The sequence below is a fragment of the Oculina patagonica genome, chromosome 1 (genome assembly GCF_052425735.1).
Source record: "Oculina patagonica isolate OP01 chromosome 1, crgOcupat, whole genome shotgun sequence".
NCBI lineage: Eukaryota > Metazoa > Cnidaria > Anthozoa > Scleractinia > Oculinidae > Oculina > Oculina patagonica.
In genome coordinates, this window is record NC_135758.1 from 29,977,425 (window position 1) to 30,082,504 (window position 105,080).

The window sequence follows — 105,080 nt, forward strand, 5'->3', positions numbered from 1 at the left end:
CTTTGCAGCAGTAAATAAATTGGCAATCGGTCGCAGTTAACGAGTTTCACACGGGAAAGAGAACAGACTCGGGATTTTACAGTAGTTATTGTTCACCTTTAGGCTAACGAATGACAATTTTGCTGTGACGGTACATGTGATTTCATTTCCTACTTGTGTTATTGATAATTCTCTCCTAGGATACTGACGTGATGGAGACATGACCGGTAAAAATAAAGGACAGTTAATTAAAATTTTGGACAAGTGTCGGTATATCGAGGGTAGAAAACAACCTGACTGCAGTACAGTACTATGATTTATAAACTTTAAAGTGATCAGTTGCCAAACCATAATATAATAAACACTGGCTCCCGGCAGTTTTTTCATTTCAGTGTTGATAGCTACTGAGCTTGCCTATTCGGTCGCACGCCGCGGAAAATGAAGGAAATAAACCCTTGTATCCGCATGTTTCATTGAAGTTTTTTGTGCCTAAACTTTAACATCGGTCCCCAAAATAAAACACAAGGCACTACATCATAGTTACTCATTGAGTTTAGTTACTTATGTCAGTCCACCCTAAGTAAACTACTAGACGTCTAAACTAAAGAAAGAAAAAGACAAGTTACTTTCCAGGTGACAATTGCAACTGATTCGAAACTCAATGCACGGTTTTCGATTCTTCGAAACTCTCGATAACTAGCACCTAAAGTGCATGGCTTCCCTTCACTCAGTCAAACGGTGCAATTTTACCTCAAATTTCCAGAACTTCCCGATTACTCGAACCAATTTATGTTTGCCTTAGAGGTTCGAGAAATCTCAATTCACTGTAGATATCTTTTATTTTTATTTTTATTTTTTTTCATTTTTGTGCAATTACCGGTAATGGGATGGACTGCTCACGAATTTATTTCGCCAAACTGCTTCTCTTACAGAGGAATCGAAGACCCTTTTCAAGAATATGCGAAACAAGGCTGCGCGCGTTCAACTAACGTGAAGCATGCGAGCAAGAATGCCGAAGTCGGCGGGCAAAGCCAGCCGGCGAAGAGACTTCTGCGGCGGATAGGCGAAGTAAGTCACTTTTCTCGCGTCTCGACAGCTCGCGACTCGTTCTCGCGGCTTCACCATACACTTGCGCGTGTATTCCCAAACGTGAGCCTGCTCGTGGACTAAACTACGGTGAAAAAATCAGTTACGGAGCATACGCACCCCCCTCCTCTTCCTCCCCCCCCCCCTTTCCCCCGCCCGACCCTCCACCCCGGCGCTCACCCAAAATATGAATGGCCTTTGATATAAGCCCAGTACAAACGTTTTTTTCAGTAAAGAAAAATAAACCCAGTAGTAATCCTTGTGTTTTTTCGACATCTAATGACATCAGATTTCACAGGGCAGCGGACACTTTGACTAAAACTCACCTTAAAATCGGCGTGAAAGTGAGCAAGTCCAATCACTGTATGTTTGGGGTGATTCGACCCCGAGGTTTGACTGTAGGTCGACTTGGGTAAAGAATATATCTGCTTGGGTCGGAAACAAGCTCTATTTCCTCTCTAACGGAAACGTCTTTCATCGCAGATTCGGCAGAAGTCACTAAACAGAGGATGTGTACATTTCTACATTTGGCATTACGCAGCAAAAAAATGTGAAAGAATTGTGCAATGTTTGCTGGTCGGAAGATTTCTTTTAAAGTTTAAATCATGCAGGTGATTTAACTGCTACCTGCACGTATTACAGAAAATGTACTCTGGGCAAATCTCTATAATCTAACTGAATGTTTGCTTTAAAGAAATGCACCCGTCCCTGTTTCCTAAACGTCAGTCCAATATATTGATCGTGTCAAACAGAGTTACATTGAAAACGGGCAGAGCAGGAATAAGCGCAGTGATAACAGCGCTCGTCTCCCACCAAAATGGCCTGGGCTCGAATCTCCAACCCAGCATCATATGCGGGTCGAGTTTGTTGTTGGTTCTCTCTCTTGCTCCAAGGAGTTTTTTCCGGGTTCTCCAAAAACCAACATTTCTTAATTCTAATTCCATCGAGACTCCGAGGGCCGTAGGTGTGTCCGGTCGCAAGACTGTCATGTGCAACTCTCGTTAAACAACAATGTTAAAACGTCCCGTGCCACAAAAAAGGAAGTCTTACTGTCAACTTCTTTTCGTCATCTAGGCCTAATGATTTACAGAATTTACTTTTCATCAAAACCCTCTGCAGTAGTTTCAGAAATAAAAGTTCAATTAACACGTCAGCAAGACAAACTATACCTTTTATCTTCCATACACTGCATGTAACGTTAACACGACGTCAACCACCTTTCCCACCTTTCCAGTGAAAGGTGTAGGAGTCTGGGTGCCATTTGAGATGACTTTGAGATAGCTTCATACCTGCTGTGGGCAAAATACGCTGCAAGCTACGACAGCTACAGAAATTGAAAATTTCACAGTGAATTCGGATTTTACTGGCTTCGATATTTGTTTGCTGTCGTGAATTGACTTATTTTTCTAAGAGAGGAGGAGGTTAAGGATAACCAGAAACACATGTATCCGGGTGTTTACCCATCGATTAACGACGGGTCATTTCCATAACAAAATTCAGTTGCAAACCAGGAGTTATTAATATAACATAACAGTATAATACCCAACCTTGTTCCTAGGGTCCGAGGTTGTGTGATACTAATAATGAACTTCAGGAAGAAACAGTGACAAGGAGAAAAATGTATTTGTATAAATAAGTTTGCCATATCGTAAGATAAAATACTCTTGATCTTTATCAGTTCGCCGATCGTAAAGTGAGGGGAATGTTGTCTATTCTTTTTTTTAACAAGTTTTCAAAGGATAGACAAACCGTCCACTGACCCTGTAAGCAGAGCCTTAACCTTAAGTATTCGGTGGAGAATAACCTTACGTCAAACGTTATGTGCGAACAAATAGTTATCTTATGCCAAATCACCGTGGAGGAAAAACAATTAAGAATTCTCAACCTATCCTGTGGGATGCCCAAAAGCTAGCCAAAAGTAGTTGTACTTTGCTCTTGCGGCTCTTCTTCTTACGACTTAAAGGTGTTATCACTACCGCAGTTTAGCTACTTGCCGAGATTTCTTACAATGCACGTAACGGTTTGTACTCTTCTTAAACGTGGCCCCTCTATTGACCTCTGTTGAGCACAGGGCATCCACAGAAGTTGTACGTCACACAGTGTGGTCCTGAGAAAGTTGGGTGATCGTACGCCAGTTTGCGTCCAGGGGATATCACCCGCTGACCACTAAGTCGTACTTTGGTCCACCGTGTTTGCCCAGGAGCCCATCAACTGGTTTGCCTTACGAAATTTAATGTAAAAAAGGTAAAGCCTGCTGTCGAGCCAAGTGGCTCATCAGGCCGGAGCTTATCCCAGTTTCTGGAGCATTTAGCGGCTAGGAGTATTGCTACTCCCTCTTGGATGGGCTGCTAGTCCATCGCTGCTCGTCCATTGCCAGTACCCATTTTACACCGGGGGAGAAAGGCGGAGAAAGGTCTCGCCAAGAACACAACGCAATTCCTAGGCCAAGGCTCAAACTCGATTCAGAGTACGGCGCACTTACCATTAGGCCACCGCGTCTCCCATAGAAATTTAATGTGAGTCAGCTTTTAAGCGTTTATAAATCAACAGCTGACAGATGAGGAAAAAGAACAACTGTCGTAAAGCCACTAGTACATTATAAATAACCTTTATTTACACTTTGAATGATGTGCTGTGCATGTGTGCTACACACTAAAGCCAGAGCTTGTGCTAACATTAGTATATTACTGGCTTATGATGTTGGTGTTATTGTACATACATCACTGTTTCTTATCATTTTCTTACTGTACATTGGAGAAATAAACTCCAGTTTTCACAACGTTTTTTATTATTTTTAGAAATCTAGTTGGTACTGAGAATAGCAAGTTTTATTTTTAAGTCAAGTATAATTCACTTCATCTTTGCATTAGAAATCGTAAACAAGATACATAATAATTTGCTAATCTTTAAAAAATACAGAAATCGACAAAGGCGAATGGATTAATAAATTCTCTCTTCTCAGCGTGATTTGCTTCTGAGTGCCGTTCCCATAATCCTCATGGGGTGTACTTTATCGATGGTTGGTCGCTCCAGGGCTTCCTTTAACTTCCGCTGATATTCAGCTTCCGCTTCCTGTCAGAAAAAAACATAGAAATCGTTAGCCTTCTCTGTAACTTCCTCTGAACTCTGTGTATGCTCAAAACTGAGGTTCAAGACGAAAAACGTTCTTGAACCCTAACTTGTGTGTTAATACCACCGGTTGCATATAGTAAGCTAACACGTCATGAAAAGCATGATCTGAGTGGGTAATCAAACGTTGCATGATTCGTCAGGAAAGATTTGAAATTTATACAACACAGTTGGTATCAAAGTAGGGAACAAGGGTATCAGTGGTATCATTTTACCGAGTTGTCAAAATGTTTTCAATGACTATTTACGAAATTTCAAAGCAGAAGTTCCCTAGACAAAGAAACGTTCGTTCATACTTATTTATTGCAAACATTTGACAATTTGATAAAACAATACCAACTTTGTAGTGTTTGGGGGTGAAATTTCGCGTAATGGTCTGCAAAACTCCAAATGACAGTAACGTATCTTGTTCCTAAGACAATCTTTTAGGCTGTCCTCCTACTAAAGAATCTGCAGAATTTCCAAGAGTTTCCATTCTCCCAAAAATTCATTTTTGTCGCACCATTGTCCTTCCTATCCTGAATTTGACTGACCTGTCCCATTCTGAATTCCCTTATTTCTTCTTCCATCTCCTTAGCCTTGACTCTTCGTTGATAATCGATTTGCATGTCAAGGTCTCGCTGGAATGAAACATTTCTGTTCTTTATTCTTTCCTGATTCTCTGCCTCCAGTCGTTTGTGTTCTTCAATGGCAGACAGCAGTGCTTCCCTTTCTGCTCGTTCAGCTTCTTGTTCTTCTTCGGCCAGTCGCTCTAAAAGAAAGAAAAAGCATTGAGGATTTGAATACGTCTTTAAACCAGGGGCATAGCAAGCCCGGGCCTACAAATTTTTCAGCCTACTCGCACTTTTATAAATTACAATTGAAACAAATTCAAGCTGATGCACTTTCAAGATAATATAGAAATCAAATTTAACATATCTTAGCAACTTATTTCTCGCAAGTCCCCTTTCCTGATGAGATCAAAGCTCATCTAGCAAGTGCAACCTGTGGAACCTTCTGGGTTAGCCAGGTGACAGGCAAACGCACAACCGAATGAGCTGTTAACGAAAAGTATGTTTATTTACGAACGAGCGAAAATTGGCGCAATTTCTTGTGATGTAATGTTGGAATTTAGAACTGTCTTGATCTTAAAACCTTACTCAGTGTACCTTCTCCTCCTTCCAGCCCCTTAAAAAGCGGTCGGCCAGGACTACAACTCGATCTTTAAAAAGCTGGCTACGCTCCTGAAAACATCGAATTGCCACCCAACTTGCATAAGCTCTGATCTTCAAAAAACAACTTACTTCTCTCGTCAATTTGTTGTTCTCTTGTTTTCATGACATTTGCCAGGAGTTTCTTGCGGGCATCTCTCTCTAGTTTGTACTGTGCTATGGTTTGACCCCATTTCTTCTCAACTTCTTCATTCACAAGTCGTTCTAGTTCCTTCTCCCTTTCTTCCAGCTCTTTACGGTTCATGGCACAGTATTCCATAAAGCGCAAGTTTTCTTCCCGCATTTCACGCTGTTCATGAAAAATAAGGATATTAATAAATAAGAACTATGATAAGGGTTCGTATAGTGTGATAAACTGGGTGAGAGTAGTTCTGAAAACCAAGAACAGTTCTTTTCAGAACTGATCTCACCCAGACGATCACATTATACGAACTACAGATACTCCTGGGTTCAAATCATTTACTAAACTACAATATTCATATAGCACCCCCCCCCCACAGGCTCTATCAAACCAGTGGATTCAATAATAGCATCTTCCTCAAATTAAAGATTTGAATTTTGAAGAACATTCCCTTTCACCTTTTCCCCCATAAATCACTAAAAGTTTTCTATTAATTTGTCTGGTCAGGCTTGTCAAGATTTTGAACTGAGACCCCTCTCTTATCTGGAACACTGATGTAGACTACAAGTTTACACATACCTTTCTCTGTGTTTCTTCCTTCACTTCATTCCTTGTATCATCCAATAGTTTTTCTAATATTTTCATATCCAATGCTAGTTCTTCTTGTTTCTCTTTAGCCTGAAGATGAAAATATGCAAAATTTATGAAAAATGAATACAAAAGAAAATCAACAGTTTATCTGACATCCAATATTTAATAACAGCACTTGTCCAAATATTTTTCTCATTAATTTAACAAGGTTTTGAACTGTGAAAGGCATGGCTTTTTAAAAACCATCTTACAGTGAAACCGACAAAAAAAAAAACAAATTTATTGTACTTATTGGAGGCAAAAACTTCAAATATTTTCGTGTCAATAAATTGTTTGAGCAGTTGTTGGCTCTCTGTAGTCAGGCAAACAAGTTCCTGTTGAGGATTGATTAAAATTTGCAAAAAATAACAATGGGACTTTTTTCTGTCACTCTCTTGATTGGCTGACAAGAAATTACTGCCCAAGTGGTAATCTTAGCTGCCATGTACATCAGAGTGTTATACCTGGTTTGGTAGAATAATTTGTGAAGTTACACACCATGTACTTCATATTATGTGTTCAAGGAACAGCTCCAGTATGCACGTATCAGACTCTAGATACATGTTTATGAGGATATCAGTTAAATTTGCAACAAACCTCTTTCTCTTTCTTAAGCCTTATAGACACATCTCTTGATCTTCTTGCTGCTTTCTGTTTGCGAAGTTTTTCTTCCTGTAGCCATTTTTCCTCCTCTTGTCTCAGTCTTGCTTCTTCTTTCAACCACTCTGCTTCCATTTCTTTCAATTTCTTTTCATCCTCACGCTGCTTTTCACAGGATGCAATCTGTACTTGCAGAACCTGAAGAATCCAAAGTAATCCAAAGCGTTCATTAGGGCATTAGATATGATACATGTACCTCCACAGTTAAACAGAAAGTTTTTCTTATTATTGTTACTGTGCTAATTATCACTATTATTATTGTAATTTTTCTTACTATTTATATTATTTTTTTGGTTACCATTTTATAACCACACTGAGGATGGCAGATCGGTTTCTGCCAAAACATGTCTGTAAAACTCAAAAGTGTCATGTATAGTTTAAAATTTGTTCTATCGCTGCTTTTATTAAGACCATATCTAAAAGCAGGTAAGGCAGAAGAAATCTTTGAGTTTCAGGGAGAATACCAACTACATGTACATTGTACGAAACAACAAACCTTTAAAGTTTCTCTGTTCCTTTCAATCTGCTCCCTTGCAGTTTGTTCTTCTTTCATACTTTTAATTTTGATGTCTTGAGCCCATAAATCAGCATAATAGTTATCAATGTCTGCCTCCCACTTTTTCTGCTCCTCTTTCATTTGAAGTTGTTCATGACGCTCATTAAAAACTTCATCTTGATGGCGTTGACTTAGGGTTGAGCGGAGCTCCTCACAGTTGTCTCTTAAATTCAAGGAAATCCACAAAGTCAATTCATACAGATGTACACTGTACATGGAAAGTACTATTAAATCTCAAATCTCTCTTTTTTATAAACCATAATCAGCCAATCATCAGCGGATGTTTGGTAGGACACATATCACCTTTTATTTTAAGCAACCACTTGTGCAAGGAAACTGAGATTCAAACTTAGAATTAGAAGGTAACTTATATCTGCAGAAAAAAGGAGGCCCTGTGTTTGACAGGCTATAATATGTTAATTATTTTTATATAGCTACATACCTCCATCTCTGGTCAAGTTTTTCCTGTACAAGTTTTAACCGTTCTTGCTCCCTTTTTTCCTTTAAGAACTTGGCTCTTTCTCTCATCTTGGCCTGTCTTTCAAGAGTTGTTTCCTCTTTGGCTTCCATTTCCTCAATGTACTGTTGTTCCTCAGCCAAAAGCATTTCTTTTAGTCTGAATTGGAACAAAATATTATAGATAGTTACACCACAACTGCTTTCAATAACTTATCTAGGGGTCATAGGTTGTAAAGTTGACATAAATGTCTTCTGAAATCTCATGTGGCTTCTAGGTCTCTAGCAGTTAATTCACCTAACCTGATGAAAGAAACAAATTTCCTATGACCTACTTCATGTATATTTGTAAAAGACCCACTTCAAACTACTAACGTGTAGCATACAAGCAAGAATGCCGGAATCGGCGAGCGAAGCCAGCCGGCGAAGAGACTTCTTGGGCGGATCGATAAACGAAGAAAGGCACTTTTCTCACGTCTCGACAGCTCGCTACTCGTTCTCGCAGCTACACCACTCGCGCGTATATTCCCAAACGTGAGGCTGCTCGTGGACTAACAAAGGTGAAGAAATCAGCTAAGGAGCATACCGCACCCCCTTCCCCCCCCCCCCCCCTCCCTCCATCCCGGCGCCTTCTACAAGTAATTACTGTCCAGGAAATTGACCACCATTTCAAGATAAAGCAGTTGCCATTTTCACCATCTAGCCTTCCGTTTATAGGTAAACTAACTGGGCTGTGCTTCATTCCTTTTAATAGTGGTTAATTTAAAGTATCACTGAATTGAATTGTTGTTGGGTTATTTGATAAAAATTCCAACCTTTCTCTTCTGTCCTCCAGGCTAAAAGTTCCTCTTTGCATTAACTTCTCAACTCTTCTTGCTATTGTATTGCTTTTTATCCTCTTATCGGTTGCTTTCTCCCATTCCGACTACAAACAGAAGAAGGAAAATTAAATCACAGGCCAATACACGCTTCAAATGATGCTTCAAATGTCTAAACTTTGACATTCTGTATACAAAACATTGGTCCGCCATTGACGGGTAAGAAAAGTACATATCAGATAATTAGGACATTATAAATTTCTGGTGATAACCTTACCTTTAAGTCGCATTGTTTTTGGTACTTGGTCTCAGCTATGGCTTGCTCTCTGAGTTCATCTTTTCTCCTTGTTTCAAGGATAAGATGTTCCACTGGTCTTTTGCTCGTGGGCTTGGCTTTCTGTAATACAGCGCAAAGAATTAGCCTTTATAATAAAACTTAGTTCATATAGCTAACTTTACAGCTTTTATTTTACATCGTTTAACTCTTTAACATCATAACAACAGCAGTATAACTCAACGACAAGGCCCTTTCGGTGTTAGAAACCAAAACAACACAGCGACTACATCCAAAAGCTTCGTGCCAAGATTTCCAGCGCCGACAAAGTAGAGATTTCAAAATGGTGAAAATACTCAACACTTACAATAGCCACTGAATGAGGAGTAGGCCCAGTGAATTCCCTACATCTTCGTACTTGTTGGACCATCATATTGACGGCGAATTTTTCTTCACAAGCGCTGTATAGAATATCAATACTGCCTCTTACAAAATCACCGCACAAACTACAGCAGTCCAGTTGGCGCTATGGTTGCTATTCCTCTTCGTTGTCATGACTACCGATGAACCAACACCAAATCGTTGCCTCGATTTCGTGCTATATGTTGCGTAAGACTAAACTCTAGCGTCCAATCCCTTTACGACACGTTACAAATATTTCAAGATGGCGGAAGAAACTTCGACAAAATCGAGAACGGCAAGTGTGGAAAGAAAGACGAAAGAAACGGAAATTTCTTTGGTCTTGAATTTAGATGGAACTGGGGAAAGTAATGTCAGCACTGGAATTGGATTTCTGGATCATATGCTGGCCGCTTTGTCAAAACACGGGCGAATCGATCTCACTCTGAAGTGCAAGGGTGATCTACATGTGGACGATCACCATTCCGTTGAAGATTGCGGTATTGTTCTCGGGAAAGCGTTTAAAGCAGCACTCGGTGATCTACGAGGTATAGGGAGGTATGGCTATGCTTATGCTCCTCTCGATGAGTCACTTTCGCGAGCCGTTGTGGACATATCCGGACGACCTTTTGCCGACATCAATTTGAACTTGCAAAGGGAGATGATTGGTAACCTGTCGTGCGAAATGCTGCCGCATTTTTTGAGTTCTTTTGCTACTTCAGCGGACATTACGTTACACGTGGATGTACTGAAAGGAAAGAATGATCACCACAAAGCGGAATCAGCATTCAAAGCTTTGGCGCTGGCTTTGCGGGCTGCGATCAAGAGAGAAGGAACCGACATTCCAAGTACTAAAGGAGTATTATAGATTATAGACTAGTCGGATGGCTGTCCGTTAATACAAATATATTATATTTATATAAGGTAACACCTTTTAGAAAGAAAAGATGTATTTTTTGGGTGTGTGCATGTAAAAGAAATAATTTGTCAACACTTACAATGGGAAAATGTAAGATACCATACATGATATTAAGTTTTAATTTAATGTTAGTTGTAGGGGAGTCTATTTCTGAACCTGAAAGGTTTTGAAAACTCCCCACCAAATATATGATAAGAGCATGCTATTAAAAATATGGAATGTTATTCATTGAAGAAACATGGAATGTAGTTTTATGTAAATTGATTGATTGATCGATTGATTAATTCCTGCCCATGTGCACTAACCTCTTGCCCTCCTGCTCAAAATATAAACAGTAGACTGGAAGTGAAATTCTTGACAGAAAGATACATGTACCTCTCCCTAGTGGGGTATATCAATCACGCTCCTTCCTTTTCTCCCTACCCCTTAGAAAAGCCTGATACTCAGATTAGGGGGTGGAGAAGGCCAAAGCGAAGTCTTGGTAGGAAGATATCAGCAAGAACGCGCTCGTCTAATATACCAGATTTTCAGTGACTGTTCACAGACTTAAGATATTATTATCATCTCAGTTGATAAGTCTCTCCCCTTCCCTCCCCAGGGTGTTAATCCCATGAAAAAGGTTAAGCTTTTTTGGCTATGTGCTTTAGTGAAGGATATGATTTTCGTGCAGTTAAGTCAGAGATGGGGTATAGAAATTAGAGCGTTTTGGTCTAAAATAGGATATCATTTACCAGAAGAAAATAAATTAAAATAATAAGGAAGTGCTGTCACTCATCAACTCTTTTGTCTCCAAAACTTAACTGAAAGGATTTCCAGGTCACCCACCTCTCAACATTTTAATTTAAACAACTCCTGCTAGTCTGAAAGAGAAGGATTTTGGTATCAGCTTTAACTAACGTGACCACTTGACTATAGCAATTAACCTCAACTTAGTAGCTCACAAACAATGAAAAATAATTTGCTTTTAATAGTAATTATTAAATGTATTTTAAACTAACATTTGATAGCCTTTTTAAAAAAAAAAAAAAAAAAAACGGGGCACAAATAATGTGTGACCCATAGTAAAATTGATTATTATTATCTTACATTCTATTACATATACAAAAATCATTTTAAATCATCTCAACATGTTATTACTGTTACGCTGTTCACAAAGCGATAAGAATGCAGATATGCAGACATCCTAGACAAACACATACAAGTAACAACCTTTGAACTCCAATATTAATCAACATCAAACGTTTTTTAATAGCATACCCGTTAAAAAAATATATTTATTAGTAGGCAGGTAAAGAGAGTGCAGAACTGAGAATCTTAAGGAAGAAAATTAATACAACAAGATCGAGCAACATGTACCCCATAACAGTACAACAAGGCATATAACTGACTTCCATGAACGTCCTTCATCGACCAGTAAAAAGTGGAGGGGGATAGGGGGTGGAAGCCGGGGAGAAAAGGGGCGGAAAGCAGGAGAAGGGAGGGCAAGAAGCGGGATTACTAAAGTGGTGGAAACCCGGAGGAAACAAGCAAAATTTCACAACATTTCATTATATTTTGCAATGGATATGTGACAGAAAGTAGGGAACCACTACAGAAAGGGGCAAAAGTAAAAAATTTGGGAAGCGGGAGTAAAAGGCATGGAGGGCGGAGGTTCAGATCCCCCCTGTCCCCCTCCACAAAAAAGTCTTTACATAGACCATAAATAATTCGGATTTTAAACAGTTACAAAGAATATTTTCTATTGACCAGAAGATGGCTGTTATTCGCAACACTCATCATCACAACCTGCAGCAACTTTAAAATACAATTCCGACTTCACAAGAAATTCAGCACTTTCCTCACAGGAAAAAATGCCAAGTACTAAGTTCACTGTCTTTTCTCTGACCATCTCAGTCTCATTAATAATTCATCAAGCTAAAACAAAGAAAAACGTAACCATGAAGGAGGTTTCAATATCCGGTCTTAATTAGCATAGATTTTTACGATTTTATTTCTCCTTTCTCTCCTTAGTTTTTGTCTCGATTGAAAAGATATATCAAACACTCGAGACAATGTTTCAGCGGTTTTCCAAACGCCACAAATTTCGTCAAAAAATACTCAGCTGAGCGCTGCATTTTTAACTCTCTTCTTGGTGTTTGGATATCCTGATGAAACAGGGTCTCTTGTGTTTAACGTATTGCTTGAATTTTCCCGCATATTTTCTGACCTGTGGCAGTGGTGCAAAAAGAAATCTTATTTCAAAGTAAACACAACATACAAGGCGACAAAAAAAAATGCAAAGCCATGCTCCAAATGGAGAACTAACTTGAAACACAGAGGTCTTGTACTGCATAACCATTTCCCTGTGCGAAGCAGCATTTGTGAGATTTTAATCAGGAGCAACTTCCAAACGAAAAATGCACTGCTCCTGAAATTTGTCCTGAACTTAGCTGTGCCTCACTATATAATTATTCCCTCACAGAATACTTGGGTTCTTAGTCCTATTTCAAATACTTGTGTATATAATAAATTTTTTTTTTTTTTTTTTTTTTTTTTTTTTTTTTTTTTTTTTTTTTTTAACAGATGGAACAAACATATAAAACTTCAAGGTCATTCTGTGATTATTCAGTATGAGGCTAAGGGATCACTGTATTCAGTAAAATGAATTCCCTTCTAACTGATCTCCCCTGCAAGTTCTTCTTTTTCCAGTTCCAGTTGTTTTAGTTCCTTTTGAAGTTTCAAAATTTGGTTTTCAAGTCCTTTTATCCTGCAAACAAAAAACAAATTAAAAGAGTCAATGAAATGGCTAATACCGGTAGTTTCATTACCTCAACCCTTTGGCCTCTATTACAATTATTTTATTATATATTAATAAATTTTATTTATTCATGTTTCCTATTTTTTTTTATTCAAATTGTCAAACTTGTCAAATTATCCCTAAATTATCAGGAGGGGCAATAATATAACACAAAGAAAACTATAAAGAATTGAGCGCTTGTGTTTGTCTATTCATCATACCATAAATACGCCAAGGCCGTGCCAAGGCACTTAAGTTCGTTTTTAATACCCACAAAAATCCCCTATTTAAATCAAGTCACCCAAAAAAATACTTGCCAAATTTTCCAACCCAAAAAAATCCCGGAATCACAATTTCAAACCCAAAAAAATCCTTCGATCATCCCCGTCATTTATAAGCCGGAGTCCCCCCCCCCTGGGGATGGGCCACTAGGCTCAATTTCGTGCATTTTTGTGTTTTTGGAATAAATCATTTTGGACTTGCTACCTTTGTGCAATTATTACCTGATTTTTCTCTCCAGCTTATCCTTTTCCTGTCTTAAACTTATCATCTTCTTCATCTCAGAACGTGGCATGTCTAAGATCCTTTTCAGCTCTTCATCTTTCTGAATCAGTTCCTTTCTAGCCTGCTGCCAGTCCTGGGCACCTTCTTGTTCTGCTAGTTCTTTTTCTAAAGAGTTCTGTGCCAACCTTATGTCCTGTAAGGTTTTCTGTTCTCCATTTAGAGCAGTTCTATTATCAGTTTCAGTAACACTCATTTTCTGCATACCACTTGACAAGCCTTTTAAGCTCGTGTGTGAATTCACATTACTGCTCTCAGATCCTGATGAAGAAGGGCGGTGCATGTCATGGGGCAGACTACTCACTGACCCTCCTGAGGAAGGCTCTGATGATGATGGTGGTGCTGAAGAAAGGTGTCTGTCATGGGACACACTATTCACTGTCCCTCCAGAGGAAGGGAGCCATGTGCTAGCTGGTACACTACTTGTTGATGCTGATGCTGATGAAGGGGGGTGTAGGTCAAGGGGTGTGCGGCTTGCTACTCCTGAGAAAGAACTTGGGCGTATATCAGAGGGGACACTTCTCCCTGATACTGCTGCAGAAGCAGGATGTTGGCCAAGGGGCACAGTATTTGCTGATCCAGCTGATGAAGGGGAGTGCATTGCAGGTGGTGGCGGCATGTACAGAGGGTCCTGAGATTGTCTTTCACTTGCACCTTCCTGAGCCCCTGTTACAGGGGTAGCTTGCATCCAGTCTGTATCTACATCTATCAAGCATTCTTCCCAATCTGAGTGGTTTGACTGGACATCAATGGGATGGGAATCCAGTCTTTTCTCTTGTCGGTGCCATCTTGGATTTTGATTAGCTATGGAAATGTACAAAAATGTAATGTGCAACTGTTAGCATGAGGTTAATGAAAATATCAAAAAAAAAGTTTCTGTGATTCAACTATCAGCATAAGCTTTTTCACAAAATAGCTGAGATTCTTGGGAGTAGCTTTCTTATAGTCTAATAGAAAAAGCTATTTTTTATCAATTTAACAAAAAATAAAATTTGACTACAAGCCTGATAAGTCTTATTTAAAGGGGCTATGTCACACAGTTTTATGCAATTTAGGCACTGACCAACTGGTCATAGAAATAACTGAAATATCACAATAGCAGCTTAAAACTGTAGAAAAAAATTCAAAAGAAACACAAAAAGGCCAAAAAGGGCCATGACTGGGCAAAATTTGAAAAAATTAATTAAAAACGGATTGTGTTCATCAGGTAAACTTGAAAAATGTCAGCCCGACTTTTTTCAAGTTTATCTCAATTTGAATGAAAGTGACATTAACGATGCTCAAAAATCATCCTTGTTTGTTATGTGGTCATGATTTTGCCAATAAAAGACTTTTGCTTTAAAATACCATGACATAGCCCCTTAAATCCAAAAATTAATGAAATTAATTTTTAAATAATATCTGTAAACTGTTCAATTTGATCCGCTTGACAAAATAATTCAGAAGGTCTCCCAAACTTTTTTAAAAAGCCTTTGCTATAAAAAAAAGTCAAATTTGACCAAAATAATTTTTTATGCAGGCAGAAAGAAAATATAATTATCACCATTTTTGTGATCGGCTGGGGCAAATGATTGACAGTCAAATGATGTTTTGAAAAATCCAGGTCTACACACTGCACTAAATTCAGCTTTAATAAGTTAGAATAATGAATGTTTGTTTTGTTTACTTCATTTAAGTAACAACCGGTAAAAGGAAATATGCACAGCACACATATTAAAAGCCTTGATGATTACTTTTAACAGGGAGATTGCTGGATGTTTGGTTTTGTGACAAACCAGAGCTGTCCGCGCCAGTTGATGTAGGGAAACACAACAAAGGCCGCAGTGATTCATCAAACTCAACACCAGCATCCATTTTTAACAACTGAAGATTTAGACTTGGGCCTTCAGATTCAAAAAGTTCAACCAGGAGTACACCTTCTTGACGCTTTACAACTGACACTTGCACAGGCTGAAAAATAAACATAAAATGCATAATTTTTAATAAGAAAGTGCTTTTATTTCATGAATTTTGTTTTCATAACAGCATCATTCTGTTAATTATACTCTCTGACGGTGAGGTGACGGGCCAACATGATTTCATGACAGTTGCCGTTCTATGTTAAAATATTCGGTCTTTCGGCAACATTTGCTTCTGACTTCTTTCTAAGGGTACTGTTTTTATTTGGAGGCATTATGCATCGAATAGAGCCGTAAGACTGTGGCCAAGGAAGTGTCTAGAGGTCTGTTGAAGGCACAAGTGTCATAACTGGTCACAAATGTAATAAAGTCACAAGTGTAATAAGGTTTGGTCACAAATGTAATAAATATTTCACACTTAGACTCAAATGTGAACAGCACCTGTCATTGAAATTATGTTGTCAGTAACTATCACTTTGCATGTACACAACATTTATATTGGAGAGCTTGTCTAAATGGACATATTAACCATTGGTTCGGTTGAACCACGTCAGATAAAGCACTGCTCTCAACCAGTAACATATTCAAATGGAATTGCATTCAACCATAAAGTAATTAGGCAATAAAATCTCCTAGATGGCACCAAGCCTAGATATATTGGAGTATGGTCGATTGGCCAAAACTGGGATTTATTCAAGAAATGGCCAGACAACGTAGACCATGGCTAGAGTTTTGTTCGAGTTTATCATAAATACATCAACAGACGAAATGAACAACACTATATTGGCCAAGATTTGCTATCACGATATTCAAGTTAGTATAGTCGCATTGTAACTTCTGCTGTTGAAGTTGGGTTACATACTAAAATGACTATCACTAGGGAAATAGACTTCTTAAAATTCCTCGAGATCGTTAAGTGGTAATGAAGTATTTATTTTTTATTGACAACTGTTCTTCTTATGAAACCACAGGCAAACCACCCTAAGTGTTCGTAGGTTATAACAATTGTTGAATAAAGCACTTAAAATTGCATATCTAAATGCATATATGTGTGAATATCTCAATAAAGTAAAATGAAATGTTAATTTATTCATATGTGGTGTTTTTTGCCTTCCTGGAACATTTGAAGCATGTTATTGTAAAAACAAACTTTTAAATAACTAATTTGTCCACTTAGACAAGCTTTTCAATATTAATAAGTGTTGTGTAGATATAAAGCGACGGTGACTGACAACATAAGTTTTAATGATATTTGCTGTTCACATTTGTGCCTGTGTGTGAAATATTTTTATTACATTTGTGACCAGTTATTACACTTGTGCCTTCAACAAGGTCATTAGTCCGCGCTGTGTGGTTTCCTTTTTGTAGAGTTAAATGATACCTCAAAATCTGTACTCTGTTACATGTCGTGCTAGTTCAGTTTGTTTTGGCTTAATTATATTTGCAAGATATGCCTAAAGATCTGGCTCTTTTCCTATTTTTTGGCTGTACAGAGTTTTTTTTTAGTTTCTCCATGAAATTTCATGTGTACTATTTAATATTAATTTGTCTACCTAAGTTTTGAATTTGACTTCCAGCGAGCGCTAATTTGTTTAAATGTGACAGTTGACAAGCTAAGCAATCTGCGGGGTGCTTGTGGGCGGCATTCGCGATTCTCAGAGATGCATGCAGGCTTTCCCTTTCATTTTCCCCGCCGGTCAAGCACTCCAAAAACCCTGTTCACAGGCTATGTAATGCCTTCTCATATAATTACAAACAATTTTTACTCGTACCTCATAAAAATTAAAAATGACATTTATTTAATGATCATAGACGAATAATAACTTACCTTTCTCCTAGTTTTCACAGCAACTAACTTGGATTTAACCAGCTCTGGATAAAATGACAGCCCTGACTTTTTTTGTATTCCTGCCAACTTAGCCTGCATCACTTGTGGTGGCAGTTGTTTTAAATTCGGAGGAAGTTCATACAAGGAACTCAGTTGCACTGTCTCAGTCCACCCATAGTCAATATTCTGAACAACCACCTGATGAAAACAACATATTTACAGTATTCTGGGGCTGATGTGTATGGCTTGGAATGCAGTTTGCTTCTTTGGCACATTGCTAGTGGAAGTTACTGTCCAATGATATCCTTTTTAAGGGGCTGCAAGTCCTCAAATGCAAATTAGTCTAACTACAATTCAATATATCACACTCTTGGATGGGTGACAAGTTTGTTCATGCACCAGAAAAATAACTTCACAATGTCATCCTTTCAGTCTTATAAAGTGTGAGAAAAACCCACCTTTTAGTTGGATCAGTGTACTACAATGTATCTGCTTGTAAATTTACCTATTGTCCTATGCTAGGGAATCTGGAATCAAGAATCCAATGACTAACTCTGAGAGTTTGTTTTAAGAGAGGAATCAGCTCCTGCATGCAGAGAAGGTGTTGATTGTGAGAGAATTTTCTTACTGACTGTACAATGACTGAAGTATAGCCAACATCACTGAGCAAGGTGCCTGCTGTTTTGTGTATCATTGTCTGTTTCAGAGCTCTAGGAATACATTAAGTATCATGCATAAGAAGACAAATTATGCATGTAATGTAATTGGAACCTAACATACCTTCTCTACTCCTATAGCTGTACTTTTAGGGATAGACTTTATTCTAACCCGGTGCGTTTTTTGTTCACCAATTTGATTTTCATGAATTTTGGCCACAATATCACCAACTCTTGGGTAGATGATCTGATAATGAAAAGAAAAAAACTCTACTTTAACCAATCATTAATTTGACCTTGAAATAATTATGCTGAACACAAACAAAACAGTAAACAAACAAGACGTACATGGCAAATTCACACAACTTTTGATTGGTTTAGAAAACATGCAAAGTAAAGGATACGGATTGCAAGTAGCTTTTCTCATTAACTCACTCACTGCTTAACATTCTGCTACCTGTAGGTCATTCAATGTGAGGTTCTCTCTCCATAGTAGAGATATTGTCAGCAGAAAATGTGCAGAGCTCTTTTTTATTCTTTCAATCACTGCCAGATGATACAAATCTCATACTAAAATAGATAATGTGGATAATTTGCCTTGACAGGAGAAACTAACATAAAGAGATAAGAATCATTTAGGTGCGGAAAGTAAATTGCTTTTGCATTGGTTTTGCATAACTACATTTAGTGATTGGCTTAAAAATCTTGCACCACTTTCTCAGCCAATCAGAACTACATGTACATTGTAAAACCAAAACCAATCGTGTCTCACTCATGCACATTTTCCCGTGCTTCATGCCAGTTACATGTATTTGCTTTGAGTTTTGATTGGTTTACTTGATTATCTAATGTCTTTTGTGATTGGCCAGAGTAATTACTTTGGTTTTGGTTTTACGACACTCAATTAAAAGCAACTCTATCACCAGCTCACCTGTGTTGTAGGTTTGGCCTCATTCAGCAATGTCCACGCCATTACTTGTAGACTTTCTTGAGTCTTTTTGTCAGCCGAAAAGAAGTAAATTTCGTCAGGGGAAACTACCTGTAAACAATAGTTCAAACCAATCAGGTTACTTAAAGTCTCCCGACATTACCCAAAAAAATCCCTGGACCAAAAATAAAACGCCCAAAAAAATCCCTAGTCAAATTACCCCTAAATTGCCAAGGCCGCGCCAAGGCACTTTAGTTTGATAATTTTTAATACCCAAAAAAATCCCCTATTTAAATCAAGTCACCCAAAAAAATACCTGCCAAATTCTCCTACCCAAAAAAATCCCAGAATGGAAAATTTCGACCTCAAAAAAATCCTTCGCACATCCCCGTCACTTGGATCCCGGAGTACCCCCCCTGGGGAAGTCATTCAGATGCATACAGCAAGCTTAAGCTTTGAGGTTCATGCAGTTTGAAGCAGAACAAAAAAAGCAGCTGGAAAGGGAATCAAAATGTATTTTATTATGAACTGGAAAAAAAGGCAGCCAAGATTTGGATCCAAACAAGCATGAGCTCAAAGTTAAAGCGTAAGTCTAATACTAGAGTCACTTTTTGGTGTCTAATGACAAATGAAACACTCCAGTTGAGCTGAATGAGCCAAATACTGTGCAAACTTTATGCTAAAGCTCAAATGGAAAATTTAATTTCATAAAGTATCGTGATTTTCCATGATTCTCTCTTGAAACCAACCCATTATTGAAAATTTTCAGAGATGTCATGGCTATTTTCAACTACACCAGTCCTGTGCTGTCAATACATATGCCTTAGTGAAGTTGTAGATTAATGTAAGTGAGAGACTAAACAAGTGAATCTGAGACTTACATACGAGAGTAAAACTTCAATAACTTCTTTTTTGTCAAATAACTGGTACATGTAGCTAGGCAGTTCTTGCAATATCGCCGTTAGTGATTTTTCCACTGGTTCCATTTTTTGGTTTGGCAAGGACTGCTGGCTAGCTTGCACATTCTGTGGTGACTGAACAGCCTGAGTTTTCCGAGAATTTGCCTGGCTACTTTCTGAAGGTTGCCGGGATTGCTCCGCTTGTTTACTTGGCAGGATGGCCTGATCTACTGACCATCGCACATGCTGTCCAGCTGCCTGGGGTCCCTGTGCATTCTGAGTGTTGCCAGAGGGCTGAGGTGAAATCTGTTTTGCTGGCTGTTGTGGTTGAACCACAGTTGCTTGTTGCTGAGAGCCCGGTGTTTGATGCAATTCTTGAACGGAGTGATTCTGGCCTGGTCCCTGTGTTGCATGGGATACCTTCCTTGTCTCTTGCACATATCGTGTAAGGGCCATCTGTTTATTCACATCTATTATGTCTCCATTGTCAAGTTCGAAAGTCAGTTCCACCTCAAAAACATGAGGCTATCCACCACATATAACAAAACAAAACAAAAGTTAATGCCAAACAGTCCCACTAAATCCTCACAAACATGAATTGCCTTGCCATTATAAAAATTATGAATTTTATAAATTTTAAACTGTAAGCCTTCATTTGCAGTCAGCTTTGCTCTGATAAAAGGTTAATGCTCTGAATGCATATGTCAGCTTTTCAAAATAATGAATAATGTTTTTATTACAGAGGAACCTCTTCTTACAGACACCTTTATAATAATGTACATGTAATATGGATACAATACAACAATACAATGTTTAATGTGGTCATTACACTTAGCTATGGTTTCGATGCGTCCCGCAGATATGGTTAGCAAAATCTGTGGGAACACACCAGCTAGTTTACAAGCAAGCCACAATAAAAAAATAATAATAATAAAATAAAGTGAATAAAATTATTCAAAGCTTTAAAGCTTTAAATATTATGTGCGATGCATTTCCTGATTAAAAGTTTCTAGCTAAAAATTAAAAAATCTCTAATACGGACACTCAGTTGTCCCTTTGGCGTTCATATTAAAGTGGTTCCACTGTACCTTTATCAACTTCTAGTTGATATTTAACTAACTGTTTAACTCTTCAATGATGGCATCCTACCTCACTGGGGTCTGATGACTGGGAAATCCTTGCCCTGCACACTTTGTTAATAATCAAAGCATTTAAGTATTTTCTTCCTTCACTCAATATCTCAGGTGATACACTTGCATTTTCAAGACCTACAAGTTAGAACACATATTAAACTTGACTTCAACACTTACTCAAGGCAGGTGACTCTCAGCCTTGGCCACCATACATCAACTACCCATTGTACAGATGTGGCCAGCCATTGCAAAAAAAAATTAGTTATAAACTCATATTAAATACCTAGCCAGTAAAAAGCAGTTGATCTCAGTACACTACAACCTTAATGGGAAGGCCCAGGACCATAGGGAGGGGGGTGGGACAGGTGCATCTGTACCCCCCCCCCACCTAATGCCAGTGTACTGAAGCTATAAACAAGTGATATGAAGGTGATGCTATCAAGAACTTTAGATCTCAACTTGAAAAAAAAAAAAGGCTGAATTGTCCTTGTCAGAATTTAAGTTTTTCAAAAGGGTTGCCATTTGTCACAATTTTATTTTATGTACTGTCGCTACTTTCTGGGCGCGTCACTTGTCAGAATTTACCCTGACAGGGCCTCACTGTACACTGTAGAACAGGTTAAGGTATGAGTAGAGTTACCTGCTAGCTTGAACAGCGCTGCTTGTGGAGCAAGATTCCAAAATCTCTTATGTATGTCAGTAAACCGGTCCCATGAAATCCATTCACAGTTACCATAATCAATGTAAAACATTTTAGCTTCCTTCTTTTTTATATTAGACACTTCCAAACACCAGCATCTAAATGATAAAAAGAACTTGTTTTATAATATGCTAAACACACTATCAATGAAAGGTGTGGCAAATGGTAATTTTGAGACAGTGTAAATTTAATAAAGCATAGAAAGGGAGATGCAGCTATCTGGCTATCTGGGAGAGCGGGGGGGGGGGGGGGGAACTGACCACAGTGGAGCTCCCCCAGATATCCCAGGCACCCATCCTCCATATGCACAAGGCAGGTGGTTAATAAGTAATTTTATTTATGCAAAGGAGTGAGGTTACAGTATTTTTATTTGCGTGCAAAAAATTTGGAGGCACTGCTAACAGTTACTTTACCACAGTTCTGATAAAAAATAGCTTAAATATTATTACTATAAAAATATTAAATAACTGGAAATTGGCAGTGGCACGTTGACGTTGTGGATGTTCATCCACAGTTGTTTAAAGTGTCAGTTTTTGCAAAAGGAGAAAAATAACGGAACCACAATAGAGTCATTAAAGATCTTCCTCCAGTTCGTAGGTAATGGCTTTCTCATAAATTATAAATCAGACTACATCAGACATCTCTAAGATAGGCAGCTAGACAGCTGACACAAGGTATCTTCCTTTGGTGACACAGACGCATACTGGTACCACTCTCTTACCTGTACCACAGCGAATCCTCTGAAAACAATGCAGCACCCAGTTGATACTTAAGTGGCATACACCGCTCATGATGTTCTACAATCTGAAGGTCAGCTCGGATTTGCTGCAGTTCCTTGTAACTTCCTCTCTAAATAAATTTAAACCACAACATATACATGTACATCAAGACAAAAAAAAAAACAAAGATGGTGTCCATCAACCCATGCAGTCATAATGATATCAGAGTACTGACAAGGACTCTCACTTTACTGTATTATCTTATAACAAAATGGGAGGGAGTTTCCGTAAAACTTCCCCCTCCCCCCTCCCCCAATACATGTATCCAATCTTACCAGATCGTCGATGTTAGCCCAGAAATGACACGAGTCAACAACATCAGTCACGAGAATCTCAAACTCCTGAGCTCCAATGTTATCTGAAGTCCTCAAGGGTTTGTTGCACCTCTTGAAAAGTTCACACATTTCTGCGTAGGTTAAAAGCAGGTGTACTGGAGGAGCTTTTTGTTTCATACTAAGAGAAAGATGTGGCTTGTCATCCAAACTGGCACTGCTGTTTTCTGTAACAGCTTTAGGAGAACAACTTGCAGTTTTACTGTCTTTCAGTTTTCCTTCTTCTTTACATGCATGCATGCTACTAGAAGTGTCTGTTACATTGCTAAAACTCCCTTTCTTTTGTCCAGTATTACTCTCAAATGATCCTCTGTATTCGCTAGCAGTTAAGTCACTATTATTGTTCTTTGTATGCCTTTGTCCATTAATGTTGTCCCCTGAACTACAAGCAGCATCAGAAATGTTGGGACTTGTAGGTGACTGCGGTGTCGTGGAGTCATTGCTAGAGACGGAACTCTGACTAGAACGACGATGTAGTGAAGAAGACCTCACTGAGGATAAAAAAATAAAGTCAAAAGATTACACAGATTGAAATGAATTTAATTTATATAACATTTCTTCAGGATTTATGAATTCAAGTGATGCTTTGCAGGGTTTCTACAATGCGATGATAATCAGTGAATCCAGTTGGTACAGTACACCAACAGAGCTGTGCTCTTGCCTAGCAGAGCCTGGGTGCCTGGTGGGCGACTAACTTTTGGCTCTTTATGACTCATAAAACTTTGCTATCATGAAAGCTTCTGAGAGCTGGGCACCCAAGATTTCTTATCTAAGAGCCGTTTGGGCACCCTGTAACTATTCTAAGAGCACAGCATTTGCACCAAATCTGGCAAATAAAATTGCCATTAGGTCAAGATTAAATCACAGTGAAACAGTGTGTGCATTTTTGTTTCAGGCCACATTGCTGATCCCAGAAATCCGTTGATTGAGAATAACTTCAGGCCTCTTCAGGCACCATTAGTTTCAGTCACAGGTTCAAAAATAAAGTGATCACATGATAATGATTTTGCACATTTGGAAGTTCTTTGCTGTCCACAACAAAAAAAATCAAATTGTATGGTAGACATAACTGAGAAAAATTTAATAAAAATAATATTAATCTAATCCTGCCCTTTTTCTGCTCCTATACTCACCTGGTACATTATCTTGTTTCTTAGAGTGACGATGTAGTGAAGAGGACCTCACTGGAACAAAAAATAAAAGTCAAAATATTACACAGAAATAAAAAATTATACATTTCTTCGAGATTTATGAGCTGTGCTCTTGCCTAGCACAGCCTTGGAGCCTCGGTGGGCGACTTACTTTTGTCTCTGTATGACTCATAAAACTTTGCTATCATGAAAGCGTTCTGAGAGCTGGGCACCCAAGATTTCTTTTTTAAGAGCCTTTGGGCACCCTGTAACTATTTTGAGAGCACAGCTTTGCACCAAATCTGGCAAATAAAATTGCCATTAGGTCAAGATTAAATCACAATGAAACAGTGTGTGCATTTTTCAGGCCACATTAATTGCTGATCCCAGAAATCTGTTGATTGAGAATAACTTTAACTTCAGGCCTCTTCAGGCACCATTAGTTTCAGTCACAGGTTCAAAAATAAAGTGATCACATGATAATGATTTTGCACATTTGGAATTCTTTGCTGTCCAAAAAATTCCAATTGTATGGTAGACATAACTGAGAAAAATGAATAAAAATAATATTAATCTAATAATAATAATAATAATAATAATAATCATTTCTATAGCGCTATTTAGCTAGTCTTTCATAGCGCTTTACAATCACTATGCTAAAATATAAAAATAAAATATAAAAATACCTAACTAAATTAATCTATTGAGCTAAAATATCTATACATGCAGTATAGATATTTAGTATATAATCCTGCCCTTTTTCTGCCCTATACTCACATGGTACATTATCTTGTTTCTTAGACTTACCTTTAGGTGTTTTGGGGGTCACTGTGAGAATTTTATCACCTAACTTAATTGTTTGTGGCATCTTTTGCAAGGCAGTTACAGCTCCTTCTTGTTTGGTAAAATAAATGAAAGCAAACCTGTGATTCCAAAAAAATAAAACAATTATTTAAGAGGAGATTTGTAGAAGAATCCGACAACGTCCGGTAATGCTATGAAAAATTGTTCGCTTATCCTTTGCATGAAGGTAGTCCTTATTAAAACTAAAAACGTTATGTTGTTTTTTTCTTCAAATATTTTTATTTTTCTGAGAAAAACGATTTTTTTTAATTTGACATCTAGACTCGTCTAGACTCGATTGAGAGGGTACAAATTGGGTTGAAAATTGACCATTTTCAATCGATTCGTATGTCAAAACCATCACGCGCAGAAAAAAATAAATACAACCGGTCTATTGCATGACTCTTCCTTGTCCAAATAAGCATAGTTTCAAGAGTTTTGGTTTAATCTAATTATTTTACGGTAAACAAAACCAGACTATTCTCACGCGAAATGAAAGTCGGTCGGTCAAAAGAATCGTCATTTTCACTATGTGCCTTATCTCAGAATTCCTTGAGATAAATATATTTCAACTGTAGAAGGATGATACTTTCAAAATATTTAAAGTTTTGTCTGGGTAAATGATTAAGCACTTGTCAAAAAATTATTCAAAATCGTACAAAAACGACACAAAATCACGCAAGCTTTCGAATGCGTGACCAAAAGTATTACCACCGTATTTGTTCTTTAAATCAATTTAGTCGCAACACTAGCAATACCAAGGCATAAATCATAATAAATATGTTCACCTTTGCTTGATTATGATATCCTGTCCCATGCAATACGTTTTCCTGTCATTTCTTCAATGGCTTCCCGTTCAGTTCGCATGCCGCTTGTCGAATCCGTCTGCGACTGGTGAATTTGAAGCAACCACCGATACGAGTTTAACCAAATATGTATCGTCATGATTAACAAGCCCTTTTTGTGTTACTTGATTAAGCCATATTTCAGGTTATAGCCGGCAAAGCGTTTTCGATAAGCCACTTTGCAGTGCCTGTTGGCACCGTTATTATTCGAAGTGAAGTATAAATTTGCATACTTTCGAGACAAGCGTGACAGTTTTTTATACTTAGGGGGTGGGGTGAGGAAGGGTCGTAAATTTTTAGATGAATCAATGGTTTGAAAACGTTTGGGGATGAATTGTCACAAACTCGTATTTGCTACGTGATTTACTTTACTTATAAGTTCTGCTTACGCCATCGTCAAAATCAAAGAGAGAAAAACCGTAAAAGTATTGACAAAAAGCCACTGTCAGGAAAGAGTGTTGTAATCTATTAAAGTTAGACTTTCTAAAAGTCGTTTGCTTCTCGTTCCCGGTTTGGTAGTAGTCTATAATCTACTAATTGCTGGTTGCTCCTTCTATAAAAACCATATAATTCAGTTATGTACTTCATTATTCTCCAAAACAACAAAGTAAAATAATTGACCTTGTGTGTGCGAGAATTCACGTTGTTTACTTTTAGGAGACGAGACTAATGTAATTTATTAAACTCGATTATAGATGTTTGAATGATTTCTTTTTTCTCACGAACCATTTGTGGAGCAACCGGCACAACACAGTCCCCGTAAAGTGCTTTTTCCTTCAGTTGTCTGGTGAACTGTTGGAAACTCCACATGTTCTCGCTGCACTTGGTGTCTCATGGAAGTTTCTTGTTCTTTTAAAACGATAGTTGGCAGTCCTTGCTCGTATGATCGACGCGATAAAAGTAAATTAATAACCGAGGTCCCTTTGCTCATGTTACAAGGATATAGAAAATCATAAGTCCCTATGGTCTTTTGCTGGTGTTAATGGCGAACAGGAACTTATTCTCCTTAGAGCATGCTCTAAGGAGAATAACTTCCTGTTCGCCATTAACACCAGGTATCTTTAACAAGCAACAGGATGTTAGCGCTTTTACTATCTGTCCCTTTCATCGATCCGAGCTTGGAATTGGATGGCGAAAAAGTTCCAGTACATGCAAAGTTCCTCACGAGATTGCTTATCACAGTAAAGGGAAGACTTCTAAAGGAGATAGAGATGTAGGAAAGAAATATCAAATGTCATATTCCAGAAAACTGGTATCCTTGTTCCCGTGGGGTCAGGTTTGACGTTGTGAAATTCTTTTACATCCCCATGTAAAATACGGTATTAGTTTGTGACAATTCATCCCCAAACGTTTTCAAACATTTGATTCATCTAAAAATTTAAGACCCTTCCTCACCCCACCCCCTAAGTATAAAAAACTGTCACGCTTGTCTCGAAAGTATGCAAATTTATACTTCACTTCGAATAATAATGGTGCCAACGGGCACTGCAAAGTGGCTTATCGAAAACGCTTTGCCGGCTATAACCTGAAATATGGCTTAACCAAGTAACACAAAAAGGGCTTGTTAATCATGACGATACATATTTGGTTTAACTCGTATCGGTGGTTGCTTCAAATTCACCAGTCGCAGACGGATTCGACAAGCGGCATGCGAACTGAACGGGAAGCCATTAAAGAAATGACAGGAAAAAACGTATTGCATGGGACAGGATATCATAATCAAGCAAAGGTGAACATATTTATTATGATTTATGCCTTGGTATTGCTAGTGTTGCGACTAAATTGATTTAAAGAACAAATACGGTGGTAATACGTTTGGTCACGCATTCGAAAGCTTGCGTGATTTTGTGTCGTTTTTGTACGATTTTGAATAATTTTTTGACAAGTGCTTAATCATTTACCCAGACAAAACTTTAAATATTTTGAAAGTATCATCCTTCTACAGTTGAAATATATTTATCTCAAGGAATTCTGAGATAAGGCACATAGTGAAAATGACGATTCTTTTGACCGACCGACTTTCATTTCGTGTGAGAATAGTCTGGTTTTGTTTACCGTAAAATAATTAGATTAAACCAAAACTCTTGAAACTATGCTTATTTAGATAAGGAAGAGTCATGCAATAGACCGGTTGTATTTATTTTTTTCTGCGCGTGATGGTTTTGACATACGAATCGATTGAAAATGGTCAATTTTCAACCCAATTTGTACCCTCTCAATCGAGTCTAGACGAGTCTGGATGTCAAATCGAAAATTTCGTTTTTCTCGGAAAAATAAAACTATTTGAAGAAAAAAACAACATAACGTTTTTAGTTTTAATAAGGACTACCTTCATGCAGAAGATGAGCGAAATCCCTGTATTTTAAGAATTGCCGCAAAAAACAATTTTTGTTTGATTCTTCTACAAACTTGCTCTTAACAGTTTGACTGTAAGAAACTGTAATCAATTATAATACACAGCTTAACCCTTTCATATGCAAATTAAATGCGCATTTTGGCGCTATTTGGAGGCGCGGTCATTGAACCACTTGTGGCGTCATCAATAAGCACGTCAGCAGATTTTTGAGATAAGCAGCTGATAGGACGAGGAATGACATTTCTACAGGACTGTTCATTTTGAATATCGGTTGCATTCTGACAGAGCTAATCAAGTCCAAATTTTGGCTTATGCGCATGCACCAAAGTGAAATATTGTACATTTTTACATGGAATCTTTTCTAGCAAATTCAAGGTAAATTTAACATCGTAGCACCAAAAATTCACTCTAACGGTTAAAAAAACGCGTTTTTGGGGGAAAATTTGCAAATGAAAGGGTTAAATGAAAACAGCTTAAGTGCCATGAACCACCAGGTGACTGTGGAGTGTGAACAAATTTCTTAAATTCACTAAATATGTCAGCTTGCTGCTGTGCAATGGCACAGTGAGTTTTGAATGCTTTCTTTTAGGACTCAAAATTATAACAGATGAGATAATTATACCACATTGAAGTTATACATTGTATTGCTGTACATAGCAATAACATGCATTAGATTCATTCCTGATCAACTGGGCACGTACTTTTATATATTTATTTATTTACCTAACCTATTCTTTCAGAACATCCTAGTCAAGTTTCCATGTTTTTGTTTTCCTTTCTTGGGTGGACCAAAACATTTGTGTGCAATTACAGATACAATCGATCTTATGCATCAGAGCTGTGCTCTAGCAGACCCTGGGTGCCACAGGGCACTTAGTTTTGCCTTTGGGTAACTTGCATAACTTTGCAATCATGAAGGCTTTTAAGAGCAGGGCATCCAAGATTTCTTACACACCGTAAGAGCCTTCAGGCACCCTGCCATTATTCTTAAGAGCACAGCTTTGATGCATGCTGTATAATAATATTGTGTAGGAACATAAATTAGCCTAAAGTTCTAAAAATAATTGAATTGATTATCATCACTGTTAAGTACATAGTTTTTTTACATAAACACTTTACCTTTTGGTAACCGCACAAATAAATGAATTTAGCTGACATGGAATTACAAAGTTAACATAGATCTAAATCACTTACTTTTCTTTCAACGTAATCTGAGCAATGTTTCCACATGAACTAAACAGCTTTCTAAGTGTTTCCTGCAAACAGAAGAGCCATGCGCTTAAAACAATTCAGCCAGAACAAGTTACTCATTCTGTGGCAACTTGTTAATATAACAAATCTTTTTTTAATACTTAAGTGACACCCCCCACCCCCTGAAGGTAGGTACCCTATGACTTGTTCTAAGAAACAATGGAAATAATAACAGATACAACAAGCTGACATTTTCAATTTACCTGTAGATATAGTGCATTCTTTTGAGTCTATTCTGGCTATTCTCATTCTGGTTTAGGAATAATAGAATACAGGGAACGCGGAAAAGAATGCATGTTCTGAGCGCATATGCTGAGATAATTTCTGCTTAAATTCTTACTTTTATTATATATTAATTATTATATTTATCCTAATAAATCATCATTAAGAGGATGTTGCCTGTATTGTGAAAATCAGTAAGAAATGATGTTCAAAATTGAGCACAAAACTCAATTTTTTTCTTTACCTGTGTTGTTCCCACAGGAAAATTGCTAACATGGATAGGATAGCTGCCACCTTCTGCTTTTATACAATCACCATAATTGTCTTGATTAAAACTTTGGTTTTCAAGTCTGCGTCTTTGGTGACAACCCACCGTCTGTTTCCCAGCTTTCTGCCTGAGCAACTGTTTTGCTTTCTTTTGGTGACGTTAAAGCTTTGTCCTTATTACTTCCAGGTTTGGCTTCTTTGACAGCAGCCTTACTATCCGCAAAGCCATTAACCGTTACTGTAGTTTTGTTCTTTTTGGCTCCATCCCCTTTTGGATCGTCCTTTTTGTCCTTACTAACTATTGCATTTTGCTGAGCAGTGCGCTCCACACCCGGATTAACTGTCAATATGACACCCCGTAAACTGTAACCATCCATGTCACTAAGGGCTCGTACAGCATCTGCATGATTGGAAAACCTCACAAATGCAGCTCTACAGGATTTGAAAACACACCACAATTTAGCAACAAGCAAACTACATTATGTGGCAGTCCTGGAGAGAGGTGCGCACAGCAGCGCAAGACAGAAATCGTTGGAGAGCACATGTGGAGGCCCTATGTGCCAACTTGGCGCCAGGGGACAGGTGAAGGTGAAGGAAACTACATTATACACAAAAAAATAATGCAAATTAACAAATATTACAAAAACAAACCTAAGAGAAGTTTCAATCTTCACTTCTTTTAAACTTGGAAACTGCTTGAAGACACGACTCATTTCAATCTGGAACAAGAATACAGAAAATAACTGAATTTTTAAATCAGATTTTGGACTACATGTATACTTAACAAAAAGACAACAATGTCTTTCAGTAAAAAAGAGAAGAAATTGTTTCAAGTCGATAAGTTCTTTAATGTTCATTCCACCAATCTAGAGCTTTCCAAATATCCATCTCCCTCTTCTTACCCGGATTCACAATTAGCCTTACCGGGTATCTACTGTCTTGATTTCGTACAACACCAAGTCACTGACCTGATATCACCAGATTTAAGTTTGAAGCTTTGCATTTTATATCGTTGCGCCATAAATTCAATAGTGTACTCTCACATGCACTTTGTACCATCGTGGATGTGCTAAAAGTAATGTGGTGTGATACACAGATAACCTATTTTGCTGTGTTATTTGACAACCCACCATCTGAGCCAGGATGGATTGGCTCTCCATAACAAATTCAGGTTTCAGAGTACTGCAACTTGTTGTTACTACTTTGCAGGATCAAATTCCACTTAGATATCAAAAGAGGACATTGATAATCTCTAGAATCAGGGTACAACTTGGGATTAGATCTTGGTCCTTAAAATAGAATTTTACATCTCTCTAGCATGTTGTGTACTGTTGATCACAGGCATCTGTTGAAATGGCCTTTTTTTTTTCAGGCCCTTTAATGCACCACTGGTTTCAGTTTGCAAATACAAAAATACTGATCACTTGATACTATTTTTGACACTCAAGTGGCAACAAAAGTTGAAGAAAATATTTCACATACAGTCGTGACTCATAGCAATGTTGGCAACCAGCACAGGCCAAACTTTCCTCCCAGAAAGGTTTTCCTGGAAAAGACAGGGCTTTCCCTGGAAAGGAAATCTGGATGTGCTGTCAAGACAACAGCTGCTACGAATCATGGCTGGAAATGAAAATTGTTTGCAACACCAGTTCAACAAATCAGGTTCAATTTTACTGGCTGCACTACCAAAAAAACTGAAACCACTGGTGTGGAAACAGCCTAAAAAGGCCACACAAAACAGATATCTGAGTTCAATAGTACACTCTGTGACCACTCCAGAGCACAGCCAGTTAAAGCCACGATATGAAATCTCGTAAGAAATTTAAAGCTCTTGTTTAAGCAGCATGGGTATTTTGCTGAACGCAGAATGCAGAGTGCAGAACACAGAATGCAGAACACAAAATGATGCCGTAGCCAACAAATAAAAGCTAACCTTCAAGCAAACTGGAATGAAAGCCAACCACTAACCGCGGTTTGCTTGCAGTGAGTTTTCACTCCGGTTTGCTTGTGGTTAGCGCTCACTCTGGTTTGCTTGCAGTTAGCTTTCACTTGGTTTGCTTGCAGTTAGCTTTTATTTGTTGGTTAGGGCATCATTCTGTGTTCTGCATCGCTACCCCGCGTCTTGTAAGCGACTGGGAATTACCATCTGGTCTTATCCTTTGTGTTTAAGTTAGTGTTCAAGCTCTCGTACCAAATCCCTAAGTCTATGTAGAAAGCTAACGCAAAAGCTCTGGTAAGCGACCAGTCTCTACGTCAGTGGGTACCTGCTTACCAGAGCTCATTATAATGTAAAGCGTCCAGCTCTAGTTAAGCTACGTCCACGTTTTCGAATTCCCGCTCGAGGTGGTCGCTTGACAGTACCAGGCAACAGCTTAGCGCTTCGATTGAAATTTTCTTACACTAAACTTACTTCTTGGCAGTTTGGAGGTAAATTCTTAACATAAAGTGTGTACAGTCCTCTGGCGTTAGGCATAATCTTCCTTTTATCGTCTGACTCTACTGTAACTTTCAAAGAAGTCTTATCCACCGCAACTGTTCGCTCTTTTCTCGCCTTGTTTCTCGGCCACTGCGAAGGCGGTAAAGGTCTGAGTCCATTTGGAATTCCCTCAGCTTTCTTTGCATGATCGGACATATAAACACCCTTTTCACCAACGCCGAATACTTTATTCTCTCCATCCTTAACAGAATATTCCAGTCTTGCAACGTCAGGGATCGCTAGCAAAAATTCATACAAGTCTTGGAAGCCATATTTTTTGACGTCAAGTCTCGAGTACGTCAACTTCTGATAGTCTTTCTCGATGCTTGTTTGCTTGATTCCCTTAAGGCTCGATAGCAAGACGGACCTCAACGATGACTTTACTAATTGAGGCACCTCTTTAGCCATTGCAATCCATAAAATCCTCAAAACATGCAGCTAGCTCTCGGTCAAAACAATTCAGGATTGTTGACTTCGGCCGAAACTCGCGACCACGTGCAAAATTCAGCGGTAACCAACAGATCGCAGGCGCGTTCCGTGCGTTTTCGAGACGAGAAAAACTGGGTACTAAGTCGCTCGTCCCATTCCCTCCCTCCCTCAGGTCCAGTGCACAAGGAAGACCAAAGAAAGGGATTTAAACAAAAAGAGTTTGAAATTCTATTGAAGCATCAAATCACTTGTGAAATATTGAAAGGTATTGTTTAAAAAAAACTTTTTGTTTTATTTGAAACATGCAATAGTTTCCATTTGGGTTATTCAGTGAACAGCAGATTTGATGATGGCAGCTCCATCAGAAAATGTCTCAGATGTCTTTGAAATAAGAATACTGTATGTCACTTCATTTTGGAAAATGAAATCTTTTGTTCTTCCAACTGCTGGTCCATTTTTTTTTTTTATCCTCAAGCACCACTGCCCGCTCCATGACCCCCTAACATCTAACTATTGAAGTTGCCATCAAGTTAGGACGTAGTGAGAGCCAGTGAGCCATGCGAGCCAGAAATCTCAAATCCCAATTAATATCACATTTCAAATTTTTTACATTTCACAGGAAATATAAAGGCCCAATCACAGGTCACAATAGTCCAGTTCTCTCGCCATTCTCAAAGCGCGCTCATCGATCGAAAAAAAAAAAAAAAAAAAAACGAAAAAATAGAGGGCTGTGAACAGTCTAAGGTCACGAAAATACCCCTTACCAACATCAGTGCTATTTTAGGCTAACCAGAAGGGCTCGCATGACTCACAAGCCAGAAATCCCCAAATTATCCCAATTGGCTAACCCCAAGCAACAGAAGCTAACTGAAGGCTAACCAGAGTGCTATTTAGGCTAACCAATGCAAACACTTAGGCTACCCCCTAAAGGCTTGAATATTGTCTGGACTGCCGGTTCCCATCCAAATTGTCGTTGAAATTCAGATTACAATAAGCCATATTCTTATCAAGCCCAAACAAGGCTAAACTGGGAATTGAAAGAAACATGTCCAAAGCCCAGGGGGGGTACTCCGGGATCCAAGTGACGGGGATGTGCGAAGGATTTTTTTGGGGTCGAAAATTTCGATTCCGGGATTTTTTTTGGGTAGGAGAATTTGGCAGGTATTTTTTTGGGTGACTTGATTTAAATAGGGGATTTTTTTGGGTATTAAAATCAAACTTAAGTGCATTGGCGCGGCCTTGGCAATTTAGGGGTAATTTGACTAGGGATTTTTTTGGGCGTTTTTTTTGGTCCAGGGATTTTTTTGGGTAATGTCGGGAGACTTAGGGATTTTTTGGGGTCCTGAGTTTTGCCTCCATTCGATCATCCCCGTCACTTTGATCCCGGAGTACCCCCCTGGGGTCCAAAGTGCAGATAGCAAACACTAACTAAGTAAGTACATAACCAGGAGTTAGATTGCTGATTTTATTTCACTTTTCTTTACTAATTATTATAACCCACTACATAATAACATTTTACAAGGTTCAGAACTTCTTGGCTAAGTTGTAAGTACTACTAGGGACGGACCATTATTTTTTTGGAGGGGGGGATGAAAAATATTGAAAAAAATTGTTTGCAGGGCCTGGAAAGACAAAATAAATTGTTTGCAAAAACAATATGTATAACAAAAAATGGTAAGAATTTCGAAAAAAAATGTTTGCAGAGGTGCATAAACTAAAAAAAGTTTGCAGAGGAAAATTTTTCATCCCCCCCCCCTCCAAGAAAATAATGGTCCGTCCCTTAGTAACACAAGTTTGCTCTCTACTCTTCCCTCCATGACAAAATTACAGTATGAAGTAAAGATATCTCAAACAAAATTAGACTTCAATGAGCCTATGAAATCAATAAGCCTACAAAATTGTACAGTATGAAGTTACCCCTTGTTATATTTGCAGTTGTTACTGATCTTAGTGGCAGATCTACTAATACTAATTCACTTTATCTGTATAATACTAAAGCAAAAACATTAACTTGTGTTATCAGCTCTCATAAATCAGTACAATTTCATTAAAGAACTGCATCACTAGGCTCAATAGACTGGACATAAAAGAGCAGCAGAATTTGAGCCTACAAACTGCATGATCTACAATGAGAAATGACTGTAATTTCACCAGCTTAAGTTTAAAGGACCCTAGTCAGCCTCTGCCATTTTCAATGGCATCGAAATTATGAATGTTGAAGCAAAATCTTATTGCATTGCAGTACAGCTGTATGTTGTGTCATTGGAAGTCAGTTTAATTACCTTGAGCAGTTTCACAGTGAACTCTAGATTGTTTAGACATGCTCAGGAAAAATATAATACAGAAATTCTCGCACGTAAACAAAAATAAAGGTGTGGCTGACTAGGGCCCTTTAATGAATTAATACCATGATTACAATATTAATAATATCATGCCAATTTCAGTGCTATTACATTGCAGCAGTGTACATAACTAAGTGATAAAGCTAATTCCAAACACACACAAAAACTGAACGCTTCAATTGCTGCTGCAAGTCAACATGTTCACTGCCTTCACATTTTACATTGTAAATGGCACTGTGAACATGGCAGCCACATGCAAACAGAAAGCCAAAGCACACAAGTTAAACAGCAGCAGAGAAGCACTGCTTGGTTCGTCAGGCTGGGTGGTGGGCATTGGAGTGGTCGTTTCTCCACCTCCAGTCTCCCCACCTCCACTTACATCCCCACCTCCTTCACTCCCACCCACACTAGAAGTGGGGTCGATCTCAATAGTGTTGTTAAACCTGGGAATGCGGAAGGTAAACAGTTTCTTGGGTCCTTGGGTTTCAAATGTTGGAAATGGATCAGGCATCATCTCATCTTCTCCATCAATCCGGATCTGAAAGAATAGCAAAATAATTATTGTTAATAGGCTCAAAAGGCTATTTTGGTGGGCTTGTGTATCAGAAAGAACTCTTTAAGTGCTACCATGATCAAATTTTCACCCCTTGCAATTTTAGGCATATTAGAGAGAATTCCAAGAAAGATTTAAAATAGCATTTTCCATTTTCAAATATCTGTTTTAGATCCGGAGATATTTAAAAAAACATGCCATTAGTATCTCTGTCGCTATTTGCCATAGCAACGAGATTAAGGTACTGAAAGAGTTTTCCTCAAAGAGATTATAATCAGGAAGTGTTATACGAAAAATATACCGTAAAATTCCTGTTATAAGCCCTGGGCTTATACAACTTCATAAGGGTTTTTGGGTGGGCTTATAAGTGGAGGGGCTTATATCCGGGAGGGCTTATAAGCGGAATAAAAAAACGTTCCGAAACGGGCCACGGGAGTGTTGATCAAAATACGTTTTTAAGTTAAAAACGCATAATAAAGCAACATTTAGCCCCGTTTAGTACTGTCATCCGGCAGAGGGTGGCTTATATCCGGGGGGGCTTATAATCGGATGTATTTTTTTGTTTCCAGGTAGATGGGCCTATAACCGGGGGGGGGCTTATAAGCGGGGGGACTTATAACCGGAATTCTACGGTATATGAAAGACAGAAGTAAGCTCATGCAATTGCAACAACTTGCAAATTACTATAAAGTCAGCCACCTAAAACAATTTTTAAAATGATAATGAAGCACAGAACAAGTTCTACAGCCATTAAATGAATTACATTTATAACAAGTCCTTGAGCATACTCTAACAACATTTTATTAGGAAGTTATATCTTTCTTTTAGGGCTAAATCTAAAATAATACAGGCTGATGGGCTTATATTCGTGGTGTGGGACAAACTTGCGGCTTATCATTTTTAAGGGGGTTTTTAGACAAAAAAGCATTATCAAAATTGCACAGTCTGCAAAGGATGCGCACGGCTTCCGCAAGTTTTTGTTGGGATGACAAAGATATCAGATTTGCTTTTTGCAGCCCTTGGAGGTCAGCATGCACAGTGTTAGCCTGGACAAGAAGAATAATCATACCCCTTTGTTGAGCACCACAAGTGAACCTCCACCCATATCATAAACTTCAGGGCATGAAGAATCTTTGTGACAAATTGGCTTCTTGGATTTTCCACGATCTTCTTTGCTCTGTTTCTTGGGCGTTCCTTTGCTCTTAATTTGCAGCGTTAGGTCAATGAATGCTCCTGTTTGTTTGGTCTGGCCTTTCTTGCAGTTCTCCAGTCTGCGGCGTCACAGAATTCCCAGTCTTTGATCTAAGGAGGAAGTGGAACAAGACAACCTTAAATAACATAAATGCTTTACACAAAAATTAAATGATTCTTATGAATAGGTTAAAGGAGCTAAGTCGCAATATTTGAAGTCCTTTCTGTGTTGTACAAAACTACTTTCAAATTGAATGAAGCCTGAAATATGAAAGTTTACTAAAAAGCAAGAAGTAATAATAAACAAGAATAAACAACAATTAGGGTATGAATAAGGAAAGTTTAAGTCCAGGCCAAACTAAGACGAGCCAGAAAAAGGAGAAGCCACGAGCCAAGCGGCCCACACTGCCGGAGCTTATCCCGGGTTCCGTAGTATTAAGCGGCTAGGAATATTTCTACTCCACCCTGAATGGGATGCTAGTCCATTGCAGGGTTCCCCCCCAGCATTATGTCGCCGGTACCCATTTATACACCTGGGTGGAGAGAGGCACTATGAGAGTTAAGTGTCTTGCCCAAGGACACAACACAAGTGACCCCGGCCGGGGCTCGAACTCGGACCGCTCCATCTGGAGTCCAGCGCACTAACCATTAGGCCACCGCGCCTCCCACAAGACAAGCCAGAGTTGATGGTAAATACTATTTGTACGGGAATACCTCAACCCAAGACATTAATTTTCTGCAGAATTTCCAATGATCACTCTTCTAAACTTCCAATTTTTTTGCCTGGGATTTTTTAACTCTAACAGAGCACAAAATGTTTTCTGTTTCATTTGATTTATATCTATAAGACCAACACAAATAATATCAGAAACCCACAAGGGTTGAAACGTGTAACGCGCGCGCACAGCGTTTGAATATTCATTTTGCTAAGTACCATATTTGGAAACACAAGGAATTTGTACGCGAATGCTTTATACACGTAATGACACACGCAACATAATTTTTGTTTTTGCGGTAAGTTGCTTGAATTTCAACCTAAACGCCGAAAATTTCTTACAGAAACTGAAGAAATTCATTAAGTGTATCGAAGCGAGGTTCTCCAGAATACTTCATGAACCAACCAAGCTTGTTCAAAAACAAGATTACGCCATCGAGCGCGAGCTAGCGCGCGCTGTAAATTTAATCCAAATATAGTAAATTTTATTGGTTAAATGTATCTCGTGATTTTCCAAATATGGTACTTAGTGTAAACCAATGTGCAAACGCTTTGTACAAAGCGAATCATACGGAGTTACATGTTTCAACCCTTATGGGTTTCTGATAATATAGAATAGAATGCAACCAGAACTGAACAAACCTTGATGTTGAACTTCAGAGTTCCTTTGTACACAGCAAATGACTCATTACCAAACGTGACATTGCCACTCTCCAGAAACAGGAAGACCAGGATATCAAGGGTGGCCTGTGGTCCATCCAAGTATGCCGACAGATTGACATTGATGACTTTAATTCCTTGATAATATGACACATTGTCAACCTTTGTAAAATTAAACGATTGACTCGCCAGGCTGTTCACACTATGCTTGGCTGCACCAGTTGTGCCAACTGCTTCCCCTTGTAAATCGACTTCTTTAACTGCATCCACCTCAAACGTCAAGCGGTCTTCATTGGCTTTGCTGAAGTTTCCTTCCGTGTTATTGCCAATTAATTCTATCATTATCTTTCCTGACTGACCAAGAATTTTGCACCGTACACCACCTCCAGTTAGTTCTGCATCGTCACCAGCACAGCATGCTATCAGGAACGATGCTGTTGTAGAATAAAAAAGAAAACATAAATTTTAGTATGGAAATTTTATTGGCCACTTACAATGGAAACCCAATTTCTCAAACCCTCGGTTTCGCAAAAATCGTGATTTCTCCAACAATTTTTCGTTTTCCTTGGATAATATTTCTCTATAATTTTACCCCTGATTTCTTGAAGCAATTTTCCTTATTCCTGGAGGTTCGAGAAACTGAGATTCTGTTGTATATCACAAAATAGAACATTTGCTCTTAATTTGTAAATTATGCACCTTTTATTTACATGTGCACTCTAAGGTTCAAAACTCGACTAACGATTGCATAATTTTTCACTGCCGTCAATCACATTATTAGAATAATCGACGAACCTTGACAAAAAATAATCAAAATCTACCAATCCCAATCCATAGACTGACATGATCATGACCTTTTTAAACTCTTTAGTGGACTTCAGTTTACTGAAAGATCTGCTAAGCCGTTTGACAAAAGCAAAACATGCAACTGTTGATGCAGCCATTCACAGCAACCCCAAATGAGAAGGGGAGGAAGGCACAAACAGGTACGGAACCAGGATTTGTCTTAGGAGGCCTGACGTGCACCACTAAGACAGGGCTCAAAATAATTTTTGGATAGTTGCCGGTCATGTTGACCGGTCAGACCCAGTTTAGCTCGGTCACGTGTCGTTTTTGACCGGTCAAAATATTGAAAATAGTAGTCACTTTTGCATTTCGTCAAATCGTCTTTGTTCGCGTGATAGAAAAGGACCCGCCATCTCCATCGTTTTGCCTGCCATTTTTTTTCTACTTAGTTTCTCAGTACCCTTGTAAGATATGATAGCGACAGGTCAATTAACTGAGACAAATTGCAAACATCTGTTACGTTGTTTTCCCTCTTTCGCACTCGAATGAAATACCTTGTTACCAAGCTTTGGACGTTTTTCCGTGCACGTTCTTTTCGCTGAAGTTTCGCATTATACTAAATTTTAATACTGACCTGAACAAAACTGCACAGATCAAAAAAAAGATGTATCATATTTTCAGAATTGGAATGACATTTATACTCCATGTATTCAGATTGGGAATTAAAGGTAAGACTTTGGAGTTACCTGTGGTTTTAACGTAGAGGTTGCTCTGATACTGTGTATTAATCGCTCCACGAGTTAAGGTTAAATAAGTTGTTAGAATTAACATTATACATTAATGGCATAACAATTATTTTGGGTCTGGTGCATGGCCGGTCAAAATGACCGGCAAATCGAACGTTTGTCCGGACAAATTGTCATCTTGGCCGGACATTGTCCGTTGACCGGTCGTTATTTTGAGCCCTGCTAAGAAATGGCATAACTGACATTTTTTTTGCAGAATACCAGGATTAGAAAAGCAGCAGGTCTTCTTGGGGGGTGGGGTGGGTGCACACACCCCTGCACCCCCTTGGAGAGAAAGTGGGATTTCTGAGAAATCAGCTCACCTTAAGGTGGCCCGCGGGTATTTATGAGGCTGACAGTTTCCTTTTTCAAGCGCGTTTTAAAACGGGAAAACATGAACCGATTGCTTAGATTTTTGAGAATCTAAAATAATAATCCTTAAACTATATAAAATCATTAATTTTGTGGCGATCAAACGCGATTTGTTTAAGCTGTGAGCGATTTTCGGAAGCCTGCGTTTTTAATAAAATGCGATTATTTTTAAAATGCCACGGTGAATTTTTTTGTAATTACCTCAAAACGCTGCCAAACAGTTAAAGTTTACGCACAACAACTTACAGGAAAATCCACTCCGTAGATTTCCTGAACGAGCGACTTCTTTTTTTTTGCCTTTAAAAACTGTTGTGTTATGCGTCTGTCTTGACCGTCGCATAAATATGATACTTATAATAACCAAGTACCAGCCAGTTTTGAGGTTGATGTCACCTTAATCTTGTGTGTAAAAGTTGAAAAGATCGTATATGTACATCAAATGTTAGCAGTCAATAAAGATAGATGCTTTTCTGCCGAATATTTGAAAATATCAAACAAATGACGTAATTTCAAATTGCGAAAAATTTGTCGATTTGTTTTTCATTTTTTTAATGTTGCAGCTAGAACAGGATATTGCAAAGGTTTTGGTTTGTTTTTTTATAGTGAAAGCATTTTGAGTGAAATTATTCTGTTGTTGTTCAAAGGGAGGTGATACTTCCAAATACCGCACGATCTTCTGCCGTCAGGGAATACATTTTCGGGAACGGTATTTTAGTTCTACTATTTAGAGCCGTGTTGTTTCCAAACAGCAGAAGATCGTGCGGAATTTGAAAGTAACACCTCTCTTCAAAAACAACAGTATAACTTTATTCGAAATGCGGGGTTTACGAAGCGACTAGAATTTGGAAAGCAAATGTACCTGACTTTCCGACCGAAATTCTTCAAACTGTATGAAAGGAACACGCTGAAACTCGGCACAAACCTTTGCAATATCCTGTTCTAGCTGCAGCATTAAAAAAATGAAAAACAAATCGACAAATTTTTCGCAATTTGAAATTACGTCATTTGTTTGATATTTTCAAATATTCGGCAGAAAAATATCTATCTTTATTGACTGCTAACATTTGATGTATATACACGATCTTTTTAACTTTTACACACAAGATTAAGGTGACATCAGCCTCAAAACTGGCTGGTACATGGTTATTATAAGTATCATATTTATGCGACGGTCAAGACAGACACATAACACAACAGTTTTTAAAGGCAAAATAATGAAGTCGCTCGTTCATGAAATCTACGGAGTGGATTTTCCTGTAAGTTGTTGTGCGTAAACTTTAACTGTTTGGCAGCGTTTTGAGGTAATTACAAAAAAATTCACCGTGGCATTTTAAAAATAATCGCATTTTATTAAAAACGCAGGCTTCCGAAAATCGCTCACAGCTTAAACAAATCGCGTTTGATCGCCACAAAATTAATGATTTTATATAGTTTAAGGATTATTATTTTAGATTCTCAAAAATCTAAGCAATCGGTTCACGTTTTCCCGTTTTAAAACGCGCTTGAAAAAGGAAACTGTCAGCCTCATAAATACCCGCGGGCCACCTTAAAGGGAAGGAGCCAATGCCTAAGGACACCCAGTTAGCATAGCCTTTCTTAACTTTTGTTTTTCTTCCCCCTTCTGGGATGCTACAGTTGCTTGCAGGATGGCCTAGGGACTTGACAGAGGGTAGCAAAGAGTTCATGCGTGACATGTGAAAAGGGCAAAAATTAGACCGTGACGTGTGAAAATAGGGCAAAAATTACACCGTGACGCGTGAAAATAGGGCAAAAATTACACCGTGATGCGTGAAAATAGGGCAAAAATTACACCGTGATGCGTGAAAATAGGGCAAAAATTACACCGTGATGCGTGAAAATAGGGCAAAAATTATGCCATGACGCATGAAAATAGCAAGAAAAGACGCATGATTCGTGAATTCTGCTGTTTCAAGTATAAGTGACGCATGAATTTGGTTAAAAATTGTACGTGAAATGGGATCACAACACCCTCATTGCTACCCGCTTGACAGGCTCAATTTGCACCTGTATGCAAATTATCAGTTTCCCCAAAATTTTCAGTTTCATCCTTCTGGTCAAAGAAACTCATTTTCAGCCAACAAGAATTCAACCACAGAGCACAAAATTTGTACCGATTTATTAATCAAAATAAGTTGGCACAGCAAATATAAGCTTACATGTTATACAACACCTGATACAGATAGAGGATATTGGGATGCTCATTTGCATGCATACAAATCATAGCCTTTCTTTTCTCCTCGTTGAAAATTTCATCGAGAATCAAAATAATTTTGAAACATGATTATGTTTAAGATTATTAAAAACCAATACCAACAGGATTTGGAGCGATCTTTTCTTTATAACTCGAGCTATATAAGCTTAAAATTTTTCTCTGAAGCGCCTAGAATTTCTAGCTGTCCGCAGAACTGGCCGGCCAGGCCAGTTTATTCGAGAACAGAATACAGTTGTTTATAGTCAGATGTCCCGTCAAATCAGTCATTCCATAAATATCATACACTGTTGTGGTGGGTTTGCGGAAAAATCTCGCGAAAAAGGCCCATTTCACATTCAAACCCACTGGGCTGGCTGTCAGTTCTGATAAATAACATCCCCCATAAATAAGCTTAAATTTATGGAAAGCGCTGCGCCTTGCAAAACTGAAACAGGCGGTGTAAAAAATCTCGGCCTGAAACAACTGGCAAAAACAGACGGAGGTAACATGATCAATCTTAAAACTTGGGCGTAAATTTAAAAAAAAAAAACGAAAAGAAAATACGTTTTCAAATAAAAAACGGATTCGTGTGGATGGGGCGTAAGCGTTTTCCGTTAGCGAAACGACTCGTAGGCGAAACGACCGCACTAATATTCCTCGAATATTCTCGGTATGGAAATATAATATCAGTCGATTACTTCACTTACCAGCACATAAAAGCAATATAAAGCCAGCCAAGCGCTTCATCTCGTTCCTCAAGTGTTCAAGACACCGCGTGTATCGACCGTCTGCTAAATTTTTTACCAGGGCGGGAAAACCGATCAAGGGGGACGCGGGCTCTGGGAACGAGAATGATCCAGAATCGTCCCCGTCCCAGTTGGGTCGTGAATGAAAACCTCCCCAAAATCCCCCCCAGATCACGCAATTTGAAACAGAAAGTTTTAGCAGCTTCGAATAGGCAAAAATAGTAAAGGTATGCAATTGCCAATCGCTTCGTCTCTACAAAGGCTCGGAATTCGCCTGGACTGAGCCCATGTATAGGTTCCGTGACTGACCATCCATGCTCACTTGCCGTGTCGCGTGATTGACATTTTTTTATTGCAAAAGATTTCGAGAAAGCGCGACCAAACTTTATCAAACAAGCGTTTTCGAAATGCAAGTAATGCTTATGTATCTTCAGTCTGCTGTGTTGTTAATAATGCATTGCTTACACTGGCGCAAAACAAACAACTTCTTTTCTGGTGAAATCGGTGGCCGGTAATTTAATACGTAGTGACCCTCATCCACAGTTGATGTCCTTCATCCTTTACACTTTAGCCTTGATTCTTGCGATTTGAAATGTGTATTTATTCAACCAAACCAAACTCCTAGCTAAATATCACTATTCTTTGTGACTCCTTTCGTACTAAATCAGATTTGACTTCATTCTAAACAGCGGCTGGTAAATCGAGCCTATTCCGACAGCTCAGTTTATATTTATAAAAGGCCGTACATATCAAGTAGCGAAACCTTTGAAAATGTTTGCCAAGATCCACGTTTCTTTTTCAAATCTGAAGCCATCTTCACGTTTCTTAGTGCGGCAAAAGGTTTTCAACACAGTATTTTTCATTCGACGGCAATAAGTGTGAACTAAATATTCAGCTTTTAGCTATATGCATAAAATATATCCAGCGGGGCTATTTAAACAAGCACTGTGTGTGTGTTAAAAATTGTTATTAAATCGCCTCAAAATTCGAAATTATATCGTGAAATTTTTAAAGAAATCAAAACGCATGGTTTTATTTTCGAAAATATTTCGGCGATGAAAATTAAACCTAAAAATACATTCGGACTGTACTATTTCAAAATATGGCTTTTGCTCATATAAAGACTTCGCGAACCCCTGTAAAAAGAGTCTAAAAAAAACTTACCGCAAAAAGTGAACAGCAAGCCTCTGCCAAATCCCATGACTTTTGTGGACGATGTCGAACTGAGAAGTCTTTAGTTCGCTCCGAATCCAGTGGCAAGAACTCGACAAGACAGAAAACTGCGATTGATCTACCGCTTATGTTATATGCAGCGACAAAAACAAAGAAGCTTATGTCACGGGGCTTGCAGCTGACCTATTTCAGCAATGAAATCAGGGATAGTTTTGGTTTCCGGCGGTTTCTGTCAATGCTTGTTATTTGCATTAGACTTAAAATTGACAGAAGGGTACCTTGAACAGATAAGAAAGATGAAGCGGAATGAACTCAATAAATATATTTCGAAATGTTAGTTTTAAAGTAAAAATTCGGTTATTCCGTCTTCTTTGGATCCCTTTCTTGCTTTCTACAACAAAATTCAGCCCAACTTAGTGATTCAAATATGCTGAATTTCTGCCGCTCCTTTCTACTTCTGCTGATGACTTAATCAATATTTTGAAAAATTGCAAGCGTTGTCTAGGCAATATCATTGTTTTCTTAACACTAATTGTTTTTTTCTAGAAAATAATAAAAACAATAGCTGAATTGACCTTGGCACGTATCTTTTACATTCGGAAAAAAATTCGTAGAGAAATAACACTCAATAACATAGCGACTTGAACACTAGTTTATCGGATTGTACAAATTTGGTGCTTCAATCCATCACTCTACATGTACACCCTGTAAGCTTAACGCTAACATGCACTTTCTCAAGTAGTATTTGTTTATTTCCCGGGAGGGCAATATCAAATAAGCCTCTGACTAAATCCAATGATGGCTGTGAGCAGCCGGTTTTAGCAAGTTATTAATCACGTGACCAAATTTTTCAAAAGATGAGTCCATTTGGCATAACAGAGTCGTAACCAGGTACATGGGATCGACCTCGACCGGATCAGGGTCTGATTCAGGGATCACAGCCTTGGGATCGAGATCATGGTCCCGGGATCCTGGGTCATAAGTCATGCCATGTCATGCGGATCAGCCAATCAGATGTGATCAGAATGGAATCGGGGATCAAACGTTGGCACATTTTGGGGATCAAGAAGCAAAATTTAGAGCTAAAATTTGGGATCAGCGATGAAAAAATATACCTGGTTACGACCCTGGCATAATTTGGGCAATCTACCCAAAGCAAGCTCAGAAACGTTAAACATGTTGTAAAAGATAGATTTAAGGTTTTTATGAAGGCAGTCAGGCCGCATTCCCCACACGGGGAGAAAGAACTGACTGTTGATCGAATGATGAAGTTTAGCAGTTTCAGGAGCCAATTCTGGCAATAGAAATTAAGCATTCTAGCATGAAGAAGTGGTATCAACCTGCAAGTCATAAACATAATCTTTACAATGAAATACTTAAAACCCCAATCCTAGCCAAAACAACTCACACAACTGACCAACACGGATTGTCGGCTCAATGTAGTAAATAAAAGCAGCGGTAGTCCTAGAAATGACAGGATCAATAGTAGAGTTCACAAGTGCGTCATCAATCTCGTTCCCAGAGCCTGCGTCCCCCTTCAAGAGTTATCGGTACCTAATTTTGCCCCTTACAATATCAATATACTGACCATCAAGAACTTCAAGAGGTCTTGGTCCGGGCATTAAGGATGTAACCACAAAATACAGCAGGATTGCCTTTATATTCTGAAGTAACATTACACTATTCACACTAATAAGCAATTATTGGATGAGGTTGAGCATGATATCGTGAATTATCAAAACCGAGGTCTGTGTTATCTTTCGGCAGATAACACAGACACGAGGTTTTGATAATTCACTATATCATGCGAAAACCGAATTCAATAATTGTTTTATTATACGTTTTTAAACAATTTGCCATCACTTTTTCTAGCGCCGGCGTAAAACTTCTTCAGAACATTGGCCAAAGCAGTTTTATCTTGTGGTTCCTCCAGGTTCTTCTCTCTCAAATAATCATTCAGAATTTTTACACTTGTTTTTGTTGTTCTCTTGGTGTTTTTAGAATCTTTTTTCTCGATCAAAACTTTCAATTCCTCTTCAGAAATGGAGGCGAATCGCTCAGCCATATTTTCAAAAGTTTGACAGCACTACACGGACGAGGGGCTTGGAAACTAGGCGGACTTTGAACTCGACATGATAACCCAATATCTGCTGCAGATATAGGGTTATCATGTCGAGTTCACATGCTACTGTATATTAACTGAATGCTCTCGACCAATCACATATTTCAAAGTAATTCTAATGTATAATAATCACAGTTATCAGTCTTATCACACCAATCACACTTATGATACCTATCACACAAGTCACCCTAATCGCAGTAATCGCACATATCCTATTAATCACACTAATCACACCTATCGCATTTATCACACTTATCACGCCAATCACACTAATCGAATTAATCACACTTATCACTAATCACACTAATCAGCATTGTGAAGTACCGTCACACCAGTCTACTTCACTAAGTGCACATGGAAAATAACAAACTGTATGACGTATGTTTGGCAAGGGTAATTCTGGGTTTCGTTTTAGTTTGTAGCAGATATTGAAGCGGAAACATCAACTTTTGTGCTACGACAGCAGTACAATTTAATTTCACAGCTCCATCTACAGTGAGAGGTTATCCTCTCTTGCCAAAGATAAATTATCTTCCGGTGAAAATTATTTTATAAAAACATTCTCTCGTATAATAATAAATAACATGCCAGTTACAGTTCTATTTCATTACAGTCTTTTAAGCTTATTACAAACAATTACTCCTTGCTGCAGTTCAATATGACCATGATATGCTCACATATCAAATGGAGCTGTGAACATCGTGGCCAAATGCAACAAGAAAACCAAAGCACAAAAGTTAAATGACGGTAGTGAGGCAGTGCTTTTTTTTATTTTCATACCCAGGAGTGTTGTTGGAAATAAGAGGTGTGGTGTCCTCACCTCCAATATCCTCTCCTTCACTCCCATCCCCGCCACCCCCATTATCCTCTCCTTCACTCCCATCCCCGCCACCCCCATTATCCCCTCCTTCACTCCCATCCCCGCCGTCCCCATTATCCCCTTCTTCACTCCCATCTCCGCCACCCCCATTATCCCCTCCTTCACTCCCATTTCCGCCGTCCCCATTATCCCCTCCTTCACTCCCATCCCCGCCGTCCCCATTATCCCCTCCTTGACTCCCATCCCCGCCACCCCCATTATCCCCTCCTTCACTCCGATCTCCGCCACCCCCATTATCCCCTCCTTCACTCCCATCTCCGCCACCCCCATTATCCCCTCCTTCACTCCCATCTCCGCCACCCCCATTATCCCCTCCTTCACTCCCATCTCCGCCACCCCCATTATCCCCTCCTTCACTCCCATCCCCGCCACCCCCATTATCCCCTCCTTCACTCCCATCCCCGCCACCCCCATTATCCCCTCCTTCACTCCCATCTCCGCCACCCCCATTATCCCCTCCTTCACTCTCATCCCCGCCACCCCCATTATCCCCTCCTTCACTCCCATCCCCGCCACCCCCATTATCCCCTCCTTCACTCCCATCCCCGCCGTCCCCATTATCCCCTCCTTCACTCCCATCCCCGCCACCCCCATTATCCCCTCCTTCACTCCCATCCCCGCCACCCCCATTATCCCCTCCTTCACTCCCATCCCCGCCACCCCCATTATCCCCTCCTTCACTCCCATCCCCGCCACCCCCATTATCCCCTCCTTCACTCCCATCCCCGCCACCCCCATTATCCCCTCCTTCACTCCCATCCCCGCCACCCCCATTATCCCCTCCTTCACTCCCATCCCCGCCACCCCCATTATCCCCTCCTTCACTCCCATCTCCGCCACCCCCATTATCCCCTCCTTCACTCCCATCCCCGCCACCCCCATTATCCCCTCCTTCACTCCCATCTCCGCCACCCCCATTATCCCCTCCTTCACTCCCATCTCCGCCACCCCCATTATCCCCTCCTTCACTCTCATCCCCGCCACCCCCATTATCCCCTCCTTCACTCCCATCTCCGCCACCCCCATTATCCCCTCCTTCACTCCCATCTCCGCCATCCCCATTATCCCCTCCTTCACTCCCATCCCCGCCGCCCCCATTATCCCCTCCTTCACTCCCATCTCCGCCATCCCCATTATCCCCTCCTTCACTCCCATCCCCGCCACCCCCATTATCCCCTCCTTCACTCCCATCCCCGCCACCCCCATTATCCCCTCCTTCACTCCCATCTCCGCCACCCCCATTATCCCCTCCTTCACTCCCATCTCCGCCACCCCCATTATCCCCTCCTTCACTCCCATCTCCGCCACCCCCATTATCCCCTCCTTCACTCCCATCTCCGCCATCCCCATTATCCCCTCCTTCACTCCCATCCCCGCCGCCCCCATTATCCCCTCCTTCACTCCCATCCCCGCCACCCCCATTATCCCCTCCTTCACTCCCATCTCCGCCACCCCCATTATCCCCTCCTTCACTCCCATCCCCGCCACCCCCATTATCCCCTCCTTCACTCCCATCCCCGCCATCCCCATTATCCCCTCCTTCACTCCCATCCCCGCCACCCCCATTATCCCCTCCTTCACTCCCATCCCCGCCGTCCCCATTATCCCCTCCTTCACTCCCATCCCCGCCACCCCCATTATCCCCTCCTTCACTCCCATCTCCGCCGTCCCCATTATCCCCTCCTTCACTCCCATCCCCGCCATCCCCATTATCCCCTCCTTCACTCCCATCCCCGCCACCCCCATTATCCCCTCCTTCACTCCCATCCCCGCCGTCCCCATTATCCCCTCCTTCACTCCCATCCCCGCCGTCCCCATTATCCCCTCCTTCACTCCCATCTCCGCCACCCCCATTATCCCCTCCTTCACTCTCATCCCCGCCATCCCCATTATCCCCTCCTTCACTCCCATCTCCGCCACCCCCATTATCCCCTCCTTCACTCCCATCCCCGCCACCCCCATTATCCCCTCCTTCACTCCCATCCCCGCCACCCCCATTATCCCCTCCTTCACTCCCATCTCCGCCACCCCCATTATCCCCTCCTTCACTCCCATCCCCGCCACCCCCATTATCCCCTCCTTCACTCCCATCTCCGCCATCCCCATTATCCCCTCCTTCACTCCCATCTCCGCCACCCCCATTATCCCCTCCTTCACTCCCATCTCCGCCACCCCCATTATCCCCTCCTTCACTCCCATCCCCGCCACCCCCATTATCCCCTCCTTCACTCCCATCCCCGCCACCCCCATTATCCCCTCCTTCACTCCCATCCCCGCCATCCCCATTATCCCCTCCTTCACTCCCATCCCCGCCACCCCCATTATCCCCTCCTTCACTCCCATCCCCGCCACCCCCATTATCCCCTCCTTCACTCCCATCTCCGCCACCCCCATTATCCCCTCCTTCACTCTCATCCCCGCCATCCCCATTATCCCCTCCTTCACTCCCATCTCCGCCACCCCCATTATCCCCTCCTTCACTCCCATCCCCGCCACCCCCATTATCCCCTCCTTCACTCCCATCTCCGCCACCCCCATTATCCCCTCCTTCACTCCCATCTCCGCCACCCCCATTATCCCCTCCTTCACTCCCATCCCCGCCACCCCCATTATCCCCTCCTTCACTCCCATCTCCGCCACCCCCATTATCCCCTCCTTCACTCCCATCCCCGCCACCCCCATTATCCCCTCCTTCACTCCCATCCCCGCCACCCCCATTATCCCCTCCTTCACTCCCATCTCCGCCACCCCCATTATCCCCTCCTTCACTCTCATCCCCGCCACCCCCATTATCCCCTCCTTCACTCTCATCCCCGCCACCCCCATTATCCCCTCCTTCACTCCCATCCCCGCCACCCCCATTATCCCCTCCTTCACTCCCATCCCCGCCACCCCCATTATCCCCTCCTTCACTCCCATCTCCGCCACCCCCATTATCCCCTCCTTCACTCCCATCCCCGCCACCCCCATTATCCCCTCCTTCACTCCCATCCCCGCCACCCCCATTATCCCCTCCTTCACTCTCATCCCCGCCACCCCCATTATCCCCTCCTTCACTCTCATCCCCGCCACCCCCATTATCCCCTCCTTCACTCCCATCTCCGCCACCCCCATTATCCCCTCCTTCACTCCCATCTCCGCCACCCCCATTATCCCCTCCTTCACTCCCATCCCCGCCACCCCCATTATCCCCTCCTTGACTCCCATCCCCGCCACCCCCATTATCCCCTCCTTCACTCCCATCCCCGCCACCCCCATTATCCCCTCCTTGACTCCCATCTCCGCCACCCCCATTATCCCCTCCTTCACTCTCATCCCCGCCACCCCCATTATCCCCTCCTTCACTCTCATCCCCGCCACCCCCATTATCCCCTCCTTCACTCCCATCCCCGCCATCCCCATTATCCCCTCCTTCACTCCCATCCCCGCCACCCCCATTATCCCCTCCTTCACTCCCATCCCCGCCACCCCCATTATCCCCTCCTTCACTCCCATCCCCGCCACCCCCATTATCCCCTCCTTCACTCCCATCCCCGCCACCCCCATTATCCCCTCCTTCACTCCCATCTCCGCCATCCCCATTATCCCCTCCTTCACTCCCATCCCCGCCACCCCCATTATCCCCTCCTTCACTCCCATCCCCGCCACCCCCATTATCCCCTCCTTCACTCCCATCCCCGCCATCCCCATTATCCCCTCCTTCACTCCCATCCCCGCCACCCCCATTATCCCCTCCTTCACTCCCATCCCCGCCACCCCCATTATCCCCTCCTTCACTCCCATCTCCGCCACCCCCATTATCCCCTCCTTGACTCCCATCCCCGCCATCCCCATTATCCCCTCCTTCACTCCCATCCCCGCCACCCCCATTATCCCCTCCTTCACTCCCATCCCCGCCACCCCCATTATCCCCTCCTTCACTCCCATCCCCGCCACCCCCATTATCCCCTCCTTCACTCCCATCCCCGCCACCCCCATTATCCCCTCCTTCACTCCCATCCCCGCCATCCCCATTATCCCCTCCTTCACTCCCATCTCCGCCACCCCCATTATCCCCTCCTTCACTCCCATCCCCGCCACCCCTATTATCCCCTCCTTCACTCCCATTTCCGCCATCCCCATTATCCTCTCCTTCACTCCCATCCCCGCCACCCCCATTATCCCCTCCTTCACTCCCATCCCCGCCACCCCCATTATCCCCTCCTTCACTCCCATCCCCGCCACCCCCATTATCCTCTCCTTCACTCCCATCTCCGCCATCCCCATTATCCCCTCCTTCACTCTCATCCCCGCCACCCCCATTATCCCCTCCTTCACTCTCATCCCCGCCACCCCCATTATCCCCTCCTTCACTCCCATCCCCGCCATCCCCATTATCCCCTCCTTCACTCCCATCCCCGCCACCCCCATTATCCCCTCCTTCACTCCCATCCCCGCCACCCCCATTATCCCCTCCTTCACTCCCATCTCCGCCACCCCCATTATCCCCTCCTTCACTCCCATCCCCGCCACCCCCATTATCCCCTCCTTCACTCCCATCCCCGCCACCCCCATTATCCCCTCCTTCACTCCCATCCCCGCCACCCCCATTATCCCCTCCTTGACTCCCATCCCCGCCATCCCCATTATCCCCTCCTTCACTCCCATCCCCGCCACCCCCATTATCCCCTCCTTCACTCCCATCTCCGCCACCCCCATTATCCCCTCCTTCACTCCCATCTCCGCCACCCCCATTATCCCCTCCTTCACTCCCATCCCCGCCACCCCCATTATCCCCTCCTTCACTCCCATCCCCGCCACCCCCATTATCCCCTCCTTCACTCCCATCTCCGCCACCCCCATTATCCCCTCCTTCACTCTCATCCCCGCCACCCCCATTATCCCCTCCTTCACTCCCATCCCCGCCACCCCCATTATCCCCTCCTTCACTCTCATCTCCGCCACCCCCGTTATCCCCTCCTTCATTCCCATCTCCGCCACCCCCATTATCCCCTCCTTCACTCCCATCTCCGCCACCCCCATTATCCCCTCCTTCACTCCCATCCCCGCCACCCCCATTATCCCCTCCTTCACTCCCATCCCCGCCACCCCCATTATCCCCTCCTTCACTCCCATCTCCGCCACCCCCATTATCCCCTCCTTCACTCCCATCCCCGCCTCCCCCATTTCCTGGACTGGTTGTGTAGGGGTCTTCACCTCCAATATTCTCTCCTTCACTTAAATCCCCACCCCCCTCACTCCCACCCAAATTGACAGCCGGATCAATAACAACAGTGTTGTTAAACTTGGGAATGCGGAAGGTAAACAGTTTTTTATAGCCTTCAGTAACAAATTTTAGAAATCCATCAGGCATCCGAATGCTTTCTCCATCAATTAGGATCTAAAAGAAATAAAACAGAACGTTTGTTTGTGTGTTCTTGTCAGGGGCCCCTGTTTCTTGTCTATTACAGTATATAGCTTACACAAAAAGAAAACTATACCTCATTGTTAAGCACCACATCTGACCCGCCGCCCATATCGTAAACGTCAGGACATGAAGAGTTATTGTGACAAATGGGCTTCTTCTTTGACTTCTTGCGATCCTCCATACTTTCTTTCTTTGGAGTTCCCTTGCTCTCAACGTGCAGTGTAAGATCAATGAATGCTTCCGTTTCGTTTCTTAAGCTGCCTTTCCCGCAGTTCTGAAGTGCTGCATCACAAAACTCCCAGTCCGTAATCTAAGGAGAAAGTTGCACAAGACAAATGTGTATAAAGTTAACGCCTCGATTAAATAATTCTTTAATGCTTTCAAGATTCGTACGAGCAGACAGGCCTTTCTTCCATTACCTTCAGCTTTTCATTTTGTTTGTGTGAGTATGTGTGCGTGGCAAATTCTATAAAATAAATAAAAATAAAAGTGTCTATATTGAGATCTTGTTGCCCACTTGCATAACTCGCGCAAACTCCATGTTATTCACTGCAAGTGGTCTAATTTTCCTTTATTCTACGGTATATATATCACGAAAAAAATTATTTTCATTCACCTATAGTATATCAAGTATATCAAAGCTTGATTTAACTCTACAAGACTAACGTCAAAATCAAATAAGATAGAGCTTCAACTGAACAAACCTTGATGTTGAATTTCAAAGTTCCGTTGTACACAAAAAATGACTCATTACCAAACGTGACATTGCCACTCTCCAGAAACAGGAAGACCAGGATATGAAGGGCGGCCTGTGGTCCAAACAGGAATGCCAACAGATTGACATTGATCACTTTAATTCCTTGATGCAGATTGTCACCCTTTGAAAATAAGAACATTTGACTCGCCAGGGTGTTCACGAAATGCTTTTTTGGGCCAATCTTGCCGACCACGTTCCCTTGTAAATCGATTTCTTTAATTTCATCCACCTCAAACGTCAAGCGGTCTTCATTGGGTTCGCTGAAGTCTCCCTTCGTGTCATTGCCAATTAATTCTATCATTATCTTTCCTGATTGACCAAGAATTTTACATTGTACACCACCTCCACTTAATTCTACATCTTTGCCAGTACAGCATGCTATCAGGAACGATGCTTTTGTGGATTAAATTAAAAGGTAACATTACATTTAGAACATTTTTGCAAAGATTTGCCACAGTTAATAAGGTACATTTTCTATTAATTTATCGCAGGTTTGCAAGGCAAAATTAATTTAATTTTGAAATCGTTTTTTATCGAAGAGATAAAAGAAAGAGTAAGTTGCCTATTTGTACTCTTAATGATGTTTGCACACCACGAACACTTTGCCTGCATTTCGTGTCAGTTCGCTTCATAAGACGAAGTCTTATGAAGGCTACGACAAAAACCGCAAAAAACCCCAAAAACGATGAAATAGCCCAAAAGGACAACAGAAATCAAGAAAGGTGAGCACATTTATTTATTTTATTGAAAAGAAGGTAAAATTTTATTTCGTCGAGCGCTTTTATTTCACGTTATTTTAGACTCCATACAAAGTCTTATAGAGGGCTCAAATCTCCAACGGCCTAAATTGTAACACAACACCGCGCGCACTTCAAGTAGTCACGTCCCACTCGATATGCTTTAATAAATAACCTAAACGCTTACATAAATCATTCATACGCTCACATAAATCATTCATACGCTTACATAAATCATTCATACGCTTACATAAATCATTCATTCGATCGTTTCTCGAATCGTGAGATTGGGACGCCTGTGGTTTGATAACCTTGAATTTGGGATCAGCTCGATCAGATATTAGACAGAGGGTCTGAATGGGGTTTAGTGTTTAGTGTTATTTGCCCATAATTTTTAGTGTTTGTCGTTAAATTGGTCAATTTTTTAATGTTTACTGTTTCCAAAGAAAATAATGATAATGGAGGGTTTTTCGTGAAAAAGCCATAGTCTTTTAGCATTGTAAATTCTTATCTGCTCTTCGAAAATCGGTAATAAAATCACTCCTGAACATTGAGCCTGTGCTGTGTGTTTTCCTCGGAAATCTTCGGTAGTCTTCGGACATCTTCGGTAGTATCCGGAAATCTTCGACAGTCGTCGGAAATCTTCGGTAGTCTTCAGAAATCTTCCGAAATGATCGGAAATTGTCGGAAAATGGCCGAAAACTTCTTGATATTCTAAATAAATAATATTGGCCTTTTTGGAGCTGTTTTTTTCTTTGTGGATTAAATTTAATGTTACAGTGAATTTTTTACTGTTAGTGTTAAAATGCCTAAAATTTAACTGTTTCATATCATGTTACAGAGCCAAAAAAATAAGTGTTTAGTGTTATCGAGCTACCCCCATTCAGACCCTTTGGACACGGTGACTGACTGACCATCCATTCCGCATACTTTCTCGCCGAGTGCGTTTGGCAGTATGATCACTGCAAAAATTTTCGAGCAAGTGAGACCTGTTCAAAATTGACGTTAGATCTCAAGAATACCAAAATTTTGTCTAATAATGATTTTGGGGAAAAAATGAGATGCTAATTTATCTCCAAACTGCTGTAACATTAATCATGCATTGGTAACACTGCCGCAAAACCAAACGCATCAACCTTTATTTTTCCTAGTAGAATAACAATACCCAAGTGACCTCAGTATCCGATAACTTTTATCCTTCGTCCTTCTCTTTACCATTGCCGGATGGCATAACAATATATTTAATCAGCAAAATTTCTAGCTAAAAATCACCTGACTCCTTCCGTGCTATTTCCGTACCCAAATTCGCAAGTAGCCAATCAGAAGCGCGATCTACTGTCCTGATATCCTACGATATCAAGTCACTAACCTGATATGCCACGATATCATGGTCACTTTGAAGTAAAATAGTGTTAGTGTACGATGAATTGAAAAGAGCTTTTACCAATAAAACAGAACCTCGTAATTTAAATTAAGCTGGTGTTTACCAGTCGTAAAAGGAGAAAAACTTTCCCGCAAAAAGTAAACTTGAGCGCGCTTGCCAATTGCGCTATGTTTGCCAACGAGTACTAAACATTCGGACTGAAACAATGGAGTCGGAGTTTTTCGAGCTAAATTTGATTTTGAAAATTTAGAGAATGAAACTCCAAATAAAAGAATAAAAAATGTAAGAAGAGTTACTTGATAAAGTGTTGAAGACCAAAAAAGTGTCAACACAAGCAGGTCAACACAATTTGCACTACGAACGTGGCAAGCATAACTTCAACAGAACGAATAATATCACCTGATTTCTTGCTGAATTTGTTCTTGCCATGGATATTTTGGCGAGACGCAGTCGAACCAAAATACGAGCCATGGCTCAATCAAACTCGCCTGATATGCCACCGAAGCGTACCAAAAAGGTACGATTAGGTATAAAAACATACCTAAGTGCGTTTTGAGTAATTTGGCTTGACAAGTACGTACTCTGTTCAGGCAGTGCTAATAGCGACTTTTGCCTTGCAGATTTATTATAAAAACGTTTACAAATGTTCGCCAAGTTCCGCGCTCTTTTTCAAGTCTTACAAATTTAAAGATTGACGTTTTACAACACTGCAAAATGTTTTTAGCACAGTCTTTTTCCTTCTCCTTGGTTTTCACTAGACATAAAATATAATGTCATCTATAAAAACAAGTGTGGTGCAGGGACTTATGTAACAATTTGCCGTTGTAAATGTTCGTAATAAAGTCGTTCGAGATTCGGAATTGGCATCGTGAAATGTGAAGACGAATACAGGACATATGGGAACAAATTCGGCGATAAATATGTAATTATACTATACTTTTTCACATCAGCTTTTATAGTTACTGCTTCTGACCAACGTCGTTAAGCCTGGTTTTCACTAGCGACGCAAGCACAAGCGCAACGATAAGAGGCTTGGCACAGCTCTGCTACTAAGCATGCTGACAATAATTCTAAGCCCATTCCTAGCCAATATTGTATTCTTTTCAAAAAATAGCCACTTAATTAGCACATTTTTACTTCGCTTTTTTATTATTTTTTTTTTTTTCATCTCGCCTTTTTGTATATATTTTATTCATTTGGTATTCCATTTTTTATCCGTTCAAGGCTGTAGAGCGACAGCCGAAAGCTCATTCTTTTTAATATTTTACCCAGTGAACGTTTTTTATTGTTTTTATTATAGCTCTTATTTCACCGTGAAAACGACTTCAACGGCAAGCATAAGCACAAGCATCAAAACATTTACGTTTCTCGTGCTTGCGCTTTTGCTTTCGCTTGTGATTGCGTCGCCAGTGAAAACCAAGCTTTAACAAATTAAGCGTAAAGTACTATTGTTCGCGCCACGCCCTGTTACTGAAAACTTCTTACCATAAAAAGTCAACAAAAAGCCTCTGCCAAAGCTCATGATTGTTGTGGATGTTGCAAAAGTACTGAGAAATCTCTGGAGAAATCTTTTAGCTTGCTACAGTAGCATGAACTCGGCAAGAGATTGAGCTGCGACTGGTTCACTTCCTTGTAATTTGAAAAACAACAAGAACCAGGTGAAGGCAGTCACGCGATCATGGCAATTAATGACTCAGCAATTTTATAGCTTGGGTGACTATTGTTTCCAGTTCTTGTTTTTTGCTTGTCATTAGTATTGGACAAAGAAGGGATCCGGCAAAGTAAACGGGCATGCTTTAAAAAAACATTTTTTTCGTCGCCTGTACTATCTTTTCTTGATATCTGGAACTTAATATTCGCTGCAGTGATAACTACAATTTTCTTTTGTGATTTAAACAGGTAATGTCTTGACTTTTTTTAAAAATAGCAATATTGGTCGCCATCCGCCAGGCATACGCTTACAGTTATGAATATCTACCAAAAGGTCAATATCAAGCAAGTATCTTACTTAGTGGTAGATCCGGCGGTTATTTGACTCCTACAGTTCATTCGAGCCCGGTGTTCATTAAGCAAGGGGTTTTATTAATTTATTCATTATTATTTTTTGACAAACATATATGGGAGGCGCGGTGGCCTAATGGTTAGCGCGCCGGACTCCAGAGCGAGCGGTCCGGGTTCGAGCCCTGGCCGGGGTCACTGTGTTGTGTTCTTGGGCAAGACACTTTACTCTCATTGTGCCTCTCTCCACCCAGGTGTATAAATGGGTACCGGCAAAATAATGCTGGGGGGTTCCCTGCGATGGACTAGCATCCCATCCAGGGGGAGTAGAAATACTCCTAGCTGCTTAATGCTAAGGAAACCGGGATAAGCTCCGGCAGTATGCGCCACTTTGGCTCGAAGCTGACCTTTGTTTATATCTCAGTAATAAACTTCGAACATTCAAATGTCAGCCAAAACTGAACCTCCTGAAGCTTGAACGTCCGAAATAAAACATCCAAACATTGAAGGCGGATTTTGATTGAGTTTTTTTTTAATATTAACATAATATAAAAGCGTGGGAAAAACTACTAAAAGTACAAAATGTTACATATCGAGATATTCAACACTACCATATTAGTCGAAGAAACTACTGGTATATGACTGCTCAAGACCCCTAGACTAAATGATAATAAAATGCTAAGTCAAGTGCGCGGTTGTACATAATACCGGTACAGCATAGTTAGTTATACTGCAACGAAATGACTATAAACTGCCCATATACTATCATATTTGTACAGCGACTGCCTTAATCTCTCAGTTTAAGTAGTTTCAGTGATTACATTTGAAATGAAACGTACTTAAAAATTTGATTAACAGTTAGATTTTTACCCGACATGAAAAGACTGAAACCTTTCTTCCACGCAGTACAACCTGCATGCACTAAAGGAGGGTCATATTTTATCAATAAAAAATTTGTCAAACTCAAATCCTACATCTCAGTTTAGATTTGTATACAGAAATGTGGGGCCTCAAGAGTTCAGTCGGGGGAATAAGTGCCAGTTTTGTCAAATCTTCGTTGAAGAACCCGACGTATTTCCGAATTATTTCATCCAATCAAAACCTAGTGAAAGCAAATACGTCATGTTGCTTAGCAACTCTTGGGGCGAAAACTGCGGGCTCGGAGAAGTGTTATCAGCACCTATATAACTTTGCCCTTTACAATGTCAATAGTTTGACCATGAAGAACTTGAAGAGGTCATGATCAGAAGTCGATAAAGGTTATAGTTACAAAAGATGACAGGGTTGTTTTAGTTAACAAGATAAAAATACTATCGCACTCTCTACAAACAAACTGTATGAATTACGTTTGGTAAGAGGAATTTCTGACTGATGTTGTTTCAGTTTGTATCCGTTACTGAGACAGAAACATCAACTTTTGTGTTTGTAAATTATTAGAGATTCACCAAAGATAAATTAGCTTCAGGTAAAAACTACCTTTAAAATTCTGTCTCAACTTAAGTATAAATGTGTTAGCATAAGTAAACAACTTTGCATTGTTAAGCTAATTGCAAATATTTAAAAATTACTGCTTCTTGCTAGCTGCAGTTCAACATGACCATTACGCTCACATGTTAAATGGAACTGTGAACATGGCAGCCACATGCAACAAGAAAACCAAAGCACATAAATTAAATGGCAGTGGTGAGGCAGTACTTTTTTCTCCATCAAAATCATCAGGACTGGTGGTGGGAATGAGGGGCGTGGTCTCCTCCCCTCCTTCACTCCCATCCCTCCACCTCCATTGCCTCCAGTATCGCCTCCACTATTCACATCCCCACCCCCCTCACTTCCACCCAAATTGACAACAGGATCAATCACAACAGTGTTGTCGAACCTTGGAATGCGGAAGGTAAACAGTTTCTTGCTGCCTTTGATAACAAATTTGGGAAATCCATCAGGCATCTCAGCGCTTTCTCCATCAATCAGGATCTGAAAGAAATGAGAGAGAATGAAACTTTTTTGTGTGTTCCAGCCCATAATACAATCTGCAAACCGCCATATTATGTTTTTCCTAGACCGCAAATTGCTTTTGTTTTAGGCTAAAGACCGAAACCGCCGTAATTTCTCGTCTGTAAACCGCCAGATAAATAGGAATGTACCCGCAAACCGACACTCAAAATTGCCTTAAAACCGCCAAACCCCCAGAGTATAATAGAACTCTATAATATAATGATCTGTAAAATGCTGCTTCCACTAGATCCGTTTGGGTTTATGTTATTTTATCAGATGTTTATACAAGATTAATTTTTTTTAGCCCTCTCCCTCACATTACGCATGTCATGAATGGTCCATAAAAATTTTGCAGTGCTCGCAAAATTAGGCTTCTGCTCGGGATGCTCACAAAATTTTAGTGGGTGCTCGTTCGTCTCTTGCTTCCATATTTTTACAACTGCCCGCATGCTCGGTTTTTAGTGGAGGTAGCTTTTTGAAAAGTGCTCTTTCCTCTCAAGGCTTACTATTGTCAATGCTCGTGCTCGCAAAGAAAAACGCTGTTCTCGCAAGTGCACAAAGACTATTCGAGAAAAACTATACCTCGTCGTTCAGCACCACATCTGAGCCGCCACCCATATCGTAAACTTCAGGACATGTAGAGTTCTTGCGACAAATGGGCTTCTTCTTTGACTTCTTTCGATCCTCCTTGCTTTCTTTCTTGGGAGTTCCCTTGCTCTTAACTTGCAGTGTAAGATCAATGAATGCTCCTGTTTCTTTTTTGTTTCCTTTCTTGCAGTTCTGAAGTGCTGCATCACAAAACTCCCAGTCCTTGATCTAATGAGAAAATGGGATAAGACAAATGTGTATAGCGTTCAGTTTATGCCTCACATGAATAATTAAATGAATCCCATAAAGGTAAAGTCAGCTGCCTCCACGATTCCTACAAGCAGACAAACCCCTGTCCTTTCTTCCATTACCTTGCAGCTCCTCATTTTGTGTGTGTGTGCAAGACAAATACAATAAAAATAAAATAAAGTAAATAATAATAAAAACCAAAAAGTGTCGATATTGAGATGTTGTTCTCCATTTGCGTGACTCGCGCATATATAATATATAGATTTAGCGTGGTTTTTTTTTTTTTTTTTTTGCCCCCGGGGGGGGGGGGGGCGAATGAACTTCATGGTATTCCTGCAAGTAGTCTAGTTACAATGCCATTTCAAACCACTGCTACGTTAACCACTGCTACTAAGACTTCTATGTAAAGCAAATAAAATAGAATGCAGCCTGAACGTAACATACCTTGATGTTGAACTTCAAAGTTCCGTTGTACACAAAAAATGTCTCATTACCAAACGTGACATTGCCATTCTCCAGAAACAGGAACACCATGACATCAAGGGTGGCCTGTGGTCCATCCAGGTACGCCGACAGATTGACATTGATGACTTTAATTCCTTGATAATATGACACATTGTCAACCTTTGAAAAAGTAAACGATTGACTCGCCAGGCTGTTGACGGCATGCTTTTTTGGACCAGTTTTGCCAACCACGTTTCCTTGTGAATCGATTTCTTGAACTGCATCCACCTCAAACGTCAAGCGATCTTTATTAATGTCGCTGAAGTTTCCCTCTGTGTTATTGCTAATTAATTCTATCATTATCTTTCCTGATTGACCAAGAATTTTACACCGTACACCACTTGCACTCAGTTCTGTATCTTTGCCAGCACAGAAGCTTATCAGGAAAGATGCTGTTATGGAATAAGAAGAAACAAACCGACTTTACTTAAGTGTCTCAGTCTATGGATGCTATCTGCGACAGTAATAAATGGATCATTTTCTATCACTTTATCACAATTTTGATAGAAAAATTAATTTGATGCTCGGTAAATTAATGCTATTAAAGAGATATAAAAGAACAGGCCGCGGAAAAGGCTGTTCCAGTCGAAAAAGGCTCGGCAACTTTGGGAAACTTTTTTATATTTTGAGCAACTTTTTTGGGAACTTTTTGTATTCTAAGCAAATTCTAGACCGAAGTTTTCCAAAGATTGTCCGAGTGTTGTTGGAAGGCCATACGAACGTTTCCGAGCACGTTAGTTTCAAACTTTTCCAATAGTTAACGAAGTTTGCCGAAGATTTCCGAGGAAGTTCCGCAGATCGTTTCACTTTCGGCTCATTCAGCATTAAAAAATCGACGTCAGCAAACATGACGTCATCGGTATCTTCACGATTGTTCTGAGTGAAAGAAATCCTTGTAAATTAATAAATTTTGCCTTAAAATGTTATTTGGACACTTCTATTGCAGTGAAATTGCATGAAAATACTTAGAAATCTTACTTTCAAAGGGAAATAAGTGCAAGTCTGGAGAAATTTTCTTAATAGAAAGCAACGTTTTGGATTTTTTGGAGCAACTTTTAAGCAGCTTCTTGGATTTAGGAGCAACTTTTTAAGAAATTCCCAGTAACATTTTGGGAAGTTTCGAGCATCTTTGGGACAGCCTTAACCGCAAACATATTGCCAGCATTTCGCGTCAGTTCGCTGCCAGTTCGCATCCCGGTTCGCATGCGCATGCAAAAGCTTACTGTTAGTCCCATTGCAAAGGCGATTTGAAAGGCCAGATAGAAAGGATCAGTACGTGATTTTCCAATAATCACACCATAGTAAAATTACACGGGCTTGATATTCGCTTGAATTTGGGATCAGATATTGAACGCAGTAGGTGACCGCGTGATCGACCATCCATGTCACATGATTACTCGCCGCAGGCCGAGTGCGCTTGACAGTGATATGATAATCACGAAATTCTTTCACTCAAAAAACATTGAGAAAGCGAGAGTACCACACTCTGTCTAACAAGATTTTTCGAGAAGAACTAAGATTAGGCCAGTTTACTTGCAAACTGCTGTGTCGTGTTATAAATCATGCTAACACTGACGCAAAATCAAACGCACCGACGTTTATTTGTTTTGTTTTTTTCTTCTAGTAAAGTCAGCTGCTAGTAATAACAATAGCCAAGTGACCTTCATCTCATGTCTTTTATCCTTTGTCCTTTAGTCTCTATTCAACCAGTGACGACAATATAATTTATTTATTCGGCGAAATTTCTAGCTAAAAATCATTACGTTATCGTGGCTCCTTTCGTGCCAAAACAAAATTGTGTGATTTGGATCATTTGACTTGACAAGTACGTATTGCGATCAGGCAGCCCAAATTTAAAGTCTTATAAATTTGACAAGGCAATAGGTTTATAACACTCGTTTTTCATTCTTTATGAAAAAATCGTTCTTTTCCACCATGTATAAAACATAATCCGGACTTGTCATCTCGTAAAACAAGACGTGGTGCAGTGTCGGAAATTTTGGTAATCGCTCAAGATTGGTAATTGTATCGTAAAATTTTTAGAAGAATTTAGGACACACGGTTTCATTTTCGGGAATTCGGCGATAAATCTTAACACTTTTTCATGCGAAATAATAACCAGAACCTGCAATAAAACATCTTACCGTAAAAAGCGAACAACAAATGTCTTCCCAATCCCATGACTGCTGCGGATGGCAAAACTGAGAACCCTTTAGCTTGCTCTAGTGGCAAGACCTCGGCAAGTGATGAAAATGCGACTTATCAACTGCCTTTTATATTTAATGTGTATAGCAACTAGAACAATGAAACTAGTCATGCGACCTTAGCAACTGATCTATTTTAGAAATTTTATAGCTCGGCTGACTATTGTTTCCAATTCTTGTTATGGCTTGTCAGTGGCACTTAACCTAGAACAAATATGCAGAAGAATACAAAGATGAACCGGCATAAAGTCCATAAACATGTCAGTTATTTCGTCTTCTTTGGTTTCCTTTCTTGATTTCAGCCCGGTAATAATTCACTACAATTTTCGTGATTCGGATATAAAATTCTGGGGAAGGGCTCGTCTTTGGCTGGTGATGACTTGACATTTTTGTAAAATTAAAAAATGACAATATAAGTCGCTATTATACGCTTTCACATGTATTGTTTGGATTTACCGAAAGGTCAATACCAAACAAACATCTGAGAACAACGGGTTTTTTACCTCAGTGACGGGTTGGACTGGAACAAGGGCTAAACGACCAAGTTGATTAAAGTTATTTTGTTTTGTTTTTATAGACTAAAGAAGTTTCAGGAACCCACCTAAGAACCCGGGGGGGGGGGGGGACTCCCATATGAAAGTGACGGGGATACTCGTCGTCTCGCTTAGGGGTATAAATTTCGGACTTTGGGTCTCGCTTAGGGTGTTGTGGGGAAAATGGCAATATTTTTAGCCGCCAGGGTCTCGTTTAGGGTCGCACCCGAAGAAAAAAAGACAAATATAAGTTCTTTTTTTCCGAATTTTGGTATCTTTTAGGGGTCTAAAAAAGCTTGAGCCGCGCCCAAATTGGTCTCTTTTAGGGGTTCTTTTAAAAATTTCCGACGAGCATCCCCGTCCCTTTAATATGGGAGTCCCCCGCCCCCGGGCCTAAGAATAGCCGATGAATGAAATTGAAGGCAGCGGTCAAGGTGATGACACACGAGTTAACGAATCAATTCGCAGGCAGTGAGTTCCCAGGGGGAGTGCTCGGGATTTCAAGTGACGGGGATGATCAAAGGATTTTTTCGGGTTTGAAATTCTTGTTTCCGGGGTTTTTTGGGGGTAGGAAAATTTGGTAAGTGTTTTTTTTGGTGGCTTGATTTAAGTAGGGATTTTTTTGGTTTTAAAAACATTCTAAAGATTCGTGGTAGTGCCTTGGCCGCATAGTTCTGCGAATATAGTACAAACACTGAACGTGTTTCTTATGTTTTCTTTATGTTATGTCTTCAGATCATTCTCCCATTCTGAAAAATGTATGGGTCAGAAATTTGCCATGGGATTTTTGGAGGGTTGATTTTTGGTCCAGGGATTTTTTTGGGTTTTGTTTAAAGCCCTAGGGATTTTTGGGGGTCTTGATTTTTGCCCCCATTCGATCATCCCCGTCACTTAAAATCCCGAGTACCCCCCCCCCCCCCTGGGAGTACTTTCTGGTCAATTTATAACAGGAGGAGACTAGAAAATTTAACTTGGACAGAACAGCAAATTGAATATTGTATACATCAATAGTTTATTGAAAGAACTAGCGACTATACAAGTAAGTAACATTATACATTATATTTCTGATAATCCCACACTGTATACATGCAACTATATAATATATCTACATTCTAGATCACAATTGTTAGGACACTTCTTCAACTTCTCTCTCTCTCTCTCGCTCAAGTTGAAATTCAAGAGTCCACGGCTCTTTAAAAATCATTTGTCACGTGACCAACCTCATTGCCAAACTCGCCGGCGACCAACCGCTGACCCGTAGGTCTGAAGATTCTGAGACTGTCAGTACCAGTTTTCCCTACGCTGTCAAGCTACAATCCTAGACGGTAGTTTTCTATTCTCTCGACATTGTATGGAAATGGGTAGGATTAACCAATGAACAGGTTTTACTTTTTCCGCGTTCCTATTTAAAATCTACGTAATTTCTCGTGCGAACCACAAGAAAAGAGTTAATGAGAAAATTGGAATATGATCGCATGTTGCAAACTCCGGTTTGGTTCCAAGAAAACTGGCAAGAATTGTAGCTTTCGTGTCCCAACTATCATATACTATTATTGTAGCTATGCAATGGCGTAATTTTGGAACTATTTAACTATGCTAAAATGGTTAAATGCTAAATGCTGATATAAACGCTTTTTTAATATTCTAACATCATAAAGCAACCTAGAGGATCTGCATCTGCCCTGACTAAGGGGCTAGGACGACCCCCCCCCCCCCCCCATAGCAAAAAAATTGTTAAATGTGCATTGCTACGTAGTGCTTTCAGTACTGACACTTTAAACCGTGAGTTATAAAACGAGTCTCTATTAACTACAGTGTCATTTCTCTGTACGTTAGATAGAAACAGATCTCAATGAAGAATAACTGATCTTTAACTTAATAAGTGATCTTTAACTTAATCTCCGACTGGTGATGTTTGTTGTGTTAGCCTGTTATTCTAGAAGGAACAGTCGCTTGCAGGAAACTTCAGCTGTATAGCCTACAACGCCAGTAACTGCAATACGAGCATAAAATTATAATTACTCGCCCAAGCTATACCGCAATTATCTAACCAATTATTCACTTGATCTAATTGGCTGTATCATGACAATACGCTGTTACTACTAGCTAAGCGCAGCTTGGCACATTATCTATGCATCAGTTAATAGTGAGCTAGGAACATGCTCAACAACAAAAGAAACGAAAAGAAATGAAGCGATTCAGCCGCGTTGTGACCGCCTCCTGCTCCCCCTCCTCCACCCGGCGGGTTCCTGGTGATGGGTCCCAAGTTCACACTAGGGTCAAGCAGGACTGTGTTGTTGAACCTAGGGATGCGGAAAGTGAAGAGTTTCGACGTCTGTGTAGTCACCAGCTTGGGAAATCCTGGCGGAAAGGGGACGTATTCGTTGTTGCCGGTTAACACCTGGAGAAGAAAACGAGAGAATCAATTAGCGATCATTTTGAAGGACTTTGCATTTCTCTTCCTGGCGGAAAAGACATGTTCAAGATCAGAGTTACTTGCATGTTGTGAAACCAAGGAAAACTTGTTCTAAACAAGAGAGAGAGGGGAGTGCGGCAAGTTACCAGCCAAGAGTCTTTTAATCAAATATGAACTGGAAGGTTATCCTAGCTACCTCTGGCGGTTTTCTTGTCAAACTAGTTGTAGTGTGTTATCTGAATCCAACCAGTCTTGTCCTCTCTCAAAGGTAGGTAATGGAAAATATGCGCCATTACTGATTTGACTAATCAAACCCTCGCTTTCATGTAGTGGCTTTGTTACACAGTTCGAGAAACTCTATACTTTAAATAGGCTTCGAAGATCGTGTGATGTGTCCAAGCCTTTTGTCACGCAATCTCTCAACGAAGATTGCTTGACATGTCAAGGAAACTATGCTCACATCTTGGGTGGCTCCTCCCAAAATGTTCTGGAATTGGTATAGGATTTAATGGAGCCGAAACCAATTGTGGAATTGCAAGCATTTTAGGCATCCTATTGATGAACGGTTACGGCAATTAGATATTTTCAGGAGCGACATTAACTCATGGTCTGTCTCCTTAGAAACGTCTCCGTGTAAACATGTTTAAAGCGAGATTTTAAACACACAGCTACCCACCCCTTTGTTGAGCAGCATCTCTGAGTTTCCACCCATTTTAAATATTCTAGGACAGTCATCATCCATCTCGTCGGGATTTTCTTCATCTACACAAACAGCAGGTTTCTTGCCCCTTTGTTCCTCTGAATCCTCCACCTCCTCGGGTTCTGCCATGCTTTTAATGCTGAGGTTCATATCAAGGTATTGACCTATTTCGTTCTGGTTGTTATTGTTGGTGCAGGTCTCATTGTTCATGCCACAGAAATTCCAGTCACTTATCTACGTTAAGATGAAAAATATATCAGGAAATAAGAAGAGAAAAAACATTTGGAGGCTATTCAGTGATGATGTTAGCCGAGCCATTCCTCCTTTTAAGAGTCTGAGAGGTTCTGTACGACCCCGGGTGTACGACATCAAATCATCAGTAAGATATTACCTCTTTGGAGCCTCAATTATTATATTCGCCCATTTTAAGCATTACCTCTATTGTTTTTATAGCAAATCTTCGTACAATTGAAACATCTTGAGAGTTGACATGTACGATTTTAGTTCTACAAGCAAAAATAGTACAACTTTTCCTACGAACTCTGATTGTGACGTCGGCATTGCGTCATAAACATACGCCATGTAGCTTAACAATCAGTTCTCTGAGACGGCAATCTCATCCCCAGGGCCTTTCCTGTGTTCAAATCCAAGATGGCGGATCTTGGATTTGAACACATGAAAGACCCTGTCTACGGATTTCGATTGCTGAAACAGGTATGGGTTCGACCCACAGTAAACTGACTAAAGCTATAATACCATAAAAATAACAGAAAATCCAATAACAAAAACTCACCTCGATGTTAAATTTCATAGTTCCAGTTTGCACACGAAATGTCTCGTTACCAAAGTCGATGTTCCCTTCTCTGAGAAACACAAACACCATCAACTTCAGATTGGCCTGGGGACCAGCGAGGGGCACAGAAAGGTTGACTCTTTTCACGGGGATTCCTTTGTACGTTGACGAGTTGTCCAGTGGTGAAAAGGTGAATTTCTGAATTTCTGCTGGCAAGTTACTGAGGCCATGGCTTCTAGCTGAAGGCCCGCCGCTCATACCAACCGGCATTCCTTGAGCATCTATTTCTTGTAGCGATTCTACTTCAAATGTTAACACATCTTCATTGTCGTCGCTAAAATCTTCTTCTTCTTCTTCTTCTTCGTCATCATCATCATCATCATCTTGCTCAAAATACAGTGTCCGTATTTTTCCCGTGTTGCCTTCTATTCTGACGGAAGTATCATTTCCACGAATTGTTACTGTGTTTGCGGCTGGGTTAATTTCATCTTTATCAGCGGCAAATGATGTTACGAGGAGAGTGGCTAGAATAAAAAATGGAGAAAGGTTAACTTAAACGACTTAATAATAAATGGGAATAAATAAATGGGAATTTTCAGCAACATCTTCCGCAAAGTGGCTCTTCTTGATCCCACTGATTCCAAATCGAATAGGCCATTTCCGAGTAACCCTTTGCCTCTGTTTCAAAACGAGTCTACGTGCGAAACCATTCATATGAAAATCACTTTTACCTACAGGCCCATTTTCATGCAAATCAAACTGGTTTTCGTTTTGTTGGTTTCGCACGTAGACTCGTTTTGAAACAGAGGCAAAAAAAAACTCGAAGATGGCCTATTAGAATTAAGAAGTGTTGGTTTTGTGGAGGGAGAAAAACCGGAGAACCCGGAGAAAAACCATCTGAGCAAGGATGAGAACCAAAAACAAACTCAACCCACATATGACGCTGGGTCCGAAACCGAACGCGAGCCACACTGCTGGGAGGCGAGCGTTCTCACCACTGCGCCATCGCTACTCCCCAATGATAAAGAAAATCAATCTTAGCGTCAGTTAAGTGTTTGTACTTTACAACCCATCGACTTTACGAGTCTATTTGGTTACTGTCTAAAGGGTCCTTTTTACCTTCAGTTTGCTATGAACTCGCACAAAATGCACTAAGCAATCTGAACGAAGATGTTGTCTTCTCGACCAATCACGTGTAAGTGTGATTAACTTTGCCTACCTTTGGCGGGGGCTCATAATTTTGGCTCTTTATTCTGTGTGGCTTTTTGCACCCATTTGTTGTGTGAGCCTCGAGTTAAAATTGAAATTCTCCCAACGGATGTTACAGAGGATAAAGCATCATTTTTTCTTCGGACCTTCAAACTAAATGAACTTAGCAGACAAAAGACCGGCTTAATTTGCTCCACGGCTTTGATTATCCAAGATCTTATCAGATCAGAGTTCTATTTCAATTTTGATAGTGCTTTTGGAAGCTACTAGTCGCATATGTTAAAACCACCTATTTGAGGTAACTTAAGTTCACTGCAGCTTTGTGTTAAATTGGATTGACAATAAAAAAGGTCCATTAGTTATGATATCTCGCAAAGTAACGAAAATTTTGATGATGTCCAACGATTGAAAAAAGGCAAACTTTTAAGTAAGTATTTCAAACGCAGCAAGAGTTAACTTGATATTGATTTATAAGATGAGCCATTATACTATATTGGCTATGGTCGTATCGTTTGAATAGAAGTATTAGCAGCGTGACATGCATGGACAGTGCAGCACAATGGCCAAATCATTTACTATGTCAACTTCTTATTGTTTGAAAAATTATGACCTTTTACCAATTGTTTTAATTATCATGGTCACACGCAACGCTTTCATCTAAATAAAATATAGCTGCATGATTTTGAGGCTATTAAATCAACATCAAATATTGCTAAAAGCGAAATAGCTTGCGAGCCAAGATCGGGTAAAGAACATCCCTGCACAAACTCACGGGAAAAAGACATTATTCATTTCAAACTATACGAAAAAGTGACTTCTTATAGCCTTTTTAACGCCTTTACTAGTAGTTTTCTATCACTGTTTGAGACATTGGAAAATTTCTCGGAATAACCGGCAAAATTCCTAAGTACTCTCATCGGTATTAGCCTACTGGCGTGCCCACGCGGTCGAGCGCATCTGGAGTCTGAGTACGAATCTGTCTATACCGGAACTTTTAATAAGCGAACGTTATCTTTTGTCAATCATTTCTTAGTCTATCAAACTCCAAATTATGCAGTAGTGACTTTCGTTATCCTACCAAACGCACAGAAGAATGAAAATTTTGTTGTAGAGCATGCAATATATCGATATTACGTTAGTGTCAAATTTTGTAGACAAGAGTCTTGCTGCTAAGTGGCCTAATGATTTAGCTAGTATGCGTAGGTCTTTGCAATGTGTCAATTCTATTCTTACGAGGCTGAAAATATTCTAATCACTTTTACGATATTGAAATATCTTGAAATTTTCTGCCCGTAGCAGAAATGAACTTGAAGTGGGTTTCTTATACGAAGACATAAACAGTGAATATGCCACGAAAAGCTAAACGCGTTTCAAATTTAACACTTGAAAAAATGTTTGCTAGGTTGGGCTTTAGATTCAGTGGGCAACGCCTGTTCACTGGTTTACCTTGCCGAACTTTGCAAAGAATGTTTTTTGGCTTGAAAATATGCTCCTCGTATTGCGTTTGGTACATAAGTATAATGGCCCTAACTCCATCACTTCGCTTAATGCTCTTTATGTCATTCACGTTAACATGAAAACCATTTTTCGTCTGCAAACTGCAATCGAGGTAAATTTCGGATGGTTACGCATTTTTGTTTCGTAAATAAAAGAGATCCTTCGAGTCAAGACACCCGACTTAACAGATAAACTGAACATGGTTGGATTTCGAAACATTGCACTGATGTTGTAATCTGAATTATAATAAGAAGCGAGAAAATGCACAGAGGAAGGTTGTAAATAAACTAAAACTAATTTTACTGTATCGGTTTGAAGAAACACCGTCACTGATAAACCAGCTCAATTTAATTCTTTTAAGGTCACATCTAATTGGTTTTCCAAATTTGTTATAAAAAAAAGACCGAGATCTATTTGTAAGACTGCATGCTCTACTGACAATTGTTATAGCTTTTTTTACTTTTTCCCTTTTTTGATAGGGGACGAAATTGGCGATTATAATCCGTATATACGTTTTGTGTGTTAGTAAATAAAACTTACCAAAACATACGAGCAGCAAGCCACTGGACAGCGAAGAAAACATCTTGGATCTTTTCGCCAGATCAGAGAGAGACCTCTTCGTTGCTTGCAGGGAAGATAAAGTGATGAAAAACTTCAATTACACGCGCATTAATATAGCAGCTGGATGAAAAGTCATTATCTTTTTCTGACGTCTCAAAAGATATTCGTGTGTGGGTGGTTCTAGTAAATCAATATTTTCATTGTTTTCTAAAATTGCGTTAACATTACACCTGTAGTCGAATGAGAACCCATTTGAAAACATCATGCACTAAACTGGTTTACTTCATGCGCAGCTAAATATTTAAATCAGTGTAACTTCACTTCTTTTTGACTGCTTTGAAATCGTTTATAAAATGGGATGAAATATTCAAACCATGTTCTTTCGCGTTTGGTTTATTTTGGGGTAATGATTTGTTTGGAAAAATACTCTGACTGGTTGTTAAGGCAATATTGTTGTTTACTGAATGTATAATTTTGGAAACATTCACAAGAGAAAATTCTGCACGAAAAGTTTAGCTACACGCCACTCAGTCTGAAGTTGTTTTCAGCTGCAATTTCAAGCACGCAAAAGGGTGTTTAGCAAACTTTTGGATAAAATGAGGTAAACGAGTCTATGGTGTTAAGCGAACACCAGAAAAAAAACGCTAAACCCCAGAAATTTCAAGACAAAGTGACCGTTTTTTTTACTTTGAAGTTCAGTTCGTTCGCGTGACCTGTTATGATAATTTTCTGAGAACTTATAGGGCTTGATTCAAAATGAGATCATATGCGTAAAATATCGAAAGAAAAAACTCTTTTGAACCGAAAGATGCCCTAAAAAGGTTCTTTTTATCCTTAGACTTTCGTTTTCAAGTCACGTGATAAATTCGAGTGGTCAGAGATTGGAAAAGAAAAGAAAAACGGAAACGGCAATATTACGAAGTTCCTGTTTGTACAAAGTCTGTTGTTAACAAGTGTTTGCTTAAATTCTCTTTCAGTTTCAATCCAAATTGCGTGACCTGCTATGTTAATGGTTAAGGGCAGGAAGATAAACTGAAATAAGATCATACACCTATTTCAGTATCCCTTGGGTGATAGTATATTTGGTTGGTAATTTTTTTAACAGGAGTAGTTATTTTATTATACCAAAAAGGTTGTTGATTTTCTAGCACTTAAAAGACACTTTGTGGTTTATTGTTGCCAGTCCTTTTCATTTAGTAAGTCATTTTATGGCACTCGACGATCGGCCCCAAAATTAAAGTACCTCATATTCAACCACAGTTATCTACTAAATAGTGTATTTATTTTGTAACGTTATGCAAAAGATGCGCTTTTAAATTAGATTATATTCAGCTACGCAACGATTGAAAAAAATTAAAATTTCAAAAATTAAAATTCCAAGAAAATATCTCTTTTTAGGTTCTCCACGATCGAATCTTCGAGAAGCCTTGATGTTGAAAATTTTTGTCACGTCTATTTTAAGGCTGTTTTAGCGGTATTTCTCAAGTATAGATGATTTACTGTTCAGTCGCTCTAGCTAATAGACGCTGTTAAAAAATAATGACTTTCGTAACATCCTATTACTCCTGGCAACCATGGAAAATACTGCTGTATTGCTTGACAGGAAGGGAGAGCCTCTTCGAGACGCGAAAAGTGGCGCTTGTTTCGGAACTGGTGTTTGTTTGGGTAAATACTGAAACACTTGTGTTTCGTTGGTTACAAATGTAAGTGTAAACACTGCAAAGTGAGTCTGATGTAAAATGACTAAAGTAAAAATGATCGGTTTCTAAGGAAACCACTGAGTTGCATTGGCGAACAAGTAAAACAGTTACAGTCGAAGCTCTCGTAAGCGGACACCCTCGGGACGCGAAAAAAGTGTACGCAACTGGAACTGGCCGCTTATGAGAATGGTTCTCGTAAGCGGCCACTAGAGGTGTAGGAGATAGATGGCCGCTTACGGGAGCTTGCCCAGCTAACAATAACCGGACGGACGTGGATGACGACAAAACAAACCCTGAAATATGGTACTGTAAAATCATTGTGACGATTGGCGATGTGAAGTCGATTGATAAAAACAAACAGAGGTTGTAAAATAGGATTTTCTTTGGAGTGTCCGCTTACGGGAGCTTAAAAACAAAGAAAAAGTCTAAGTCGTAATCTCTGAAGGTGTCCGCGGCCGCTTACGGGAATGTCCGCTTACGAGAATGTAAAAATACAGAGTTTGTACGGGAGTTAAAACGGGGTTTCAAACAAGGCGGCCGTAAGTAGAGCTGTCCGCTTACGAGAGTGTCCGTTAAGAGAGCTTCGACTGTATTAATCTAGCAGTTTGAAATTGATAATGCAAGCATGGGAATCTGTCGTTTCGAGCGTTTGCCCTTCCTTGGAGCACGTCATTTTTTTTAATTTAATTTTATTTTGCAGTAAAATAAAATGTTAATGGCTCTTTGACTTGAGCTAAACAAAATGATATCACAATTAATTTATTTGTCCCTGGTGAGCTTTGAATGGCGATAAACAACTTAATTTATGTACGAAGTAGAAGACAGTGCGCAAAATTCGCACACAAATAATAACATTGATTTTGTTCTGACCACAATTTCTACACCATCAAATGAGCCCGCAAAAGGTAAGCAAGAACTACCTACCCTTTAAAAGTCAAAGGCAACAGGAGCTTCTTGACTATCCAAATTGACAAATTAAGTTGCGTTAGTCCTAAAATATTCTACGAAAACGTTGATCAAAATTTTCAGAACATGCTAAGAACATCCCCGAGCTGAGAAAAATTTAATTTTTTCCACTCGTTTTTCTATCCATACAGTACTAAGCTATACTCGTTTCTAAACTGAAAAACAAAATGTAACAATAAAATATCTGATCGCATAGACGTGCATGTTTTTCTCTTCCGTCCTTTCGTATTTTCTACGCGTATAATATTACTATGTGCTAGTTTACTGTCTTTAACTTAATATTTTTCTAATGTTTACAAGTGTTTTTTTTTAGACTTTGTTTTGTAAGTGACAGCTAGCGCGTGCGAATTGCCTAAAATAGCGTGATTAGTAATATCTGGGTTAGAACTTTTTATAATTATGTTGTGTTACGTTGCAATTGAGCACAGAGCCATCAGCAACCTTCCCGCCATTATGTTGATGCTGTATTTAGACTGGTTGCCTGGCAACTTGACAATCAAACGCCGGGTGATTGATATCGGTGATAAAGATATCTGACACATGAGAGGGTCCTCGTGGTTATTTTCTGTGATCTTCTGTGTTTGAAACTCGTACTAAACTATCTTCTTTTCAATCCACGACACTGAAAAGGGAACTTCTTTTTAAAGGTGAAATTAATTCCACGGTACACCTTTACAATTACAAGTCCGTGAAAACTCTTTTATTGTTTTGTTTAAAGGCGAGCTGTAAGAATATATAACGGTCGTGGAGCTGTTGTTTTTTTCCATCCCACCTATTAAAATTATTTGCCTCAAGATGATTTTTTTTAAATATTAAGTGCTTTGTTTGTCTGCTCTAGCTACCGACGTCAACTCAACACTTGGGTACCTCTTAAATTATATTTGGAAGAGACGAAGTTGACGAAGATGTCATTACCTTATTTTTTCCGCCAAAGTTTATGTATATATGATTCAGTGCCGTAGCAAGGGGAGGGGCCGGGGGAGCCCGTGCCCTCCCAGTTTTTTCCCCAAGAAGTCAAAACAGACCTGTATAAAATGTTGAAAATACGATTTTATCTCCCGAGAGGTTTGAAACAATAACATTTGTACTTCTTTTCAATTTTTAACGTGTGTAGGGTAATGCACAACAATATTAAACAACAGTGACAATTATGTGAAAAAATGTCTCGAAAACAGCGAAAATTTTTGGAGAACGCTGGAAATAGCATTTCCAAGCCTCTAGATTTCAAAATTTTCTGGAGGGCATGCTCCCAGACCCCCCTAGCGGCTAACCCTTGCTACGGCACTGTGGTTTATTTCTTGTATTCCTCATCACCCAAAGCACCAATTTATTTTATATAATCGCAGGCAGGTTGTCTGTGTATTGCACCTTCTTAATTCCTGAAAAAATACGTCGCCTGAATTGACTGAAAAAATCATGGATAAACTAGAACGTTTAAATTGATAGCAACCGAATTAATGTTCACCAATGCTTTCCCCGAGCTTGTCGATTCTTAGACAAGGTTGCTTATGGATGGAATGGGCAGCTTCGATGGTGTGATTTTTCCGCCGTAGCTTCATAGCTTTCTGCATGAGTTAGTATGCTATATTTTGCTGAAGCCGGATTAATTTTCGAGTTCATTGAACATTCTTGGACTTTCTTTCGCTGTTGTAAATGGCTTTTTGCAAATTCCTATTCTCTTGCTTATTATGGTCAATGACGTTGCTTGGGACTTGTCAAACGTAGACCTTAAAGACTTGATCATTGATTGGAAACTCGGCGGAAGAAACTAAAAATATGATATTTGTAAATGAACATCAGCCAGGGCGGTTCTGATATCATTAATGAAAGCTAGTGGTAGCGGGTTGCGCAAATTAACGTTGATAGGGGAAGCCATAACAAACTAGTCATTGAAATAATTGTTCTGGGTAATGACTTGTTTGTAGGAAAATATTTGAGGTTGTCATTGACAACACATTTGTTATTGACAACAATGTTTTGGCTTAATGTGGTTTGTTTGTTTTCATTTCATACTGTAGCATACTGATTATAATAATGTCCTTGAAATAATTTTCTTGGGTAATGACTTGTATGTAGGAAAATATTTGAGGTTGTCATTGACAACACATTTGTTATTGTCAACAATGTTTTGGCTCATTCTCGTCCCCATAGCCCTTTCGTTTCTCTAAGCCGGCTGAGCCTTGGCACGAGAAAACGAAGGGCTCTGGGGACAGAGAATTTCCAGTCCTAGATTCTAGGACTTCCGGTCTTCATGTATGCAGTCATGACGTTTTAAAAGAATGTATGAGAGAGTTGTTATGTTTTTGACTTCCGTTTAGGAATTCTTCGTTCCAAACAGCCAATCAAAAAAATTCGAATTAATTCAAAAATCCTATGTCCCCAGAGCCCTCCGTTTTCTCGTGCCAAGCCGGCTAAGAGAAACGAAAGGGCTATGGGGACGAGAATGGTTTTGGCTTAATGTGGTTTGTTTGTTTTCATTTCATACTGTAGCATATTATAATAATATATGCCTGTAATCATTTTATGTTATTACGCACAACATAAATATTTTAAAAGTTTAGGTTGGTTTGGTGTTCACTGCTTTGTACAACAGTGTTGTCACGAATATTCCTTTTATATAGATCAAATTATAAAATAACGATGCTATGGGAAATGTTTATTGAACTCATCAGTTTAACAGCGAAGTTTACGTTTTCCATCGCCACATGTGAACGGTGTGAGGAAAAGGAAGGGAGAAAAGAAAAGTTAAATCAAAGAGCTCTTCGAGCCACGACTGAATTTTTTGCCAAGTTTAAAAGTTTAGTTTTCATTCCTTGAAAATTTATGAGCAGCAGGTGATTCAAACATTCCTTTGATGCACATGATGCGGAATGTCAATTACATTGATATAAGATATTTTCGTCCAACGTGGCTAAGTGCGCATAAGTAGCGTAGTCGAGTAGGCATCTGACTGCGGATCGAGAGGTCGCGAGTTCGAATCCCAGAGGGGAGAGTTTTTTTCTTTTTTCCTTTTTTGCGACTTTTTTTGCTTGTTTACAAGCGAAAATAGGAGAATAGCAGTTATGTGGGGCAAAATTTGGAACATTCTTGTCATTCTTGTCTACTCTCAAGGGACTTTTTTAATTTCTCAAGGGAATATTTTAATTTCTCAAGGGATTACTTTCCGCTGTGGGTGATCACGCGATCTCGTGGAAAAAACGTGACTTGTCATTTACAAACGTTATATAACAATGTTAAAAGTGACATGTCAGCTTTCTTATCTCAACGCACGTGTGTCTGAAAGGCGATCTATAAAAAGCGTCGCACAAACAATGGATTGCGTAACTAAAACACGAATAAATAGCCACTAGCACTTACATCGTTTAAAAATTACAAACGTCAAAAATAAACCATACCAAAAAACTTGCTCTTTTCAAAGATATTATTGAAGTTAAAACAAATGCAAGAGATGGGGGCTTCTTTTAAGGCTTCTTTTTTAGGCCAAATTTGGTCGCTACAAGCGCCCATTCTATTTCGTCATCAGCCTAGGTCGTTAGGGACGTGACCTCGCGTTGACAGCAATGTTGCATCACAGGCAGACCACCCTATGTGTTCGTGGTTAATTATTGTTGTTGACATGAGACGAACAAAAGAAATTTTGAAATCTATAAGGGTTACTGAAATAAAGCTCTGGAAATAACATATCTAACTACATTTCGCTCTAAATATCTCAATAAAGTTTAATGAAACGTTTATCGACTCATGTGTTGTATTTCTTCGCCTGCGCGGGCCGTTTTAAGCACTGATTTAGCCGGCCGAAGGCCAGTAAGAGAGAAAGAGGAGACAAGGCTTGCAAGTCGGCGGCCGCCAGCAGCGACCTCCTCCACTTCAAACCGGAATTAACGCCAAACTACTGAAAATCTCACCTATCTGACGACGGCTATCGATCGGTGAGTTGTTGCTCTATCTCTTCGCCGAATTTGAACTTCATCCCTCCAATAGTTTCCGAGAAAATCCACGCTGAAATCATGCATACGGCTTTTTGACTGCACAGGATAAACCTTCGACTCATACTTCATGCAAAAAAAGTCGGTATCTCGAAGAGACTTTGATTTTTTCTTTTTTTAACCCATAGCACTAAAATGGTTTGTTTATTATATCGCTCCGTAGGTATGCATTGCAGAATAATTTACATGTAGGCTGTTAAGTAATAACGCTGTAAAAAATATATATTAGACTGATTCAGGTACAAATGTAATATTGTGCTGTTTCATCTGAAAAGCTTTTCCTTTTCTTGGGAACAAGCAGCCACGCACTCGATTTTAGCCAACGCTCTGGTTTCTAGATAGATCCATCGCTTATGAAGCTTATGTGAAACCCGATTTAGTTTTCGAATGCTCCTACATTCGACTACATGTACTACGCTAGCTCGAAAGATAGACACGAAAGTCATCGATCGATTAATGCAGATTACTGGCTCTCAATGTTCACTTTTTTGGCGGTCGATTACTTAATTCTTCACGTAATTGTCAGCCATATTTTGTTTCTTTGCTTCTGGTTTTTCTTGTAAACCCCTTTAAATTTAAAAGACCGCCTTTAAACGGCCGCTTTTATACGGCCGCCTTGCTACACTCTTTCTACAAGTATATCTGCTGGTCAGCGGAGTTGCAATGAGAAGTTTACAGATGATGGACCAACCGAAAACCGACCAACCAAGGCTACCCACAATACTCCTGAATAAATTCAGTCGTAAAAAGGGCACATCTTGCTTCTAAACCAAGGAACAATTTGTTGCATTGGAAACAAGGATTAACTTGAACTTTAGTTTCTGCAAATACAAAAATGCAAAAAAAGTTGTCTTAAATGAAACCATTTCTCCATTTGCATCTCAAGAACTGGAAATTCTGGTTTGGATGTAATGGAACACAACTTTTTGCTTCATTCCACTGGAAATTCCCAACCAAAACTTCCTATTTTGATTCTTTGTTTGTTTGTTTGTTATTTGGTGTTCTTTTTTTTTCTTATGGAAGGCGGCACGATTCAGTTGCAAAATTTCCGGAAAGCGGTACACTGCACGTTTCACTCTCTATTGGTTGAACTGTACTGAGTTTGGAGGGATATCGTTTATTTTGACAAAGCATTTCGCTACTTCGCGCGACTGGAGGCTTAGGCACGAATTAAGGGTTAAAGAGCATGCGCATTCAGGGCACTACCCACGTCACTGCCCGCATTCATTCACGGAGGCGGCCATCTTTCGAGATTCAAGCAAATATTCTGTTGTCATTTCTTTGTTTATTCTGTGATTATGGACCTCGTCTTTCTCCTCACAGTATTATGTTTGTTACGTGGTAAGTAGTGCTTTCTCTGTCCTGAATAGTTTTACTCATTTTGTGCACTATGTTCACTGTAAGTAAAAACAGATAATTTCCTGATTAAACTTAAGTTAGGTTTAGATTCAAGTTAGTTCTATTCTTAAAAATGTTCTTAAGATTTACGCTTAGTCAATCAGTTATGAAACCTAGTTTTGTGTTCAAAAACTTCTTTTTTGTGTTTAAAAAGTTCTTTCACTGGCTTGAAAGTCCCCATAATAAAAATACAAACGGAAATTTATTTTTAAACCTGTTGTAGAATAGTCAAAATTGCTTTTAGTTTTGTAAAACATCGAACAGCACAAAAACAGTTTTTTGGGGGTGTGGGGAAAAACGAATTCGATATCCAATATCAGATTAAGTAAACGTATTTAAAACTTTGAATTTAAATCGAGTAAAATGACGTCAAAACATTTAACGACCTTTAAAAGATTTTGCATGTTAAGATTTGGAGACTGTAGATATAGTACGTTTCATGTTTTAATTTTTCTGATATTAAACGAGGGAAGGCACAAAACCAAGTGTCGCGAATTGTTTTGGTTTCGCTTCTGACTGATTGAGTAAAACCCAGAATATGAGCCTGTGCGGCTTTCCTTACTTTTAAGGGACTCGCGCTATATATAGGGAAAACAACTGACCAAATGCTCGCGCAAAATGGTGTAAATGACGAATTTAGACTGCGCGATTTCTGTAAAGAACGAAGAAATTTGTATGTACAGAGGTCGCTACGATAACACTTTTGATTTGTTAGTGCGAAATATTGCCTTCTTTTACTCGTTCTAAATTTGTTAATTTTAAAAAATTGCATTCATTGACTCGTTCTAAATTTGTAAATTAAAAGTAAATTCACTTTTAGTAGAGTCGTCATTTGTTTACACCATTTTGCGCGTGCATTTAGACAGTTGTTTTCCCTAAATAGCGCGAGTTCCTTAAAAGTAACGAAAGCCGTGATTAGTTAGACCCGTTGCATGAGAAATTAGTAGATAAACCAAGACAATGCTTACCGTTATAAGGCTCTATATATTTATCCCCGGGGCTTATTTTTTTAAAGACCTTTTGAGAAGTGACTTAAGAGAGAGGAGGGTGTTTTACAGGAGGGAAATTATTTCAAATCATATATCAGGGTTCATATAAGGGACGGACCATTAGAAAAGTGATAGGAGGGGTGGGGAATTTTCGGCTTGCACGAATTTTTTTTTCTGTCCATTTCTTGTGCAGGAATTTTTTTTTTTTTCGGGTGAAACCCTCTGCTCGAATTTTTTTTTAGACAAATGTTTTTTTTTTTTTTCAGACAAATGCCATGTATTGCCATGTATTGCTTTTGATTGTCTGTAATGGATTAGAGGTTTTTGAATTGACATCAGTTTTTAAAGTGCGATCTCAATCATACACCACCCTGTGTCCTATATCCCTAATGGACACTGTGATTCTATGTACATCTTCTTTCGGTTCTTAACACACCAAAGCAGGATGAATTTCTCACTTTGTATAACAGATTTGTGTTTTTCACATATTTCTATGTAAAGTCCATGGGAAAACTTAGACATAAACAGATGCAAAAACTAAAACAAAACGTAATAGAAATTCAGTACTAATTACTGCAGAAATCATATTTGACAGGAATTGACAACAGAAACTACAACCACTGTACCATTCATCTGTTTGAGAAATGAGTTAACTAGTAAGCAATCTACGCAGGCTGGAGAGAGACGAGCTAAACGAATTTTATGATCACAATCTATCTAGGGGGGTCTGGGGGCATGCTCCCCCAGAAAATTTTGAAATTTCTATGCTCGGAAATGCTATTTTCAGCGTTCTCCACCATATATTTCGTCGAATAATTGATCTCATCTAGTGTTAAATGATGACAGGTATTTTCAGAGCTTAATAGGACCTTTCCTTCTGCACGAATTTTTTTTCTTACCATTTTGGCTTGCATGAATTTTTTTTTTGTTTTTTCCCCACCCCCCCCCCCCCCCCCCATCATTTTTTATATGGTCCGTCCCTAAAAGAAATAAAGGGGTCTAAAAAGTTAATATGGTGAATGAATAACTTAAGAGTGTAAAGTTTCCTTCTTTTTCTTGTGTATAAAATGTCCTTATCAGGCACCTTGGTATGGGGGGGGGGGGGGGGGGACAGATAGGGGGCTTCTTGTTGTTGTTGTTTTTTTTTTTTACAAAAATTAAGATCCAGTGAGAGACTTGTTGCCAGAGAGGGGCGCTTACAACAGAAGTGGGCGATGGGGACTAATAGAGCTTTTGCAGTAAGTCTTTTCTCAGTAAAAATAAAAACCTAAACTGCTCGAAGCATATTATCTGCACCGCTCTACATCACTTTTACTCAGCGCAATGCTTGTAAAAAGGAAAGTAAAGTTCAAATGGCCGGGGTGAAAATGTTGGAAAAATGCACTTGACTACGCTGTTGAAAGATGTTTGACGAAAATGTTTGAACGCAAGTTTGACTTGAATCAAATCAAACTTTCCACCAGTATATTCCAAGTTTTAAAACCGATTGCAACAGTCTAACTTATCGCAACAAAGTCCAAAATTTTTGTTGTAGTTGTTGTCGTTTTGTTACTTTTTAGGTCCAAAATGTTGGAAATGTTACATTTAAATATAAAAAAATGTTAGGACTGTGTGAATAAAGCTTAAATTTTACAGTTAGAACATGAAAACCGTGAACACTTTCATTATACTTTGAAAAAGGAAGTAGAGGAAAGAGTTGACAAATTATTCACGAAAAATAACCTGCTGGCTCCATCTCTGTCCATCTGTTTATATTTCTTGCAGTTTTGGCAATCATTCAATGGTTTTCTGCACAAATTTACATATGCAAGATAGAGAAAAGTGTTCACAGTTTTCTGGTTCACACTGCAAATGACAATCAAAAATATTCTTTTTACAGCAAGGACTGAGGCGCACGGTGGTGCACACGATGACGACGAGGGAGAGGAAGACGATGGAACAGAGTTTGACGTGGGCGGCGTGTATTGCAAGGCTCTTGGTCAGTCAGGAAAAATCATGTGTGCTCGTCCTCATGTAGGAGAAAAGAGAGATTTCACCGACAAAAATACTGGACGTGTTGTTATCGAGTTTGACAGTCTAGAAGAGCGGAGCAAAGCTGGAATCAAAGTGGGTAAATCTGGTGGTAAAGGACACATGTTTGACGCATTTTCCAAACAAGGTTTCAACTTCACCGGCCTGTCAGTTGGAAGTTACCAAGGGCTCCGTGTGAAGAACTTTAACTTCAGTTCTTCTCTCCCCGGGCCTAATGCGTCTTTCATCGTCATGGCATACATGTTTGACGAGTCTGGAAACATCACCTTTGGAAACGAGACTTCGGAGATGAGAAAAGGCATGCTCAAGTTCAATATCCAGGTGAATTATGAGTTGTCATTTTATATAAAGTCCCAGAAAATAAATTTTGCCGAAGGAGTTCCTTGTTGAAGTAAACAAACTCCTACTATTCATATCGTTCAATCGAGTATCACAAATTGTTGGAAAGTCGTTACAACTCTAGTACTAACACTGTCGCCGTTGAAATATGCCAATTATTTTAGCAACCTTTTCTCACTTTAAGGTAATTCACGTGAAATAGAACTGTTCATAGATTTCCAACCAAACTTTGCCGGTTGCTTGTTTACCTTAAGGAAACTTAAATGTTGAAATAAAAAGGGGGGTCACCGTATATACCACATAATCCCTAATAACTCCTTTGCGAGTACTGGCAAAGTACACGTTTTCGGTGATATTGTAATATTCTACCATAGAAATGGATCTGTATTCATTTTATAGAAAGAATTTGATCGCTACTCTCGAACTAAGAGAAAAAATGATAGGTCACCGTACTCGTTTACGAGAAAAACGATGATTGATCTCTCTCGCGAGCCAAGCCGCATAGAATAAAACGGCCATTTTGTTTGTGTGCGCGCGCTAATTACGGGTAAAATTCTGCGCAGTATCGATGCGCCATGCAATACAAGGGAATCACCTTAACCAGAGACTCCTTGTAGCCTGCGTACAGCCTCACGTTTGGAGAGCGCATGAGCGTGCGACGAAGCCGTGTGCGAGTGTTGTTCTCGCGGCTTGTCAGCCGCGCGTGTCTTTCCCAGACGTGAGCTTGTTGGGAGGCTAGGTTTCTTGAGGTTAGACAGTCTTAAGAACATATCGACTGACTCCTGTTTTCACTAGAGGTGAAGACGCATAGGCCTTGGCGGATTGTGCTAGCATAATTTTTGGCACAATTGGAGCAGAAAGCATAATTTTTTAAACGATCACTGCCACGGAATAATTAGCAAATTATAGCACTTTTTGGAGCATAAATTCATAAAAAAATTGTTGCTGTATATGTTGTTGTTATTGTAGTGGTTGATATCGATGCTTTTGTTCTCTTTGTTGAGTCGTTTTTACCACTGCTTTGCATTGGCTGTCCTGACCAGTTAGCTCGTGAGCAATGCTTGTATATACTTGTTTGTATATAGCGAGCGAATTCGAACGCATTTTGATGGGGCGAGCGCCATCTTGGATTCGTACTCAGGAGAGGATTGGGGATAGGAGAAAACGCGTCCTGGGGGAGTAGGAGTGAGTCTGAAAAGACTCTTCCTCACGCGCTTTTCCTCGCTTCCAAACGCCTCCGCCCTCATGCAACATGGCGGCCAATCTACTCGGTCGCGAACTACCTTATTACATGAAATTTTCGCGACAGGTTAATTTCGCGAAGGTGCGCATAGTTCGCGACACTTAAATTTCGCGATTTTGCAAAAATTGTTGTATTTTAATTCACTTTAATTTCGCGTTTTTGAGTAAGACACAATTTACATTTCCTTGGTAATATTATTTAACATGCCCTTGAATTATATAAAGCGACTTCATCAAAGGAACAATAACGTCAAATTAACAAAAACGCAAGGGCAGGGCTAAATCTTGGCTATAGTAACAACAGAGCAGTTCTCACAATGTCTACAAGTAGGTCATGCTTCCACTTGAGTTATTGTTTTTGACGACAACATCCATTTACATTGAAAATTTCCTTCCTTCAGTGGTACTAAACTTATTCGTTCTTGATTATTAACATGATGTGAGTCACTTGATTTTCGCGTCATGTTATGTTCGCGACACTTATTGTTCGCGTCACTTTGATTTTGCGATTTTAACGTGTCGCGAAAATTTCATGTAATAAGGTAGTACTACGCGAGCCCACGGAAAACGCCCGCACTGCAGGCTAACTTGTTTGTGATTTTCTCTTTCTATAGATAGAAAACTGGAAGTTTTGTGCCAACGATTCTAAGGAGGACTGTAACAGTGGCGATGAAGGAGAGTTTATAGATGTCAGTGTAGTCATAAAGAGCAAAGGAAAACCAAAGGCTCACACTGAAGAAGAAGTTGAAAAAGGAAAGGTGGAGAAAGGCAAGAAACGCCGCCCTAGATGCTTTAAGAAAAAAACGTACAGCAAATGCCCAAAACAGTTTGATGTCGGAGGGGGATCAGAAATGGTGCTCAGCACACAGGTACTGTAACAATTAAAGAAAATTTCATTGTAAATCTCGAAAAAGGTGTTGTTACTGCATCTTTTCGAATGTTGAAAGGCTACAATAAAAATAATTTTATGTTATGTATCAATAGTAACGGACTCCAACCAAAAGAAACTAAAGCGCGCAGATTCTCAAACTCAAACCTTTAACTCTTTTTATCGACTGCCAAACAGTTTTTTCTTTAACATTCAGTGGCCAAAAGTGTTTCGATCTCTTAGACTGATGATTTTGTTAATCATACATTAAAAAATTCCCCACTGATTTTTATCCGTTCTCAGTCCCCCGTTTTGTCTCTCTTAATCTAATTCTTATTCTTAATCTCAGCCTACCCTTTTATTTACTTTAACACTCTCACTTTTAAAATGCCTTCTCTCTCATTTTTAATCTTTCTTACACTTCCCATGCCCTTACTCCTCGTTTCAAACATCTTTGAGTTTCCATTTGGATGGGATACTGACAAGAATATCACATAGCAGTTTCCAATTCAGTGAGTGTTCTTAAACCAAAAGTACAGTATTTACTCTGGACAATCATAAAGGACACAGACAATCCAGTAAACCAATCAAAACTCGAAGTAGAGACATGTAGCCGTCAAGTAGCGCGGGAAAACATGCATGAACAAATCACGATTGGTTTTAGTTTTACTTCTGATTGGTTGAGAAAGTGGCGCGTGATTTTTAAACCAATCACTAAGCGTAGTAATGCAAAACCAAAGCAAACTCAAGTTTCTTTCGGCACTCAAGTGAAAACCGCTCTAATGAACATCTCTAAACATGACGATATGAAACCCAAAACAAGTACTTCAGTGGCTCTGAGCATTCTCTAACAACGTAAAATACAAAGTTAACCCTACAATTAGGGCTTATAATAAGACGGTGTTTCTTTCTATGAGAGCTATTACTGAATATTAGTCCATGGGATTATACCGTAAAAGTCCGGTTGTAAGCCCCCCTCCCCCGATTATAAGCCCCCCCCCCCCCCCCCCCCCCAGTTATAGGCCCATCTCGCTGGAAACAAAAAATTGATCATCCGATTATAAGCCCCAAGATATAAGACCCCTTGCCGGATGACAGCACTGAACAGAGCTACTAAAAGTTGCTTTTTATGGGTTTTTAACCTAGAAACTTATTTCGATCAACACTCCCGTGGCTCGTTTCTAAACGCTTTTTTTATTCCGCTTATAAGCCCTCCCAGATATAAGCCCCTCCACTCATAAGCCAACCCAAAACCCCTTACGAAGTTATATAAGCCCAGGGCTTATAACCGGAATTTTACGGTATTCAGGAGGGCTTATTTTCAAAAGGATTTTGGGCCTGAGTATTTGGTAAAGGTAAAAGTCTGCGTCGAGCCTAGTTGCCCACACAGGCCGGAGCTTATCCCGGGTTTCTGTAGCATGAAGCGACTAGGCGTATTTCTACTCCGCACTGGATGGGAAGCTAGACCATCGCAGAGTTACTCCCCAGCAATAGTTGGTCCGGCGCGCTAACCATCAGACCACCCCGCCTCCCTCCCAGTGTTCTCCCTAGGTATTTAAGGCCAGGCGGGCCGCCTAGCTTGATTCACAGGAAAATCGTTGCCGCCTGGCTTAAAAATTAAAGATGTAACACAACATAACCCTACTGTTTGAGATCTGGAACTGCAATTCCTTTCCATAAGCAAAGACGAAATCACTTTTTTTCCTGTGTTTTCGCACCTTTAATATCATTATAAAAGTCATTTACCCTTGCATTAATGTGTTTAAATCTTAAGTGTGATGCATTCGTTTTGTTGAGCAGTCAAGCTACCTTAGCTTCATCAAATTGCTACAGAAACACAACAGCATCTCAAGGTGTCGTACATGGAATACTAAACGAAGTTCTCGTGTTCGTATAAAGAATGGTGAACTCAGCCGACTTGGGTTGCTTAGAAAAGAAACTAAAATTAGTAAATTTTACTCTGGAAAAAAGACAGAAAAGTGATAGTAACGTGGGGGAACAAGTTCCGCAAATCAGGTTTTGACGGCATTTAAAAATCACAGTCAGAATACCGCCTGGCCTTCCCAAAATCCTAGGGAGAACACTGCCTCCCCCACTTATTTTTGGAATTTTACAATAGTGGTAAAAACAAAAAACGCCACATGCAGTGTTGAACGTGGTTCCATTGTTTTAGGTTATGGTCGACGACATGATACAGGAGATGCCAGGAAATGGCGACTACCCGAAGTTCATGGAGAAAAACAACAAGCAAAAATTCATCTTCCGGTTTCCAAGGGCCACGAAAAAGGTTCTGTACGATCCAGGACTTGAGGTGGGAGAAGCAGAAGGATTCAGTGAAGTGAACACCGTGCCACAAAGTCTTGCTGTTCTGTTGATCATAAACTGTTTCGCTTTTGTTTTCTCGTTTTGACGACAAAGAATTTACGCTTTTTAGAGTTTTTGCTGCCGTTCCCGTTGCAGAGATACTTCTTTTTAAGTAAGACAGGTTCCGTCGTTTCTTCAATTGTCCACGAAAATTCATTTTCCCTTGTCGAGGTCTAGTTTTTGTAAATTATGTTTCTTATATCGTGGTGACTACATTAAAGTTTATGATGGTCAGAGTACTTGATTTATTTACCCATGCATTTAGTGCCGAAAGTATAGAAATCTTGTTGTATATTTTAGTGTGCGGTATCACTGTATACAGCTAATTCGAGAAAGGTTGTCGGAAAAAAGCACAAAAGTGCACGCGACAAGACCGAAAGGTAGTATGGGTAGAAGTAGAGAGCTACTGCACGTGCTGAATACTCATAAGATGGCGACATGACAAACGCAAATTTGCACGTTTTCTTTTTCTTCAGACGTCTGGAAACAAGGCACTGGATTTAAGAAGGATTATTAAAACTTAAAGACATGCGAAAGTAAAAGTAAAGCTACAGAAAAAAGGCCTCTCGACAAGAGAAACAAAATCATCATGTGCAAAAATACAAACTTGTATTTCCTCCAGGCCAATATGCAAAACTCAAGTAAATACCCAGACCACCTTTCGGTCTTGTCGCGTGCACTTTTGTGCTTTTTACGACAACCTTTCTCGAATAAGCAGTATTTTTACGAGCCTTGCTGTATTATTGAATTAAAATCCACAGCGAAACTACACACTAAGGCCCGGGCCAAACGTCGAACTTCACATGAGTCGAACCTAATGGAAATGAGCAAAACCTATTGTTTTTGGTCATCAGGTGCTGACCATTAGACTGCAGGCTTAGGTCACGTGTGCAGTATCGAAAACGTATCGAAAGTGCGATATTTTTCAGGAGTATTGATATTTTCCGAAATTGTCAAAAAAGCGGTGTATCGAATATTTGGTAACGAATTTCGGCTCATCCTTACGTATCACACGCGGACTGGTTTTGCCTCACTTTTAGTCTAAAAAGCGAGTTAATATTCAGGCGAAATGTCCGTCTCGACAGAGTTGGTGTTTGTTATAGTAGAAGATTACACATCTCCACCGAGTAAATCCATTTTAAAAATGCTTACGGCCGGAAGAAACCGTCGCCAAGATCGCTTTTAAACGGGGCTTATACTTTTACGGCTTTTTCCTTTCTACAAAGCGAGCGACCAATTAAATTATAAGTAAGGCTGTTCCTCTCGACGAAAACCGACAGCAGCGTTTCCCGGTGGTTACAATGGTTCGTTTGAACTAAAACTGAATTGTACCCGACAAATAAGTGCGTCATACGTATTTATCCGAAATGCTCTTTGTTTTGGTGAAATTGAAAATGCGAAGCCGATAAAACATGGAAAGTTGTTTGGCTTAAGACCCCCTTTCTTGTTTCTAGTTTGAATGGCAAAGTTGAAGTAGCACATTTTAAAACGCTGCCAGAAGTAGCTGGTGGGAGAACTCACTGCGATTTCGTTTTGCGTGTTTCGAAGCTTGATAACCGGTGTGGAGGAAAGATGATTTTGAAAATGAATCGTACATTTACTTGCAAATTTTACTCTTGAAACTCTTACATAGTCCATTGTACATTGAAGCTAATTATCCTTAATTGAAGTTTTAGTGCAAGTGTGATCTCAAACACATGGCTCGCTTATTGATTTACCACATTAATATTCGCCAGAAAAAACGCTGCAGAAAAACAAAAACTATTAAATTTCTCAAATCGGTTATCTGCAGCAAACAAAATGATATTCGCTTAACACCGCCGATAGGTTAAATTTTTCGCGCGTACCGTGTGGACGAGAATTTGAGCTGGCTTTGTGTACGTTACTGATAAAAGAAAGAAAATAAAGTTGAACATAGATTCAACTTTTTTCAGTCACCAAATCGTCCATTCATTCACATCATACACGACAGTGGAATCCAACTTAAGTTCAAATAAAATAAAACTGTAATATCAGGGCAAACCGCCATGTGCGGTTTTTACGTTTATTAGCTTTTCTTAAGCCGGCAAAAGCGGTGCAGTTTTTAATGCTTGAGAAAAAGAGATACAAAGATTTATTGTCAAAACAGATGCCTTATTACAGGGTACTTGGGCATATGCAAGCAATAAATACAGAGGGGACCCAACCTAGCTAAAACTAAATTGCCACAATTTACAACCGTGAAAGATGTCAAACTTTTCTGCTCTTGCAAAAAATCTGACCAACAATATTTCGTACGAAAGCATCGCCGAATGTCGCGACTTCTATAAACTCATCCAGAGAGGCGAGACGACGGTCGTAACTACAGTGAACTGGGTCTTTACCCTCGTCGTAAATATCCTCGCCTGCCCTTCAACAGTTTTGCTCAATGTGCTTGTGATAGCTGCAGTGAAACAAAGACCGAGACTCCAGAATAACGCCAACATTTTGTTGGCCTGTTTGGCGGGCGTTGATGCCTTGACTGGCCTTGTAATGCAGCCGTTGCTGATATGGGGGACTATTGTCAGTTTACGCGAAATAGAAGATCAAAGTCGCTGTCTTCTTTTAGGTCTCTTGGTAGGAGCTTTTCATGTTCTGTGCTTTGCATCTATATTTCACCTAACTCTGGTTACATTTGAGAGGTTCATAGCCATCAAATACACCTTGTACTACGTCCGTGTTATCACAGTAGAAAACATTCGCGTCGCTGTGGTATCCATTTGGATCTTAACTGTTTTCATGGAACTGCTCAGATTTGCAGTGACTTCGTACTCGCACGAAGCAACAACTTACTTTTCTGCGGCAACCGCGCTTGTGATGCTGTGCTTTGTTTTCTTTATAGTTTCATGTCACATAATGTTGTTTCGAGAAACTTCTCGCCACCGCAGAAAGATTATGACTGAACAAATCCCTCAAGAAGAAGCGAGGAGGTTTTTAACTGAAAACAAGACGCTCAAGACAACAGCTTATGTTATTGGCGCGGTACTACTGTGTTATCTACCCTTAATGTTATTCATGTTAGTAATAATGCAATTAAGGGTATTGCTGGATTTCATTCCTATACTTCAGCCGTGGGTTCCAACTCTTACCGCATTGAACTCGCTCCTGAATCCGTTTGTTTACTGCTGGCGGCAAAAGGAAATGAGAAAATTTATTTTTCGAAATCCATTTTCCGTGCATGCAGTAGGTCCAGGTTAGGCGTTTAAATGGACACTGTGACGGAAATTTTAATGCTTTTTGGACTTTTACTAAAATTGACGAATAGATCTTCTCATACATGAAGTAAATTGTTTTTGAAGGAGGAAGGGAGCTTTAATAATTTGTAGGTGTTTTTCCAGTCCACAAGGACAAATCTTGAAAAAAATCAGCCTGATTTTTTCAAGTTGAGATCTAAAATTCCTGATGGCATCACAATAATATGACTTGTTCATCGCTTCAGTACACTTTTATGGTTAGGCTATTGGGTTTTTGAAATGAAACTGGTGACAGTGTCCATTTAAGTCGAATTCTCATTCTCGTGCGAAACAAATCATGAATATCTCATACTACTTATTAACCGAGAGTGAGGTCATTACAGGGGAATCTCAGACCGAGGCCTTGATGTATTGACCGAGCGACAGCAAGGTCAATACATCAAGGTCGAGGTCTGAGATTCCCCTGTAATGACCGAACGGACGAGATTAATAAGTTATTTATTGTATGACCTTTAAGCACTATTCAAAAAAAGAGTATAATCAAGGGAAAAAACACTGGAGGTAAAACTCGCTCTCGCTCTCTGTGGCTCTCTTCGTCGCTCATACTAAAGAAGTATCGGTATGCTTATATTTTTCTTTCAGTTATTGAAAAGATAGTTATACTTTGTCGGCATTTTTTTGTTGTTTTTGCCCCCTCGCTAGTAGCTTTTACTCAACTCAAAAAACCGTCGAGCCGAGAAAAATTTTCATAATGCCCGGTCATTACAAGAAAATAATGCCCGCTCAGCAGCCAATCAGAGCGCGCGTACTATTGTAGCCATATAATAAAATTATATATTGTATGATACTTCTGTGCACGAAGTTAAGATTTCAAATAATTCATTTCTGCCGGGGAAAAGACTTGTAGTATGTTGTCATTTCAGTAGTTAGGTATGTGTCATTAGTGCGAATAGATTTTTGTGTGTGACACAAAGTTGATTAAACCATTAGGAGTAAATGTTTAATCAGTATTTATTGTGAAAAACAGTTACACCAGGTTGAGGCTGACTTCTCGTTACCGACATGAACACAGTGGTGCTGTAGAAACCAATCCCTAGGCCCAGTCTACCGCGATTATGTATTACTCGGCCCAGTCTACCGTGTATATTAAGTCACCTTTTCGTGGGTTTTATGCATATTGTTTCTTCACGGAAAGATTCGTTTATATCTAAGAAGCCACGTTCGTTTGTCGTCCTTCGTTTCGCCGCGTGTCCAAATCGTCAGAAATCACTGGTAATTAAGTTACGTCCACAAGAATAAATTTACGTTGAATTTTAAGTTATATTGCTGGTGCGTTAGCTACAGGTACTACCCCGAGTACCAGAGGTTTTCGGGTTTTGCTTTGTTTTGTTTTGTTTTTCACTTCGAGACGCGAAAGATCGATGCTTGTCTTTCTGTGGGAAGTTCACTCGTTTAATTTCCACCCAAGACATTGTGGGATTCTCCCTTAAAAATAAGTGCTTTTTTCCTATTACATGATTATGATTGTTATAAGTTTCGCTTTAGTTTAGTTGTACGCTTTTGCGATACTCTACTTATACATAGTGGGCAAATAAAGCCTGTTTGTTGTTATTGTTGAGTGGCTGGCCGCGGGCGGCACTTCCCGAACCTGTTACCCTATTTGCAATTTTCCCTGCCCTTATTCAGACCTGACCCAAAAATCGATACCCTAGTTCAGACCAAAACGACTCGAAAACCTAGCCTGTGTACAGGCTCCCAAGTGGGTCAGGGTTATAAAAATAGGGGAGAAAGGACGTCTTAAGGCGGGGTAAATGTGAATTTGAGTAAAATTTTAGAAGGTTTCAAGAATGGGAAGGAGAAAGAAAATTGTTTTTGAAACACCACCGGACAGTTGAGCTCCACGCAAGAGCACTCCAGGTTGTCAGAGGGACTAACTGGTGTCCGTCTACCAATTTTAAATTTCAAATTATAATTTTAAAATCACATTAAATCTCCAATATTTCTTATTTCTCTAAATTTTACTAATCCTTTGAGAAAATATATCTCCTCCAAAAAAATCCCCAAAATCACCCAAAAGTTCACAAAACACAGCAAAACATAGATTTGTGAAATGCTGAGCATAGAGTTTTTTGAATTCCTTGAAACACTAACGAGATATTCGCATTAAACCCACATTAAACGGTGGAAAAACGGCTTTCACGTGAACCCTCGCCTTAAAATGTAAATGAGTCCATAAAAGTCATATCTCACAAGGCGTTTTAGTTTCCTAACTGAAGTAAAAGAACAGCGTGAAATATTTCAACTTGAACTTGAACTTAAAAATATTGAATATTTATAGAGAAATCAGATGCAGAATCTGGAATCAACGAAATGCAATAGTCGGCAGTTATTATTGCGTTCGACGAAGGAGAGCGCAAGCCTAATTTTGTTTTTGCGTCCTGTGTCTTTTGAGTTGGTATGCCTGTGTACTGTTATGCGGAATGAATCAGAGCCTTAATGCGCGCGCAGATGTATGGACGCCAGATTGGCCGCCCCGATTGATTTTTGCAGGGGCAATTCTCGGCCGGGAAACTTGTAGCCACAGATGGCCTCGATTTCATGTAAAACAAGATGGCGTCCCAAACGCAGCATAGAAACATTATTTTGCTTGAAAAAAGGGTTAAAAACGTGTTGTCAAAATTGTAATTTTGCCAAAAATGTCATGGAGAACATTAGAAGGTTATCATCTAAGGTAGCAGAGTTATCTTCAGCCACCGAACGTCATAAAAAGAGTGGAAATCGAGTAAGTCGATGCGTAGTTTCGTACGGAGTTCGTTCGTAGGTAAACCAGCGTATTTTCCTGCAATTATTATATGTTGCACAAAACTACAAATTGTTAGAATTAAATGCATCGAGAGTGGGTATAATACGGATTGAAATTGTTTTATCATTTCTTTGAATTTGTGATATATCGTTGTTCCTAGAAACACTGGACGTTTTGACGAGGAAATCGTTGTGTAAATGTAATATGCGTGTAGTGGATTACTGTGTGAATTATGTCTGTGGAATTTTAAATCGAAGTAAAACTATTTCCAGAAGTTTGTGGAAAACGATAGTGCCAAACGATAACAGGTCAAGTGAAATAAATAATTATTTTTCTGTACATAATATTTCATTCATTCTATGTTCTTTTGGCTCGTCACACAATCTTTCTCATCACACTTATCCTCCTCGCGTTTGGTTCGGTACTGAAGCATAGTAACTAACTTTGACATAAGGCATACTACAAGAAGGCCGACCATGTCGGTTTTTTTGCCACTGCCTGCTTACCTTGGGTCTATTTTACCTATAGGTCGAACGCACTCCCCTGATCTCTGATTACTACTAGAAAACACCAAGAGAACAACAAAAACAAGTGTAAAAATTATGAATCATTATTTGAGGGAGAAGAACCTGGAGGAACCACAAGATAAAACCGCTTTGGCCAATGTTCTGACGAAGTTTTACGCCGGCGCTAGAAAAAAGTGATGGCAAATTGTTTGAAAACGTATAATAAAACAATTATTGAATTCGGTTTTCGCATGATATCGTAAATTATCAAAACCTCGTGTCTGTGTTATCTGCCTCAGCATTCGGCTTCGGCAGATAACACAGACCTCGGTTTTTATAATTCACGATATCATGCCCAACATCATCCAATAATTGCTAATTAATATACGTCTTTAGAGTTTAATATATTCTTCTTGAATTCTCTTTATCCCGCTTATCTTTAACTTTGATGCTCTGTGAAGTCACTTTATAATTCATAATTATTGAGTCTACAAGATTCATAGGTCTTCTACTTAAGAGGGAATCCGCCAGGACTTCGAGTAGTTATTGGACAAAATTATGTACCAAAACTATTTACACCTGATTGCAAGCTTTTGTGTTACTGCTTCAAATATCTTATCGAAAGAAATCTTTTCTAACAACACCACACATCGAAAACACATTTTGAAGTTCCGCTGAATTCCACTGAATCGCTTAAAAGATGTAAGCTTTTGCCCATAGCTTGAGAACTTTAAATATCATTTTCTCAGACTCTGATAAGAAATTGTTGTACCAGAATTATTTTCACCTTATTGCAAACTTTTTTGTTACTGCTTCAAATATCTTATCAAAAGAAATCTTTTCTAACAACACCACACATCGAAAACACATTTTGATGTTCCGCTGAATTCCACTGAATCGCTTAAGACGAATTTACAAAATGGCTACACGTGAGATTTTGCCAATACCTTGTGAACTTTGAAATTCATTTTCTCAGACTCTGATAAGAAATTGTTGTTGGTGTTATCACGGATAATTACTTACATCTTTACCTTTTATTAAGGGTAGGAAAAAACGCAATAGGATTTAAATTATTCTGGTACTTGATTTTTGTCCAACTTTAATAAATATTACTCGACTTCCCAGTGGATTCCGTCTTAAGCCTTTTTTGAAATGCGCTAATCTACATGGTGAACAATCGGTAAATGTCAAAGGGAATTTGTTTCAAATGATTTGGAAAATTAGGAAATTCACTGGAAATTGAGTAACGTAGAGAAGGTATTATAGGTTGCAAGGGTGCAAACATATTCAAATGGACTTGTGCTAAAAGCTTTTTGTAATTACTTAGAATTAAACATGTTTATTCACCTGTTTTTTCTTCAAACGAAAGTTTTCAACTTTAAAGCTTCAATTTTTCTTCAAGCAAGCAAAGAACTGAGAAATTTTCAACACAAACCGTCCATTTGCAATACTGAGAAATTGTCCACAGAATTTACGAAAAAATATATAGTAGGTAAAAGTTTCGGCAAACATCAAAAGTAACTGGGTGGCCTTGGCAATAAGCGATCGGTTATCTCCCTGGCAGTGGGTAAGATATCTAGAAACCGATCCATTCCAAGTGGGAATCACTTAATATAATATATAACATCTTTATTCATCTTGATCACCGCTGATTAGGGTGAATGTTATCGTGTTTTCTCAGTGAGGTGGGGTCGGCAAGATTAACGCCTTTTATTTTTCTTTTCTAAAAGAATTTAAATATCTACTTTTCTTAATTATGGTAATCCAGGCACAATGTCAAATGCCTTCATTAAAATTCTATCTGATAACAGAAAGAAACACACCGAGTTCCATAGAACTTTCCATATTCGCAGGAATATTTGGATCTTCAACATTACTTGAAAGAGCTCTGCTGTGTACATGGAAGATGCTTTTAGAAAGCTAAAACCGTGTCGTCCTAGGGTGATGTCGAGTGATGGGAACTGTGCAAATAAACAAGGCGATTGGAAGCGATTTTAGTCACAAATTGCCGAGGTGGGCTCGGACCTTAATTGAACAAATGGTTGGCTTCCTGCACGGGAACGAAAAATTAGCTCATGATTTATTGGCGCCTACAGGCTTTAACCAACCTTTTGCCGCCAAACAAACCGCAATTAATGCATCAATTCCCTGACAGATTATTCGCATAATCGTATCTTCAAGTATTTTGAAATATTTCAGTTTAGAGATTGCAGATAGATCGCAAATTCTTGGGTGCAAACCGTTCAGCTTGTACAACTTTGCCTTGGGCAATTCGCTGACTCTGTAAGTGGTCAGAAATTGTTTTGGATTTTTTTTAGAGAACAATAAGCAATTTATTGATGATGATGTGGACAGGATAGCAAATATTATCAAGGCCAATGCTATTCGCATATTTACAGAAAAAAAAGAAATTGAAATCTTGTTTTTTCCTGTGCGAACAGGCACTCTGAACGTCAGAAGTGATGATATTCCTTCTCATTTGATCAACACTATTCACATTGGTGCAGTGCAAAAAATTATGCACTACTTACAGAAAGTGCTTTCACTTGAATGAATCAACAACAAAGATAAAAACAAATGAAAAGCTTTAAGAAATTGTATGATAATGAATTCCTAATCCTCTTCTAGAACTGTGAAAGTTGTAACTTTTTGACGCCAGATAAATGATCGAATCAAAAACGTGTTAATAAAATCATCATAGTTGGTAGTCAATATTTAATGACAGTATGGTTTACTTTAAAAAATTGATTTTTTGTTTTTGTTTTATTGCACACTACGAATGTCTACCTTGTTTTTACTATCATTTGTAAACTTAAGTAAATACCCCTTACTGTGGTCCGACTACTTTACTTCCAGTGAAGGTTGCGAAATTTTTAGGGACGAATTCGGCCTTTTCTCATCATCTAGCTTAGTTTTCCTTTGTAAATTAAATAAGCGTGCTAAATGACACGTCCCATTAAAAGTGCTTTTCACAATTTGAGTATAGAATCGTGAAATAACGAAAATATCTTTGAGGCATATCAGACTTGCAGGGTCAATATCATCAAGAGCCAATCACAGCAATTGATGAAATGGCCATCTGATAAATCGACATACCACAGCTGGTTTGATGTATTGTGTGATATCTTTCAAATCAATCATTCTTTTCGTATAAAATGTTCAGCTGTAATGGCGACATTCTCTTATCTCTCCTATATTTGTAAAATTAAATCTTAAATTTTTTTTATCATCGTCTTATTTTAGCGAATTTAGCATTTCAGTTATCAGCTTGTCAGCTTTAAGTAACTTCAGACATGGTGGTATTTTTATTCAGTGTGATAACTTCTTTCCTGTCAGCCTTTCGTTAATCAGCCAAATCTTATAGCATTCTTAGACTAAGACCAAAATTTTATTGTTGTGTTTATCAAGGGAAAACAATTTTTTTATACTCTTTGCGATTTCCTTGAATTAGTCCTGATTTTACAGGCATAAGTTAAAATCTTAGTCATGCCACCTACGTCTCAAGTCGAATCTGTATATTAAAATGGATTGTTCTTCATCTTCCAAAGAATAGGTATATGAGCCCTTCAGATTCAGCTATTTTCAAGCTACAAATTCATCGCTGTAGTAAAAAATTTTCATACTCGTAGCACCATCCTTGATTTAGTTGAAAAACTTTACAGACGAGATTTTAAATCGCAACAACTCTTTGGCTACTTTTCATGGCAAAGTGCTGCAATACTCAAACAAGTCATATATGAACCCCTTCATAAAAAATATAAGTTATGCGAAAAGCTCGGTCAGTTTCAGGATACATAACTGTTCTGCGTATTTTTCTACACCATAACATTTTATATCAGTTTAGAATTACTAAGATGGGAGAATTTGATGAAGACACCTCTTCCCTTGGTGATCAGTACTGGATTTTGAGAAGAACTGGAACGCAGATCTCTGCGAAAATTAAAAATTTGTCCAATCGTTTCCTCTAAAAAAATCACAGAATTTAAATTATTAACTATGATATCTTCCTGAAAGTTATGCTACTTTTTCAGCGTGATAACACATGCATAGTCAAAGATATTAAATATGGAAAATAATTCATGGGCGTTTACCATTTGCCAAAAAAGCTGGGAAATGTAAAGTAAATGGAATACTCTCTCTTAGTGCTGCCAACTGGAAAATTTCCGACGTTTCAGATGGATTTTCGTTTCCCACATATATACTTACACCGGGCAATATGATCTAACTTCAATAACGTTTCCCCTTCGATGGTCAGAATGTTTATTCTCATGAGCTGCAATACCAGATTGGTACTGATATTGTAAAGAGAAATAAGACGCAGATCACTGTGTTCAGTGAAAATTTTGCCTGTCCTTTAACTTTTAGAATGACACTACATGAAAGACAAGGATATGAAAAACTAACTGAGGAAATCTCACAACAAACTGCTTGATTAACTCTCTCCGCTTTTGATTTTCTCGGTGTAGGAACTGAAGTTAGAACCAGGGTCAAGTGGCTAAACTATCTTAGTTCAAGCATTCGGAAATGATTGATTGAGAAAATAAGTGGTGCTTTTAAAAGCTGAAAATTTCGTTCTGGGCTTTGTCAGAACAGTTCAGGAAGTTTGTGAATTATTAAATTGAAAACTTAATTGCGACCTTTTTCTTTGAATCGTTCGATCTTAATTTAGACTTAATTGTTTACTTTTTTGCACAAAAATGACTGCCACTCTTTGTCTACCAGTTTTGGTTTTCTTGTTTATCTTTTCAATCCACCAAATGTAATTTGTCTTCCAGAACAACACCGGTAATGACACAACGAAAAAAAAAAGGTTGTACAATTAACCACAATAGTTAGCAGTGAGATGTTGGCGTTTCCTCGCGGCAGTCAATAAACACATAAAAACCTCAAGCAATGAATGGACTAATTTCTTTTATTGCTACTGATTATTTATTTTACATTTGCATTCCGTTTTTTGTCATCGCCTTTATGAATAATAGCACATATATATTTTATCCCACTTTATTTTATTAGTAAACTGCACTAGCTGTAGATATTTACAAGTCTCCGAAATAGTTCTCTAAAACGAAAAATACAAAATCCAAATCATTTCAGATGCAGTCGGCGAGTGAGAACAACTTGCCACACGACAAAAGCTGAACAAGCAGTTCGTTTTTTAGTTGAGCAATCTTCCTCTCCTGGCTTTTTTATTAAAATTGTGGTTCTCAAATGCCGGAAACCGTTTCTGTTTACATGTTTCATGATCCAGTTTTTCCAGACACCATCGACCTCCCACCAACTTCATTTCCAATCGAGCCATATTATTAAACTTGAGATATCACTCCCTGACTTAAGCATATAAAACTTAACCTTGTCGATTGATTTAGTATTTCTCCACAAAGCCTCCGTTTATGTTCAAGGACAAATGTGTCTACTCCATTAGCATCGATATGCTAATGGCATATCCCCATTTTCTCTTTGTCATTTTTTTTCAAGCATACACGACAAAGAAGCCTTCGCGATCTTTTTCGAATCACAACGAGTCGAATTCTACAAGACAATATAGACGAGGATTTGTAAGCGTTTTGTTGCAGTTTAGCCCGCTAATCTTGTCTCATCGATAAGATAGAATTATGACATCTTTTCAATTTGGTAAAATTAAAAATGAAAGACAAAGGATGAGATTTCAATTCCGGTGTATTGTCATATGTTTCGTTTTAATTTCCCCGTCCCGCTGTTCCGCAAATTTATCGAACATTCTTCGAAGCGGTTTTCATTCGAAAAATCCAAAATAAAGGGTTTTGTAACAATATACACCACTGCGAATAATTTATACTTTCGTGTTTATACTAATAGAGAAAATTGAGCACCCGGGTAGTTGCGGTTGCTTTTTTATAACAGTTAAAAATTTAATTTCTCTCTCGTGTTATACCGGGGATGCCTTCCTTCACTATTTAACACGAAGATTCTAGTTGAAAGCGTTTCCTAATCTGACGTTAGCTCATCTCGGCGACAAAAAGGCCATCTCTTTTGACACTGAAGACAATTTAAATTGTAACTTGCATTTCAATCTATCTGCGTGAATGTTTTTTTTTTAGATATTAAAGCTTGCCATCCTTACTGAAAAAAGAAATGTGATCCGAATTTCAATACGAAATAGAATCTAATGCATTCCTACAAAGGACTGGAAATAAAAATATATCAATATGTTCATATCGTAGAAAGAAAGCATTTTGCCTTATTGTTTTTCCGACAGGGTTTATTTCTTATAAACAGAAGCAAATTTTATAAGAAGCTTTTATCGACGAACGTAAATCTTCATAAATAGTTATTGAAACATTCACTACAAAACCACTAGCAAATTTAACACTCAACGATCGGAAGATACCCGACTAAATGATCGAATGACTGCTAAATTAAAATGCAGATTTTTATGTTTTTGACACGATCACTCAAGAAGCCAAACATTAGAAACACAACAAGAGATCACACAGTGAAACAACACAAAAATGACATCGGAACAATTGATTATTTTAATATTGAGACTGATTTTTCACACAAAGAAATTTCCCCCATTATTAATCGCGTTAACATTTGAATGTGTAGAAGTTATTAAGTTATTTAGGCCATCTTTTCATTGAAAGCGAAGAATCCTTTATAATTCCGCAATTATCAGAAATACATCCAAGGTAGCTATTGTAGCTTTTCGTTGAATACAGTCTCGTCAGGCTAAAACCCGGAGTAAATAATTCGCTTTTGTTTGTATGCCAGAATACACAATACCACCTTTCCTGCATCATAGTTCATTTCATGAACTTGCTGTATTGATTTTTGTGATTATAAAAGCAAGCTTTTAAGAAGGCGGCTTTTTTGTAGCTTAGCTACAGTTTACATTATAGATTTTAATATTCTAGTGAGACTTTACCAAAACGACAGTTCGATGTCTATATAGCATTTAACATCGCTTTTAAATACTCGTTAAAAAAATAAAAGCGATCTTCAATTCCGTAATGATTTAACAGATGTGTTGCTCGATAAATTGAAATTTCTTGGTTTTTGCCCCTAATTATCTCGTGAAAAGAAAACAATTGAACTTTAAATTTATATTCGTATCGAGTTTCACAATCGCGAGGCTTAAGGCTCCCAACCAAGGAAACACGATTTTGGGGTCAAGTTTTATGATAAGATGCAGAAATTATTAATAATTGTAACATTTTTTTTATAATTTTACTTTTCTGACAAGAAAACAAAGATATTCTTTTCCTAAAGATATATGTCCTAGAGCGGTTGTCGTGTGGTGGTTTTTCATAACAACCGGCGCCATAGTTCAGATCTACGTGACATATTGATTTCGAAAGAGACAACATACATTGCACTCGAAATGAACAATAGCTTGAGGCATACTTTTCAGCAAGGTATTAAATAGCCTTTACAATACACAATTGACCACATGCAAATACACGTCTCAAAATATCCAAAGTTCGCGTTCAGTTCAACGATGTTCCTGATTCCACCTCGTCAGAGCAGTGACGGCGAAAGCTGATCGTGCGGCAGTGAAAAAGACGCAGGAACGCATTTCTAAAGTCGCCCTTGAAAAACGCGTAAACAGCCGCGTTCGCCAGTGACCCCGCCGTCATAGTGTACCATGAGACGATGGGGAGTACCTGAGGAATCATGTCATCTCTTTTCAGCGCTCCAGCCGCTGTCATGTAAAATACGGGCATCCAACTTATCACGAAGATCCCCGCAATAATGGCGAAAACTCTCGCTACGCGCGCTTCGCTCGAAACGCGCTTGCCTTCCTTGGTCGCCTGCGCCTGGTTTTCGTAGGTCGCGAGTTTGGCGAGGTTCTTTACCTGGCGCGCGACCTCACGAAAAATCTTGATGTAAGCGAACAGGATGAAAATATAAGGAATCAACACTCCGAGCACAATAAAAAACAGATAAACTGTCTCTGCAGTTGAACCGATTTCCCACGCCAACGGCATAAGGGTTAGAGGAACGGGCAAAATCCAGGCCGCTGACAATATTTTGACAAAGTATTTAGTCATTGTGTAGGAATATCGCAGCGAGTTCATAACAGCTAGATAGCGGTCCAGTGTCACCGCAAACAAATTGGTAACGTTAGCGAAGAGAATAAACGAAATCAAATATGCGTTGACTGGGTTAAACTGATCAGTGATACTCACTGGTATTAACACGGCACCGAAGAGAACGTCTGATAGAGCTAAAGACACCACAAATCCGTTGGTAAAAGTTCGTAATTTGCGGAAGCGGTACACCAGAAAACAAACGAGGAGATTTTCCAGCGTAATTAAAACGCCAAGGATGCCCAAAGGGATGGCTTCGCTGAGCGGTTTTGTCGACGGTGCTGTATGATTAGCCATTTTTCCGTGGATAATCAATTCGCCGGCGCGCGATCGCCACAATGTCTTCCAATGCGATCGAAAATTTCAATTAGTTCGTGAAAGCCGTGTCGTGGTGGGGTTCCCCTGAAGCAATTCAATAACTTGTGCGTTCTCACCCACGGTCTTAAATACGTCGTTTCGCTGTGTCACACACCTTGTGGTACATGAAAAGTGAATGGATTGTTTCCCTTTTCTCAACCACTCAGTTGTAATCTGTGGACAGATGTTTTGAGTTAAATTCGCCGCGCAGACTTCGCGACTTTTTTACTAACGAGCCAACAGTAATGAGACGGTGTAGGTAGATTGGAATCCCCCTTTTAACGTCTCGCTTGTCGCGGTTCTGCCAATCGGAATTCTTCTGTCGAAAACAAAGCGTGCGTGAGTGGTATCATGGCATAGTGTCTTTATATTTGTATTTATGGCGCATGAATAGGGCTGGTCGGCTTTATCTATCAATAAAGATTGATAGCCTCTTTGCTCAAATGCGAATTTATGTCCAACTAACGCGAGAGGATAAATGTAAATAACTTAGTTTTCTTTTTCACGGTAATTGAAAATCGTTTTACGGGTTTGAAATGACAGGTACACAAAACAAAAGGAATCATCAAAATTCTTGCTTACCGCAAAAATTTTCCAATATGCACGAAAATGCGCTCAAAATATTGTATTGCTTCCAGCGATATAAATGACAGCTGGGAATAAACGTATATTCCGCCTTCGAATTAGCAAAAATATTGCACTCGCTTTCGACACTAATAACTTATTAAAATGTTATTTTCTTGGCCATCTTTCGTCTCAAGACAAAAAGGTTCTAGCTTCATCGAAATAAATTTTTTAGCAAGTTTATTTGGAAATCAAGCAAACTCCTGCAATGTTGTCAATTCAGAGTTCAAGCCCTTCCTAACCGGCAAAATGGCACCTATTGAGAACAAACGCTTTTCAATGTATCGTGCACAAAATATGCATAAAAACAAAGTTATCTTCCGTTCTAAAAACGCCTTGTTGTTCAGCTGTTCCACGTGTGTCTGTGTGCATATTAAGGACACAGATCGCTTTGGCTAAGACTTTTCGTCTGTTTCCTTATCGATGCTATGTTTATCGCATGAGCTGAAGTTCCATCCCCATGAGCAGGTGCCACTAGAACCCACAAAAGTTGTTTGCATACAGCGTGAGGTTTGTTTACGTGGCGAGTGTTTGTTAATTGAATTGTATATCGCTGACTTCCGTTCACCACATACGCTTTTGCGCCAGACTACTTCGTATGTCCCGGATATACCCTAACTGAGCGAAATTTATGCTCGTTTCGCCGTGAACAATTCAAAATTGTTCACGCAAAAATTCAAAAACACCTCAACAGGGTAAAATAAAGAGTGTTCTCTCTTTGGAGTCGTAAATATTTTATTTGTATTTGTATCAATAGCAGCCTGCCGTGAATAATTTATTTCTGAAGAAAAGCCGGAGGCAACTACACTAAAATATTGAGATAGCTATGGCGATTGGAGATTATTAAAATAAGAGAGCAAACACATATTAGAGCACAAAATAAACATGCAAACATCAATACTACAACGCATTTTAATAATTTAACTTGGCATTTTAGGAGCTGTTTATCTGTCTCGAAGAGAAAATCCAGGTCAAAATTGAAACAATGCAAATTTAATGCAGACGTCGGTAGTTTTAATGTAGGTTTAATTGCTTTTAGAAAAGACGATTTTAAGATATCGTGTTCCTGCTAATGAAGGTTTGTGGGCAGTAAATACCGGAATTATTTCGCGGTAAAGCCTCTTTTCGAAAGTACCAAGCCAGGTTTTCCTTTCAAAATTGAATTTTGCTGTAAAAAAAAATCTTTAAAACTTTGTTTACTCCTTCAATTACACGAACTTAAGATCAAAATACGACAATTTAGAATTTTTATTTTTATTTTCCAATTAACGTTGCTTGCGCCATATTTTGAAGGATAAACATATAGGTAATTAACTCATCTGTTGCCAAAAATGGAAGAAAATTTCCCCGGTTTAAGAATTACTAGAATTAATTAAGCCGAAATTGAATTAGTGCTAGTTTTCAACGCATCTTCTGATCTCGTTCAATTAAGACCCCCACGTCAAGGTCTTACGAAGTCTTTAAAAATTAACGACTTTTTACAGCTATAAACCTCGACTTTTATTAAGGATTATAGAGATCTAATCCTTGAAATAATCTTATGTGAAACGAAAGACAGTCTAAGAGGATTATTTTCGAACTAAAATGATCTATCTTGGAATAAATCAGTCTTGATTAAAATTTAAATCCTTCATGTCCTTTCCTTGACAGAGTTCGTCTGTAGATTAAGATTGTTCGTCTTTATGTTAAGACTAAATAAAGTAAAGTTTCAACGCTGATGTGATGTTTGAATATTCATTTTCTTGACTTCCTTTATGGCAATATAACTATTGAAATAATAAGACATGCTTTACTATACGCTTGTCAGGAGCTTAAGTATAATCTGACAGTTTAGGTCAGTCTAATAAGGTTCGTTTTCTAAATTACACCATATGAAACTTCAATTTGACGTTTTGTGATCATTTTAGAACGCAACAGATGTTTTATCTGAATAGAGATTGATTTTCTTGACTGATTTATCGAAACGTCTGCATCAGATAATGCGCAAGACACTTCAATGTTTATTCTCTTGCTCATGTAATTTCCTGAAAGGATTTTCAAGAGCATTGTGTCTTTCCCTTGTTTATTTACCAAGAGCAAAGAAATATCTGTGATTTTTGATGCAGTGACACGCCTTCCCAAAGTGGCTTACAAATGGACTCAAGTATCTTTAAATCGCTCTTCTGGAGTGTTTGCAAACAGTTCTAAACATACCTTGTTTTTAAAAGCTTTTACCAATAGTAAAAATAGCCTTCTTGAAAAGATAACAAAATCAATAACAAGCTATCTCTAAAATCTTCATTTAAGTTATGTCAACCTTCTGTCAGCCGGAGGAAAACTGGAAGGGCAAGGGAAGTTGAAAATCAACAAGGAAACTGATTTTAAGAAATATGAACAAGGAAAAAAATGTGTGATCAGTAAAATGTATAGGTTTTTTCAAGTTTGTCGAACCTAATCTGTTTTAATTTTCGTCAGTCGAAACCATTCTTGTTTATTTTTGCGTTTTTATTACTCCTTTCAGTTGTTTTTCTATGTTGGACAGCTATTATTTTGAGGTTTTCTTCAATTTGAAAGTAATCAGAAAAAATTACTTAAAATAACGTGACACTGTTGTTTTAAGTGTAATACTATTTATCAACTGGCCTGCGTATTAAAATGAAATCCCCAAATAAAGTTTCCACTTGTGTTGTATTGATTCTGAAAGTTGAAGAACGTTAGGCAGTCAATATCGCTAGAGGTATTTTTTATCAGAAATATTGTCGTCTTATCAATTTATTTCAGTGAAGGCCTTGTTATCTGATAATAAAACCTTCATATTAAACGTTGATTTTAGTTCCATGAGCTTTTTGTGTTTTATTTTTGCAACCATCAATATAACCTTATCATGCATGGTTAGCTGTACTTGGCACATCTTTATCGCGCACACCTCACATGCAAAGCCCACTTCTGATGCATCACCTTTTTTACTCCAGAAGCCTTTTACCGTTGATCAAACAGCCTCTGCTGTCAACTAACGTGGTTTTTCGTGCAGTCT

At 39.5% G+C, this 105,080-nt stretch overlaps 8 protein-coding genes and 2 pseudogenes across 10 annotated transcripts in view; 2 read left to right on the forward strand and 8 right to left on the reverse strand.

Moving 5' to 3' along the window:
- Nucleotides 1–1,513, reverse strand: part of LOC144663208 (uncharacterized) — a 9,576-nt gene extending 8,063 nt beyond the window's left edge. Inside the window, exon 1 of the mRNA XM_078524133.1 lies at nucleotides 1,392–1,513. The gene's annotated coding sequence lies outside the window, so the exon portion shown is untranslated. The remainder of the gene's footprint in view (nucleotides 1–1,391) is intronic.
- A 2,144-nt stretch (nucleotides 1,514–3,657) lies between these two features.
- Nucleotides 3,658–9,469, reverse strand: LOC144663236 (cilia- and flagella-associated protein 53-like). The gene is made up of 10 exons (XM_078524151.1): nucleotides 9,288–9,469; nucleotides 8,924–9,043; nucleotides 8,644–8,753; nucleotides 7,815–7,988; nucleotides 7,313–7,535; nucleotides 6,754–6,954; nucleotides 6,106–6,204; nucleotides 5,478–5,694; nucleotides 4,728–4,945; nucleotides 3,658–4,137 (listed from the first exon to the last, which is right to left on the reverse strand). The coding sequence occupies exons 1-10, from the start codon at nucleotides 9,351–9,353 to the stop codon at nucleotides 4,024–4,026; spliced, it is 1,542 nt and encodes a 513-aa protein (XP_078380277.1). The 5' UTR covers nucleotides 9,354–9,469; the 3' UTR covers nucleotides 3,658–4,023.
- A 113-nt stretch (nucleotides 9,470–9,582) lies between these two features.
- Nucleotides 9,583–11,097, forward strand: LOC144663257 (uncharacterized). Its single transcript, XM_078524167.1, has one exon. It carries the CDS (start codon nucleotides 9,585–9,587, stop codon nucleotides 10,185–10,187), a length of 603 nt encoding a protein of 200 aa, XP_078380293.1. The 5' UTR covers nucleotides 9,583–9,584; the 3' UTR covers nucleotides 10,188–11,097.
- Nucleotides 11,098–12,746: 1,649 nt separating this feature from the next.
- LOC144663226 (uncharacterized) lies at nucleotides 12,747–32,600 on the reverse strand (annotated as a pseudogene). Its single transcript, XR_013572588.1, has 17 exons — nucleotides 32,053–32,600; nucleotides 30,294–30,361; nucleotides 29,620–30,074; nucleotides 29,097–29,158; nucleotides 24,666–24,781; nucleotides 23,862–23,912; nucleotides 22,672–23,219; nucleotides 22,339–22,466; nucleotides 21,558–21,715; nucleotides 20,934–21,052; nucleotides 19,767–20,309; nucleotides 18,889–18,996; nucleotides 18,082–18,204; nucleotides 17,302–17,499; nucleotides 15,309–15,525; nucleotides 13,518–14,379; nucleotides 12,747–12,984 (listed from the first exon to the last, which is right to left on the reverse strand). The product of XR_013572588.1 is annotated as an uncharacterized LOC144663226 (transcript).
- Nucleotides 32,601–33,998: 1,398 nt separating this feature from the next.
- LOC144663247 (skeletal aspartic acid-rich protein 1-like) lies at nucleotides 33,999–44,265 on the reverse strand (annotated as a pseudogene). Its single transcript, XR_013572589.1, has 4 exons — nucleotides 44,074–44,265; nucleotides 37,991–38,442; nucleotides 36,512–36,744; nucleotides 33,999–35,427 (listed from the first exon to the last, which is right to left on the reverse strand). The product of XR_013572589.1 is annotated as a skeletal aspartic acid-rich protein 1-like (transcript).
- A 1,152-nt stretch (nucleotides 44,266–45,417) lies between these two features.
- Nucleotides 45,418–56,966, reverse strand: LOC144646333 (skeletal aspartic acid-rich protein 1-like). The gene is made up of 5 exons (XM_078505890.1): nucleotides 56,855–56,966; nucleotides 53,196–53,641; nucleotides 52,565–52,801; nucleotides 52,194–52,464; nucleotides 45,418–45,422 (listed from the first exon to the last, which is right to left on the reverse strand). The coding sequence occupies exons 1-5, from the start codon at nucleotides 56,889–56,891 to the stop codon at nucleotides 45,418–45,420; spliced, it is 996 nt and encodes a 331-aa protein (XP_078362016.1). The 5' UTR covers nucleotides 56,892–56,966.
- Nucleotides 56,967–57,786: 820 nt separating this feature from the next.
- On the reverse strand, nucleotides 57,787–62,940 carry LOC144663393 (skeletal aspartic acid-rich protein 1-like). The gene is made up of 4 exons (XM_078524323.1): nucleotides 62,845–62,940; nucleotides 60,641–61,092; nucleotides 59,942–60,175; nucleotides 57,787–59,338 (listed from the first exon to the last, which is right to left on the reverse strand). The coding sequence occupies exons 1-4, from the start codon at nucleotides 62,879–62,881 to the stop codon at nucleotides 58,925–58,927; spliced, it is 1,137 nt and encodes a 378-aa protein (XP_078380449.1). The 5' UTR covers nucleotides 62,882–62,940; the 3' UTR covers nucleotides 57,787–58,924.
- A 1,485-nt stretch (nucleotides 62,941–64,425) lies between these two features.
- On the reverse strand, nucleotides 64,426–70,721 carry LOC144663269 (acidic skeletal organic matrix protein-like). Its single transcript, XM_078524174.1, has 4 exons — nucleotides 70,593–70,721; nucleotides 67,347–67,870; nucleotides 66,530–66,787; nucleotides 64,426–65,838 (listed from the first exon to the last, which is right to left on the reverse strand). The coding sequence occupies exons 1-4, from the start codon at nucleotides 70,633–70,635 to the stop codon at nucleotides 65,578–65,580; spliced, it is 1,086 nt and encodes a 361-aa protein (XP_078380300.1). The 5' UTR covers nucleotides 70,636–70,721; the 3' UTR covers nucleotides 64,426–65,577.
- Nucleotides 70,722–78,481: 7,760 nt separating this feature from the next.
- Nucleotides 78,482–86,735, forward strand: LOC144649746 (skeletal aspartic acid-rich protein 1-like). The gene is made up of 4 exons (XM_078509325.1): nucleotides 78,482–78,606; nucleotides 81,532–82,004; nucleotides 83,879–84,133; nucleotides 86,306–86,735. Exons 1-4 carry the CDS (start codon nucleotides 78,564–78,566, stop codon nucleotides 86,540–86,542), a joined length of 1,008 nt encoding a protein of 335 aa, XP_078365451.1. The 5' UTR covers nucleotides 78,482–78,563; the 3' UTR covers nucleotides 86,543–86,735.
- Nucleotides 86,736–99,517: 12,782 nt separating this feature from the next.
- On the reverse strand, nucleotides 99,518–102,148 carry LOC144649752 (octopamine receptor beta-2R-like). Its single transcript, XM_078509336.1, has one exon. The coding sequence runs from the start codon at nucleotides 101,381–101,383 to the stop codon at nucleotides 100,484–100,486; it is 900 nt and encodes a 299-aa protein (XP_078365462.1). The 5' UTR covers nucleotides 101,384–102,148; the 3' UTR covers nucleotides 99,518–100,483.
- Nucleotides 102,149–105,080: the final 2,932 nt, after the last annotated feature.

Excerpts from the sequence above, each read along its gene's own strand:
- LOC144663236 (XM_078524151.1), bottom strand. The coding sequence starts at position 9,353 with ATGATGGTCCAACAAGTACGAAGATGTAGGGAATTCACTGGGCCTACT. Across the intron at positions 8,754-8,923 it reads AAAAACAATGCGACTTAAAG|TCGGAATGGGAGAAAGCAAC; the intron begins GTAAGGTTATCA and ends TTCTGTTTGTAG. Across the intron at positions 6,205-6,753 it reads GGCTTAAGAAAGAGAAAGAG|GCTAAAGAGAAACAAGAAGA; the intron begins GTTTGTTGCAAA and ends TTTCATCTTCAG.
- LOC144663257 (XM_078524167.1), top strand. The coding sequence starts at position 9,585 with ATGGCGGAAGAAACTTCGACAAAATCGAGAACGGCAAGTGTGGAAAGA.
- LOC144646333 (XM_078505890.1), bottom strand. The coding sequence starts at position 56,891 with ATGAGCTTTGGCAGAGGCTTTTTGTTGACTTTTTATG. Across the intron at positions 53,642-56,854 it reads CTTTTTGTTGACTTTTTATG|CATCGTTCCTGATAGCATGC; the intron begins GTAAGAAGTTTT and ends AATCCACAAAAG. Across the intron at positions 52,465-52,564 it reads ATGTGGTGCTTAACAATGAG|ATCCTAATTGATGGAGAAAG; the intron begins GTATAGTTTTCT and ends TATTTCTTTTAG.
- LOC144663393 (XM_078524323.1), bottom strand. The coding sequence starts at position 62,881 with ATGGGATTGGGAAGACATTTGTTGTTCGCTTTTTACG. Across the intron at positions 61,093-62,844 it reads TTTGTTGTTCGCTTTTTACG|CATCTTTCCTGATAAGCTTC; the intron begins GTAAGATGTTTT and ends ATTCCATAACAG. Across the intron at positions 59,339-59,941 it reads ATGTGGTGCTGAACGACGAG|ATCCTGATTGATGGAGAAAG; the intron begins GTATAGTTTTTC and ends CATTTCTTTCAG.
- LOC144663269 (XM_078524174.1), bottom strand. The coding sequence starts at position 70,635 with ATGTTTTCTTCGCTGTCCAGTGGCTTGCTGCTCGTATGTTTTG. Across the intron at positions 66,788-67,346 it reads CTATGAAATTTAACATCGAG|ATAAGTGACTGGAATTTCTG; the intron begins GTGAGTTTTTGT and ends ATCTTAACGTAG. Across the intron at positions 65,839-66,529 it reads AGATGCTGCTCAACAAAGGG|GTGTTAACCGGCAACAACGA; the intron begins GTGGGTAGCTGT and ends TTTCTTCTCCAG.
- LOC144649746 (XM_078509325.1), top strand. The coding sequence starts at position 78,564 with ATGGACCTCGTCTTTCTCCTCACAGTATTATGTTTGTTACGTG. Across the intron at positions 78,607-81,531 it reads AGTATTATGTTTGTTACGTG|CAAGGACTGAGGCGCACGGT; the intron begins GTAAGTAGTGCT and ends TTCTTTTTACAG. Across the intron at positions 84,134-86,305 it reads AAATGGTGCTCAGCACACAG|GTTATGGTCGACGACATGAT; the intron begins GTACTGTAACAA and ends CCATTGTTTTAG.
- LOC144649752 (XM_078509336.1), bottom strand. The coding sequence starts at position 101,383 with ATGGCTAATCATACAGCACCGTCGACAAAACCGCTCAGCGAAGCCATC.